Source organism: Cebidichthys violaceus, unplaced genomic scaffold (assembly GCF_023349555.1).
Source record: "Cebidichthys violaceus isolate CVI_PGR_0920_01 unplaced genomic scaffold, fCebVio1.0.p SCAF_5, whole genome shotgun sequence".
NCBI lineage: Eukaryota > Metazoa > Chordata > Actinopteri > Perciformes > Stichaeidae > Cebidichthys > Cebidichthys violaceus.
In genome coordinates, this window is record NW_027176705.1 from 2,798,542 (window position 1) to 2,901,821 (window position 103,280).

General features: G+C 39.9%; 3 protein-coding genes across 6 annotated transcripts; 1 reads left to right on the forward strand and 2 right to left on the reverse strand.

Moving 5' to 3' along the window:
- Window positions 1-2,270: 2,270 nt before the first annotated feature.
- Window positions 2,271-64,185, reverse strand: LOC137887546 (potassium/sodium hyperpolarization-activated cyclic nucleotide-gated channel 2-like). Its single transcript, XM_068730627.1, has 8 exons — window positions 63,506-64,185; window positions 44,154-44,577; window positions 30,336-30,497; window positions 27,086-27,304; window positions 16,393-16,539; window positions 15,861-16,101; window positions 6,613-6,777; window positions 2,271-4,726 (listed from the first exon to the last, which is right to left on the reverse strand). Exons 1-8 carry the CDS (start codon window positions 64,183-64,185, stop codon window positions 2,409-2,411), a joined length of 4,356 nt encoding a protein of 1,451 aa, XP_068586728.1. The 3' UTR covers window positions 2,271-2,408.
- A 3,158-nt stretch (window positions 64,186-67,343) lies between these two features.
- Window positions 67,344-76,019, forward strand: rec114 (REC114 meiotic recombination protein). Of its 2 annotated transcripts, none has more exons than XM_068730379.1 (6): window positions 67,344-67,505; window positions 69,738-69,827; window positions 73,812-73,895; window positions 74,175-74,348; window positions 75,346-75,420; window positions 75,612-76,019. In XM_068730379.1, exons 1-6 carry the CDS (start codon window positions 67,428-67,430, stop codon window positions 75,795-75,797), a joined length of 687 nt encoding a protein of 228 aa, XP_068586480.1. In that variant the 5' UTR covers window positions 67,344-67,427; the 3' UTR covers window positions 75,798-76,019. The 2 variants fall into 2 exon arrangements, with proteins under 2 accessions (XP_068586480.1, XP_068586482.1); XM_068730381.1 differs by having other exon boundaries at window positions 75,633-76,019.
- A 1,198-nt stretch (window positions 76,020-77,217) lies between these two features.
- On the reverse strand, window positions 77,218-103,032 carry nptnb (neuroplastin b). Of its 3 annotated transcripts, none has more exons than XM_068730377.1 (8): window positions 102,437-103,032; window positions 91,168-91,515; window positions 86,961-87,135; window positions 85,767-85,861; window positions 82,233-82,366; window positions 81,749-82,022; window positions 77,399-77,408; window positions 77,218-77,291 (listed from the first exon to the last, which is right to left on the reverse strand). In XM_068730377.1, exons 1-8 carry the CDS (start codon window positions 102,510-102,512, stop codon window positions 77,231-77,233), a joined length of 1,173 nt encoding a protein of 390 aa, XP_068586478.1. In that variant the 5' UTR covers window positions 102,513-103,032; the 3' UTR covers window positions 77,218-77,230. The 3 variants fall into 3 exon arrangements, with proteins under 3 accessions (XP_068586478.1, XP_068586477.1, XP_068586479.1); XM_068730376.1 differs by having other exon boundaries at window positions 77,399-77,420; XM_068730378.1 differs by lacking the exon at window positions 91,168-91,515 and having other exon boundaries at window positions 77,399-77,420; window positions 102,437-103,030.
- Window positions 103,033-103,280: the final 248 nt, after the last annotated feature.

A 103,280-nucleotide genomic window follows, 5' to 3' on the forward strand; every position in this document is an offset into this window, starting at 1 on the left:
TCTTGCAAGGCAAATGGTGAATATAGTGATGTATTAATAGATCAAGTCTACCAAGGGTTACAATGCATGTATTAATGTCTTCAACAAAAATCATACATTAAATCATTAATCATAAAAGTGCTGGCTACATAAACTGGCCTGGGTAATCTGACTGCAATAACAAAGTGGAAAATCAATTGGTCATAGATTAGCTTATTGCAAATTCAGTAATTTCACAAAATGCGGTGGAAAGAAAAAAGTATTGTTGAATATTTATTATTTTTGCCAGGAGAAGTAAATGTGTACTCTTGTTGTTGTGTGCATGTCAGTAAATGAGCATAACGTGCAGCTGTGTGTCATGTCATGTGTATCACTTTACCTTATTATAGGGACTTCTGGGAACTTTAATGAGGGAAGAGCGTGGTCACTGTGCACCTCTGTGTGTGAATCCGTGATAGCCTGCGAGGGTCAAGGGATTACAGATATGTCTTGTTAAATTAGACTGCTGTGGCTGAGTGCTGTGACTGAGTTAGGGACTCAGCTGTCGGATTGGAACCCGGGTCTGTCTTGGTGATGAGCTACAGACAAACATGTAGAAGCATATCACTGCTCCTCTCCTTTGGGAATTTAGTGATACCTTCCTCCACTGCGTATTCAGTTTTCTTGACCACTTTGAGGGTCTCTGACTGTTCCACCAGATTCTGAATGAATACACATATATGACGGAACTTTTCCGACTTCCAACTAGATATGCTCCATGTATGTATTGTATATTATTCAGACATGTCTACAGCAACGTAATCAAAACTAAAGTCAAAATCTTTCAACAGTGTTGACAAAACTCAAACCAATGGTTGTCAAGGTCTTTCCTGCACCTTCATTGAAGCAATTTCTCTCAGAGTTACAGAAGCAGCGCAGGAGTATGACAATACTTAAAGGAGAACATGCAGTAAAGAGTGGGCTGTTTTAGGCAACTTGCTGAGTTGTATATTCAGATTGCCTCACACCAATTGAGTCTACACTATTCGTGTCTTGCTAAAGGACACTTTGGCAGAAAAAATGGCTGCTGATGAAAAAGTCAAAGATATTTAACCAATGACCAATATAGTTACGGAACAGTCTCTTAAGCCTCGGGGCCACAGTGCATCCATAGCTACAGTACCTACTTTTAGCAACACCAAATGGACATACATTCAACATCTCAAACTCAGCACTGGCCCTCAATGAGGAAACATGTCTATATTGATCATATAGCAGCTTTAGTAGACGTAATGCAGATATCAAATATCAAGTGGCATATTTCAATTTTCGGATATTACAGCTTGTGTACTGTATGTACTGCATTTGCCCAACTTTTGGGGCCTATATATATTTGAATATTTTTGAACAAATGATTCACAATGCAACACACAAGCTGTGATTAATGGAAGTCCTAGGTTTTGATTGAAAAAGGCCAACATGCTTTTGATCAGTCCAGGGTAAAGTCTTTCCTTGCATCCGACTGTTCCACTGAATCACACACTTATCCGCACTTACTCACACATTAACAGTTGCACACAGTCAGGAAGAAAAACAACACATGCTTTCTACACACATTAGCGGCATGAGCTTGGAAGACAAAGTTAGCTTGTTAGAACATGGTTGAGGACTCTGCAGAAAGCCAGTCACTCACATACTGTTATGTCTCAATATTGAGATGGAGGGTTGCTCCTTGAACCCCTTGCCCCCTGCTTCAAAAAACATTATTATTACGATAAAGTGGTATAAAATAAGGATTGACGGGCCAAGAGGAGGTGAATGAACCCCAAAGGAAAAGTCTTTTTGGTTTCCTAAAATCTCTTCTCCATCTCTTATTAGGTTTTGAAAAGTTTATACAGAGGATAAATAAGTACAATCTAATAGATACATTTAAGGATCAACAATATGTGATCCTGTATGAGATAGTACAAGATTGAGGCCGTCTTGAAGCATTTTGTTTTCACAAAAAATTTAGATAATTTTTTGAAACACACAAAAAGCATTTATACATGCAGGTATTAGTGCATAGGTTCCTGCAGAAAAAGAGTATTATTGTGTAATCAAATTAATTGTCTTGATGATGAATTTGGCATAGTTATATAAATAAAGAAAATGACTGTCCTTTAGATTTCACACCCTCCTAGTCCATTGATTAACTTATCATTTAAATATATCTCTATCTATGTACAATATGTATGAATAAAAAAGGAAGTCAAAGCATAAAACAAATAGAGTATTCTAGAACTCCGAGTTACCCGGTAAAGTGTCATTTAAATCACAGTAATTTTTAAGATATTAGTAAAATGAGGTGGAACACAGTGAAGTCTGAAGACAGAAAAAAAACATCTCACACATGGAGACAGTTTGTGTATGTTTCAGTTTTGAGGAGCACAGGAGGGTGTGATCAATCCTCACAAATTTGAAGGGAGTTTAGAGCGGACAGTTTGAGGTTCTAGATCTGATGAGTAGGCAGCAGATGCCCTCCGTAGAGGCAAGGCCAAGGAGGCCCCAGGGGACTGAGTCTGGTGAGGGTGCCCCGGAGACATGTGGATTGGAGGAGTCATGTGCTCTGGCACTGAGCTGCAGGGTTTGGGCATAAGAGTGGGTGAGGAAAAAGGTGAGGGGTAATATCCAGTTTCCACAGAAGAACAAGCAGTATGGTGGCCTAAGCCCTGGGCCACCTCCTGGGGCAGAGATGGGTGCGAGCTGGATACAAGCTTAATGTTCTCAGAAAAGTGGCCTAGTGGAGAATCTCTCTCTGTTGTGTGTGGCTGGCTGGGAGGCTGTGAAGGGAGAGAAGACTGAGGCATGAGCGGAGAACTGTGGGATCCTGGGGCACTTGAGGGGTCGCTGTAGTGGAAAGTCCTGCCCGCCACTGGGCTTTGAATAGTAGGGCTGGGCGCCACTGGGGTAAGGCAGGGGGAGGCGTTTGCTGAACCATACTGAGCTAGGGAGGCCAGGGCAGACCTCTCCAGGGACATCTGGTGAGGCAGAAAGCCAGACTGGAGGCCTGCCAGGCTAAAATGGCTGAGGGAGGATGGGGAGCCCTCAGCAGGCTGCTGGCTGTGCTGTCCTCTGCTAGAGGATGGGGAGCCATGTGGAGGGGAATGGAAGAGGTTTAAGCCACTGGTAGTCCTGCCTCCCCCAGCAAACTGCTGCAAAGGAGCTACCTGAGGCGGCTTGGGAGACGGCTGGCTATGTAGAAGCAGACCAGGCAAAGGGCTTGATGAGCCGGTAGATATAGGACTCTGACAATAAGAGGAACCAAGAAGTCCAGCTGTAATTCCAGCAGAAGTCCCTCCTACAGGACAAGCTGTAGAACCCCCTATATGGCTCCCAACTGCTCCTCCTGATGCTCTGCCAATATGTCCTCCAGTCACTGCTCCCCCTGGCCCACTCACACCTCCTATACCTCCTATATGGCTGGTTGTGGATCCATCAGAAACCCTTCCCAACAATCCTCCAGGATTTCCAACCATAGAATCACCAGACACCACTCCAAGAGGTCCAGCAGAAGCCCCTCCTGTCAATCCTCCAGAAACCACTCCTATTGATCCACCAGAAGCCTTTCCCAATGATCCTCCAGTGGTCATCACCACCAGTGACTCTCCAGAAGCCCCTCCCACTGATCCCCCAGAAGCTCTTCCCATTGATCCCCTAGAAGTCCCTCCCATTGATCTCCTGGCTGCATCTCCTATTGACCCGCAGGTAATGCCCCCCACTGATCCCCCTGATGCCCCACCTGTTAACCTGCCACAAGCAGCACCCACTGATCCTTCAGATATCCCTCCCATTGAATCCCCTGAGATCTCGACTACTGATCCACCAGTAGTGCCTCCCAACCCAAAGTGCGCCCCAGGCAGTAACTCTGTCGTTCCAGTTGTAAAGTCCTCTCCAGCCCAAGCAGTGTCTCCTCCCATGGCTCCTTCCACAGACCCACCGACTGCTCCACCTGAAGACCACCCTGTAGCACCACCACAGGCTCCAACTGCCCCTCCACTTATTCCTGATCCTGTGCTTCCACCTGTAGATCCTTGGTTGAAGAGGTTTGAGAGAGGTGGGGTGCTGGAGCGAAACAGCTGTTGATGCTGTGGTTGTGGGTGTAGCTGGGCCATACTAGATGAGGGTGAACCAGATGAAGAGTATGGTCCAAAGGGGAAGGCAGAGGCCCCTCTTCCACTGGACCCAGAGCCAGTCCCACTAGGTCCACTCTGGCCTCCGCTACCTGAGGCCTGTTGGCTAGTGCCAGTTGGCCCTGTACCTGACGTCATGTGCAGGGCCCGAAAAGAAGCCAGCAATGGCATGTCCACCCCAGTGCACAGTTTAGAGGGTGTGCTAGAGGGGGAGTCCCCAGCAGAGTCAGGTGCTGTGGATGGAGAAACAAATGTATGAAACTTTTTGAGCCGGCTGGGAGGGTCCTTTAGGGACCCCAGAACAGAAACCGGAGGCCTGAAAAGATTTTGTGGAAGGTGGGGATGGTGTGTCAGGGCAATGGCTACTGAGGTGGTGGCAGCTGCTGCTTGGAGAGGGGCCTGGATGAGGGGGGCCCAGATGACAGGGGTAGGTGAAGGAGGCGTCTGGGGTGGGGCGTTCTGCAAGAGGTGGGCACAGTGGGCCATATCCCTGTCATGCTGCACAATCTGCTGAATGATCTCACTCTCGTGGTAGTTGAGTACACCAGAGCTGAGGTCGTGTTGTACCTTGTGCTGCAGGATGGAGTTTTTCTTGCCTGAAAAAGCACATGCAAACACAAAATCAGACACATAAAGATGGACAGCTGAGAGAAAAAAATAAATAAAAGGAGAATGTTAGAACCAGTTTGACATCTATTTTCTAACAACCCTTTCCAATAAAAGAAGCTGGCACAGGAGCAGCTATGAAAGGAGTAAATAAAGAAATAAATGTGCACCTGAAAATCACAAGTGGGATAAAAGAAGGAAAAGAGATTTAAGAAAAAGACGGGGGGGTGGAGCAGAATGGTAAAGACAAAGCATAAAAGAGCACAGAATAAGACAAACAACAAAAGATAGGTGGGAGATAACTACCCGGAGACAGAAGCTCAGGATGACAGCCTAGGGTGTAGGCGGTGTATGTTTGACTAGCTCTTACTGTGATTCCCTAGGTAACAGGGACAAAACATAAAGCAAACATTGCACCATAAGATGCCGGTTCAGCCTGTGTTAGAGTGTGAGCTACACTGAGATAATAGGTCAATAGTGTCATGTTTTGTTATGTGCTGTTAATATCAAAAATAAGTGTTTTAAAATCAAAGATAAACTTGAAATTGTATTTTTCTCAAATGCTATAACTTCTGTGGGATAAGCCACTTGATGACACAAAAAAGCATAATACCAAAATGTGAGATTCAATATAAGAATGGACTTATATATATATATATATATATATATATTTTTTTGCTCCTAGTTGCTTCCCTTCACTTTCCGCCTTACGACCAAAAGTACTCTGAAGTCCCTGTGAGCTGAGCACAAGGTCAAAGAGACAAGTTGAAGTTGCATCACTATAACAGGCATACTAACTGCTGACCCAACCTTACAGAGAAACGTGTGCAACTCTGACCGCAGAGTCCATTAGTCATTGTTGAATGGCCGCACTAGCGATGACAGGGTTAATTCATATGACTGCCATTTTCAATTTGGTGCGAACAAAAGGCTGTGAAATCCAAAGCTATTGTAAATGCAATTAAGCCCAGATCAATCTCTCCATTTTCTGGTACGGCTGGTCGCAGATTAGAAGAGATGCTGCATTGAGGTATTGTATCTACATCCAGCTCGACCCTGTCATCATCTGACCCTTTATCACCTGCAAACTTCCAATCAGATTGTGAGCCCATCAAGACAGTAATTAATTTGTGGATCATTGCTGTGTAAGTTACGTAATAACTGAAGAAGGGTGTACGTGAGCATCACGCCCAGGAGAAAGGACATACGTAGGAGACAGAAACATCACTATCAGCCCACCACATCTTTTCAAAGCTGCCATTTTCTACAAAGAGAACCCCTAAAGCAGTTCCTCTATCTTCCATTCTAAACATAGCTGAGGATAAAACAGAGCATGCTGCGATGGCTGAGTGATGATACAGGCGTGCCTTTCATTGTGAATTTTTCATCTACTCAGGCTGAGCCTGGGAACAGTGATGGATATGGAAAGAATACCAATTGTATGCGTAAGAGAAGTCACGCATTTCAATAACAGAGCTCTATCTGCATGTTTATATGCAGATGACTTTGAAAGTAATTTCTGTCATTGAGTATCAGTGTGGATTTTCTTTTTTTTACAGCACGTTGGGCCATGCTGGACACAAACACTCATGAGTAAATAAAAGGAAAAAGTGAACAGAGATGCATCCTCTCCTAACATAGTAATGATGTCTACTCATTGATACGCTTACTGGGTAAAACCAGATTAATCATAAGCTTTATTTGCAAATATCTAAAATGCAAATTAAGGGTTAGTAAGGTTTCCATTACAGCTAATGACTGACACCAACTGAGGCATTCATGTCTTGATGAAAGTTTGCAACATGCAGTTGATTGCATCTTGTTTACAGTAATACAAAATCTTCAAGATTTCCCTGTTTAAATTATATTTTCTTACCAATACGGTCCAGCCTGTCCAGGGCAACAGTCTCAAATGCCCTTCTCATCATAGGGTACTCCTCCAGCACCTCATTGAAGTTGTCCACAGACAGAGAGTACAGGCGACAGTATGTGTCCGCTCGGACACTGGCTGTCCTTCTGCCCCGCGTCAGCAAACAAATCTCTGCAACAGAACATAGCAGACAAGAGACGGTAATGTAGTGGAGTTAAACCCAGGGGCTCATATGTCTTTGACTTAATCTGAAACTTAAAACAGTCATACCAGTTATATTTTTTTAATTTTTTCCCAGCTGATACTGCATGCTAAGTGACATTATCTAAGCAAAACGTGAACCCAAGACTGGTTTTGTTTTATCTTTTAACATTAAAACCTACAACTGTTCTGTAATTGATCGGTCTAGAACTCACAATAATGCCATATTCAGAGCTCAGGGGTCTGCCAGCCCTCATCTGCCATGTCCAGGAAAATAATGCTCCATTAAACAAGCTGCACGGATGTAGAGCCCTGGCAAATACATGGTGTGTGTGGGTGCAAATGTGTCTGTACTGTATGCAGATGAAGCATGTTCATGCATGCACTACTCAAGTGGGATGTGTTTCTGTGAGAGTCAGTGTTTGCGCATACAGAAATGTATGTGAAAGTACTATATTTGTACGTAAACATGATGTCAGTGTTTTATTCATGAGAGCAAGGCAGTATGGGAGAGTAAGTCATGGTGAAAATACAGGTTAGATATATTATGTAAATACTTTACATACAACATGTCAATGGATATACTTTTATATATATATATATATATATATATATATATATATATATATATATATATAACTATATATATGTATGTATATATAACATTTTATATCATTTATGTATGTGTGTATTTATATTTATATTTGTAGGGGTTAGGTGACTTTTATGTATGTGTGCCATGTGTTTGTATACATTCCCTAATGTATTTTCTCTTTAGCTTTCATCTCATCTTCTGCCCTCCCTTCCTGTGTTTGCTATCACACTCCCTCTTTCTCAGAAACCCATTTCCAGCTCATCTTCACACAAAAGCTCTCAATTCTCACACAGAATGCACTTTCCCACCTTCCCCCCTGTAGCCTACATCAAATCCATTTTTTAAATAATTCTTCGTCCAAGTTATCTCCTGAAATGGCATGCATAGTTTGACTCTGCGCCATAACTGTATTTTTCTCCAGCGTTCCATTCCCTTTTTGGGTATTGCACATCTATAGATCGTTGATGTTTGTGGGTTTTGTATTAACATTTCCCTGACGTGCAGCCACACACACACACAAACACACACACACACACACACACACACACACACACACACACACACACACACACACAAACACACACACACACACACACATACACACATACACACACACACACACACACACACACACACACACACACACACAGTAAGAGCCTCCTCACACAGTCTTGGAAAGTGTCTGCTTTAATCAAAAACATGAGTAACCCTGTTTTTCTTTTCGTGCACGTTTCATATGTGGGTATGATGACATCGAGCTGTGTATGGGTGTGTGACAAAAAATGATGCCGTCAATGAGCCTGGGTGTGTTAGAGGATTGTAACAACCATGGCAAATCATGACAGCTCCTCTCTCATCTCCTTTAAAGCAGTTCTCATATCAACATATTAACTAAACCTGAATCTGGACAGTGTATGCATGCTGAAGGCAAATGTTATGGAAGCATCACAGTCTTGGTTAAATATTATTATTAACTTCACAACTTAAAAGATGAGATGGTAGATGAAACTTTTTTGTTCTACCACCTTTATGTTCCATGGGTTGACATCTATTGTTTCCTCAGGATGTCAGAGTTTAGCTGATTTTTACTGCTGTGTGAAACACCAGGATAGAACCACACTACACAGATATAACTAGTTTGGTGTCAACAAGAGAGTAGACATTTGTGTGGTTTGTTGTGGCCTTCTGCTGTTTATGCAATATTTGATCAAAGTAGCCAATTGCAATTTGACAATGCACACCACTCACATTAGGAACTGTAGGTGGAAAACTTTCTGTAAATGATAGCCGTATCAGGCAGCTGCATAAGGAGATAATTAACTGAGAGGAAAAGCCTTTCAGTTAATTAGCCACAGCATGCTAGCTGTTGTCGATGACAGATGCTGGTAAGCAACAGATATTTAATCCTCCCTCTGCCTTCCTGGCATTACTGAACAATCAGGTTTTTTTTTTTAAATCTGTGTAATTTGATGTGTACAGGTTGAAGAAAGTGAAAAGACAAGTAACATGAAATAAACAGAAAAGTTGGACCTCATGATACAGCTGAGTGAAATCTTAAAAAATATTCTCTATGGACAGAAAATAAAAACAACTATACCATAGAAAGCAATCTTAAACAACAGCCCTACAACACAAATATGCCCTTTGTGACACAGACTTGCACTTTGTGACTGCAAAAACACCTCTTAATATGATGAAAGTCAATAAACACACCACCAATAAACATGGTATCTAAAAGTGCCTTGGAGCTGAGTGACTACAAAATAATGTCAACACTATACAATTGACATTATGAAGCATTCACGACCCAGCGATTGTAATCGATTACATTAGATGTTACAGGACTCTGCATTTTTTCTGGTCACTGAGTGGTTATGACGATTTTTAATGATGCTTTTAAAAAAAACAAGATATGTGAGTGGATAAAGGGAGAATGCATGATTTGACGGGGCAGAGAATGAGGAATATGTACTGTGTAAGTGGCATAAAAACAACCTCATGTACAGTGCATTACTGTTTATGCATGTATGTGTGTGTGAGAGAGAAAGAGAGCGAGCGAGAGAGAGAGAAAGAGAGAGAGAGAGCATGAGTGAATGGACAATGGCCATGTTAGAAAGAGAGCTGTGTGAATGTGAGAGAGTAAAAATACCACGCTCTCCTGTTCGTGCGTGTGTGTATACACCATGTGTGTATGTGTGTGTATGTACTGCAAGTGTGTGTTAGCGGGACAGTCCTGGCTGTAGCTGTGGGGTTCCATTTCCCACAGCACTGCGCCAGTAATCCCCTCTGGAGAGGAGCATCGCAGCTCTGAATTAAATCCTCTTGTCCCGTGGCCTTCTGGATGAAGCCCACACAGAAATGATGAGGTAGTGAGCTGGAGTGGGCCCTCTGGCCTCATCTAACTGTCTTTGCAGAAAGAAAGTAAAGCCCAGACACTTAGTGATGCCATCTGAACTACAAGTGCAGGAAACAAATCTATGGCAGGGTCCGGGTCTGATGTAACCCGCTCCGAGCTAGACAATAAGTAATTAGTGAAAAATTTGAAGTCAAAATAAAGTGTATTGACTGTCAAAGTACACAATATATGGTTTCACACAAAATGCAATTTTTTTTAAAAAAGAATAGAAAAATTTAAAAAAACTAAAAATCCAACAGAGATTATTTTTAGTAATACATCATCTACTATTAATCTACCATTGAACAATTCATTTCTGGTTTGGAATTTAAGGAGTTATTAAAAACTAAGCTTGACATTATGAAATATATTTTTATTTAATTTAATAAAATAAATAAATCCCAATCACATTTTTATTTCATGTCATTTTTCACGACAGTGGTTTATCACCACCCCTCAATTCAGTCAATTGCACTTCACTGTCGAGCTCAAAACAGCTTTCGCTGATGGTTCGTATATATTTATGAATGCTCTACTCCCACTGCTTACTCACATTTCTTGTGACTCATCGCAATGCTCCCCAAATCCTGCATGAAATCATAGGACAGGTTTAGTTGATGTAGCTCTGCCTGTATTCTGTAAGGGGCGTATATTTTCTCCTCAGACTGACTGCCGCCTCTACAATTACCCATTTCTGTGTGGTCCTTAAAAACAATGAGATGATTCATAATCAGCCCAAAATTGTGGGGTTTATCAGCTCAAATTAGCAAAGCTATAATATCGTCATGACACAAGACAACTTATCGTCTCTGAATAAAATGTCATTGTACTCAATATTTAGTTCATTCTAAAAACAGCATTTTGAAAAAATAATGAGTAAAAGTAGTGAAAGCAAAGATGCAGCTCTGAGAATAATCTTAAAGGTCTAGTTGCTAAATCCACCTGTCTGTCCTGTCCCCTGCTGTCCTGTTCTGCTGTGAGTTTATCTGGCCCAGCTGTTATTGTTCCCAAAACTGTGTTTGGCAAGTTTGTGAGTTACAGACACAAAAATGCCTTAGTTTCCAGGAGAAAAAATGCATTTGTGCACTATGTTACTTTGCTATAACAATGATTTGTTTCATTTTCACACTTAAGCGACAATGCATTCATCAAAATTGAATGACACCAATTCAAATTGGATGCTGCTCAGGGAAAGGAGGACTACGACGTCATGTGCTGTGACCTTAGTGAGAACACATTTGACTCGTCCTTTGTGAGATGTTGCAGCCCACGTGTCCTAGGCTCTTACTGGAAAGATGCTTCCCCTGAGTCCCTGCACCAGCTCTCAAAGTGGAGAGCAGACTGCATGTGTGTGTGTGTGTGGGAGAGAACCCAAGAAAGGAAGAACAGGGCACACACTTGTCTGCTTTCTTTACCTTATGAGTACCGTATGCTCACAGTGTAAAGCATGTTGTATGCATGTTGTACAGATAACTAGAGGGGAAACAACTATGCTCTCTATGAGTTTTTATTGGCTTTCTCCTGGCTACAGCTGCACTGGGAGCAGAAAGCTGAGCAAAATACAGTCAATAAAAACAACTCTGTATGAGGTAAATCTGGTGAAGCACTGAGATACTAACATCTATGACATTTTAAGGTCTAAAAATGTAATTAAATAAAAAATCATGAATACCCAAGAGATAAGTCTTTAAAAAATACAAAGCATCAGTGAATAAAGGGTTGACCTTGTCAAACAGTTAATTTAGACAATGAACACACTGGTAAATGGAAGAAAATTGGCAAGGTAAAATGTAGGTATAAACTGTAAATTCTGATAAACGCAAATCCCACTCAAACCAAAATAAAAGAGATCTTTTAAGTAAAACTAATTTGCGAGTATGTTTGTCTCATAATGTATTTTGAATGTGTGTTTCTAGATCTACATTTAAATCTATGTGAGCTAAAGCAGATACAGACCACATGCAAACTAGTGTGCGCCAATCTGAGTGAATGTAAATTTTGGCCTTTGAATGCACTTTCAAATAGGTCTCAGTGTACATATATCTGCATGTGATTCTGTGTGCATGGGTGTACCTGCCTTCCTCTCTTCTTATAAGTGTACATGGCTGTATATTAACGAGTGTGAGCAGGACTGGTCTGTGATAAAGTATCTGTGTCCTGCAGCCTGGTCTGGCAAATCTCACCTGGACTCTTGAGTTCTACTGTCAGCTTCCATCTCCCTCCCCAACACTGCCCCTAACCCACAGAGCGGACACTCTCTAACCTTTGAAACATCCGCAGTGGGCAGCCTGATTCCCCATGACATGCCATGCTCACTCCCTCACAACATTAGCATAGCTGCGCAACACCTTAGGTTTGGCCAGCATGCAGACAGTTCGGATATTTCTGGTGTTTTTCTGCACTGTGGTTGATGCTGAAGTCCCGTCACATCTCATTGTCTCTTTTTCACCCCCTAACCTGAGGCTGGTTATGTTGGTAAGGGACAAAAGACCCAATTCTGAATAACAGAATTCAAAGACCAGAAGATGTTTGTGTATATGTATAGATGCAAATCCACCAATCAACACTTTTTTTGTTTAATAAGCCTAAAGTTACACAGGCTCGCTGTACTTTTAAACAGAAATACAGTAATTACTGACATTATCAGAGAACACAGCCGATGATAGCAACACATATCCACTGTGGAAGCTGGTAAAGTAATTGCAACTGTGAGTATTGCTTGACCAGTAAATAAGCAATTTTTAATAATACTGTTCTGCATTTCATTTTATTGTACCACACCTTTGTCTGTCCAATAATACCATGCATACTTGTCTGTATTTGTATAATGATATTGTGTAATATCATATTCCCTCTTTCGCATTAAGCCCTTAGTGTTTGGATGATGTAGCCAAATGATGTCTCACAACATATTATGTCGTATCACATCACACATTGTATCAAAGCACAGTATTGTATCATCTTATCCTATCCAACCTGTCATATCATATAAGCCTACACTATATATCATCATACCCCCCATTCTGTCACTCACTCAGCTGCTGCAGTGCCTCGATCTTCAACTGATGCTGCTCCAGAATAAGAGGTGAAGGAGTGTTAACTGGGTTAAGGACCGGGAGGATTACCTGGGCCTTTGCTGCTGCCAGGCCCTCTCACTGACTCACTCAGTCAGAGGGTCAATTTGGCAGTTCTATAGCACAGCCATGTCTAAGCTCTGACAGGGAAAAAAAGCGGAAAAAAAGGTAAAAGACAAGGGAGATGGGAGATGGGAGGAGTGTTAGTTCCCTGACCCAGGACTACAGATGAAGACAACCCTATTCACAGAAAACCGATCAGAGATCTAATAAAGCCAAAAAGATGAAACGGGAGATTGCAAACTGTGCAGTCAACGTACTTCCCTCCTTTCTCCTTACTCCCACTCTCCGACTCAGTTTCACTTTCCTCTATAACCCCCGCTCACATGTCTGCTACAAGCCACTCTCACAGAGGCAAAGTGAGCCATCTTAGAGGTGCAATCAAAGGCAGCTTTTGATAAGCACCTCTGACTGGCATGTAGGGCCACTGGGTCACTGAGCTCTGCTTCAACTAAGAGAGAGGCATAGTCTGCACTGTGCACTGGCAACACATCAATTTCTGCAGGCAACAAAAGATGAACTATAACAAAACAATAACCCGCTCAGTCTGGGCACTGAGCGGGCAGCGGAGATGCTGTTCAGATAAGTGTTCCAATACTGAACTATAAGGAGAGAAAGAGGGAAGTGGAGGCAAGGGTGGAGGGTGCATGTTTTCTTTCTGAGCCCAGAGCAGCGTCCAGAGAGCAGGCTTGGCAGCTATCCATGTGTCCCTTGGCGTTAGTACTGCAGTCACATTACATTTCCCCTCTCCATTGGATTGCTGTGTGCCCAGCCGACGCTCCCATCCAGTTCATGTCGTGTCAACTTCAGACTTTAGGCTCTCTGGCTCGAGCTAATCCAACAGCTAACAAACTGGAGCAGACTGCTGAGTATATAATTGTGTAAATAATTCAGGTCATTGGAATGAAAGAGTTACGGTACATGAGTTTGATGAGATGTTGATGAGCATATACGCATGCCATTTGCCGTACTGTAAACTGGAGCCTGCTGACGCGGAGTGTCTTTGACAAAAAAAGAAAAGCTCCTTGATGACTGATGTTGCTCCACATTCACATGCTCACTCATTCACATGCAGGATGGAGAGTCAAAGCCTATCAATCCATGTGAAGCAGGCCCCCGTGTTGTGCACACAATATGAAAAATACTTGCTTTTGATACTCCTGTACTGATCTTGCACCAATTAATTTTATGAATGACTAACTCATGTTTGTTAACAAACTCCCAGTGGCTCTAGGCTTACTTCACTAGCCCTCCCCCATTGTACGTCAGGGCCTTGAGCCTATAATGCGCAAGAGGGGGAAATAATTACTGATCCAAGTCTTAAGATTAAAGCGAGCAAACCAGTTTCTGTTCCAAAACCAGTGCAAGATGGCCATAATTCAAGATGGCGATGGCGAAAATCGCCGAACTCAAGGCTTCAAAACAGCAGTCCATAAACCAATGGGTGATGTCACAATGACTACGTCCACTTCTTATATACAATCTAGGGTTACATTACTTGTGTCTCATTGCCCTTTATGCCTCCTGGCCTGGGCGAGTCGCTTGATGGTGCCCCATGAGTGGTTTAGACTCTGCATCTCCTTCTCCACAGTTCTTCTCCATGTGTTTCTTGGTCGCCCTCTTTTTCTTTTCCCTTCTGGTGTCCAATGTAAGACCGTTCTTGTAAAATCAGCAGGGTCTTTTCTCAACGCATGTCTTATCCATCTCCATCTTCTTCTCATTAGGATGGACTCCATGCATTCTTGTCATATAGTTCTTCATTTGAAATGGTGTTTGGCCAGTAAATGTGCAGTATTCGTCTTAAACTCTTGGTGTGGAAGGTTGATAGTCTGTTGATGTCTTCTTGTGTCATTCTCCAGCATTCAGAACCATAAACATACACTACCCGTGTACTCAAGGGAAAAAAAAGTCAAATGTAGATGTATTCATTGTGATGCATTAGAGGTCTAGAGTACACTCAGTTCAGCTTCTTTGAGTGGCAAAATATCCAAGCTGTCACACAAACTGTGCCATTAGCACAAAGCTTGAGCTAGAAACAAGTATATGAGCTCTCTTTAAATCTGATTTCTGCCTTGCCGAGGAGGGACCGATGGAGGGAACATTTCGGACAACATTTTAGACAACATGGCCCCAGCTCGCTCAAGGTCCATGTTGTCTAAAATGTTGATTAGTTTTGGCATGTGTAAAGATAGATTGCCTGCCATCTTTTCATTATTTCTCTGGAAGCCCCCTGGAGAGAGGGCATGGAGATGGACTTGAGCAGGCAGGGCGTAATTAAACTTCCACAGGCAGGTCATGTGCTGTTAAACGCTTTGCCACCATTTCTCATTACTTAGCAGTGTAGACTAAATGATACGCTGTCACTGGGCAAATTAATTGGTATTTGGTGAGGGCAGTATGGCAGCATTGTCTCCTACATGTGTCATAGGCTCTGTGGGACCATGCGAGGGTGATACATTATCTGACCCTGATTAAGAGCATAACAAGAGTTAAGTACATAACAGCACTGGGTTATTGCACAAGTCGTAAGCATTCATACAGTATGTCATTTCACAGATTTCTGACCCCTTTGACCGTTGAATGCATATTTCCTATTTTGTAATCCAGTAAGTCCAGTTTTCTTAATTTGGGTTTGCCCTACATTAAAGAGACAGCTCATGATGTGAATTAAGGGAAACGTCCTGCATAAACCATGAAGCAGAATTTTAAGTGAGGTGACAAGCACTCCACAACATACCACTTCTTCCTCACGATGAGCTAATAACAGAGCCAGGACAGAATTTTCCAAATGCCTTACAAATACAAATTCAAACCCAAGCCAACCTCTCAAGGTACCAAAGGAGAGCATTATTAATATTAAAACCGAGAAAGATGTGTGTGTGTGTGACATTTGAGTTTGTGATTCTGGTGCAGCGCCAGGTCGTCTTACCTCCAAAGTAGCAGCCATCTGACAGCTTGGTCTCTTTATTGCCTTTGGTTAGTACGCCGACAACCCCGTGCTGTATGAAGTACATTTTTTTGCCGATAGTACCCTCCCTGATGATATAATCCCCAGGTTGGAACACCTCAAACCTCAGCTTGGTGAGCATGGAGGTGACAAAGTTGGGGTCTGCGTTGGCAAACAGAGGCATGGACGCCACCAGCTTCCGACAGTTAAAGTTGACGATTTCCTGTGTAGGCACAAAGAGAAAGCAGTTAGCAAGAACAGCAGAAAAGAGCTGGTGCTTTACAAAGGGCATTGGCCTGTCACAACAAGAGAGATATTAGGGTAACAACACAAAAATGTCAGCTGTGCCAACATTTTTTTTTCTTTTTCTGAGCTCCTCTCAGTCTTACTCTTGTTGGGATTTGGCCACAAGAAAAAAAAAGCTGAACTAAACGAAGGGGAATGTTAAGCAGTACACAAGCTTTTGAATGCAGCACATGTGTAGAAGATCCCCAGACAGGATCTCTCATCCCACCTCTCGCAGCGGCTCGTTCAGCTCTCCCAGGATGCTGTCCTCATCGAACATCTTGCCCTGGTAACGATGCTCGTAGTAGTCGTGGATTCTCTGCCTCATATCTGCTGGCAGCTTGTGGAAGGACATGTACTGCTCCACCTGTTTGTACTGCAGGGACACCAAGACACACAACAATTAGGTTACTCAAAAGGCCATAGTGCTGTAGCACAGATGCACAGCCACAGGGAACAGCTGGCACTGAGGTCCAACACACAAGGAAATGGAGACGGATACATACAGGCCATCGGGGCTCTTGCAAGTTGCGTTCAACAAGACAGTGACTTTCCAGTCTTTGATCATGCCTCTTACAGTCTCTCTCAAAAGACAGAAAGCAATACCTACATATTTGCTGTAAGCACATTGAATATCATTTTAACTATCGTACTGTTTCTCTTAAGATGTTGGAGAATTTGGAGAGGTGTGATCATTGTCGACTGTTAAGTCATGCTGGCAATTTACTGGAGCTAGTACAGCATTCACTATTGTGGCTAATCTGGGTCCGGATTGCCATCTCAAAGTTAGGTAAATGTGTCACTTCAATATTCAGTTGGAGTTGTCATTTCCAACATTATTTTAACATTCATTCACGGAACTCAAATAATTTGCATCCACATATAGTATCTAATAATAAATAAATTGTGTAAGTGGTTGAATTCCATAGTGTCTTGAATTTGGCATGTATTGGGAAATTAAAGTACAAAATAGAAAATGGGAGAAAAAATGAAAAGTATGAAGTGATTACATATCCATATAATGCATTTAAACTAGGGAAAGAAGAGGAAAACAGCAGAGAATACAAGGCACTGTAGATTAAAAAAAGGTACATTAGGACAACGCGCTAGAGACATTGATGGTGTTTGTCTGTGTGTGAATCCAGGTACTTATGTACGTGTGTGTGTGTGTAGTTAGATGTTTCTGTGTGTATATGCATGTGATATGTTTAAAATCACACATTGCAACTAAATAATACTAAGAAAAATAGAAATATGTTTATATTAATATTTATATTATGTTAAAAAGCATACAAATGTAGAAAATTACTATAGGTTCTGTAGGTGTTATACATGTGTTGCAATTAGTAACAAACAAAGCCCTAAGGCTCCTCAAAGACCACATATACCAAAACAATTAACAGTGTATTCACTGTATGACATACAGAGAAGAATGTATGTGTCTCCACCCTCCAGTCTTCATGTTCGTAGTTCAAAATGAAAGTATTAAAATGTGTTAGACAGCCTTTCATTATTTTACAGTATAGGAAGCAGCGATGCAGATCAAAGTAGACTGAGAGCACCTTAGGAATAATACCAGGTAGAACCCTTGACCCTCAGTGACAGAGAAGAGAGAGAAAAAGAACTTAACCATTCATAGGGCAATGCTGGAGGTGCTCTTTGATCACCATTTCCACAGTGCCAGTAGCCTTACCACTCAACGACATGGCTGATCTCAGATGTCTCCTTCTTTGTTATTCCACTCTACTACCCTAGTCACCACTTTTCTTGTAGGAGATCATCAAAAGGCCATTCTTTTGGAAATATAGCACAGTAAATGAGGGCAGCTGTCTCATGCAAGTCAGATTGTTTTTTGTGATAGCAGAAAAGCTGTCAGGGTTCCTGAAAATCAAGAGATGTGATTAGAGTTCGGAAAGAAACATATAAGAGGGTTAGATTCCACGCTTTGGAATGAGTCTGATCAGAGGCCAACAACCGACCGACACCCTGCTGTGTTTTTAACACAATTATTCTCTATTGTCACCCCTATTTTTGCCAAATTTTGATAGATTTCAATTGTGTTTGACCTGTGCCTTTTGAGCCCCTCACAGACAAAGAAAACAGTCTGGAGTTAGTCTGTGCGTATAGATGACACAGCTCCCTCATTGGTGACCAGTTTACTATAACGTGTTTTAATGCCCCAGCTTGTTATGATTTGTAATGCCTTATACAAAGATAATCATAAACACTAAGTTATACATATACCTGCAAGTGCAAGGGAATATTATGTGTATATGAAAACACATGCACACACAGCCTATAACAAGAAATGCTGCAGATAAAGCAGATTAGTTGAACCATCATATTATATGTCCAACATAAAAAAATTACTCATCTGATATTACTAAAATATCCATTCACCTCGTCAAGTGAAAGATTTGACAATTTGTATGTGCCGATGCCGTGTAAAGTCAAATACTTGCAGAGGCAATAATAAGATGTGGAAATGAACTTTTACATATCCTGTCTCATGTACGTATGTGGAGAGATGGATGGGGGTAAGGGTTTGAGGTTTTATCCACACAATCCCTTTGGCATAAAATTGAGCATTTACTGATCTGATGATGAAATAGAATCATCGCACAGAGAAGAACTTTCACTCCCTGACTCCAAGAGACAGACAGCTCTAGAAAACAATCACAGACTCCAGTCCTATTGGCTGCAGAGTAGTGCAGCGAAGATGGCTCGTCTGTGTGGGACGCCAGGGTGAAGATGACAGGTGTAACCCACATTCTGCATCTTGTCTAATGTCTTAATGTCTCTTGCATTAGACATGCCACAGCATGGCGCTCTGTTTCAAAGGCGTGGATTATCATCTCCTTCAGAACGTCTTTCCTTTTTTTACATTCATGAAAAAAACAAAAAAAACATTTATCCTCAGCTTTGCAGCATTTTACAATTTGATTCTCCCAGCATGAAAGGGCATTAGGCAAGTGAACAAATGCAAGATAATGTCTTTTTTTCTTTTATATTGCGATGAGTACAACTGCACTACATACAATGGCTCAGTCAAAGGTATTTTATATTTACTTATCACTGCTGAGTCTGAGAAGAGGAGCTGACAGGGATGTAAAGACACCGACCGTGGTGGGACGGCGCTCTCCTGATGCTGCTATGGGCTGATAACACCCCCTGTGATAGAAAAATATCTTATTTCTGCACAGCTGCCATCACACTGTCACCAGGAAGACCCCTGCTCCCCTGCTTGGCTAAATCAAATCATAGTCAGCATTATGGAGGTAACCATTCCAGCATCAGCCACCCTTCCTGCACTATGAAAAACAAGGGGTTCAGGCTGATTAATAGCTGATGAGATCCACAGGATTGATTCTCTCTTTCTTTCTGTCTTGCTTTAGTTTGACATTTGAGATTATACGCTAAATGGTTAGATTAAAAGATACATACCCCTTTCATATCTGTATAGTATCCACGAGCAGACCGTTAGATTACCAAAGGGGGAAACAGCTAGTCTGGCTTTGTCCAAACTAACTAAAATTTGCTTACAAGCAACTCCAAAACTCAGTCAACAGAGAATCCACTTGCCGGGCAATAAGGGCAACCTCACGTGATAACAAGACTGGAAGGCAGGAAAAAGTTACAATGGTGGGGGTTGAGCCTATTAGCTTCCAGTCTTGGCAATATTACGGAAGAAGCATACTCGGCCCACTGAGCTATACAGAATTGCATCTTCATGCTATTTCATTTCACAAATCCTTTCTCTCCCTTTCTTAGTTTTGATCTCTCTCCACTTGGCCATTCTTCGGTTTCCCATTCATTTTCTCTTTCTTTCTGTCCCTCAACTCCTATATCATGCTATTTATTTTTCCCCCTATTCCCTTTTCTCGCATGCAGCTCTCCAAACAGATGCAAATGTTTCCAAAATAAATATGAATAATTAATTTCCCAATAGAGATGTCAGCCACTTAATTATACTTTCTAAACATTTATTTTTCTCCACTGTTCTGTCTCCTACTCTATAACCTTGTGTTGCATGGTCAAAAAGGTATGGGTCATACAATAAGGCTAACTGAAGTCTTTGATATTTGAACCCACAAATGTATGCAGAAAAAAAGGGCAACAGAAAAAAAATACTAAACCACTTTATAGCGAATGCTCCACCTGCTTTGTATGTGTAGGACAGCTTAGTCGTGCGCATGGGAATGTGCATGAGAAGCCATTTATTGTAGTAAGGATCAAGCTAATAGGAGACAGGTGGTTTCATAAAATGACAGCCACCACCTGTACATATCACATCACTGACTGAAATGTCTAAACTATTGGGTGCATTGCCATTACATTTCATACAGAGATTCAAGGTGCCCAGAAGATGAAGCCTAATAACTCGGGTGATCGCCTGACTTTTCCTGTAAAATGAGGTTCACATTTACCGTTTTTGGTGTCAATGTCTTCCTAACTATTAGATTGATTGCAATGAAAAGGTTGGGACCAATCCTGATACTGAACCTAATTTTGTGTTCAGCGCTAAGTAGCAAATGTTAGCATGTAAATAAGAGAACTAAGAGAACATGATAAATACTATACCTGCTTAACATCAGCATGTTAGCACTGACATTGTGAACATAGCAATTAGATTAAATCACCTCTGTGCCTAAGTATAGCCTCACAGAGCTGCTACAGTAGTATGGCTGTCGACTCTTTATTTCATTGTATAAAGTCTGCAATAAAAGCTTCTTCATTATGGCAAAAATGCACTATATGCTCTTCTAGAGGCCTCAGAGCACATCTTGATTTTCACCTGAAGATCACTAGAAAAAGCACGCGTGGGAATGGCCAGCCACATACCCAACATCAGCAATCCATATGTAGGCTAACCAAGACTGCCAAGACATAGGCAAGGAAGTAAGTATGTACCATGTATTGATTATTTTGTGCTGTATTGTTTTGTGATGTAATTAGGCCAAAGTTAGTTAAGAGGGTGTTGCATCCTAGACTAGTTAAGCAAGGATATTCCCTTGCTCTTCACAAACACCATGTTGCTACTGCATATCTAATGAAATGCTTTACGTCTGTTGAAATGACAACCTTGACATGAATACTGCAGATGCTGCAGAAAGCAATCATTTACCATCATATTAAATATAGAGAATACTGACATTGGCTGCACTTTTGAATTGGTTTTGGTTATACAATATATATTACTTCTAGGGCATGTCAACAGTCCTGGACTCAGCAGTGAAAGTTGTGTGGCAGACAGGGAGGAAAAGGGAATGTAACAGGGTTTAGATTAATGTCATCAGTCAGGTCCAGACTAATGAGAACGTCTCTCACTGTAAGGCAGAATCAGACTTAAGCTCCTCAACATGTTGACAGCTGTATCCTTGGGCTGATTGTATGGGTAAAGTATGACTTAACCTCTACAAGGCCACAGAAAGTTATTGCTATTGTTGGATGAAATACATCCTCTTCTAAACTGGGGTTTTAAAGGCCTTTGAAAATAATCAACACAGACATGAGTGAGTAAATTAGCTTGAATAAGGAAACACTGGCATTGCATGTTTTACTAGTTCCCTGCCAGCATTAATACATTCCTACCACTCTTGGAAAGAAAGGTACAAATATATAAGTGCAAATATAGTCCCCCTCTGATGACTATTTACTGTATTTCCAAAGGTCTTGATTGGGGGATTGAAGTGGGGGAACAAAAGATCTCTAGAGCCTCTTCACCCACAAATAATCAGCTTTGGGCCTCTTATTAACTATTCCCCAAAGAGCTGTGTTTAATTGCCATGTGTTAATTAGAGACTTAAAGGGGAGGGGCTGCAGCACCCCATTGCCATTTCCTTTTAAAGCCATTTGGGACTGGCATGCCACAACATGCAGCTCATAGTCCCTCCTGGGCATCCCTGATTTCATCTCTAACTACCAACAACAAACAGAACATTACTCAGTTATCCCACGCTTAATATTATTAATAATATACTATTAAAAACATAAGAGGAGAAATGCTCAAAAGGATCAGAGGGTTTGTCAAAGTAAGACAAAATGAATCACAAGTCACCTACAAATGAATGAGATTATCTCTTTTGTTTGGTGTCTCTATCCCCATCTCTCTATGCATTTCCACTGTAGAGGGCCGTAGTGACAGATAAGCAGCGGCTTACAGAGAGCTGGAGTGGCAGGCATATCCTGTATGCACAGTCACATGCGCAGCCATCTTGTGCCCCCAATCTGGAGAGATGTAATTCTCTTTGTGTGATAATGGCTCTAAACATGTCTGAGACAAGAGGGAGGAATCCTTGGGGGAATTTGGCAGATGCTTCACCCATTCTAGCTCGCTATGTTTTAAACTAACTGCTTGCTGGTAGGGATGAGAGACCCTAATAGTTTATTGAATAATACTATTACTGGGGTATTATAATGCTACAGGAGTCTGAACTACTATAACATGCTAAAAACTAAAGTATTGTACTATTGTGTATTACAGTGTAATTCTAAAAAAAAAACTAAAATATATTAAATGCTTAAACAATTTGAAAAATAACCACTTAGTCAATTTTACATATTTATATAACAACACATGCTTATTTTTTGGATGACATATTTGCTGCTTTATTTGTTTATTGTCATTGAACTCAACGTAACTAGCAAAGAGTACAGACTTTAAAGAACAATACTACAGCGTGTACTTTAAAATGTAACTAAAATACTATGGCTAGAGCACTCAGCACCTCTAGCACATGGGAGTCACTGAGTAGAAAAAGGAGAGCTTCGGAAAATCTAATACCATGTCCAGCTTCAGTCTGTCTCTATTCCATTCACATCTGATATGGCCCCAACCTAACCCATGCAGTCAGATACATCTGCAACAAATTGAGTTGCAAACAGGTGGAAAATGCACCTACTTCAATATTCTGCACCAACAGTCCTGTGTTTATACACAGCAAAAGACGGGCATAGTGAAGATGAATCTAATAAAGCAATTTCTCATCTCAGTGTGAGCCACATTTCAAACCCTAGTATTTAGTGTGATTGTTGGAATCTCTACTTTGTGTAACAGTGAACAGGCTGCCTGATTCCTATTTAAGAGCTCATTTAAGTCTGCTTGCTAGCTTCTCACAGCCTGGGCATTTATCACATGGTGCCACATTGTAATATAATTCTATTCAGAAAAGATTATACCCAGGCTTTCTGATGATAATTTCCACCATCTTCGAGGGCAGAGCTTCTTTTTTTCTCCCTACTTCCCTATTTCCCATCTGTACTCTTCTGAGATTCCTTAATAGACTGATTTTCTTCATAAAATTCCCTTAGAAGGGGGGTTATATTTAAATGTAACCGTTACTTGGACATTACCTCTGCATGCCAACTTCACGGCTGACACACATCTGAGTGTGCGAGAGCTCCATATTCTACTTTTTGCAGCTCATTTACAGTGTATAAATACAGAGCCGGTGTGAAATCAAACCAGTGTGAGGCATTTTAATGTGACAATGGGTGGTGCTGCACGGCTCAACGTTGATCTGCTTTATGAGTTATTTTACTAACTAAACAGAAATCAGTATCTACCATACCACTGTGAAAGTAATTTGCACTGTTGCCCATGCAGGCTGTTAACTGTTTGCTGGCACAGGTCAAATGCCATTCATAAGGCAACTGTAATACAGCTCCATGGTAGCTAATGTTCATGTTTATCAATTGTGCCAACCACTTTTGAAGTTTGTAATTACTGTGTAATAAGCACAACTATCAAAACACATGCCAGTGATTTATGGGGCTGCATAGCGTCTACATTGCAGATAAGTCACAATTCATGCTACTTCACAAAGTGTATGCAAATTATGCAGTTTTGTAATGTTGCTGACAGCGCCTTTGGAATATCAACATGGGCATATTTGGCTTCCCAACACAAAAACTCCAAACTGCAAACTACAGAGATCCATCTCAGCTTGCCAATGGAAAAGAGACCAGCATTAACTAATGAGTCAAAGTGTCTAATTCCTCATATTTCACGGTCTGTAATCTGCCACATCAGCTATACATGTGTTGAGTCAGCAAGCCAAAAAAAGTACTGAAAATGTCTGAACACTACGATGTTGTTCAGAAACAATCAAAGGCAGTGGGACCAAGATGAAAAATAAATTTTATGGCAGAGCTTTAGTTTAACATGCTTTTGAGATTTGAAAGTTTTTTCCTCTTAATTTTCATGACAAACAAAAACAATCACTTTGTGCAAACCCGTTTCATATAATGTGTTGCAAATACATACTGCTTTTGATGAGAATTAAAGCCTCTCAGTGTCCTTGTACTGTACCCACTCTGAGACTGAGTTTGTGAGTTCGATAACAGTCATAATAATGCCCTGACAAGAGAACACAGATTAATATAAACATATATATATATATATATATATATATATATATATATATATATATATATATATATATATATATCATTATTTAAAGTATCCACCATACATTATGGAAATATCTAAAGATTTTTTTTCTTTGAAGAGTGTCTCTATTTGGTATTTCAAAGCAGATTCATGTTTTTTTGTTATGCAGAGTGCCTTGATACATCATTCATTTCACCCAATATGTGGCATTCTTTTTAAAGTTGTATACCTGGTATTTGCTGCTGTGGATTTGTATCACTGTTTGTTATCATCATGTGTCTTATTGTATTGTCATGGTAATCATACTACCATTCAGATATTGTGTATGGTTTTTGAATGGTCTAATAACAGTAGGCCAACCTGCAAAGTACAAATGCCATCACATCTTAGGCTGCTTTAAGAGATGACCATTTGCTTAAAGAGATGGCTATTTGAGATGTTACAAAGCGCCTCTGCATCTCAGTTTAACTAATGAGACAGCGTAAAATCACAGGTGTGTATAATAACTTTGTGCATGATGGCTGCTGTGTTGTTGGTGTCTGGCAGATTTATCTCCGAGTGAAGAGGAACAGCTGCTCCTGTCATGGCCGTCCAATGAAAATAGCCACCTGCCTTCTTAAAACGCCAGGGATTGACCAATGGATTGTCCACTTCTTGAGTGCACGGATTATGGTATTAGTCTGACACGAAAAGCAGAGTGAAATCTCCGAGAAGCAGATCCCATTGTCACACAACCGATGCAAGGGCCAACGACAAAAAGGTTTATGTCTTTGAAGGAACTAACCCTGATAAGCAGGGAGGAGGAGGGGCATTAGTACAGTATAGTAGAAAAGACTACTATCCGGGCTTCCACAGCCAGATGCTCACGTAGTGAGAGTGCACCCAGAGAGCGCCTTATCACTGAGGCATGTGGAAAGATAAAGGAGAGAATTTTCACTCTTAAAAATTAATTGCAGTCTGTAGTAATAACCTTTCTGCAGGCAGGCACCGTGGGAAGCTGTGCGAGCACAGTGGAGCCTTTTTAGCTCACTGGGGGATTCTTGAGGCGCCTTAGGGGGTGATCCCAGAAACGGCTGCAAATGGCTTTGGTACCACATGCTGACTAGTGCTGAGACAGGCCAGCTGTTCAGTCTACTTGGCAGCAAGGCATCTCTAAAGCAGAGCAGCAGACGCGTGGAGAGTGCTGAGCGGGGAGATGGTTTGCTCCCCTTTCATTAAACAGCTACTCAGATCAGCCGGATTAGTCATGTACCTAGTCACGTGTTTTACTTTTTGGATTTTTCACCTTTTTAGCTGGTTAGAATCTGGTTGAAAACTAATTTCTTTGTTACTCACCCCAAGATTAGTGAGGTGTTAATTTATCCTGTACCCTTTTTCTACTTTTGAAGATGTAGTAACACACAACTATCATGTCAGCTAATCTTTTTCTCTGCCCTCTTTCACTCACACTCTCCCTCTTTCATTTGGGTGGGGTCTCTGGAGCCTCTGCCTCCATTCCGTGGAAGTCGTCCTCTCTGGTCTTCTCATCGCCACAGACAGTATAGGCAGCTCAGCTCATTATCGCCCACGCTGCGCAAACAGAGGGCACGGCACTGTGGAACACGGCTTGGCCTTCACAGACAGGGGTTTTCCTTTCCCTGAACTGGGGAGGGTGGGGTTCTGGTCACTAAGAACCACTGCAAAAACCCGTCCAGCCGTAGATAAAAAGTTTGGTTGCAGGAGCAGAGGTGTGGACACCTTGCTCAGTATGCCCTAATATCTAGCATTAGTGCTTTCTGTGTTTGTTGCTGATCTAAGAAGTCCATGTATTTCGAAATTAAGTGTTCCTTCTGTGAAAGTGAGAGATGTCAACTGAGACAAAAACACTGTACTGCGTGAGGTGAAAGGCAATAAAGCTAAAATCCTTTACACCGTATTGCTGCAATTTGCTTCAAAACTAATTATCTTCCTCACAGTCAAAACTCAGTCAAATCTAAACATGATACACATATTTTTATATGAAGTGCACCTTCCCAGAACACACCATGGGAATCATCCCTATTTTTTATTGTAAATATAGGCTAAACAAATATAGGCTGGAAAAAGATTGGAGCTGTATAGCTCACAGCTAAATGACCTTCTATATGTCAACGTTATACTTCTTCTTTACTTCTCTAAAAGCATTATAGGATGTGTACATTTTTATGTTGTTTTTATCCAAAAAAATGTTGACCTAGGAGTAGACACGGTAGTTGTCTCATTTTGTCTATGAGGGGTCTCCACAATGTCCGACTCTGAAAACCCCTGCTTCAGCGGACTGATGATGTTTGTTTTTCCCATTTTGGAAAAGTGAGAATGGAACACCTAGATGTCTGTGTGGTTGCACAAACACCAAGGAAAATCAATATGGGGGTGAACTGCTGCATTGAAAGACAAAATGAAACAAAGCTTTAAGACATGTACGATCCAACATCCTGCCTTACCACCACTGTCCTCTCTTCAAAATAAATCAAGGCAACACAGCTGTAAGCAACACGTCATCTTGACTCACCTTCTCCTGGTACTGCCGTCGAGATGAGTCCAGGGATTGGATTAGCGCCGTGGCGTGGCCCACAAACATGGCGTAGCAGGTAGCACCCACAATCATGCTGAGGATGGTCAGCCACACGTCTGTCATGCCCACCGGGGGATACATGCCATACCCAATACACAGCATGTGGCTCATAGCTTTGAAAAGTGCGTAGGAGTACTGCTGTCCCCACGTGTCATTCTGGATGAAACAGAGGAGATGAGGTGAGATTAGGGTGAGAACACTTTATCTTTTCATCTTGCTCTCTCTCTCTCTCTCTCTCTCTCTCTCTCTCTCTCTCTCTCTCTCTCAATGGTGTTGATGGCACATTAAAGGTCAATGAGCACCCTGACAGCTCACACACATACACGCACACATTCAATTACTTAAGACAAAACTAATGGCAGACGTCCACTTCAGACTTCCTTGGTTCAATACAGAGCAGCTGGCAGGGTAAAACATATTTTTCAATCTGCAAACATTTAGAGCAAGCCACAGACATTTGGGCAAAAGCCTGAAACAGAGCCCCGAGAATGGAGGGATGAAGCGTGAGACACTAGAGGTTTGCATGACAGAAAGTAGGTCAGCTATTTAAAAAAAAATGTGATTTCTCTTTGAGTTTTTTCATTTGTAGATAAATTGCCCCTTTTCCTTTAGATCCCGGTAGTAGTTTATGGCAAATCAATATCAACTCTCTCCTGGGGGTGACATGTCCAAATTGCTTTCAAACTCATTTCCACAGCGGAAAAGCTGAGAGAGATAGCAATTGTATTCGTGCCCTACTGAAAAGGTAAGGAACGATGACCCAACAAGATAATGGGACAGCTACTGTAAAAGAAGACAAAAAATGTCTCCTAATGATTCTAATCAAAGCCAACCCAACCGTGACTGAATCAATACAAACTCTTTGTCTAGCAGGTAATGTGAGCCAAACATGAGGAGCTTTCCATCAGAGAGGTGCCTGCCCTCGAGGCTTGAATTAATTCAGAAAGATATATTTGTTATTCCGTCACATTGAGAGCTATTCTTCTGCGTAATACAAATAATTAGACAGTGTTTACTGTGGGAAACAAAACAATCTCCATTTTGATGTTAATGAGAGGCTACATCCCTCACATGGGATTTTAAACCGAGTACATTATGAGTGTCTCATATATCAGGGCCTCTGCACTCCTAGATGCAAAGGGTGGTTTGTGGCTGTAGAAATCGGAGGAGGCAGCCAGTGCAACCTCTTTGGAAGTTTTGGAAACATGTCTTTGAGCTGTAACAACATGAGGAGCAGAAAATGCCTTGATGTAATTTAGTCAGAACTGCATGAAATCACTTGAGTCCATATTCCAGAGTTGCTGAGATGAAGGTATAAACATTTAAGAAATGAAAGACTACATTATCACGTTTTAATGGGAGTAAGTAAAGTAAGTAAGAGTAAGAGTAATGGAAATATTTGTATGAAAATGTAAACATATAAAAGGAAAAACAGCAAATTATCATATTGCTTTGCAAGATTTCTTTGTTGTGGTTTTATTCATTTCTGCACCTGCAATGTGTTTACGGTTCAAATATGTTTTTGAGAGTTATACCAACAGATACAGCGATCATATCCAAGTTTTCACTGCTGCAGAAAAAGATTTAATGATGAACCATAGTTTACATTACGCTGCCTGACAGCTCAGCCTTATGCAATTTGATATAATCCTCTTGCAACTTGGCTTTATATTGAACTTGTATTAAAATGCATCTTATATTGTGATGAAGTGAATAGAAATAAAAAAAATGGATGTGGGATATAGTCACGATTTGGATTTCCCCACATGCAACATAGAACTCTGAATGCATTTCTTTTCTTTTAATCCACATTATTCCATACAATTGAAAAACAAGGAGGGTGGTCAAGGGTTGTTCAACCAGGCTGCTGGTTTGATCCCCAGTGCCAACGCTGTCCATGTACAGGACAACCTCACCTGAGTGTGTGTATCGGACAGGTATGGAAAACAAGCTAAAATGAGCTAATGTGTGTAACATCTCAAGGGACAGTGGTTTGCAACATCTGTCGTTTCTTATGATTAAATATAACAAGTGAGCATGTCAGGGAGGCAGTGAGGCATGATGAACCAAATGCATCATACCTTGAGCGATGCAACTACTCATGTGACATCTGTTCTGGCACGGAGAGCTGAACACACAGCTGACTAGTGCTGGTATGTGTGTACCTCAATGTTGGCCTCCTTGAATTTGTTGCCACAGTTTAATCTCTCATCTTTCCGGTAATAAATGAAGTGTTCCGTCTTTGACTTGAATTACTTAATTACTTGAAACAAGTAATTTCTGCCTGTATCATAAATATAAAATTCTAATAATGACGTTATAGCATACAAACATGGATACTAAGTGGCTAAATTTACTAAACTGACTGAGGCAAACCTGTTGGCTGAAACGTTGCCAATAAACCTATACAATCCAGGAAGCTTTTATTCCACCATGTGGACATCTATTTATTTTTCTCTGAAATTAGTTGCCAACTACACAAAAGCCCAAACATTGCCCTATTGGCACTTATATTGAATTGTGTATTGATAAGCCATCAGTTAGGGACCACTCTTGTCAGCTGCATTCCTTAAGGGTTAAATATATGTTGATTTATTAGTAGGTTGTACTGAAAAGAGAAGCATTCACTGATGTCAGATCGATCCCTATTGAGGTCCCCAACACAATACCTGACAATAACTCTGATACATCATGCTAACTTAGCATGAGAGCCATCAGCTGCGGGTGATTCAGAGTCACACATCAGGTGTGACACAGTCCGCTTCCATAAGCAAATAAAAGATACTCTATTATGAGTTGGCTTTAACAGAGGCTCTACTACAGCAGCTGTTTTAACAATACAGCAACATTAAAGCACAGCGTGAGAGCTCACTGGAAACTCTCAATATTCAACCAGTATTGTCCAATATCTGCCCTCCTCAGAAAATCAATGTTCCCTGCATAGCCTCAGTGTCTCTCTCCTTTCACAATGTGGACAGATGTTGGGAGCTCCAAATAAATACAAAATAATTAGCAAATTGAATAAATGTCTGCAAATGTAGCAGATAAATATATTTGATTTAGGGCTTAAAATTACAGGGCAATCTTAGTATTTAGTACAATAATTACTAAAGCTGACAGATGAGATAAGACAGGGCATAATCGTATTCCAGCAGGCATCGGGACTCGATGCAGGAGAAACACTCACCACCATCTTATTTTTGGACACCCAACAGTCGGCGGGGAAGTCTTGCAGCATGGGCACCAAGAACTGCAGGCAGCCGTCCCAGTGACACAGCAGCAGCATCATGCCGATCAGGTTGACTATCCTCACCATGGCGCTGGCTAGGTCATAGGTCATGTGGAAGATCTGAGGAGTGGGAGAGGAAGTAACCAGGAAACGGGTTAGGGTAGGACGATTTAACACACTGATGGTCAAATCTCTGATATTTCTCTAGATTACAATGCACACACACACACACACACACACACACACACACACACACACACACACACACACACACACACACACGTCCTCAACAGAGATTGTCTTTTTCCAAAATCAGTTTAATGACTTCTGGGTCTATTCTTTGATCACATCATGCTCAAGGTTTGTGGTTTAGGAATTAGACAACAATGTACTAGCCTGTATAAACCATAGTGTTTTTTATTGCACATAGATGAGCTGGTGGATGCAGATGTTGCTGTTCTGAGAGCAGTCCACTGGGGATGGTCAGCAGACTGGGACCAGAGCTTTATCTCCCCTGGTGCTGAAGCGCTCTTATCATCAGCCACTCAGCCAAACACAATAATGGTACAAGGGTAGAGGTGGCTGCGCTCCTGGGGTGGGAGCGTTCACAGGCTGCATTTGTTAATCCTAATGATAAATATACTCATAAGGCGCTCGAGGACTTCTGGGCTGGTGTAGACTTTAATGGCCTCAAACATTCAAGCCTCTTAATCCCATTGAAGACCACGGTGTGCACTGCTAACTGCTCCGCTCCTTATTAAAATCCACTCAGCGCCTTTTAAGAGCTTGTGACTGAGAGGGGATATTTCATCTGCACTTTGTTGTTCAGCAGTAGGTGAGGATGTAGAGGAAGATGAAGAGATCCACATATTTGTTGCCCAACATTCCATCTTAGTGCTTGTTCCTAAAGCACTGGGCTTGTTTATTTTTCTGTTTCCATCCGAACGCATACAAACAAATGTAAGTACGTATCTGTGTAGTTTTTCTGTGTGCGTGTTAAGAAGAAGGCTGGCAGGGATCAGTGTGGTGTTTGTCTGGGACAGTGTGGGTGCTGCTGCACCATCGAATCACATCAATTTAGCTCCGTCAACAGGCCAGCATGAAGCCAGAGGTATGCCCGGGAAAATGTGCTCAGGGTAGGAGGGGAGCCAGGCTCTCTCAGAGTGGATGGAGACATCCCCACTCACGCACTCTCTGTCTGTCCACACATACACACACACACACACACACACACACTGAAACTCAACATGTCTCTCTACCACTCTGTCCCTTCTCTTCTTTCTTTGGGCTCTTGTTCAAAATGTTTAGCCTTAAGCACTCTAACATCACCTAAGCTGAATCATTCGCTTAGCTGCATCTTTTCTTGCTCAACCCACCAAATCCCCCTAATTTTCTACACTTCTGTTCACAGCTGCACGACAAATGTGAGATATTGTTTTAAGAGCCTTTAAACACAGTGATAAATAAGGTTTGTTATCTATTGAGCAATGTTGTTTGATGTAAAATTTTCTGCTGGAGCCGTAATGGCAATCCATAACATTAAAGTGTTAAATTCACTCTGTGGCGAATGAATAAATCACGAGGTACCCATTTCCATTTCCCACATTTAGACGGATATATTTTTCATTTATGAAATCGTATTTTCAGACAGGAAAAGGAAGCTTTACAAAACACAGGCTGTTTTTAAATCTATAGGAGATTGCTATGGAAGATGTGTATGCCAAAACAGCAATTCCTGGGACATTAAGGATTGACAAAGATACAAAACATTCAAGCACACAGTGTTGTTTACATTTTAAATTATTATTTTTAAATTAGTCATTTGACATTTTACTATAACTACCATTGCAATATTATATTTACTCTCAGGCTCTCTGCAAGAGGAAGCTGGATATGTTGTCTCTGTATGCCTAATGCTACACAAGCAGGATATTTAGGTGTAAGGGGAGACATAAAATGTCAAATGACCTCATGGATTTGTTTTTTTCCAAATCTGTTTTGTATATAGGAAAGCCTCTCAAACAGTTTGACAACAGTTTAATTTCTTCTGTTTTAAAGTTGTGTCTGAAATCACTCGCTACTCACCAGTGGACTCAATAGTGAGTTTGCCATTTTAAGACAAATCCCAACACAATTGTCCACAAATTACTTTGTATTTATTTAGTTATTGCCCCCACATTGACAGCGACAGCTGATACCGCTTTACTTCTCTATTCTTACCGTTTACAATAAAAGCCACCTGGGGTTACTGTTGAATGTGACAATGATTAAAAAAAACAACATTGTATTATTTATTTATTATTACGGTCGTTTGTGCTCTACATCTCAAATGTTGATACAAGCTACTGACATTTGTCTTTATGTATTTTGGGACTTCCTCCAATAAGACACTAAGGTGTCTCTACGTCAAAGAGAATACGCATGGACATAAAATTCACGATACTTAGAAAGGTATAGAATAAGCAATGGGCATTTCATTTGATAACCGTGTATATTCAGCATAGACTTTATAGAAAGATGGACGACAAGACAGTTCCCCAAAAGTAAAGCCATAACATCTTGATCGCCCCCTGGTGGTTGGCTGCAGTACAGGTCATAAAGCTCACGGGCGAACTATTTCCAAAAATTATGCATAGCACTAGGGAATTTTGGGAAATGACTCTTTCTATGGAGCATTGAATGGTCTATTGTCTTTAATGTGTTATGCACTGTTCCATCCAATTGTGTAGGTTGTCCTTGAAACTGTCAATATACTGAATACTACTGTGTTCTCTACAGTGTCAGCATATTTCTGAGGCAGGATAAATTCCTTTCAATACCTTGAGGCGCAGCCTGAATGACTCATTACTGTTCAACAATAACTCCTGGTACATTCTTACTGTAGCTGTGCCCTAAAAAGACCTCTGGCACTTACCCACCGAGTGAAGAATAAAGCCTATGCGAACTGTCATGAGTAATACCATGCAAATCTCCAGTTTGTAACCCAAAGTGTACTTTCACTGGAGGAAGGTGATTCCCATATCTCTCTCCACCGCTGTAATCAATTCAAATACGCCCATGCCAAGCAGGAACAGACTTTCCAGTTCTAAAAAAATGTTCCCAAGATTGGTTCCGTTAGAAGGTTGTTAAAGGGTCATTCTGAGGCAAAAAATTAGATGTCTGTATCGCTTCTCCCTCTCGTTTTATTTCTGACACCTTTTGTGAATTAAGAAAAGGCCACAAACGGCAGGACGTCTGTGCTCTGCGTGATTTAACATGTACTATAAAAATGCAGATCTATATTTTTTAACATTACCACAAACGTGTGTCCACGCACTGTTTGCATACACACCATTTCACAACATGGCTCGTTACATGGAGGTTGATGGATTGCTGACCACTTTCTTTTAATTGATAGGGACACAGAGTGAGCCTGGCAGTATTAACATCAGCATAAACAAGAGTGCTTTGATTGATGAGGGCACGGAGATGCAACACAAAGGCTTGTTGTTACTCTCACAACCCTCATTAGGCCTCTCCATATGAGAAGCCATGCTGATATCTGCTTGCCTTTTTTTTAAATCAAAAACATGGGTCAAAAACATGGGTCAGATCACAGAACCTATAGTCAGTCAATGCTAATGTTTTCATAAATGCAACTAATGAAATAGCAGTTACAAGGTTGTAAGCACTTTGAGTTTAGGGGTGTATTTTATAAACAGTAATTGTGTGGGGGAAAAAGACTCAGTTACAAGGCAAAAAAATAAAATAAATGAAAATGAAACTGATTCTACTGCTGCTACTAGCACTACTGTTGCTACAAATACTGTATCTCCTAATGTACAGTTTTACACATAAATGCAGGTAAAATAAATGTTAACACAAATTGACTTTTGCTATACTGCGACTACCAATGGAAAAGATAAACCAAAAGGTATTCACAGACAAATAAAACCAGTAAATAACGACCAAAAATCAGAACAGGGGTAAAAACAGGGTTATGTGCTAAAGTCATAAAGTAATCTGTGTCCTTGTGGGCCAGCGATCAGGCCCACACAGGCACAGAGTGGATGAAGGCAGCTGCAGAATCATCTCAAACAGATGGAGTAAGAAGAGTGTGATCCAGGTGAGAGAATAGATGCATATGTCCCATGGTGCTGATGGTAGCTGCCCAAACACATTTGATGTAGCACTATACCGAGGCATCTGGTGTTTGCTGCTCGTGCTGCTAATGATGATGAATGTTTGGCATGATGGCGACCCGACACATAAGAGAAAGCTAAATTCTTCACTCATATTGTTATTTTATGATGCCATTTTGCTGACTGATCCTCAACACATGTACCTCAAAACCTTTTGGATTGGTTTCACATGGTTCAATGATTAAGATAAATTTTACTATTAAAATTTCTGAAGCAGTTGGATTGTTAATTTTTTACACAGTTTTATAATTAGTTTTTTATTAAATTCTGTAAACACGCCGTACATTACTCTGCACTACACTGCTTTTTGCATTTCTGGTTGGATGCTAAACTGTATTTTGTTGTCTCAGTACCTGTACAATGTCAATAAAGTTGAATCTATTAGTGCAATCCAAGCATCGTAAACAGAACAGCTCTCCTTTTAAATAATTTATTATTGTGTTCAATGCTCAAATAAAATCATGTAATTCCTGTGATTTACGAGTTTTGAAGATTCAGCACCCACAGCTCAATGTTTTGATGAATCATCTGCTTGTGCTACAAAGACATGGTTTAAAATATACATTGGAAAGAATGAGCTTTTATTAGCACAAGAGCATAATAATCGTATTAATCAGGTTGAAACATATATGCAACATACAAATATTTTTTAGTTTTAGCTTCATACTTCTAACTTTTTATAAATATACACATAAAACATTTTTGATGGATTTTCTGGTTATTTTAATGTAATCTGTCTTTTCTGTAGAAGTAGTACTAATTTCATTAATTTACATCACTGTATTACATATACTACATATAGTGTGTAAATAGCCACATGCTGCATCTTCCAGTTTTTGAGCGAGAATGATTTTCCTTTGCTGAGTAAAGCTCAATCAATCCAACATGTTATTTTGAATCATCCCACATGATGGCGGATTCTGGGAGCAGGCTGTGGGCAAGGGTTAGATTTCTCACTATAAACACCTTGACCAAAATGTCATGCTCATGCATGCTGTCACGGTGGATGAAGCACATGTGGAGAATGAGAAGTAGGCCTGGGAGTGTACCACTGGGAACACCCTTCCATCATCTGTCTAAACGGGCCTGGAGGGCTCGGATCACAAAAAACACTAACTCTGCTCCCAACCAAGACGCGCCATTGGGTTTCTGGAGGATTACACATATTTTGTGTAATAGTTTAAGCAAATCCACTGTGGGTATATATTGATATCACACAAGGCTCATTCAGAACACTGAGGACCTGTCACTATTGCTGGCAAGCCTCATTGTGCACTCAATAATAGCCCATCAAATATATTCTTCCTTCTTTTCTTATCTCTGAAAGACCAGTCTTTTTTGCTAAGGTAATGGTTCAGTGAGTGGGTGGCGGGTTAGTTGATTTACCTTATTTAAATATTTTTGTATAGATTTACTGACTGGAAATGAAAGGCATTGGAATTCTCTGGACCCACGGGGCAGCCACATGGCTGACTTCTATCAAAGCACCTGAGTATTTTACTGACGTATGCCTTTGTTTCTCCCTAACTGCAGCACACAGCAGGCAGAGTCATAGATCTTAACAATCCAAGATGCTAATATCAATAGAGATAAACGATCTGCCACCTTCAAATAAATAAACACAGGTGGTGTTGCATAGCTCCAAACACCTTAAGTCATTTGCTTCACACCTTACCATAAAATATCCTCTTCTTTGCCTTTTTATCTCATTCACGCTAAAAGCAATTTTTCCTGGGTCGGCCAGTCGAGACTGTTATGTTGTAGGCATCAGGCACGATAGGAGGAAGCCCTCAGAGCTTAGTCATTAGTGCACTGCCTTGAATCTGATTTAACAGGATGACTAATCTCATCCAAGTCACTGGTTCGTCAACAGGAGACAACTCCAATGAGGAGAATATCCGGTCACAGTCTTATTTTTATCCCGGTGACAAGAGGAAGCTGACAAGAGGGAGACAGGGGAGACGCCATAACGGCAGTCTGTTCTGTGCGTGTGTGATGGATATCTGCACACCATGTGGAATGCCATTATGCATGACAGTGTCATCACTGGCTTATAGCCACAACCACCAAAATCTCCTTGTTTGCAAACAGCATTCTGCCAACATGGCAAAAAAAATGGTGGAAATGGAAACAATCTGCTAATTTATAACAGCTGTGATAAAAAAAAAAGGAAATAAAAAAAGAACATTGATGGAGATTAATGAGCTGGTGGGGGATCCGGGTATTGCTTAAGTTCTGCAAAAAGATACTGATGGTGTTAGTGGTGTTTGGATTACAGTCTTTAAGGAGGTGAAGATGATATGGTTGTAGTTTCAGACGTCACTTTACGTGCTAGAATGTCCTGGGAGAATTTTGTGCTTTGTAAATAAATTAACAACAATAAAATATTGTGAAGACACATACTTACATTATTTAAGGAACAATCTTTTTACTGTCAGACAACGTAAATGTAACATCCCAAAATTCAGAGTCAGTCATGAAGAATTGCATAAAATACTTCTCTCCACATATTACTATACAAAGGGGATTAGTGGTACATCATTTCAAATCATCTTAAAACTGAATAGGAGATGCATCATAATCCTTGAGATAGTCAATATGTACAATATTTATATTATAAATATTATATATAAATATATATTTATTTATATTTAATATTTAAGTATCAATGTACTTAAATCCAATGGGGGAAGACGTACTCAGATCTTCTACTTTAGTATCAATACCACATTATAGAATTACAAGAAACAGTTCTACATTTATTTTATTCTATTTTTTAAGTATTAGCATTTAAATATTCTTAAACTAAAAGTACTTATTAAGAATGTCTCAATTAAAGATAGTTTATAATGTATTGTTGGATTATAATTATTGATGTGTTAATGTACAATTTTTAACGTCACAGCTGATGTAAAGGTATCTAATTGTAATGTACAAGTTTTTGCAAGCTGAATGTACAATAATAGATACAAAGTAACAGCTTATTCATATATTTGAAAAAATACTTAATTGAGCTGTAGTTTGTTTGATGACAATTTATAAAATAATGTAGTCCTGCTTTGATCCCAAATCCCCTCTGTTGTCTTCTGGGAAGTCCCACTGGAGCAGTTTAACGGTCAAGCATCACGCTCAAGGACACAACAATTTGTGGTTATGTGCCAAAATGTCTGAGCTTCAGGCCACTAGCACAGTATGCTCTCTTAAGGACATGCATTTATAGTCCATGTCAACAAAGCCAACAAAAGCATGCACACACTCATGCGCAGAAAAAAAACACTCGACACACATACAGTATATCAATGGATGGATAAATTGATTGCAATGCCAAACATGTGTGTATGTCAGATTATGATCTACTCCCTTGACATTTCAAGTAGTTTCATAAAAGAAAAGCAACTCTAAAGATAAGATTGTTTGGCTCTAGGGAGGCATCAGTGGATTTTTTAAAATGTATTTTATACACAATTTTGTGTAATGCAGAGAAAAATGTCCCCTTCCGGGATGAATATTTATTCAAGGGGACATTCAAGGGGACATTTTTCTCTGCATTTGACCCATCCCTGTATATATATATGGAGCAGTGGGCTGCCCATGACAGGTGCCCGGGGAGCAGATAGGGGTTCAGTGTCTTGCTCAGGGACACTTCGACACAGGACACGTACCAGCCAAGGATCGAACCGCGGTTACCAGACGACCCTCTTAACCCAGTGAGCCACGGTCGCCCCTATTTAGCACCTTTATATCCCTCAGACATGTTATTTCACTTATAGAGCACTGATGTTGTGACCAAGAACTATACTACGTGTGGGAGTTAGTTATTGTATGTCCCCATACAATTATGAAACAGATTTATGACGTGTTGCTCCGGGCTATTGCTGTGAAGGTCCAAGTCACACTGCAATTTGTTTAGTGAGGATTAGTGAGGATGTGAAGCTAATGATCAGCTTAGTTGCCCTTTGACAAATGTTCCTATTTGATCTCTATAGTCAGTTTGCTACTTTGATTTTGTGAATCTATTTTTGTTGTGTGCCCATCCCTGAAATTGTTGACGACCCCCTTCAGGCACTTCGGGTTTAATGCTTTTGAGCTCTCTTTTTCGGTATGAATTGCTTCTCCATCACTTCAGTACATTTGCCATTGTTTTATTCCTTTGTCTTGTTCTGAATTCCTAAAAATCTTTATTCACCGCAGAGAGTACATGAGAAAAGATTCTAATTTTAAATTTGTTCCCCACAGTATCACTCTACGAGGCATTAAACCATGCAGTACAGTTCACTGAGCTGTATTCAACACTTCCCGGAAGAAGTGTCCTCTGTGTGACTTCTTGAGGAGGAAACAAAACTCAAACAATAACACTCCAAATGAATTTGTGTCGGACTATTTATAGCTTGCAGATACTTGTGAAATAAGAGTAAAAAAATAAATCAGCTTTTCTTTTTGGAGGACATCACGACATCAAAGGTCTGCAGCTTCTGCAATGTGATGTCAGAGAAGTGCACCTTATCGCAGCGCCATATTTAGAATGGCAGACTGAATGGCATTAAATGGGACAAAAAATTGCACAGTTGTCACGGATGACGAGGATCCTGCCTCAAGTCTGTGAAAACTAGGTATAGTATATGTTAGTATATATAGTATAAAAGCAAGACATTTCCCTCTCAAAGCCAACACATCCCAACTTGTCAAATACAGCAGCTTGGTCAGTGGCCAATGTATGCTCTTCAAACCCCTACAGCGTCAGTTTTGCACATGTCAGTTTCTGCTCGTTACATGCATACACTGTCTTCTCAAAATGAACTATCGTGTTCACTGGTAACATCTTGGTTAGGTTTGTGGTGTAGGTTACAGTCACAACGTTACTTCAAGTATGTCAAGATTGACTTTTGGTTTCACATGACACGAACACCTGTCTCTTGGGTGAATGTCCTGTCTTCTTTGAACAGTCTGTCTACCCCGTCCTCCTCCCTACGAGGACGTTTTTGCTCTTTATGCTATGCCATCGGATTTCCTCATAGTTTGAAGCTTAGAGCTACTGACCAAGCTGCCGTATTTGACGATTTACAAATGAGAATGTGCTGCCCAAGCTCGATATGCCGATGAATAGACCAATGATGGGCAAGTGTGAAGTGTTCCCAAAATATTCAAATGGCGATGAGATACATGCACGCTGCCTGAAGTGTAGCTGTCAATAGGAAAAGTCAAAAAGTCAGTCAGGTGGTGAGATCTTGGCGACAAGTTATTCTGCACTGACAGATGACATTTCTGTGAGGTTTCATCTGGAGTACTCTTGCGCTGAGGCAAAGCTGGCCTTTCACTCTGTCTGCCAAACTAGCATTCATCAGCAAACCTCATACACACACACACACACACACACACACACGCATAAAAAATGTAAATGGCAGCTGGCTCTGTGCGTGTGATGTCCCCTCTCTTCGTCGTATTGTATCAGTGGTTTGTAGATGCTGCAGTCATCACTGCCCTGCAAAGTCCTTGCAGGGAAAAGGATAAAATATGATTTATTGCTTTGTTTTCTTCTCACCTTACTGTCTTCCTTTCTTTCTAACACAAAGGACTAGTCTGGGGTGGTGGTCGATTACAACCAAACAACAGCATCTATAAACTAATCCAATGGGCTATACTGATTTTTAATCTCTTTTTTCCTTCCTTTTATTTCCCTCTGCCATTTCTTCCTCTCTCCTCTCCTTCCTTTGTTGCCTCATTGCACAGACTGAACACGTGACAGCTCACTGTCAGTGTGTCCACCCTATTCAAATGAGGGCTGGCCTCAACTGCGTGTATCTCTGCCTTCATTTTGGGCTCAGAAGTACAGCAGCAGGCATGCATGGAGGCACAAGGTGGCAAAGGGATTCTCCCCCAGTGAATCATTTGAACTTTTCCTCTCTTTGAAATGGCATCACAGAGGCCTTGCATGATTAATGTCGCCACACTTACACTGTTCTACACAGAGTGCCGGCTGAATATTTGAAAACCAGGAGCTTTTAAGAATGCCCGAAGGCAAGTCTGGGAATATTGTAGTTTCATTGCCAATCAGCTTGCTAATCAACCTTTTCAATTGTCCATGTAATGTCATAAATTTAGGTGAACAGACCCACTGACTAGACTAACTGAGTGGCACTGCATTTTGACAACAGTGTGCAACAAGCTTCTTGAAGGGTATCAATATTGTATTGTGTGTGTATGCAAAATTAAAGCAATAGTAGTTCACACAGCCGAGCCACAGATCTCATTTCTGAAAATGTTCTTGATTTAATTAATTATTATTATTATTATTACTTCAAAGTTTGCTGGCATTTGTCCATACGAACCAAAATGATGAGTACTTATCTTATTATCATTAATAAAATCTAAGGGCTCCAATCAGTGATGGCACAAAGAGAGACATAACTGTTTGGTCTCCAAACTACATCAAAACACAATTGAGAAGTGATACCGGGAAAGGCGCATGACAGAAGTTCTTTCCTCCATTCCACGCCCATCCATTCAAAAAATGGCTAGCAATCCAAGTCGTTTGTGTGCTGATTTGCAGTGGAAAAAACAAGGAAGATAGAGAAAAGAATATGGAGGAGGGAATTGTTAGGGAGACACGGGTAGCATGATTGTCTGTTCTGTAAAGAGAGTTAGAGGGAAATATATAAATAAATAACAACAACCCTAACCCTAAATAACAACCCAACTTTCCCTGGTATTTTCCTTGTCCCGTGTCTTGCATCCTCATTGGCTTTGGGTCATTGCTGCTGTCATTGCCTGTCAAAACAAATTTTTATACTGCAGGATTTGGACTCCAGATATTTAACCTGCTATATATCTCACCGGCATCTGCAACGCATTGGCACATCTCTTAGAGTGCGTCTTTGAAAATTCACACAGAGCAATCGTCGCTGATGGCAAGTGCCCTTTTGCTTCTGATTTTGGGCTTTTGTATGCGATCTCCAACAACTCACAAAAATGTAATTCGCAATAACATTTTATTTATTTCCTTGATGCAAAATGAAAAAAGTAATTCAGTGATCAGGTGAACTGTATCTGGGCACAAAAGTCTACACTGAGCAATAAATAAGATGTATGGATTCCTTACATTAGGTGCAAAACCCATCTGTTAAATGGCCTCTTGGCCTCGAGGTCAACAACCTGACAAATAACTGAAAATGTTGCTTTGATCTCTGACATCAGTATAAATTGTAGAAAAGCAATATAACATCTGTTGTCCATGCACGCATCTTGTGTCAAAGTACTCTTTATCAACACTAACCCTGAACTAAAGCCTCCACCCTGCACCGCTCATCGCCTCAATGAAATACAAGTTTGTCTGGAGCTTTGATTATTTTTAGAGAGGATATGTGGAATGACAAACAGCAGTTCATTATAAAGCACTAAGCCTCTAAGAAGTAGTCTGACTCGTGAGTAGCATTTATTAAATGATCACGTATTTTCACTTATATTGTGACTGACCAACAAATCAGCCCTAACTGTCACATACTATTATCCTCTAGTACAGTGGTTCTCAAATGGGGGTATGTGAAGGCACTCCAGGGGGTACGTAAGATTTAAAAAAATATATTTAAAATTATAAATAAATATAAAATATAAGTTTATAAACTGAATTTTATATTCAGTAGGCTATTCAATTTCACTATCCTAAAAACCCTGAGTCATCAGCTGTCAATCACTGCGGCCTTGAAAACTCAAACAATGGAGTCGTGGTTGAAGTGTAGCAGCTGCTGAAAACACAGAGGGACAAGTGCCAAAGAAGGCGAAACCAGAGCCGGCAAAATTCCGTCAGTTCCGTCATGTTTTAATGGGATTTACATCTACGAGTTGCAACCCACCCAACGCTTTGTGTGTTTTCTGTGGGGAGAGATTAGCCAACAGCGGCATCTCAAGACAAAACATGCAAGTCATGTTGGTAAGTCACCTGAGTTTTTTAAGAGGAAACTTTCTGAATTCAGGTCATCTCAAGACACGATGCGGAAAGCCTCCACGACATCAGCCAAAGCCCTGGAGGCCTCTTATGCAGTGTCTTTGCTCATAGCTAAAGCCAAGAAACCATTCACTATAGCTGAAGACCTGCTCCTTCCCGCTGTTGTGCTGGCTGAGACCATGCTGGACACAAACGCAGCAGAGAAATTAAAGACTGTGCCTTTATCAAATGACTCTGTGTGCCGCAGAGTAGATACAATGGGAACAGACATTGTCGAGCAAGTTGTGTGAAAACTTAGTGACTCTTTTTCACTCCAGCTGGATGAATCCACAGATGTCAGTGGAAATGCACAACTTGTTGCTTTTGTGAGATACATCGATACTGACGACATTTATGAGCACATACTATTCTGCAAAACTTTGGAGTGGAAAACAACAGGAGTGGACATTTTTGATGATGTCAACACCTTCTGTGAAAACGGCATGAGCTCGAAATCCTGCAGCAGCATCTGCACGGACACAGCAGCATCAATGATGGGCAGCGCAAGATTTTCATTCCTACTTTCCTGACATGGAGGATAAATCTGCACAGCTGGAATGGGTGAGAAACCCATTTCTCTTGTCCGAAGCAAACGGAAGCAAGCTACCTGTCACTTATCAGGAAAAACTCCTGAAAGTGTCATCTGACCGTGGGCTCCAGATGAAGTTTGCCACATCCAAACTCACACAGTTTTGGGTGTGTGTGAAGCAGGAGCACCCTGACCTGGGACAGAAAGCTTTGGAGTGAAGCACAAGCACAAATTTCTCACTAAAATGTAAACGCAAAAGCACTCAGTTCAATGCAACAATGCAATCTTCTGTGTTGACAGTTTAATAGATCAGACACTGATGGCACAGCGCTGTGTATTACATCTTTTTTTCAACCAAAAATGCTTTGCGCTGGTTAGGGGGTACTTGGCTGAAAAAATAATTCACAGGGGGTACATCACTAAAAAAAGGTTGAGAACCACTGCTCTAGTGGAGTGTCTTCTTGTTGACGCCACGCTGAGACTCTGATGCTTCACTTTGCACCTTTTACCTCTGAGACAAAACAACAAGATCCATCCAGTGAGTGCAATGGGAACTTTTCTAATTATTGCCACAATCATAATCATACTTGTATCACAGCAATGCCTCTCTGGGCTCTGTGGTCCTGTTGCTAGCTGGATGGGCTCACACAGGGAAAATGCTAATCAACATCCGGCCTCATTAACTTATCGGTGACTGGGGTACAGCAAAAGAGCCTCTTCACTCCTTTCAAGGGTGGATGTAATCAGAAGCAGCATCTATCCATATTTTCTTCTCAAGGGAAAGGGAAAGGTGTACATATCCGCAAACAGACTCACAGTAACTCCTCAGCATGGGAAAATCATTTGTATTATAATCATATTCAAAAAGTGAAGCCCAATGTGGTTGACAAGCTTCATCAAATAGTATGATTGTATGAGATTACCATGGTATTTTCTCTGAATTTGTCTTTTTTGTTCTCTGTGTGAATCCCCTTAGATATCAAGGGAATCCAGTTTGCCAAGGCCAAATTAAAAAGCAGGCATCACATACATGATACAGGAAAGTGGCACAACTATACAATAAAACAAATTATGGTGCAATTTCCTACCTCTTCCCACTGGTGGATGTAGCGAATGAGTCTTGAGAGACGCAGGAGCCGCAGCAAGCTGAGAATCTTTGTGAAGCGGACAATCCGCAAGGCGCGTGCTGTCTTGTAGAAATCCGAATCGATGCGCGTCTCCACGATGAGGAAGATGTAGTCCACGGGGATGGAGGAGATGAAGTCCACCACAAACCAACTCCGCAAGTACTTGATCTTGATCTGTTGCGGATCCAGGATGATTTCCGTGTTGTCCTCCTTGACGATGCCAGTCCTGAAATTGAGGACCAGATCCATGAGGAAGAAGGTATCGGAGACCACGTTGAACACAATCCAGGGGGGCGTGTGCTCATCCTTGAAGAATGTGATGCCCACGGGGATGATGATGAGGTTGCCCACCATCAGCAACAGCATGGTCAAGTCCCAGTAAAACCTTATTGCAAATAGAAATGTAGAAAGACAGAGATGGAATGGTAAAAGAGAGTCAGAACATAGCAAAATGATCTAGCTAACTCTTAGCAACATCCTGCCCAGTTAGAGGGTAACAATAATCTTGTTACCCTCTGTGTGCTTTAAAAACTAATTCTATATGGACTGTATGATGTATGATATACAAACTGTATGTATATCTCTTTGCATCATGAAGTATATACACTACCGCTCAATGTTTGGGGTCGTCTGCCACAAAAGCTTGATTCGTTACAGTGAGATAGCTGAGAGGACTACTACTCATACTTTGAGGTTGTAGAAAGACGTATTTTCAAATAGATGTTATTTTGTATCAACTACTTGCAAAAAAAAGTCATGCTTTGTAAATGGAGAATAAAATGCTGTACATTGGTTCAACCAGACTGACAATTGAAAGGGTTGAAAGAAACAAAGATCCCTCTGAGAAGCAGTTGAATAAGAATAGCAGAAATTGCCTGTCATTGCTAAAAGAAACAAGAAGCTAAGTATCACAATGTGTGCAGATTTAAAAAGGAACAAGGTCCTATCAAGTGCACAAACAAATCTTGGGGTATTTGGAGGAAACATGGTAACAACTGTATTCTCCCCTGGCATGTAACACTTCTTTTGGGGCCAAAACTATTTCAAATATAATTATATAAATATAAATACATTTATTGTCTGATTTATAGTGTTTTTGTCTCTATTGAAATGGTCATTGTTGAAGGAAAGAAGAAAAACATCAATATAACAGCTGACCCGAAACTTTTGAGCGGCAGTGTATTATAGTAAAACACAGCTTGTGGCAAAACACATTCCAAAGGAGAGTTGCCATTTTTTCATGGCTTTAAAAATACGATGTGACACGGACTATTCTTAGACTCATCGTACAAAACAGTTAGAAATCCATAAAAAGAAAGAATTCATTTGTGAATGTTAACCATGTCTTATTATTGTTACATTTATGTGTAACCTCTATAGTATAGTTTTTTTTCCACAAAGGATATTGACATTTCACAGTGGGAAAATTGTTAATAATAAACTAATGATGGCTGAATTCCATTTAGCTGGTTCAGCATCAGTGTATTGTTCATCATGGTTCAACTGTTTTTTGTTTTTTTTCACTGTAGCGAGATAGGTCACTCCTAAGCTACTTCCATTTTCAGCTCCGGAAAAAAACAAAGGTTAATTGCTTTTTTTAAATTATTTTTTACCATTTGCCCAAGTTGCTAGATTCACTAGCCCGACGTGACATTTTACTGGGCAATCAGGCACTGCTTATTGTTGAGCCCTGGTATGCTGGCTCACTGACATGGCTTACTGAGTCACCTGAATAGAACAGAGTCATTAATGTTATTAATAACACATGTGCTTTTCCTCTTAAGAAAAATGAAATGTCTGCTTTAAAAAAGGTCTATCACAAGTAAGTTATAGTTACAGTATAGAGTTCACTTGTCTAGTTAAGTTAAATGCTCACTTGCGATGCTTATTTCTGACAATCATAGACTTACTTTTTTGCTATGACAACGCACAAATAATTTATACTGTTAAATATGGCATACTGAGATCACATGTTTAATGATGTATTTTGGCTCTCAAGTACACCAGCGCATGAATCAAAATTAAATTCTCTGTGTTTACATTTAAATTGTTTGTTTGACTGTTCAAGTCTTTATATTACTATATACTAGTAGATATACCTTGAAGAGGATATGAATATGAATCTTTTCTCATCTTTTAAGAGTCACTTTTTAGAAAATGGCCTAACCACAATACATCAACCCACATACTCACTGCAACTGCTTGGCAAACATTGCAGAAGTATAGAGATTGTTTCTATCTAACCACAGATTCGCTGTACAAGCAACCAATGATGGGACCCACTCTGAGACTCACCACCTATTCATTTTTAATTTATTTATCTTTGGGTGTGCATGAGTGGTGGAAGCAAGCATATCCACACAAGGTGTAATGATAACCTATACATATGTAACTTCCCCACTATGCCATACAGCAGCTTGATGTGAAAGCTATTTGTGTTTGTACTGTAAATTACAACTCAAAAGGTCAATGAGGGTTAAATGTTAATTGCATACTGTGCTGCCACCTCGTCCGTCTTCCAGGCCCGAGAGTTTGGATATAAATTGCACTTTCTGCTGGCTTGGTAATTGAATCTAGATTGGCTCTTTTGTGTTAAGGGTGATATATCCTGGATATTCGCACCGTGAGGGGGTCCTGCATGGTAGACCAGCCCAGTGAGCTTTGATGATTTACCCACCTCATCATTAACTGGGCCACAAAGATCTGTTTCTATGCAAAGCCAATTTCAAGAGCAGGGCCAGGAAACAAGGAAGAAAGGATACGACATAACCTGGCACCCTGTTTCCTTCCTCATGATATTCCTTTTGTTTGTTTTTTTCTTTTCTTTGCATGCGTGTGTTTGCTTTAATGTTTTTAATGAGTTTTACAGTTCATCATTTTATTTAGGATTAGTTAGATCTAAAATTGCCTTTTCTCTTCAAAGTCCTTTGAGATATGCTTGAGATAAAGCACAACAACTCCAGGTAGTTTTACCCTTATGATGTACCTTGATATTACCATTGATGCAACTACAATCAATGTCCTTCGTTGCTATAAAAGAAACTTGACCATTTAAATGGTGCAGACTTGGTCACTGCTAATAATTTGAGATTTTGTTCTATTTTCTTTTCTGTAAGCATGACTAAACATCATTGCTGATTCATTACGGAGGTAAAACAAAAGAAATCTGTGATGTCATGAGTCATGACATGGTTGTATTTGGACACAAGAGGTCTCTTCGACTCTTAACACATAAATCTGTAGAAAAACGTAACATTACTTGTTATGACTGTAAAATACAGAAAAACTACTATGCTATGTAACAGACGTTTAAGTTGTAACGCGCTAAGGTTACAGTTTATAAGAGCATTTCACACATGCACACATAAATTTACAGCATACACAGACACATCTCAGTTTCATATCTATTGCACACACAGAAACATATACACATACGCTGAGGAAACATGGGCAATAATTGGAATACTTCAAAGTTAGCTTTAAACAACAAAAAAACAACCACCATTAGCAGACTTTCTTACACAGCGTTACATAACAAGCGTACCAATGATACATAAAGCATAAAGTCAACATTTAGTTTTGGTTTCACACAGGACAAGAACAACGGCCTTCTGGGTTAAAATCCTGTGTTTGTTTGACCCATCCACCTTGGTCCCACCCACCCTTAGTGGACTTTCTCGCTTTTTATACTTGTAATTACACCACGTAACTTTCATACCATGTAACTTTTAGTACAGTGATGGTACTACATCACTTGCTGTGCACGTTGCTGACTGTACTAAGTCGCTTGCTCTGACCGAGTGAAAAAGTGTTCACATTTAACATTTCCATGGTTTGCAGAAACTTACAATGCCAACATATTTTCCTGGTGAATGGACTGCAGCAGCACTGATTCTGAGCTTACCATGGGCCAGATAGGGTGCCGGATGGCCTTCTAATTCACAATGAAAGTGAATTGATTCAAAGCTTTTTCATGTAAATAAGGTGCCAGGGTATTGCTAATAAACAAAATAGCACAAAGTACAGTTGAAGCTGATGGCGATGTCATTCATTTTGAAAGTATTTGATGATAAACCAAAGCATGGAAGAAATGGACTTTAAACGGATGATGCAGGCAATCTGAGTTCAACAACTGGATATTGTTCAGAGCCACAAAAGAACAAGACAAGCCATAGAGGTGAAGTCTGTAAAATATATCTGGCTTCAGTTAGATGATGCTGTATGAATGAAGAAATAGAAAAATAAGTGCTGGAGGAGAGCTTCTCAACATCTTTGCAGAAAGCACAAGACAGCATTCTGACCTCTGGACGGCTCCCTGGCAGAACACTGCTACTGCTGCCACCTGTTTGAGTAAGCCTCACTTTTTATAGGATGGTGGGGATAGGAGAGATTGATAGCAGCTCTTGTATGCTCATTGTGAAAATGCATCTTTCTAAATATGAAGGGAAATGCACCACACAAAAAACAACAACAAAAAGAAAATCATGGTACCTTTTTGTATTACCATTGGATTTTAAAATAAATCAATCTACTAGTGGAAGACGTCCTATGACCATTAGGGACTTTGAGGTCACCCCTTAAACAAAATTGTAATTGATCCACAACAATGTTTTGGGATAAGGACATCGCTCAGTATGCAGAATTTCAAAGAGATGTGTTGGAATCCTTGTGGATTTGAAGTGTTTGTACATGTAGACTGTGGTTTTACATGCACTTGTGTGTGTGTGTGTGTGTGTGTGTGTGTGTGTGTGTGTGTGTGTGTGTGTGTGTGTGTGTGTGTGTGTGTGTGTGTGTGCATGCATAGAGTAAATCCTCATGATTTCTCCTTTGCACTCTTGTGGTTGCCTCCTGATGGAGGTCAGGCCTAACCCTAAACATAGAAGGGATCCATTTACTGTGTTTTATTATTCACTGGGACCCTGACATAGAAGAACATTGTTCTATAAATACAGTTGGGCGAATGCGGGATGTTAGGCGGACATTTCAAAGGCATTAAACAATCCCATATCTCTGTATGCATCCCAAATCACTGACTCACGCTGTGTGCTGGCATACCACCTGTCTTGAAATAAAATGAAAGCAAAATGCAGCGATCTAGCACTGGTGCTGTGAAGGTGATATTACGTGTTAAGAGTGAAGAAAACATCTCATTTGAACTGTTCTTATTTTATCTTATTTTATTAAAAGTCCAGTTTATGCGTATTAAAGCAGTTTCAGCAATTCAATACTTCTTTTATGTATAACAAATAATGACGAATAATAATGATAGTGAAACTGCTGATGACTTGACTTTTTCGTTTGGTTGTAAACAAGGCTTTGAAAATAAAAAAACAGATCAGATAAAAACGTGATAATAACAAGATATAATCACATTCTATTGAAAAACGCAGCCAGAGCTTGTGTGTGTTTGTATGATTATGTGACCACTGGGGAACATCAGAGCTGTCCGCAACAACAAGGAAGTAGACTAAAAATATGTTTAAACTGAAGACCAGCAAAGCAGAGAACCACTAGACACATTGGGAATAACAAGCAGAATAGCTCACATCTAACTTGTTGTGGGGCTGAGTGTTCAATGTACTGATGAACGGAGCCCTGACATTTTGCTGTCTGTGGGGATAGAGCCACAGCCCACTCTGCTCTCCGGTGGGGTGACCAGGAACATGTTGTCACCCTCAGAGTGCATCTGACTACACGATAAGCCTCTCTCAGTCTCCTCACCCTGCCAGCCAGGCTACCTGAAAGGGACTGTGAGCCACCAAAAGCACCCTGAAATGGACATACACTTACCTTTCAGGAGTAGCCTATATTTAAATTGAGGGGGCACAAGGGATACAGCAATGGGGTGTATATAGTCCTGCACATATAGGGCATATAAAGGGGGTATATGTTTGTGTTTGCGCATGCATGGGTGTGTGAACTTATATTTCCTTTGTAGAGATGTCTATCTGTTGGCTGTCATGCTGGGAGAATGATGGCAAAGCTTGCAAGCAGATCATCTGTCATGTCAGGTACAAGTGGCAGACAGCATTTAACAGTGCCTCCCTTTATTCTGCACCACACTGACTGAATGGGAACAGCAGAAGAACAGTGAGTGCTCCCAGACTGCACTTCCACAGGGGCACTAGCCAACATTGTGTGCACTGTAAATGTGATTTGGGCTGATTAAATGATATGAATGTATCTGTTTTTAAATGAGAAAGCTGTTTCCCTTTTGAATAATTAATTTGTGTGTGTGTGTCAAGTGGAAACCTCCAGCGCTGAGAAATGAAGCCAACACGAAAGTGCCAAAAACTGCAATTGTTAAAATGGCAATTTGAGGCTATAGCTCTAAAAGCAAATCAATCTCCATAGACCCCCAAAATGCCAAACTTTACAGCTGAGATAAGCATTTTTACAGCCTGGTACAAAAGAGAAAGGCATAATTGAGGGGTTGGCTGCTTTGAGTGACAGATGAGGGCCATACCAGGTCGCTAGCTGCTAGCTGTCTGCTCTGCTGAATCACCCAGAACCCCCTCAGCTCCAGCAACTCTTTGCACATTTTTGGATTAGATTAAAAATGGTCAGACATCCTGTGATTTGGTATCGAAAACTTTTGACTTTTGGAGATCTCTGCTAAAATTGCATTTTTCGGCGTTTGGATGGTGAGCAGTCTTGTTCTGGAAATTGCTCAGTAACCCCCTTATTGTTATTATACATAGGGAAATTAATCCAATATGCAGAAACTATTTTTAGAAAACAATACATTATACTACATGCAAAAAACTGCACGTTTTAAAATTGTATGGGATTGAAATATATGGGATTAAATATAAAGTGTGTATATCTGTAAAAGGGAGACTCATTCAGGCATCTTCAGGTGAGAAGTCATGGGACACTGATGAAAACGGCCATACCTGTTTTTCAAAATAAAAACTCCAAAATGTAGCCAAACTTTGGAGCTTTATTTAACCTCCTTCCCCTACAAGGTAGCATAACATTTGTACCAATGGATGATTTAGGTTGTTTAGCGTTAAAACTGAGTCTACAACCTCTTAAAGAGAGTAATGTCAGCTGGGATCTCAGGCGATCCCACGAGTCTGTGGTTTAAGGACACAGAATCTGAATCCAAATTCAACTTAAAAGATAACTGACATTTACATCATTTACCCCACTGCCATCTTTGAAGGAATAAATGAGGAGCATTGAATACAAATTAAGCATAAAAGGCTCCAGTGAGATAGAAAAAAAACCTTAATTTTACAAATAATAAAGCCTATCACAATTAACAGGAGAACAACATCTGTAACAGCAAAAAAGTGCCTGTTTATTCCCCACAAAAGAACAGCTTATTAGTTTACACAAGCCAGTTGGCACTCACATCAAGATTTAAGTGTCTAAGGAGAAACAAATTGGTTATAAAGGGTTAATCCTATTTTTGTTGTCACCTGCTCCAATGAACTGTCATAACGGTGCTGTCTTTGCCAAGCACAGCCAGCAGGCACACTGCACATTACACTGGGGCTGTGCAGTTGCAGGTGGCTATATTTAGGTGAGGCATGATGTTTTATCAAACTATGGCAGATTTCATCAGAGGAAGAGGCAAATCTCCCCAACCTCAGGCTACAAGAAAACAGACGGCTTTACTAAATACCCACAGAGGAGAGAGGTAACATCAACTGAAAGGAGTCCACCTTACCTAACACTTATAAAAGAGATTCAGAAACAAGATTACAAGTAGTTCTATTGTAGGACATGAAGGTAAAGGCACAGTGTACAGTTTTTCATTCACCTCTAAAGCTCTGTATAGGACTGTTATTCAACACAGCCAGGAGAAAGACAATGCTAAAGGCAATGTCACATCTGCTGCAGAAGAACATTTTCTAATAGATAGATGTCTGCCCCCTTAAAGATTTGACACTGACAAATGTGAAAGAAGGAGGCGCACAACCACCGAAACTTAAAACACAAGAGTGGAGAATGCGATCACTCTGAAATTTAACAGATCTTTTGAATCACAGAGTAACATTTGACAACAACTCAATCTAAGTTTTGAACTTTTACATCAGTACTTATTATAAACACAGCAGCGAAATCAGCCTGTATTGAATATGATTCTCATTTATGATCAACTGACAAACAGAATACAGGTTCTTTTGTCTTGAGGTAAAACTCTTGTTATGTTTGAAAAGCATTTTGCATGGATTTGGTCGTACTTTTTCATTTCAAACAAAACTCACCTCCCTCTATCTGTTTGTGGGTCATTTAGTGTTTGGTGCATTATATTGCTCCTACTATGATGCCACTGGATTTGGATATAAAATTATCTTAAACATAGAAAGATGTTCTTGCTGCAACTCTTCATATTTACTCACAGGGTGTATTGCATCAATGTTCTGTATTGTATCACAGCACATTGCTTTAATGACGATTCTTTGTTACTGCTTTGAAAGGAATTTGAATCATTCAGTAGCGTAATCATCACTGAATTATTTGTTTCTTTCCAGTTTTCCTTCATTCAAAATTGGAGTTGTGGGCAGCGATTCAGAGGTCTGGAACCAGGCTAACCATCTTAGGGACACCCTCTAAATGCTACAGCGTCGGTCCCAGACCCTCAAGAATATGCCCCAGATCCACTTATTGAAATAAGTCCAGCCTAAATTTGCACTGATGTTTGAATAGCTCACAAGTGTGCACTTAAGAGCTCTGACTAAATCATGAAATCACCAAAGCCACTTCACAAACTCACCAGATGTAATCAGAAAGCCAACACAGCTTCCCAGAGTGCAACCTGCTACCTATCTACTCGGAGGAAAGAATAGTGTACACAGGTAGTTAGCTGTCAGCAAACAAATATGCCCCCTGTGTGGAAAATAATAGTAGAGAGACAGTGAGTGGCAGAGCTGTATTGGAGAAGACACCGAGAGGACACAAAGCTCTCCAGCCGATTCCGTGAGCATGCACTTATCCTACTAGCATGTGCCAGTATCTGTGCTCCAGCTTTGTTGACTGTCATCCCGCCACTAATTGCATCTGTTTTATCATGATGCCTTGTTATCTCCCACAAGGTCCTTAGGGTCATGTTAAAGGGGTCCCCTGTCAGCCAACCTCAGAGTGTGGCAGAGGAAAGACTGGCCAGTGCCTCCCAACTGAACACAAAGACCCCTCCCCCACCAGTCCGCTGCTCTGCTGGACAGGAGAGAGCCGGAGAGAGATGCAGCAACGGGATTTCTCATAAGATAGATGAAGTGCTAAGATAATGTAATGTCTAAAATAACAGGCGCTGGTCACACTGTACACCATCACCTTATGCCCTTGCTCTGGGCTGCACCAGTACTGGGCCATTATCTTCACCACTTCAGGTGCTGCAATCAGCAAATGTAGCAGCCACAATGAAAGCCTTTTCTATCCATCTCCAAAACGGTGATCTGAGGTCAAAGGGTGACAAGGAGAGAAGAGATACGAAAAGAAGGAAAAAAGGGAAGGAAAATCTGACTCTGTAGAACATATTAGGACAAAAGGACAGGGACAGCCAAGTGAGGAAGAGTATGAGACAGATCCATATCAGTCCGATCTTCTGGAAATAGGAGTCGTGACTTTTCTTTCCACACTGTTGTTTTGAGCAACATTACACAAAGGTAGAGGTGAATAAAACCAAAATTAATAGAGCTTAAAAGCTGATGGAAAAGCCTCACTAAGAAGACACTCGGAGCATGAAATCAAATCAAATCGGAGAGGAGATGCTGTTTAGCTGATTTCTGCTGGTCTGCGTGAGTAAGCAAAAGCGAAGGCTTATCTGACTGTTAAACCAAACAGGGCAGGATTTATCATGTTTATTTGTTAGCTCTATAATTTCTCGATTGTACATGCTAAACAGGGTCAGGGTTGGATTTACACACACCAGCTTTGCTGCTGCCCCCTATTCAATCAAACACTGGGGAACTGGGTAAAACCTTGGAGTTTAAAAAAAAACTCAACCCTCCCAGTGTAGCCCATCTGAGGCAGACATCCCATCCAAGAAAAGGACAACCTCACAAGACAGAATGCCATTGCAAACTGGGAAAGGGAAGCTGGGGCTAGATGACCAAGGACATATGTCTCCTAATCTAGACTGTCCTTCAGACGAGGGCTTGCACAACCTGAAGAAAGATGGGCCCGTGGATCAGTTCCTCTCAGTGCTCTCTCACTTCTCATGGAATAAATCCAAACCTGGTCATACATCTATATTCAGGTAACTTTGCTGATAATAAGCAGAACACAGTGGAAGATTTCACTAATAATCAACTTTTCTAGATCCAGCTTCATCTTACAGATTCAGTCACCTAATCTAGTTGAAACAAAATATTCATGCAGATGTAGAGGACTCAATGGAGAGGAAGTGACTGGAAAACTGAAAAGTTTTTATCCGTTCAAATGTCAGCAAGGACTTTCTCAACTGGTTGAAATAACTTTCTCTTGCAATTCTTTTCTTTTTTCTGTTTGTATCTGAGAAAGACTTGGCGGCAGTAGTGACAGCAGTAGTAGTGTGGAATAGATTCTTGATGGATTTCATCCTTAACTTGAAAGCATTTTTAACTTATAGTCAAAAACAGAAGGTGGTGTGGCGATAACTGCCTCTGTATCTGTATTTTTGTGAAATATTAATGCAAGCACTACTTGGCAAGACATCAGTTGTCATCTATCTTAAAAGCAATTACTAATGCAAGGCTAAACAATAGACCTTAGTGGCAAATGTTTTTATAGAGTGTTGTGAGGTGTCATAAAGATTGGAAACCCTTTTTGATGTGGGAGAGAAGTGAAAACATTGCAGGGCAGTAAAGGAGTATCAAATAGCACAAAATATTAATAAAAGGCCTGCTGATATAGAACGCTACTGTAGGCAAACTTTAAATCTAGCAGTATAAATCTAATTTAGTAACATTGTCGAGTAATACAAGTTTATTAGTGTTTGGAGGGGAACACAGGCACAATCTCCACATTAAAGAGTTATGGATGCTATCAGAAACTCATATTGGAGTTTTTTAGGAGAGCAGTCTGCTGCCCGTTCTCCAATGTTTGCACCGGGAACTGGTCTGGGAAAAAAAAGAGGACATGCTATCGACTATGAACATAGCAGCCCACCCCCACCCCGTCCCTATAGCAGAGGAGAGGGAACAATCTGTCTTTCACCACTGCATGTCCCATAATCCAGCCATTTGTCGGAGTCTTCTAGACACCCAGCATGTGGCAGGGCCAGGCCAAACACATTGATCCAGGGAAGCATTTCTTGTGAATCACGCCAGCCACATGCAGAGTTCTTTATTCAGCGCACTGGACTCTGGTCCTGTCTGAGTGGAAACCCCACTGTTTCCAAAGTGCTTTAGCCTTCTATACATTCTTACAGAGTACACCTGGAGAGGTCATCTAAGGAAATGCTCGTCCTCCTGCCATGTCTGTTCTGCACAGATGGCTGGAGAGTTTTATCTTATCAATGGAATGACTAACGGTAAGCTAAGCAAAAAACAGAGGGATAATTGAGACGTAGAAGAATGAAACGTCATGACACAGTCTTGTCACAATGATATCTCTGGTGGTATCTCATGTTCGCCCACCTGAGTCACCTGCACATGGAACTGATTATTGTTTCTGGCACATTCTGCTAATTGGCTCTGAAATGACTAGAACTTGTCTGTGAAGCTGGCTTGGTAATGGGGAATGTCTTACATGAAAATTAAAGTGACTTTTAATAGGATATTTCTCATATTGTGTCCACCCCCTGGAGCAGCATATCTGGGCCAGTTTGACATCTTGGCCATTTCCTATCTAGGCTGATAGGGGGGAAAAGCAATCCAATTTCAGAGAGACAGAGGGTGTGAGAATCCACCTGGGACACAAGCAGGGCTGAAAAGGTCAACCTGTACTAGATCAGAATCTGTGTGAGGGGGAATGAACAGGCTGGGGCTGCAGAGGTCAACGCAAGGAAAGTTGAGATTTGGTAACTGTATGCATAAAAACATAGGGTATCATTTTTGAAAAATAAACACCGAGCAGCCTCTCAGCATACCATTTTTCACTAGCTGATGGGTGAATCTAGGTCAAAATATAGTTGGCAATTAACACTTGAGTTAATTCTAACCTGCATGTGGTGCAAAAAGATGGGCTCAGGTCAAAAACAGTGGGGTACTGAGATCCCTTATAATATAAGTGTATTTGGACCGTTGTTGCATTGTAAAAATTAGCAAACCTCAACCATCTGGCTCCTAAATAGGCATGAAGATAAACCTAGAAAAGTTGTTGTAAAAAGGATTCCACCCATGATTGTGTGTGAACGGCCTGCCTAGACGTAAATGTAAGACCTCAGAGAAAATCAATCGCATACAGGAGGTATTTTAACCCAAGCTATCTTAATTATTCATTCCAACCATGGTGACAATTCCCATAAAATACAGCGTGCTGTGCTTTCTTAATTGCTGGAAACCAAGTGATTTTTTTCTTCTCAAAGTTATATATTATAATTATAATATTATATGTGTAGTGAATTCTTCAGTCATTACCAGAGATAATACTATTTATTCTGGTTATCAATTAGATAATGATGCAGAGGTCTGAATCACTGCAGCACACGTAATCAAAGAATGCCCTCTTGGGTATCATTGGAAGATTACACCTATATGTAATCTGTGTTGATGTGTATTGCTTTTAGAGCAGAGCAGATTACATGTCATACTGGAATTAAAAATAAAGATGTATAATGACATTTATAACTAGACCCACGATTTGGATGGAAAATAATTGTTACTGTGCCACAGGCCAAACAAAGAAGCATAAGGTAAAGCATCACTGGCAAATTCAATGTTTATCTCCACAGAGTAAAAATCAGTTGCAGCCCCTTTTGCACAATGAATGTGTTCAGTGTCAGAATGCTCACAAATTCTGCTGTAACCACATGGACAGGGAAGGTCAATAAGGATCAAGTGTCAGTCCATTGCATGGAGAAAGTGGGCACTCTTAGTATAGATATTGTAACTTGTCTCTTTTCCAAACCAGGAAGTGGTGCTAAAATGACGCCATAGCACCAGAAGCAGAATGTATGAACAGAAATACAGAAATGTCAACATTAGTTAACACACAAGGCACTTCAAATTTGACTATATGGTGACAATTTGTTACAAAATAAATAAATACACATTTTCACCACTAACCACCCTGAAATGTTGAGATGAGTGACACTGACATATTTACCTCTGGTCAGTGGGAAAATAATCACATCTCTCCAGTGGAAAGAGAAATAAATTTGACACTGAAATGTGTGAAGAGGTAAAACTCTGGGCTGACTAGTGTTGTGTATCCACCTAGAGAGATTATAAATTGATGTTGCAGTGCAGAGGATGGTGGTGCAGGAAGGACACACCACATTACATTTGTCAGGTGACCAAAATACATCAAGCATACCAGCTGGGTGACGGCACTTAACAGAAAAGGCTTCCAGCAGGCTTTCCCATTTTCAAAATGTATATGATGTCCAATCAATCAATATAATCTCACCTCGAGATTACCATCACTTTGCCAAGGTTAAACTCAGCTCTCTGCCTAATACCTAAAGCTGAATTTAATGACAGGAGGGGGGGGGGGGGGGGGTAACACTGACATGCGAAAAAAAAACAGTGGGAAAGAAAGGCCTTTCTCTTAAAGTTGTGATCTTGTGTCCTGATTTCACACTCCCACACAAGTGTGCCTGGTGAGGTCACGCGGTACCGTTCAATCATTCTGCCACTATGACAGGCGACATTCCACCCACCGGCCACGCACATCATCCCTGGGCTCCCTCCATTAAATAAATTGTGCTGTAATAATCTCTTGGCTCCTAATATTCGTGGATGAGCACTGCAGCCTATTTTGATTACCCCACTTTCAGGCCCAGCCAGAACCATCTGTAATCCCCATGTTTTACCCTCACTAAATTAAAGAAGGAATTATTTAATGGAGACTGAAAGGAATAGAGTGTCATTCATCCTATGTACTGTCAAAATGTTTTTTTTTTTCTCTTCCCATGCATAGTAGCACTACAGTAGCCGTGGTCCGTGAGGGCACACGCTATGATTCTACAGTCTGGACTCAATTCATACATCTTTACAAAACGTTTTCATCCGATATTGCTTTTCCAATCATCATCATTAAAAGTTGCAGCATTAAAAAAAACCTGTCAAAAACTATTTAAATGGGGCTCTGAATGTCCAGGCTTCACGTTCCTCTACTGCATCCCTAGCACCTTACCTGGACCTTTGTGTAACTCTCACCCAGCCTATGACTCCTGCCACCGCCACATGAAGGGGAATCACCCGTGCTGCAGCCGTGTATGTTTCTCCATCTCATTTTTCAATAAATCCACTGGCGGCAAGCTAGAGGCCCCACGAGACCCAAACAAATCAATAGCAAAACATACTCTCAAATGAACCGTATTCGACTTGACTGAAATTGAGAATGATGTTATTAAATCTGATCCCATATGCTCACAAACGTAATACACACAGACACACGGATGCACATGCGCACACTCCAGTACAGCCTGTAGCTGTTGGTAGCTGCTAATGCTTGATAAGGACTACAAAGCTAAGGTGCACAATTTGTGCAGTATCTCAAATTTATCAAGGAAATAATAACCATGGGATTTATATCCCACCCCCCCTACCCCGATTCATCACAAAATGAAAAGTCTGTCGCAAAAGTCAACACCACTATGCTATTGTGTGAAGCTGTCCGAAAAATATTTTTTCGATCTGGGCTAATGGTGGACACAAAAACAGCTATGACTCATTGTAGCAAGAGAATGAAACATTAACTCAGAAACTGGTTAAATTATTTGGCAACATAAATGCTTTCAGGAACACAGTGCACATTTTCATTTGTCAACACTTTGACTAAATGTTACTTTCCTTTAACTATATCACAGCCTTAATGTGCACATCGGTGACTACATCTGCTCTACTTTTCTTTAATGTATTCTCTGCAACAAAAAAAATAACAGAAGTTGTAAGATGTCTTTTCAGAGGATTTATTTTTGCAACTGTCTAGGTAAGTGTCTTCTGGGAAACAGAACTGGATGTGTGGGAGGAATAAAATGCTGTTGAAAAAGTGGACTTTACAGAGGGGATGGAAGGATTCGCCTGACTGTTGCAAAGGGATTTAACTGATTGACAGAAACTGCAGGACAGCCGACCCCGCTCTCTGATAGGGTTGGCAACGCGGTTCTAAAGGAAAAATAGGGGATTAATAGAGCCTTCAGTGCAAAAAAAAAGTTATAATGTGCGACACCTTCTTTTCTATCTCCCCAGGGAAATGTGAAAGACTTTCCAACAGATGTGTCCTCCGGGTTCTGAATCACAAGATAATTAAAAGGCACTTGATGATCAGAGGGATGCATTCTAATATTGCGCCGCATCACTCGTCTAGAACTCTGCACAATGCTGCTGCATTGATAGAATCCACTCAAAGGGCTCTATACAACAGGTAGGAAAAAATCCCCTGGTTTTCATCATGCAGATAGAGGATCCATTGTGTGAGAAGAGTATCAATTTGTCAATCAAGCACTGAAATATTCTTCAAAAGGGACAATAAACGCTGTATGACTTTTATCAATCTCTATTTACGACCACGGACATGCAGCTTCGATATAGGTCTCAACACAGTTTATGGTACAGCAGCTTTTAAAGTCACATTTTTATGACAGTGACAAGAAAGCATCCAGTGAGGAGCAAGGCAGAGGCGGCAGTAATCCCAACACCAATCAATCATATGTATTGTTCAAGTCCTTTCAAACCCCCACAGATATGTCATGGTCAGCATGTGCTTAAGGACAGTAATAATCGTCCTTATTTAAAAGACTCCAACTGAATCAGTCATTTTAAAGGAAGGCTTGTGTCCTTTTTTTCCCAGTTGAAGTTGTCACTGTGGTTAACTGACCACATCTGCTTACTGGATGCTTGTTCATAATCGAACAAGGCTGTTCAGCTTTGGATCTGGAAATGAGGCTGTAGATTGGATTATGATGCCATTTTTAATCCGTCTTTTTCCCTTGCAAGATATTGCTCCTCCCTTGCTTCTTAGCGTTATACAATACTTGACAAGAGCAGATTTTGCTGAATTTCGGAGAGCAGTGATGACTAGTGATTCCTTGTGACACTCTAATTTGAGTTTATAGTGCCAAAGCTTTGATGCAGACATGGGAATAAAACTTTTCGTCTCAGAGACCCTTCTCTTCTCTGGGCCCATTAAAAGGTCCCTCTCATCTCCTTGTGCACTTTAATTACAGCCATCTTGTCCTGTCTCTGATCCTGATTTTGGAGAAAGTAGGCGTCCAAATAGCACGTTTCTCCTTCAGTTCATTAAAAATAAAATACTAGCTGTAACTCATCTCACCACGCCGTGTTAACTTGACATGATGCACTATTTTTCCCCTATCTCTCATGGAGATTGGTTTTAAATATTATTTGACACATTTTCATGCTGATAAAAAGGTATCATGCTGACTTATTTTGGTAATTAACCATTATACTTGAATATTTGACAATTAAGGAGTTTATTTATGTTTTATCTTTTTCATGTTGGTCACACACACAAAAAATGTACAAGAATCCTTTCCCATAGTTAGCCTAAGCCCAGCCTCAATACTTTTACTCTCCTGATTGAGTGCCACGTCTGTGGTTGTAATTGTAGAGCTGGGTGATTATGATAGAGTTGAGTGACTAAACCACAAGCAAACTGCTCTCAAATCGGCAAAATGTTTAATTATGGTAATATACAGTATCTGCCCTCAGACCCCGAACAAGTGGTTGGCTAACCTAATGTTTTAGAGCATTCCCCTCTCAGTGCATTTTCATTATTTTGATAGATCTCAATGAGAGTCACATATCCATCTAGTCCACTAAGTGCAGCATGGAGCCCCGTTCCAGCATCTTGCTCAAAGACACTTCAAAACTGATGACTGGTGCCAAATATCTGACCTTTCAGTATCAGGACAGTCTCCCCAAGCCCCAAATCACCCTTCCTCGTGACATTTAACACAGTGAGTAAGAGAGCAGAGGGGGTCAGACGAAACACAACCAGCTGGAAGGAGCATAACAAAAATGGCAAACTGTCTAATACATGTCTCACTTCCTGATGATGACCTGTCTAAACTGTGGGTTTGGAAAAAGGAAACGCTAATCAGTGTAGTGTTTTAGTATACATATATCTACAAATAGTTCCCAGACAATATTATGCCCTTGTTTACAGATTTTGCCTGAGTAGAAATTGGACAAATATTATTTGGAGAGGGACAGATTTCTTAATAAAAAATAAAGCAATCACAGACTGGAACCACTAAACAACACAGTTGATCACATGGGTCGGGTTATACCTGAATCAGGGATACGATTTTTCCGAAATCTGGTGTTACAAAAAAGGAACAAAAAAAGAATGCACAAAAAAAACCATCTATATTTGGTGTTTGTATATATATACATATATATATATACATATATATATATATATATATATATGTATATATATATATATATATATATATATATGTATATATATATATATATATATATATATATATGTATATATATATATATATATATATATATATATATATATATATATATATATCTACACCACAGTGTATTTGATTTGTTCCTTAAATAGAAAACAGGCACACTTGCCTGTTGCAAGTGTGCCTGTTTTCTATTTTAGGAAGAGTCCAAGCCTTTTCCACTGACACCTCAGGCCTATAAGCAACTCGCACTTCAACTCACATGTCTCTCAAAGTAGACATCTTGTTCTTGAGGTAGAAAAACACACTTTTGTGGTAAGTGATTTTCTATATCACATGCCATTAAACCATCATAGCCAATCAAACACCAGACAGGCTGGACAACATTCAATGACACAGCCAAGGAAAAATACAGTACGTGTAACAGTGACAATCTTGCTCCATACAATTGTACAACAACACAGAAGTCTCTACATGATTTAAATGATTGGTGCATATGTGAACTACATGTAAATGCCAAGGCGGACAAAGCTTGTAATGAAACCATTTACCTGAATTATTAAATCAGAGTAAAATGCGTTCAATTAAAAAAAAGTTAAGCTTCATTACCTACTTACAATACAGGCTATAAGGTAGTCAAAATAGATGTATTTTCCCCGAATAATTATATTCAATTAGATAGGTTGAAGGAAGCAAATTATATGAGCACTCTCCAATCAAAACCATATTATATAAGGCATCTAATAATATCAATATCATAACACACAATGTATGTGTATAGTGTGTACAGTACGTAGTCCAAGCCACAGCACTGTTCTGGCAATAAGTAAGTTTGTACAAACAGCACAGCTGGGACTTCATTGTCATCAGAGATGCAAAAAAAAGTCCATATGCACATGCACTTGAATGAAAAGCATTGTATGACAACCATTCTAAATTCCTAAAAGCAAGGATGAAGGACCTTAAATCTATCTTCCAGCTAAGAGCCTCCATGTGGCTGTGAATCAGATGTATATGGCCAATAACAAACTCAAGGGCACTGACAAAAGAGCAAATCTGTAGGCCAACAAAAGAGTGCATGGACTCTCTCTCTCTATTCAGTTTTGCACCTGCAGTTTGTCACTTTATTAAATGCGGACATAAAATGCATCGATCATTTCAAAATTGCTCTAGAACTTTAACTATTAATCCAAATACAATTACTTAACCCTGGTATTTTTTGAAAGACCATTTATATAAAAGAAGAAAAAGAAAATCAATAAGTAAGCCTGTAAAGACCATGTGAAGTGAAGGCCTCATTACTAACCCTAATCAAACTCCCCTTAGCACAAGTTTTCTCAAATAAAGAAGAAACCAGTAAAAGGCTTCATTTACGCATCCATTTGGATAATATTTGACCAAGATAGAATTGTTCTAATTAGCAACGGTTGTGTTATCTGTGTGTTGTTCCATAGCACAACACAGTACAGGCCTCTAGAGTAATATGTCCGTATCTTGAAACAAAATTTTTTAATTAATATACTGTGTTATGGCAATTTAAAAAATGTATCATTTGACTAATTAGTAACCCGTGAGTGTTTTCATAAAGCAGTAAAGTCAATTGATTACTTTGTCATCTTTTAAAGTGAATGAGTAGAATGAAGGTACCATGAAGCTGAATAAAACAAGGAATGGGCTGCTCTTAAGCTGATGAATATCATTATAAAATGCTAACACACTGAGTAAAACATCTGTACCTGTGAAAGGCAGCGACGTTCACGTGATGCTTAATTCTAAAACCTTTTGTTGTTCGGAGAGCATGAGCCATAAGGTGTTCATTTACCTGAAATCACTGTACGGGTGAATTATCCAAAATCCGGCGGATTTAACCCGCTCTTGTTCCCGTTCAACCGCCTTCTCACTTCCAAACATCCTCAGGGAGAACTTGTTGACCCCTGGTTGAAGCATTGCTCCAAGCTGTCTGTGTATGAACCCAGCTTGATATAATCTCTCGTCGTCCGGCAGAATTTGATCGATGCCATCCAACTTTATAAACCCTGGCTGCTGGTCTGTGGAGTCTTTTAGGGTACCCCCGCCACCGCTGGCCCCTTGCGCGCCTTGATCCGGCGGCCCATCACCGATGGCTCCGGGGGGGCTCTCTTCGCTCGGGGTGACATCCCCCTCGGTGATGAGGCGCCTCTCCTCCGCCGAGTCAGAGTCGTGCACATGGCGACTTGTGATGGACGAGAGGCTGCCTCGAAATCTCCGACAATCTCCGTTTGAGCTGGTCTTCATCGGTCTCCCTATGTCCGTCTCCATGATCACAGACTCCCCACTTTTGGTCTCCCCGATGCCTTTGCAGCTTCCCCCAGAGGTCGGCGACGGTAGAGGCTTCATCCTAAGACTCTTCCTCCGGGTGTCCTTGTCTGCGTCTTCTCCTTCGCCCATTATAGATGCTTTCTGTCCAATGTGCTGTGGCAAACTGTAGAGCCTTTTACGCATGGAGGAGTGTAACCTGTCCATTATGACATTGAGACTTAGTGGGGAAATTAAATAAATCCAGATTGTTAGGCTGTATAGTAACGATTATTGCCACCAGCTCCGCGCTCCCTATCTGTTTGTGAGAGCGATCAGTCTGGAGCTAATCTGAATCCCTGAAAGCCTGCTACACATGACATGGACCGCCGTAGCTCTACTGAAACAGATGAAAGATACTCTTTCACATAGTTAGACTACCTGACAGTTTGCATATGTCCTCACGCACAGCCTGGGCGGTCCGCTTGACCACTGCGTCCCCGATGTACATCTTTGTGCCGTTCCGACATTGTGCGCAAAAGTGGAAAAAACTGCTTGAAAGTCACCTTAGCGTGACATGTGAGGGACGTGCCGACGGACGGTGATACGGAGACGAGGGAAAGGTCATGCACGACGAAGGATGCTCTTTTCACCAGATGTCTTGCCAGCTGCCATCAAAACAACGCGACACAATCACGCAAAATACAGTAGAGCATTCCAGGGACCGCTGACATCACTGATCCATAGTCATGGTGCGTTTTGGCGAATTGTGAATATTCATGATGCTGATCTATTGGGTTGCCATAGGAGCGCGTACTGCAAATAAGCTCAGCCCACCTTGTTTAAAGGGGAATGCTCTTCCCATTCTTAAAACGCTGTCCTGTTCTCTTAAGTTATGTCTACAGGTATAGGCAATGCAAACCGATTGTTCAGCCCTGCTGTGGGCTTCACAAAAAAAACAAATCGCCATATTATCAGTCTGATCTGCTGCATAATTTGCGCACACAAATATAGTGGAAGCTGGAAAAGACTTGGCAAAAGGTGATTTATCAAATAGACCTGTGACTGACCTCTCAAATGTCAATACATGTAAATAAGTGGGCTACTGAATACAAAATATGTATACATAATTTGATTTTATGTGTCCAATTAGTATTTATAATTCACAACATATCGATCTTGCATATCTTGCCACAACACGGTTAAAAAGAAAGAAATAATTCATAATTTTGTAATAAATACATTTAAAATATTTCCTTCCCATCTAGGCTTATTACAAACAAAAATCAATAAATAGCATTTTAAATAGAATAATGCAATTTCACATATAACCTATGAGTTAGTTATGATTTGTAATGGCCATTAACATCCCCAATATTTCCCCCCAAATAATTAAACATTTAGCACATGTATATGAAAAAGGAGACACCTTCATTGTCAGTGACAGATAGCATGGGTTTATGTCATTCATTCACAATACCCTCAGTAGCCCCCCCCCCCAATTCCAAAAAGTTAATGAATTGCATCATAGTCACAACTACATTGCTCCCAGTGAGAGTCCTCAGGTGTTTGATTTCAGTTAATACACTCTAAGCAGCCCCTTTCCAGAGTTATATTAATGAAACCACTTCTTGGCTATAGGTGCAATTTCAAGGAAATAGAGTAGTAAACAAATAACTACAGTAGAGTAGAAAAACAAAACAAAAGTTAGCACATTTCATTTATTCAGTTTGTTGTGAACTTCTTTCAGCGCCATCATTCCTTTTCTTACATTCTTCAGTCTAATGTCTTACCTGTGCTGTGCCTCTCTCGTTAGTCAAGTTAGCATCCCGACCTCGAAGAATAAAAGAGGGAGGGGAGATCAAAATGGATGTTGGCTGGTAAATTGCCATGTCTAGCTCAATGCAAACTGCATAGAGCTAGACATGGCAGACGAATAGAGCTTGACCAACAAATCAGTCAGGCCAATACATCTGCTGATTATAGCGTATCGCAGGTGCAGTATATAACAAAGCAATAATATTAAAAAGATAAGAAATAGATATACAGTATGTTGGATGGTAAGTAACAAGATAATGCAAGACTGAAATGCAAACTATAGCTTGCATTTCAGTCTTGCATTATCTCAAGATAAATTACCTCAGACCTATAGGTCTGAGGTAATTTTGGAAACAGTGTCACCTTAGTTTGTCCACCAGAGAGCACAGACAAGTCAAATTCTTTTAACTGTAAAATGTCCCACTCAGTATCTTGGTCACAATAAAAATACAAATCTAAGGGATCTATATCTAGATTGTTTGTTCATGTTATGTTTACAATTGTATGCTTCTTATATCTTTTTGATTGATGACTACAGAGTCACAAAGAAACACGTCTGTGGTTCTAAATTCAAACGGAACTTTGAAAGACACTTTGAAGACACTCAAAACTATCTGGAAACAAAACATTCCAATTGCTTCCAGGCTATTGAAAAGCAAACAAAGGTGACAGCTGAGTGCTTATTTTGTACAAAGCATGGAAAATATAAACTTTTACTATGAAAAATATAAAATTAACAAGAAACTAAAAGTGGCACAAACTGGGGCTATACCAACACAGTATGACCATGTCACAGCAGGCATATTTATTAATAGCAGAAAAAGAACACAACCCTCCAGGGGTTACCATTTCTCCTTAATACACAACCACCTGTTATCATGTGTTCCAAACCTATTAGGTCCCACAGGACTGGGACATGAGCCAGCTGTATTTACCCAAGAGGGAAGGGTGATGCTGTCAAAAGCTCAAAAAGCAAGTGGTCCTTTACACAGCTAGTGACGTTTCAAAACTCTTCCTTCAATACCAAATTTCCTTACCACTATTAGATATTATACTGTACAATATATAATATAGGTAGTGTAGTACAATAAGCTTGCACAGTGACATTTTCAAGAGGCTGGATATGCTTTCTATTGCACATAAAACTAGCCTTCTGTAAAACGTCACTGGGCAACAAACTGTATTATCCCTACATGTATTCCAGCATTTCTTTTTTTGTATAGCACAATACCAACCGGGCCCCAACTTCAAATAAATATATTGTCAACAGTATTTTTTGAGATACTCTGTAAATAACTATAGATTTGCTTATCAAATTAAAATGGGTCGTTGTAGCCTAATGTTGCCAAAGCATCACATTTTACTTTGTCCACATATTTGGACAGGAACTATACACAATAACAATAATATCAACTTTAACATAACATTAAGTTATCTTTGTTTACCAAAGAAATATCAGCCATGTTGCCAACTAAAACAGGGAGCACAGACATGCAGTCTGCCTATTCATCTATCCATACAGACGCTTTTTTTTAACGTATTTTGAGTAAAACAGGCGTGTGGTCGCGCGACCAGGCACTTACACTATTTGTAGCAGGTGTTGGTTAGCTAGAAAACATATCGACCAAAAAACTTCTCCAACGTCACTGGAAATGGCCACCAGTCCGTCATGGAGGTTAAAACGTTATGCGCGTTTCCTTCGAGGCGCTGCAGGGGGAAAGCCCTGGAAGGTAAATTGCATTTAACGTTACTGGACCCCCTCATACTAGCTAGCTAAGATGAGCTAAAGCCAGTTTTGCTACTGAGCTAACGTTAGCGTCTCGTTGCATAGTCTTTAAACCTCCCCAGTTGAAGGGCTATATTAAGGCTATTATTCTTGTGTGTTACAAGTTTTATCAAAAGAAGTATGTTTCAATATAAAAATAAGAGCCTTTGAATTTGTTGACATGAGTCAAAGTTTTTCGCAGAGGGATCTTTGGATCTCTTTTTATCTAAAGATAAAAAAAAACATGGCGATTATGTCTGACAGTATATTTTCTGATTCATGGAGTGAATAAAATATTGCAGAAATCAGGCTATGAATATATCATTCATGTTTACGTTGGTTAAGCATTACTTAAGTGGAGAATGCAAAAAAATCATTTAGAGTCTTTAAAGATATATATGGTAAAATTCCAAATATTTAGCAAAACATTATTGTTTTATACATAACCATGAAACTTCCCAAATTGACTACTTACGTCACAGCTTTTTTTGTATTGAAAGTTTTCTTAAATTTTATGTTTTAATAACGCAAATGAGGCATTATCTAATGCTCACTTTTGGTGAATTTAGGATAAATCTACAGATGCAAATACACAAAGTGTAGTAAGATGAACACCTGAATGTGTATTTTGGATGTTTTCTTTCCACTAGTCTGAGAGAAGACAAACATAGCCCATCCCCACCATGTTTTTTGAGTTCAAATCATTTCACCGAAAATGCTTATTTTGCCAAATTAACAGTCAGAAAATTCAAGTAATTCAGTTAGATGTATTAAAATGAGAAAAGCAGCCAAAAAAATATAATGTAGAACCGTTTCACTTTATGTTGGAGAGACATCATGTTAACTGATAAGACCTTTGTTTGAAGCAGTTCTGCAGTAATTCCCAGCCCTGGTTTAAATTCAGTTTTGGTATTCACATGGTGGTTGATACAAAAACAAAAAACTCACACACACTTCAAGACACAAAAACAGAACTCCAGAAATAGATTGAAAATACAACAGTAATTTAATCAAAACAATGTGAAAGGGACAGCATCTGTGGCAGCATTGGCCTTTTTTTTTTTTACACCAGATATTTTGACTTGTCAAAGTAGAAATAGCACAGGTGTTACAAACATGTATAATGGATCCGTTTTTATTATTTACACCTGGGATTGTTCCTGCTGAGACATGTCAAATGAAAATGCCTGTTGTAACACTAAGTGAGATACCTTGTGTCAGGCAAAGTGAGCTGTTGTAAGACCATCCTCTGGTCATTAATTCTTGTATTTTGTAGACTAGACTTAGAATAGACTAGTCGACAATTTTTTTATACTACTTAACACCTTTTTGTAGTTGCATTCCTTATTGAAGTGCTGCATGTCCCCTTAGTCAAAGCACATGGAGAGTTTCACATGCTTCAAGTAAAACATACACTGTAAAACTCCCTTATTGTAGCTTTGGATAAATGCATTAGCTAAATAAATGTAATGTAAAACAATTTTGAAATGACGGAATAAACAAATACATTATAGATCTATGACCACTGCCTTAGAGACTTTTTCACAGTTTCAAAGTTACAACAATTTGCTGAATATTGTGTACTTCTGGAAGTTTGTGTTTTCTGCTAATGTCAAACACAATCAGGTAACCTCATTTTTACAATTGTCAATTTTTTTCCCCTCACCTGTTATTCATCTTTTACTTGTCATTTATCCGAGTAGTGTTTTCAGCTGCGAGTTGGGAATGCAGAGATTTAGTGACGCTGTAACACATTATGAAGATCTAGCTTTAAAGATTGTGGTTTCGTCTTAAATTAACAATGTCTAACTCTAGATGTACCTGTATGTTTAGTGTGAAGACAGTAACTGTGTGACAACTGAGAATAGAACCAAAACTACAGTTCAAAATGAGTTTAGGTGCATTCACACTCCACCCACATGCACATTGCAGGGTGTAATATACAGTTCAAGGCAATTTATGAGGGTGGAATTGCAAAATTGTATCAACTTATTTATAATAAAAAGTCATCTAGATACTCATGATCTTATAAAACACCAGATCAGATAGAACTTTGTGGTCTTATTTAGGCTACCTTAACTTGAAAAAAAGCACACATTTGTTTTAACATGAATAGATAGACGTATCATGAGTTGATCAGGAAAAGTAATTACTTTAACTTTGCACCAGCTAATAATCTCTTTTTTCTTTTCACCAGATATTTGAGGCAAATGGCAATAAACCAGAAATATTCCTCACAATTGTGGAATCTGGATACTTGCTGGTATTGCAAGGACAGGACAGCTTGGTAAGAAGACTGTGTGGCTAGATTTACCGTTTTACTTTACGATATGCATACTTGTGCTGGGTGGTATGACCAACGATTTGTATCACGGTATTTTTTAAGATTCTAGCGGTATTTTTTTAAGATTCACGGTATTTTTTTTCTTCCCTTTACTGTGTTTTTATATAGGTTTATAGTAGCTTACTCTACTGTCAGGAGTACATAGAATATAAAAACATTTTAATGTCGTCATGTATAAAGGCTTTGATTACTAGAGGGTTTGCTTTGCCCCACAAAATGTTACAATATATGAAGGAATCAGAATGCATGAAACAGTTGTAGAATGTAAAAAAAAAATTACAGTGCAAACTGCAACGTAGTAAAAACAGAACTTGAATTTTTACAATTTGAAGACAGTTGTATAAACACTGTAAACTGACCTACAGTGTTGTAGAAAAGTGGGCGACTGTACGTAGCGCCGTTTCCAGCTTGCTTCGGTGTTGTTCGTATAATGTTGGGAAACGCAGTTTGACTGAAGTATTTTCTCCCCGGTAAGACATACCTTGAATCCAGTGTTTTAATCATTGCTCTGAACCCGTCTTTCTCCATGTCCTTGCAGAGGTGGATTGTTATTGCGTTCGTAATACCGCTTGCTTTTCTTGTCATATGCAGTGCCTCGAGCACATACCTCTTCAAGCAATGTCTGACCCTTTGGCTTCACTGTTTCACTAGCGTGAACGTTACTGGTTGACGGCATCTCCGGTCTCTCTTTGTTCATCCTGCATCGCTCTTTTCTGTTCATAATATCTTTCAAATGGATGTTATGCATTAATTGTGATTCCATCAGGATAAAAGGGAAACATACGAAAAGACCTCCATTTTGGGTTTCAATATAACATATTCTGAATGATTAATAATAGATACAATTATTTAGATCAACATGATTGTGGTTTACAATATCATGAGCATAGGTTATTCGAATGTTGACAAAATTAAAGCAGACTTCAGTCTTGTGCATATAGAGAAATCATACTTTTTAAATTGGTGTAGTGTCACAATTCGAAAATAGCAGGTTTGGACCCAAATACTGATCATGCAGCAGCAGGTGGTGTGCAATGATTTAATGACACATAATAAACTTACTGATGCAGTCCAAAAACAGGCAGGCAACAGAGGCAAATCCAAAACACAAACCGGGAACACTAAAACATCTGAAAGCTGACATTAGTAACTTCTCACCAGGAGAGACGACAAACTGGCACACAGACTAAATCCACAAGAAGAGCAGAGTGATTAGACACAGGTGGAGCCAATCAGGGCGGGGCAGACAATCACAAAGGCGGGAAAACGCACAAGGAAAGACGTAAAACAGAACATGAGGAGTGAACATACAAAATATAACAGGAAACTGTTGTTTCGTCTGTTTCCTGTTATATTTTGTTATATTTTGTACAGATGAATAAAAAACCTCTAGATAACTGATCACATAAAATCAAAAGCAGATAATCTAATTTAGGCCACAAAAAGGTTATAATGCCAGAAAGTATGTTCAAGAAGTCCGAGGGCTGCGGACACAGACAGCTCTGTGGTGTACATCGATTCATTTTGGATGTTCACTTACAGAGTTCTAGCTCATAAGACCATAACATTTCCACTCTGGACTGCAGCAGGTGTCATTGAACGGAACACTGCGTTGCGTAGGTGTTGCGCTCACCTTTACTTGAAGCTCTGCAATTCAAAAAAATAAATTGTTGCTATAGGGAAAGTGCTTGAAATCCTTTAAGGCTGCAAGCTGTGATTGTCATGCTCTGACACTAGCAACCTGAAGTATGTCACAGTTGTACTACTGGTAGCCCTCCCCCATATGGAGGTAACATTGAATATGGATTATATTAAATATTAGCAATGCTGCTCCAAATTTGACAGTCCTGGATGGAACGTGACTGCTCTGCCACTCTCTTCAAAGAGTGCACATGAGTCATGGACCTCTACATTTTAGCTTCTGTGTTCCTTTGTATGCTGTGTTTTCACTACAGCTTCTCTGTGAATATAAAGAAATGAAAAATCTGTATGTTAATGTAAAGACAGTAAAAGTTGCTTTTTTTCAATTACAAAGAAAAAGTACACAATTCTCTCAGCAGATTTTCTGGGATGTAAATCTGTAACAGAAATCTGCTTTCCAGATAAAAGGCTTCAATTGAAGGCCTTATGAAATATTCTGCTGAAGAGCATGACATTTCTGCTGAAATCTGATGGCATTTGATCACATTGCTTTGGTTGGGTCACGCCAAATGTCCCTCAGAACTTTTTGGGTTACAGGTTCAAAATCAGTAATACTATTTGGAAAATGTTCATGTTCAGGCTCACATAAAGCTAAAACGCACTTCAGGTTTTTGTTCAGATTTTAAAATATTATATGTGGTAGACAGAGTTTACCTGCCTCGATTCAATTTCTATTTTAAATTACATTTGTTGCCCTTTTCGAACATTGGTTTGTTGCCAACCTGGGCACAGCAGAGTGACATGTACATCTTAATTCCACAAATAGGTCAATACCAGTTGTGGACAGTCAGGTGAAGAAATAAATGACCAAAGTCACAACCACAAATAATGGGCTTAAGCAGGTGAACCTTATCTATAGGTGTGCTGCACTGCAGAAGTAAGCAGGTAACATTGTAAAAGTAGAACATGATAACTCATTATTGTGGCCGTTAAACATAAAATAGTGAACTTCCTGCCCTACAGACGACATAAATGTGACGGACTACTGTCTCATTAATGGACTTCTGGCAGGTGACACAACTATCTTGCTGCGCCAGGGTGTCGAGCCAGACGGATATTCAGGTCAGACTGCAGAGAGCTTTCACCGAGGATGATAGACTGGTCTGTCAGATTGGTGCAGTGAATGCTCAGGAACGTCCAACACAGAGAGCTTCGGCCTCTAGGCTTCACGATGAAGTCTGAAGGAGACGTTTGGAATAGTTTTTGGAACACTACTGGAAGTATGAAACACCATTCCTCCAATAGATATTTCCTCATTTGGTGTTTCGATGATGATGGTCGAGAGCACTGGTCCCAAATACCCAAATGTTTCCAACTGGGTTGGGAGCTGAATGACTTTAAATATGATTCACATAATTTTCATATTCCTCATAACCATTTAGTGACCCCTCCTGCCTTGTCTGGAAACATCTACATTTGATAGATATCTGCACACATTTATTCAGATTATTCCTTTACTTAATTGCAAACTGTACAGTTGGTCACCTACATTTGCATTTGAATGAAAATTCAAATCCAATAACGTGTTTTCCTAATTGGTATGTAATAAAGCATTTGAATATCCCACAGAAAACAAGCTTATCCCAAAAAAAATCACGAGTCTGTCTTAATTATATACTTGTTTATTTCCATAATTCAATTTCCAGAAATATATCTGTTTTTGCATTGAAACCAGATTCACTAGGGTGAGCTTACTATTACTTAATTATTAAGCATGATAATGTTATCAGTTTAAAAAATGTGTATTATTAACACTGGATGTGGAATGACTGTGTTATATACTACAATAGCACACCTACTTCCTGCATGGTGCAGTGCCATTGTTCAAAGGAAACCCCTGTTGGTATACCTACATTGTTATGCCTACATTGTTATTTTCAAAGTCTTTAAAAAAAGCACATTTAGCAAAATATGCCGATCACACTATTAGGCTATTGTTGTTTACATGTGCTTGTTTGATTCCCTGTGTGAAAAAGCTTTCTGTAAGCCTCAAAGCTGAGGCTCGCAGGTTATTAAGCAAATAGAGACCCCTGCAGACAGTTTTAGGTAACCATTTTAGAATGAGTGGAAATGAAGTTGCTCTTACATGGAGCAGTACAAAAGAAGACAATTATACATTCCTAAAAATATCCCCAAAAATATTGTTTTATATATATTATCCATGAGTTAATGTAACTGCTTCCTGTCCTGGCTGCTGAAACCGTTTGTTCTCTTCTCTTTCCTCAGGATACAATCCCTTTGCTCTGTGGATCGGATTGTCTCAAAGTACACCAGAACTCTGATAACCTGATGTTTCGATATACTGTGATGGTGAGTCTTGAGATGCATTTCAATCCCACATTTGGTAGTATTTTCTCCAGTTATGTCCTCGTACCTTAATTCCCGCTCACGATCATTACATTTATTACACTATAACTAAATAAAAACAATGACTAGTAGTCTAGGTCTGGATTTTATGTTTGTTTTTTTAATACTGTTTATTCAGGTACTGTGGTGAACGGCATTGCATTTGGATGTCTCCTTGTGTAGAAAATGGTGTTTTCATTGGCACATCTCAGATTGACAAACACAGATTGTGGAATTTTGCAGGGAGAGAGCCGCATGATGAGGATGCAGTTTGATGGAAGTAGCAGGGCAGAGGCAATTAAGGAGTGTTCAAGTGCTGTGGAAAAACTGACAGAGTACACGTCTGCCACCACTCTGGATGACACCCCATTGCCCCCGAATCAGTCCCCCGCTGAGGCCTCTGCACCAGTGATACAGGTCTCCCACTTAACAATTTAGTAAATAAAATGTCTATCTCGTAACCAGCACTGACACCCAGATAACATGTTTGTATGTTTAAAATGAAAACTTGAGTCTGGTTCATGGCTCTACATTATCAAAGAGCACTGATCTCGTATGTCACCATTTATCGTACAGTATTTTGTGAATTTAAAAAGTATGTCAGCATCATTTTAAGTGCTATAATTAAAGTTTTATAGTCCATACTGATTGCTTAATCAACAGTATCGTGCTTCAGTGCTGTGGTCAGCTTCAACAGCAGTGGAGAAGTTATTCTCACTAGATGGCGCTGTTTACAACACTGTCTTATCCTTAGAGGTGACATTACAGCTACAGTAGGTCGACTGAGATGGAGCATACATGAATCATTAGCCAATCACAATACAATATATGGTGTAGAATAGAGCGTGTCCCACCCCACACCTCACCACACGCACAGACAGGAATGTAGAATAATAATATCATGAATTAACCTCTTTTCCCAAGAAATTGGTTCTTATTGCCTTATTGCCAGTCAAATTATTGAATATTAAGACAAACACTTTGGTCTCAAAGCTAATAACTAACAACAATGTAACATGCCAGCTTTTAGCCAGTTGAAGTTTACACTATAGGGATGAGATTGTTGGTGCTGTATCATACAAGTCTCCTTCATTTCAGTAGCAGTCTTTTATTTACTTCTTAAACTTGAAAACACTCAAAGCATACGTTTGATGAGTGTGTGGATACTGAGTAGAACTTAGACTCAGCCATCTGGTTTACAGCGTCTAACATGAAGGACAGAGGACGGACTCGGCCGTGGGTTTGAATGTGACCTTTAGTGAACAGACCCACTGAAGGAGTTCACAGAGCACATGAAAGGATTTTTAGGGGTGGATGTGTTTCAATTAGTAATGAAGCCATTGATTGGTCTCTTAACCCTGTGGAGTCATGCTGGGTTGGTCAAATATTGTTTCTTCTTTTTGTGTGTCAGCAGACTTGTCAGGGAAAGGCTGTGGGAGTTGATCCTGAGGTTGTCCGAGGATCATTGTCCATCAAGCGTCTTACCCAGGTAGTGACTGGAACAACATTGAACATCCTCTGTGCAACATATTATTTGCAATTTTGTGTAACTTTAACTAATGTGCACTATATGTGTTTTTTTACTTCATGAGCTGCAGGGTGTTCAGTTAATTGACTTTCTAAATTATGAACATTAACGCAGGTTTCTCAATTATTGTTCTCTTTTTGATTTCACTGAAGTATTTGTTGGACCCTCCACAGCACATGTTGGGAGAGACTGCTGTGACTCTACCTCAAGTATATCGCCACGGCTCTTTGGCACAAGGTGACCTGGGGCCCGTCCTGCGTGTTTGTCTGCTGGATCCCAGCTTTCCTGCACTCGTGGAGAAAGTGGAAGGGGAGCTGAGGAAACTGCTTCAAGACTGAAGAATCTCAACAAACGCTGAAGGCAGAAAGGTCAACACGGTGTGATTCTGGTATAGCTTGTGTAGGCAGTGCCTCTTGGTGTTGGAATGTTTCTAGCTTGTTTAAAATGTTACACATTGGTTGTTATTGTGTATATGTGTTCTGCAGATGATGCTTTGATGGTTTGTAATGTAGGTGGTTAAGAAGAACTTGCAAAGCAAATAAAATCTGGATTCAATTTTACATTTTTTATTCAGAAAAAAAAATATTGGTCTCACTCATATGTCTGATCGTGGCTATATACTCTGGTCCCTCTTTTCCCACCTTAATGCAGGTCCATTTCCACCGCAACACACATGGATACATCGTACTGAAAGAGGAGTCATGCAGCTACAGCAGTGAATTTTGCTATGCCAGCTTCCAAGTGATCCCACAATATTAAAGCTTCACTGAGTAAAACAAACTGCCCTCCATATATCTATTTAAGAATACATATTGCATAGGATTATAGCCATGCTATACAGTTAGAGAGGAAAATAAATAAAAAAACAATTAATGAAATTGGGAAATATAAAAAAAATATTTTTTAAAGATTTCCTATCATTTGAACACTCATACTTCAACATATACAAGACACCTAAGTTACTCTGGAAAGAAAAAAATAATAATACACTTATCATTTTTGTTTAGATAGTTAAACACACATAAGTCATTTTCTGTAATCACTCTCAATTAAATTGAAATACTGCCATTGAAGCCCTTGCTTCACAATAAAGTGGACTCATTGTCACAAAATCAAACATAGTTAACTGACCATGATATGCTGTACAAATTCTCAAGAATAAAACTAATATATATATATATATATATATATATATATATATATATATATATATATATATATATATATATATATTATAAGGATGACTCCATAAAAAAAACATAGGTCATTTCAGATGCAAAAAAAGCCACACGAGGGATAACAACAGAAAATGTCTATTCTGAGTATCCTATTGCGTAATTATCTTGCATGCATTGTACATGATATGTAATACAAAAGGGATCACCTCATTTGAGGATATGATAAAATGAATAAAGGAGACATCAACAGCACATTAAAAATGTGTACACCTTTGCGGTGGTTTTAGTCATTATTCGTCATCCTTAACTCTCCACGCAAGACTGAATAAGGCATGCTTAAGACAGCCATTATGTTCTTTTTGTTGCCAGTGTTATGCTGATATTGTTTCTCATAAAATGAGACAAGATATGCTTTTTTCGAAACTGCCCGGAGCTCTATCCACCTCTGATACCTTCATGTTGTCAAAAATGCAGTTTAGCCATTTTGTCTGTGAAGAGAAAATCAAGAGAAGGCGTGACCATGGATAATCCTCACAGTGAGTTCTATATTTAGCCCACATCCCCTACAACAGTGTCTTACTTGAGTAAATTGCTTATTTTGTATTCCTCTGGCGAGTGTTTTTGTCCTTGTGGTTGTTTGTTGAATTTGTTTTCCTAGAAAAAAAAGGAGTTATGATTTAGTGACCTACGGGTAATTCAGCACTTCAAATCCCAGTATTTCTGTATGAATTATACGTGTAGAAATAGGAATATATACTTACGTTGGTGCAACTGGTTCATCATCTTTGACATGAGAAGAGAGCAGGACAAAAAGCAGAACACAGAAGTAAAATATGAGAAAAGCAAAATATCCGTGTTGCATGTTTCAGCACATTTACTGCAAAATATATGTACTGTAGTTTCACAATTTTCCTTCATTTGGTGTAAAAATCCACTTTCAGAAACCTGAAATTTACTAGAGATTACCAAATCTTTAAAGGAAAGAAATACTGTGCGAGCTGTGCAGCTGAAAGCACAGATTGCTTTGAATACTTGAATACTAGTGTGGCAGAGTCGTGCACTGGTGGGAAGCTCTGACATCATAGACATGGGAGTCAGCTGCTGAACAAGCCTTGTGTCTGGTGAACAGGCTCAGAAGGAAAGCACTAAGCAGCATACACAGAGGTTTCAGCATTTAAAAAAAAGGTTTTCGGACACTAGAAGCTGCTAATGGCTGTGACATATTTGTAGTAGAAGGGCTGAAATGTGAAAAAGAAAACATTCTGGTATGGTCTCTTAAATAACATCATCTTCAACGCCAAGCATCAAAACATAACCTCTCATGCTATCTGAATCCATGGGGTTCCTGTTCATTTCAGAGTAAGCATATGTGTAGGAGGGTTACAGATGGCTCACTTAAAGCCATCTTTTAATTACACTCAGCATTTTCAGAGTGATTTTGAAAGAGCCTAGTACATGGGTGTGACATTGTGACTGACTTGGCATAAAAACATGAATCCCTTCAAAGCTGTCTCTCAGCATCAATTCTCTGCAGTGCACAGTGGTTAATATCACTTTATGCAGTGCTAATTCCATTCAGCTTATCAACATACAATTTCTAAAAATACACATTTTTAGTAAAAATGTTCTCAGCTGGACCACACAGAAACACTGCAGGAAGAAGAACTTATATTTGTACTTGTATATTGTTGCATTGAGTGACAAGTTAGTTCAAAAACCCACAGACTTGGGGTCAACAAGGTGGTTGGTGTATGACATACAGATGAAAATGTAACCAGTTACAGTGAGATATTTTCCATGCAGTTAAAAGTCGGAGAGATAAGCAGCATTAGCAGCATTCCATGGCAGTAATATGGAGCAGATAATGGCAGTTATAATGTTAGACAAAAAACATGGTTCTGTGAACACTTGGAGGAAGAACATCTGTCGGCATATCTCACCGTTTTCACACCTCACACCACGAAAGCTATGTTTACTATAATGCCTTCGCAAGCACACAACAAACAACGGATTTTTACTGTGTGAGATTGATGGTTGAACACTGCTAATCGTTGTAGCGCATGAAGTCTGATTGCATTAACCATAATTAGCTTTTTGTGTAGCTTTTTCAAGCTTAAAATTTGATTCATTACGTAAAGTGATGTGTTTGTTTTTAGCAAATCCTCACACAGCAAAATTTGTAATTTTAGCAACTGGTTTTGAAACACAGAGTAGAAATGTCAGCCTCTGCCTCACAGCCCTTGGCTCTAGAGTATAAAAGTGTTCAAACACAGCAAAGCCATCAAGAGACCAGAATTCATAATGCACACAGACAGGGGCCAAAACCTCTGGGAATCCGGGATGCTAAAAGGAGATTTTAGAGAGGCCGTGCATGGTGAGCTTGGGGGTCCTCAGTCCTGATTTGAATGACATAAACATGGCAAATATAATCCACCTTAATCGCTTCATTTTTTTCTGGTAGATGAAACCAAACTAGAGGCCATGCACAGAGCTTACTTGAGCTATGTTGTTCGTGTTTGTGCATGTACTCATCAGTTTTGTAGCAATGATTTGTTTCTTCTAATGTTCTAGTATATAACTATATTAACAGGTCACAAACAAATAATTTTAGATGATAAACTAATGTAATTGATTGGAGATGAGAAATTATTATGGATGCAGTTAACCGTCGTATCGGTTCGCTAAAGAAATACATTCTACATTAAATAATGGTTAGTGATTAATAACATATTTTCAACATTATAAATGTGTTCCAGTAGCTATTATAAACTATCTATAGCACTTAGTCAAAAAGAAACAATTTGTTAATAATATTATAGTATATAATAATAATGTGTTGATATTATGTAATTACAAATGATATTTATACTCATTAATGATTATTTTTAACCCCATTAAATGATACATTGTAAGTCTGTCACCCTACGCCATGCTGTGTGATTGCCTTAAGTGTGGGTAAAGTGTATAATGTGGAGTTAAGAGGAAGAAAATGGAGCATCACATCACATCACATCACATCTGATGAACACTTCAAGACATTGACGTCTAAAAGAAGTATATCTATTTAATATTGCTCACACATTTGATTAAGTAAATCTTGTTTTGTTTGGACTACAATTGCAATTTTATACAGCTCCCACAGTAGTTACATAAAAATCAGGATGTACCCTGAAGCTCTATTTGTTTAGTCTGCAGTAGAGTTTGGAGTACAACTGTTGGAGTGATTCATATTAGTGGTTGCGGTTTTGTATTTTGCTCGTGTTCATGATTTATTCCAAAATGAAAAGACGACAAAGCCACATGAGTAGAGGTCAAACAGAACCTGTGGTGACTGGAAACGCCCCTTGGCTTTCCAGACATTTTCATCTTGTCACGTTCTTATCGTGCGGTTTTGTCTGCTTCCTGAAGCACGGGCCATTGCTTTTGTAAAATGGAAAAGCTGATCTTACGCAGGGAAAACTAGACAAAAAAAAGGTAAGTGGAAATATATGCACAAATTGGTTATGTATGTTGACAAAATCAACTAAATAGATTCAGAATTAATTTATTTCTGTGTTTTTTTCATTCCTGTGTTAACGTTTTCATTCTTAGGCCATTAGTGTTTTTGATATTTTGTCATAAGGTGCCTGTGAGGTTTATTTTGTTCTCCAACAGTCAAGTAGCTCTGTAATGCTAAAACTCCTATGGCCCTAATACAGTATTTACAGTGTTTTCTTTTATTCTATAGATTACATTGCATCCTGTTTAAGAGGACTAAACATTTACGTGTTAATAACAGTATATGTTCTTATTGAATTAATGCTTTATAGCCTTATTATTTCTAGGCTAGATGGGTCTACCTGTCCATCTACAGTGTGTCTACTTGATTGACTCAGCCCAAAAAGAGCAAGCAGTGGCCACAGCTACCCTAAATATTTGTGAAACTGAAATAAGGCATGCAGGCAGTTTGGATTTGAATATGTAAAAGTATAATTAATATTGAGGAATGTAACATTAGGACTGCTAACATACTAGTACAGGTGAGCATTTTGAATCACTTGATTGGGCTTTTAATATAAAGATTATGTCTTTTTGGAGATTTAATCCATGTAAAACATTTGACTATCTCCTGTGGAAACATGTCGGACCTTATGGGTTCAACCTAATGAAAAAGGGAATGAAGACACATGTTCATTACACAATAACTGATATAAAAATAAACTTAATACTGTGTTTATATCTCAGCAAAGATCATAATGTTTTGGATGGACTGTAGGCTCGTAAGAACATACACATTGACAGAAATAAATAAAATCTCCAAAACCATGCAGGATCTGTCACTTACCACCCATATAGATTATGTTGCCATTTGGAAAGAAGGTGAAGGGGAAAAGAATAGTAACCAATTAAGTTATATAGGCGGACTGATAACTGTTATAGCTACATGCTGATCACCTCACGTTTATGAACACTGTTATTCTGCTATCAACATGGAAACAAATGGACACTTACCATTACCATTTAGCACTGCACACAGATAGCCAAACTCTTGGAAAGGTGTGCTTTGGACCCTCTGTTGTATACCTAATTTAGATTTATAAAGGGTCCTACTCGTATGCATCCAATATGTGGCTTATATGTGACAATGTTCTCCTTTTCTCCTTTTGCCACATCGGCCGAGAAGCAAGGAAGCAAGCCGTTTGATAGACAGTTGGCCACTACAGATCTCCTCTGAGAGCTGATGCAACCTTGTCGTTCTTGCATCTTTTAACATCTCAGTATCTTAAAATCTAATGGACTCCTCTTTTGATGACATTAAACCTTACAGCCATTGTCCTTTTGGAAAAGGGAGTTAATGGGTGATTCCCTGTACAAATTTCAAGACAAACCTTTAATGATCTACTTAGTTTTTCTCTGAGTTTCAGGGCTGCATGTATAGTAATGTACTTCTAAAATATTGCATTACCCTAAAAGTAAAGACCAGACACCAGACAAATATAAACTTGAATCTCTCAAAGGATTCAAATTGGAATGCTGTAACTTGACCACAAATAATGTCATATCTACTTTCATAATTTCATAGTTTACTTATTAGTGCCTACTGCTTGTAACGGAGAAAAAGTTTTACTTACCCTCAATGATGTCGTCCGGCCTCTTGCGTTTCTCGTACACAACGATGATGACTACTAGGATGATAATTTCTGCGAGCACACCCAGGAAAGGCCAAAGCGGTGCAAGGTGGCTGCGCACCCGAAGGATAGTGGTCTCAGCAGTGTTTCCAATCACATTAGTAGCATTGCATTGGTATATTCCAGGATCGCCGTTTATATCCAGGTTGAGTATGTTGAGCTCCGTGTAGTTGTCTCTGATAGTGATGAAGAAGCGTCCAGTGGAGTTGTCAATGTCCTGGAACACAATGACCATTTCTCAAAGTTGATTACATTGAAAATGTAAAAAAAAGCAGAATTTGGTGAAGATATATAGCATGCTCTCTATTGTGTCTATATATATATATATATATATATATATATATATATATATATATATATATATATATATATATATATATATATATACATACAGTAGGCCTATATGTATATATAACTGTACATATACCGTGTAGGATGTTCCGTCCATTTTACGCCATGTCCAGGTGGGATGTGGGTAACCAACAGACTTGCAGTAAAGCATTGCATTTTCCCCCTCGTTCTTATTTTCACTTCGCTTGTGGCCAGTGACATCAGGTTTTGCTGGAAAGGTAAAATAAATAAATAAAAAGGATCATTAGCTGAGTTGGCAGAAGCAAGACATTCAAAGGCATGTTTTAACTCCTACCAGATGGCATGAATAAGGAAAGCATGATTGGCTGTTCTGACTAGGGTAATAATTTGTGTTATTCAGATGTCTATTTAAGAAAGAGAAGTGTAATTAAGAGTCTCTATTACAATATAAGCGGCTCATTTTATAGCTTCAAGCTATTGAAATCAAGAAGAAGCATAGTCTTTCCAGTTATGTTCAAACATCATGTGCATCACATTGCTTTATTTAGTTATAATCATGGCATTACTTCACAGTATCTCACGCAGAGGTTACTGAATTTGTGTACCATGTTTTCTTTGTTTCAAGGCTTTCCTCTTCTCCACTTGATTCAACAATTTGTATTATTATTATTCTTTCCCTAAAATGTAAAGCTAAAACATGATACAGGGGTATTAATCATGTATTTTAAGGTAAATGGGTATCTACTACTGTACTTGCTAATATAGTTTTAACACCAAATAATTTTAGCACACACTGTAGCACTAATTATATTCTAATTACTAGTGTATACAGCTCCCATGAGTCTTTGACACAGATGTGCAGTCCAAACCTCATGGGGGCTGGAATTGATTAATGCTTACAAAATAACATTACTTTTGCTAAAATAAAGTTTTTCTTTAGTAGTAGAAACTAGTAGGTTTTTTCAGTAGTTCATACCTGATAAGTTTAGGAGGAGAAACCCCAGACAAAAACATTGTTTTTCATGCAGAACTTTTTTTCAGCCGAGTGGAAATAAATCTTCTGTAGATTTATCCTAAATTCACCAGTTGTTAGCATTAGATAATGCCTCATTGCACTATACAATTACAGAAAACTTGTAATACAAAAATGAATTGTCTAAATGTAAGTAATCAACTGGGGAAGCTTCATGATGACATTTATTTGCATTTTTGCCCCCTACTCAACTGGGGTGTCTCTCCTTAAAATATAAAAATAAATATCCATAATGACTTTTAATTAGAAATATAGATGGAAGAAGCCATATTTGTAAAACTACATTGAGTCCAGTAGAACAGAGGCTTGCACAGGAGTAGAGGTGGACTACAATTATTAATAAAAAAAAGGATAATCTTGAGGGTGCAGTTATTGGATGAGCATGTACACCCCAACCACAAAACCCCAGCAAGAGAGAATATCACTCTGGTTGAGATAAAAAACATTTCAATACAATTCATAATGAGGTCAGGGAAGAGGGGGATCAATATGATATGAGCGTTTCCAGATGTTCCCTTTCAGAATAATTCCACTATGAATTCCACAAAAGAGATTTTGAGCCAAAGAAAAATGGTGTAAACTGTCTCTGATTAATGAATTCACTGATAATAAAAATGCAACACAAAGGTTATAAATTCAATAAATGCTGGCATATGTCATAAAGCACTGCAACAGATGCCAAGTCAAAGGGATCCATCAATAGAACACAGTATTTCCCAAAGGTGAGACACAGACTCTCCCTGTAACTCTGCAGAGCATCAGGAAGATAACTGTTCCTGCTTTTCCACTAATCCTCAAAATTACAATAATTCTTTCCATGCAATTAAGCGGGATAAGAGAGAGGCCTGGGGTGAGCATTTTTCAGCTGCGCACAGATAATGGAGCAGGAGGGGTCTGAGCTCTTTGGTGACATCACCCCACTCTAATTATGGTGCACACGTGCCCCCTGAGCAGGGGAGTGGCCAAGCTCATTTGTGCCTTATCCTGACTGTATTATCTCAGTGACAGACAGCACAGAGACAGCCCTCAGAGTGACGCTAAAACAAGCAGAAACCTCCATTTCACACTGCTGACTACAATTACAGTGATTATTAATCTGTGTGTGCTAGACAGAGGTAAAGTGACGTATGAATGTGAGGAGGAGCAAGGTCAAAGCTGTCAGAAAGAATAGAGAAAAGAATGGATTAAGATGACATCAGATGTTAATAAGACATCCAATCAAATCCTTTTTATGTTTAAGTGTTGACATGTTTTGATTTTGATGATTTAAGTGAAATTGTATAAACTTGGACAGTCAATATTCCTTATCTTGAGGAAAAAGTGAATTTGTCAGCACCACGTGCTTAACATTGAACAAACTTTAAGAACTATGAGGTACCAAATATGTATCTGTGGTAAGCTTAGTATCACAGACAATAAACTCCACTGCTGCCACAGAGATGGCTGGGACCGGATTCAGAGCCTTAATCCTACAACATCACAGAACCCTCCATCTGTTGCCTCTGAGCTGAGTCCTGCAAGGATGATCGTGCCAAGGACACTGTAGGCGAGGGATCTCAGTGAACTGCTGCCAGAAGCGCAGTGCAAAGCTGGCTAGCATAACAGTGGGCTTGCTACCTTGGGTCTTGGGTCACAAAAGATCTCAAACACCTCTAGAAAATCACAAGAGTATTTAAGAACTGAAGAAAATGCTTTGTTTAGGTCCAGCAGCGGCACCGGCTCTAAACTCTTACATTATTTTAATGTGTTTTAAGACATCCATGGCCTATTTAAAAGGGCATGCATCATCAGTTTAGCTAAGGAACTGACTTTTTCTCCAGGGGACAGACATCAAGTCAGAGGCCTGCAGCTTAGTGATGGCTAGGACACTTCAGTTTGAATGCCGATGAGTCCCATCATCTCACAATCCAGTGAGAGCAGAACACACATGGTCATCACCCATGTTATGCAATCAGGCAGCGCTTGAAGACCGCCGCGGAATAAGAGGCAGGGCATGTTCAGTATGCACCATAGCCATGCCACGGCAAATTGGCTTAAGCAATACACACGGGCAAGCTTCTGTTGAACCGAGTTTCACTTGCCCTTTCTCAGAAAAGATTCCTTATTCAAGTTGACGGCTTTGCTGTCAGCTTGAATGAAACCAACACAGTAATTCCTCGGTTCAGGTTTTTTTTATTTTTTTATTACATAGACTGTCCTAGTTAACTTTCTCTACTTTTACTCCCATTATTAGTTCTATAAAATATAAAAGTAATTAGCAAACCTTGAACCGTCAGTTTAATTCAGTGTTCATAAGTGTATAACTGCCTTCATGGACATGTCCATTTTGCTATACTGTCTTCTCAGTGAAAGCCAAGAGTGACAACCGCCCCAGGATTGCAACCTGTCATCACCACTGCCGGCTTCACGCGGCTTCGGATGGTTAACGTTTGTAGGACACTGTTATCGCTCCATCTCTCAGTAGAAAACCACAGATGATCAGGTAAAAGCCAAATCTAAAGCCTGGGCTTTTTATGGAATTTTAATACATCGTGAAGCGACAGTGGCATTTTCTGTGATATTTGTGTTACGCACGTGTTAAAGGTTGTGTGTTAATATGTCACAGAGAAATCTTACCTTTTACTTCGATTGTAGCATTTGCATTCGGTGCCATGGCAAATGTGTAAACGCACATGTACTCCCCAGAATCATCTGCCCGCGCTTTAAGGATTCTACAACAAAATACAAAACACAAAACACCAACTGATTCCATACCTTCAATTTACCAGTCCCTTACACTGTACGTAGCCAAGTAAATAAAGTAAACTAATTTCAGTTTAACTAGACTGATTAGTTTGGACTACAGTAGTGAACGCTTGAAAACTTGAAAGCTATGGGAAACAAAATGTTGGCATATGAAACAGCAGCTCTGGATTTTACAGGGAAGGAGGGCACCACAGGCAATTTAGCTGTAATCCTCAGAGAATCACTGATGTAATGTGACAGGAAAGTGACCAATTGGTCTCATCTTGTGGCTAGGGAAAGTCTGGTATGTCTACGGGGCGGCAGTAGCTCTGTGCTCCAGTGATTATAGTGTGTGACAGGAGGAACTAACAACTAGTTGCTAGTTAAGGGTATGGTAGTTTCTATGTAATCAGATGCATAGGTACAGATCAATACTTGACTTTTTTTTTTTTTTTTTTACTCAAGCAGGTGACAAAGTCAGGAGTTACTTAAACATTGATATCATACAATAGTGGCCTGGAGATATCTAAAACTTTCATGATAAAGAACACAACCCTTTTTTTTTCATCAAACATTAGAAAAATGTGTTCATTAATTGCCTCAGTAACGGCTTGAAGATGACGTGTATATTATAAATTTGACGAGTTGTTGTCTCTCCCATGTTAATGGAAAAAAACGTGCCTGCCATGCACAGTGGCTACTTATTGTATGTATTCTGACCCATTTACAAGCAAATACTGACAGTTATCCAAGGAGAACAACAAAAATGTGAGCCACACTCCTACTTTGAACTTAGATCCAATCAGTGTGCTGCCTCTTTCTCAGCAAGGTCCTGCTTTCCAACATTTCCAAGACTTTCTCCAGACCCCCACTGTTTGAGATCGAGATGCGACGATGCAAGATTACCTCAGCATTGTTGTTGGTTTTATTTTTTGCTTGCATAGCCAATTCCATTTTACATAAAACATTTAGATACAGTGTAGGTACATTCTCATTCCATTGCTGGGAGCGCTTACTGTCCGCAATTTCCTATGTCCCAAAATATGTCCTACCTACTTACTACATAGAGGCGAAGCTGTTTGTCACCTGTATGCTGTGTTCCTCAGCTCTGTCCGTGTGTTTTTGATTTCCTGTCCATTCTTCACCCAGAAGCTTTCCTTGTGGGGCGTGTGGGCAGTAGTGAGGTCACAATGCAGGTTGATTTCTTTGCTAGGTGTGTCCGCTGACAGGATGGTCTGATCAGAGGCGTTGATCTTTGGTTCTGGAAGACAGAGACAGTCAAACCTTATCACAGAAGTGGGGCTCAACACAGTTTCAATGCTTCCTGATGATGTAGTAGCTGTAGGCTGTATGCTGTTTTTATACGATCTGTGTAGGAGGGTGTCTATGTAGTGAAGACAAAAGTGCACACAACAAATAAACAAAAGACATAATGTGAACATGAAAAAGCCTTGTATCAAACATTTATCTTTAGAGTAAAAAGGAAGTGATTAAGCAGTATTTCTGGATGGATCAACATTATGAGTATAAGAGAAACTGCTTACAAAACGTCTCTGATATTAAGAAAAACAAAAAAATATCAATTTAGGGCTATTTTCTGAATCCTCTTAATGTACAATCACAAAGCCAGATAGCAGATATACCGTAGCTGATAACTGCAGTCATTTTAGAGTTTCATTTTAACGGAGGAATCTGGATGGGCTGTCCAAGATGGCCGACAGTAAGATTGCATGTTTTTGTCATCAGAATATAGAGGTATTCAAAAAAAGCCATGTTCTTGGAGATCTGAGCTGCAGATTTATAAACTGAACAGTCCTTTGACATTTTACATCACGGCTGAATGACTACCTATATAACTTAATATAACTATATAACTCTAAATTGCTCAGCACACTGGTTACTAAACAATACCAGGGTCCATTTCTCAAGGACGTTCAGGGAAGCAGGAGGTGTCATCTGAGAGCGAGGCGCCTTTTGCTCTGCCTTGAGTAGTGAGCAGGAAGCCTCCTCCACTCTGCCCCTCCTCCTCCTCCTCCTCCTCCTCCTCCTCCTCCTCCTCCAGGGCGGGCCAACCATGGCAACGATGGAGCCCCCGAGGGGAGGAGCAGAGAGGAGAGGCATCATAATCCTACTACTGGCTGCTGCTGCAAGGCCACACTAGCAAGGCAAAAGGGGGAGGAGAAGGGGAAAGACGGGCTACTGAGACCTGCAAGTGTCTTCTATTAGCATTCATGGCACCTTCTTTTTGCAATGCTGTATAGTCAATAGCTATGGGGATATCTCTCTCTCCCCCTTACATCTCTCTCTCCCCCCTCCAAGCAGAACCACATGTACTATTAATAGTATCTTTGAGACATGCATACACACACAACATGAGGTACATAAATTAACATTTAGCAAACACGGCGCAGTGATCCATGGGCAATTTCACCAGAAGGTTGTTTGTAGGACACCTTGTCAGAACTTAAAAAGTGGTAACTGTTGGATAATGTATCGCCATCTCAGAATGTAACGAAACATAATATGTTGCTCCAAGTAAGTCAAGATATAGTGAAATCTGATCACCTTTCCTCTTGCTGCGACTATAATACAGTGCTGCATTTAGATCAATATTGTATCCAATTAACTGCCAGATTGATAAATAGATTTGATTGAATATCAAGTAGAGCTTCATTCTGTTACATTTTGCCATGATATATTAAATCCATTACACTGAATAGCAGAGCCATAGAAACCAACTTGGCGAGGTCTATATTTAGGGGAGCATTACATCATTGTAAAAGGCAAATCCAGGCCCAAATCATGATACTGTAGCACATTACAATGCCAAAGGTGCACCGCCAGAGAGATGTCCCAGTAACTGTGCTGGCACAGAGAGAAAAGTGGGCCTCCTGAGCACATGGTTGAGCTAAATGGTTTGAACCACTCATTCTTCATAAGGATATGCAGTTTTCAAAACATTATTGTGTCTAATTTACAACACACATTTGTGTTACTTTGCAATACAATCAGTAGAACTTCACATATCATTATAGCTGTTTCAAAAAGCAAAGTCTCACAAACATGCACTGTTGAATAGCTAGTTATTAGTTAAGGTGATGAAACATCTGTGTGTATGTATTTGAGTATGAAACACTCACCCTTTGAAGGCTTGAAATGTGTTTTGAGTTTGAGATTTACAGAGGAACCAGCTGAGTTCAGCCTGAATTCATGTGGGCCTCAGTGAATTCCAAATGCCAAATTTCACGCTGGAAACAAAAAAGTGAAAACTCCTGCACCATAATGTACTCCTCGGACGTCAATTCGTATGATCAGTTACATTCCTAACTGAAATTTCACCAAAATACAGCTAAATGAACTGCTTTAATCGGAACTTCAGTTTTAAGAAGGGTGATGAAAAGGCAGTGCGACACTGAAACACTGTATTTAGCCATATTTTGGTGTCATGTTACCAACAATGATGCAAGAGTGGTTAGAGAAGTTTCCACAGATGTTTTGAAAACTGGATACCATTGGAATCAGTTGTATTTGACATGAATTAAAGCTGACAACAGCTGATGTTCTTTGGGGGGGATATGCTTATTTGCTTTCTTGCTAGGAGTTAGATGAGAAGAACAATCCACTCGCATGACTTTAAAGTGGTATCACGGTTCTCATAATAAAAACATTAAAATTGCATTTGCCTAAAAATCCAAATGCCAAAAAAAAGTGATTAACAAACTTTGTAATGGGAATGAATTCCTACGTAAATATACTGATTCTGGGTGTGTTGATTAAGAGTGATTCCATTCACAAACAAAAGGCAAAAGCAAGACAATCAGACTTTGGCATGTTTCCCCAGCTACAAACTATACATTCATATCAATGATCTATTGTGTATAGCCTGTTATATACATGTAACAACTTTGATATTACATGCATATGTGACGGCAACCCGATTTACTCCTCAGTAATGACAGAATATATTTGGTGAGGACTTGAATTGCAGGTTTGATAAGTTATATTGTGGCAGGAAAGTAGTAAACAAGTAAATGTGAGAGGTTAACAGCTGGTGTCCTTTGCACGTCTTCTAATAGTTTAAATTGCATCAGCCCGACACCTTATCAAATAGTGCTCACACAGAAATAAAAATTTGTCAGTCCAATCAGAAGAGCCAGCAAGGATCAAACACCTCTAAGCTTCTCAGAGAGCTTCACTATGACTAACAGCATTCCACATATCCCTGTGCTCCACTGAGCAGAGTACTGAAGCATGTACAGATTAGAAAGATCCAGTAGAAATTCAGTTTGTTTGAATGTTTGTGTGCATAGAGCAGAGGGTTAAAGGATATAATGTCATTACTGATTCACAGTCACACACTTAATGGCTGAGAAGGCACAAGGTTACACAGCGCTCGGATTCTGTTTTGTAAAAGTGAAATTTCTGCCTCATCTGAACGAGAAATGAGACACTCAAGATCCCTCACGTGGTCCGATCCTTTATTGGATTACCACACAAATTATTTGAAAGCAGAAAATGTTTGCTTTTATCAGGAAAGAGTTGACAGCAGGAATCACTCTTTTACACCTTAACGGATCCCTCCTTGTGTCTTCTTACAGTCCCATTTGCACTGTGCCCAGAGTAAGAAAGCCAAATCAAAAGCACCATTACTTCAAAGCACCACTAGATTTCCGCTGCATTTAGCAGGCAGGGCTTTGGAGTAAAGAAAACAATCCACGTAACGCAAGAGACACAACATAACGTTAAGGGAATAAGTATCACAAATAAATCCAGGAACAGGAAATGGGTGAAATTAGGCTACAGAGAAAAAGATAATGATCAGACTATTGTAAAAGAACACACGAGACAGTAAGAACAAAGGTTTGGAGTGGGAGGAAAGAAGAAGAAATGTAGATAGAGACTGGGTAACGTTCCTGGGTTTGTGGTCATTTACAACAAGATGCTCAAGAGATTTTGGGGAAGACAGGGAGTTTACTGAGTTCAGTAGAGAACATAAATATTTACCAAAACAAATAAAGAAACAAAATGTAATGAAAACAGAACATAAAAGGCAACCACTCGCATAAGGGATTTAGACTATTTGATTTTTTTCTTTCTACCAACACTTGTAAAAAGCAACCTAAAAAAATGAAAATGAATAAATAACATTAGAGGTGTTTGTTTTATCTGTGTCTAGCCAGTGACCGCTGTGTTGAGGGTGGGCTCTTGAGAGGTTTTTATGGCCTGGAGTGGTTGGGACAGGGAATTAGAAGTTTGTTCATCATCTAGGTACTACAGGACATAGACCACTCACTCTGTAGCACCAAAATGGTGGCCTGGGCGCGGATCCAGGTGATGGCAGGGTTTTGTCGGAGGTCATTGCGCTTGGGGTCGTTGCTGGCCCGGCACTCATAGGTCCCAGAGTCCTCCAGTGTGAGACGCGTGATGCCGAGCACGCTGACCCCATTGGCGCCGTAGGCCGTGTTGATGGATACCCGGCGCTTACGGGCTCCGTCCCACAGCTGCTTGAAGGAGTCAGCTCTGTTGATCTCAGCATACCACCACTGGATCTCCGGAGTGGGGTTGCCGACCACGTCGCAGTACAGCTCAAAGGTGTCCCCCGTAAGCTTAGTCTCAGACATTGGCGACTTCACAAACCCAGCTGGAGAGGAAAAGTGTATCGGGATGGCAGGGAAGGAAAGGGTAGAAGAAGTAGGAAGGTGCGAAAAGGCCAAGGGATGGAGAAGGAAATCAAATTTAGAGTACATACAAACAAAAGAGTCGATGATTAAAGGCAAACAAAAAAGAAGCAAGCATCAAATCATCGATAGAAGGAGGGAAAAAAAGGTTAATGATTAGCAATCCGGTCAGCGTCAGGGTTCCTGGGCCCCCTAAGGCCATACAACTGTCAGACCAAGTCATAGCCACCCAGCCAAAAGTCCATGCCAACAAGTAGTGCTGGTTTCTTTTCCTTTTCTCTTTTCTTCCTTCTCCCCCACATTTAACCTTACACGGATGAGCGCAACAGGATTTTTGAATCGTACCTTTCATGTGCTTGTGCTCGAGCAAACAGTGTAAACATGGGAAATAGTACATGGAATGCAGTACATTGTAAAGAACACATGTAAAGAACACCTTACCGTAACATTTTATAAAGAACTCTATTTGCACATTCTCACTGAGTTTAATCGGTCACCTTAAAGGTTGGTTTATCAGACGGCCTTGTCAAGTAGGTGACCAATCACTCGAGCCCTTTCTGCACTCCCTGTGTGGCAACAATCAGTGGCACCACTCCTACTCCACCACATTGAGGGTGCCACACACTAAATAAAAACACTGCATAAATAAATCACAGGATTTGTCAAAATCAATGGCTTGGAAAATGTTCCCCTAGAGCTTCAGTCTCACTGACACCACTCAGTCACAGGACCAAATGTCACTTATGAGTTATTAGACCTGCTGAAATTAAAACATATACAATTATGTGTATTCCTGTGTATAGTGAGCATTGTCAGTCGTAAAACTATCAGGTACCCGATCGATAAAATCTTGAAAGTTTGGCCACAGGCAATGGGACGAGTTATTAATTTTTGGTTGGGAAAATACCATAACACAGCCATTAACAAAGCAATTTCCTTTTGTTGCAGAAATTATATTTCACCAGTCCTGCAAATGTGTCTCATTCTTCATTTGGTATATACGCTTGTATGAGTTTGTTTGAATTTGTCATTAATCTTTTAATATGCCACAACAGTGTCCCATAATCCATCAATCCATTTTCTACACCCGCTTGTCCTGTTCAGGGTCACTGGAGTGCTGGAGTCTATCCCGGCAGCACACATGGGTAGGTAGGGTACACCCTGGACATGTCCCCAGTCTGTCACAGGGCTAATGCATTCAGACGGACAAACACATTCACACTCATATTCACACCCACAGGCAATTTAGAGTCATTGGTTCACATAACATGCATGTCATTGGAGGAAGATCCTAAAGGAAACCCATGCAATTCTTGTCTATGATATTCTAGCATGTTAAATGACCCTGTTTTTTTTATTTTAAAGCATACTGATGGAAAATGCTCACATCAGTTTTGAAGGTCTGCATTCTGTGTTGTCATGCAGATATTGTACTTGCTCACATATACTGATGCCAATTTTCATGGTTTATATTTGTTTCTCAGAGCTTGAAATGCCTATTAAAAGCAATTGACAGAAATTGTCACAAATAGATGTAACTGTATGTATGTATAAACTTAATCTCTTCATCCATATCAGCTTTTGCTGGTAACGCCAGAAATTAGGTCAGCCAGCTCTCATTTTGAATAAGCTGGACTTTGAGAGCAGGTTTTCAAAATGCACATGTGGTCACAGTGGAATAGGAGTTAGGATAGAATCACACACAGCTGACTTGTGCTCTTACAGCAACATTTACTTCATATAAGGTGGAACCTGAACACGCGTTCATATCCCCAATACATCATGCCACTGGCATCTGATCTTATAGGGTGTTGTAAAAACAGACCTCATTTTTTCCTAACAACCTTGCTGCCTTGTGGAACAGGAAACACATTTCAAATAAGAAATGCAGTGGAATTAAAAAGAAAATAGGATCCATAAGCATTATTACCACAACTGTGAGTGTACTATGCTGTGCCTGATTCATGACCCTGTTTCACATCAGTAGTTAGCCCAACAATACACTGTCAGCCTTAATGAACCTCATCTAATGACAAATCACCTGGACCAGAGATACTGTTCTCTGCCGCCCCTGCAGCCTGTCAGCTGTAAACCACACGTGCTTGAACAAAATAAAAAAAAGACATTGCCTTAACTCTGCCCTGAATTGTTGTAGAGGAAATGGGAACAAAGAGCCTGTGGTCTCTCGAGTGTTAGACTGTGTGTTGCGTCTAAATACAACAGCTTACAGGCCCTCCCAGATCTGTCTGCCCTGCTCAAAGTAATGTATCATAAGCACATAAACAGATAAGCCTGTGGAAGCCTGACGAAGGAGTGTAAACAACTACATCCAGCTCTCCCCCACAATGAAGCCAGTTACATTTCATTAAGAGAAAAGAAGATAAATACCCATTAAAGGGTTTACAGTACATCGTTCTCTGTGCACTGGACTCAACAAATTATTTCACATACTTAACAATACAAGGATTTTAGTTAGTGCCATGGTGACAAGTCTGTTGCTTTACACCAGTTTGTGACTCACATGAAAATGAATTAGATGATCAGAAAGAAAGAGAGGATACTTTAGCAAATAAATCTAATAATGAATGCAGTATTCCTGCAAGAGATGTGTCTGAGGATATTTGGTGCTTATAACTAGTGTTTCTGTGTGCGATGCCTAGAGATATGCAGAGTAATTAGCATTTGTTTCTTTTCTCTGGAAACATCTGGGCCCATCACGCTCACCCCATAATCCCAGAGGGTGAATCCAAGCCTATCCGCCTACACTGTTAAAGCAATATTTCAGTTTGACAGAACATTTACTATGGCATTCTTTACTATGATTATGGGTATGACAGTAAATAGGCTCAGCACATGGCACAGATAACTAATGGCTGCCATGCATAAGTGCTCATAATCACAGGATAGTATCTGCTTTAAAAAAAAAAGTAATGAATGTCCTCCAAGGTGATGGCAAATTAAATCAGAAAAAGGAACAGATGACTTCATTTAAATTCAGGCTGAGGGAGGCTGTGTGGAGAAATACCCACAGAACAAACTACAGACAACACTCGGCCAATGAGCAGACCAATTTTGGTGTTGTTTAAACAAGGAGCTTATACTGGCAGTGAAAACAAAACACTAAGCAGCCAGCCGGTACTCATAAATTTCAAAGGCGTGCTAGAAGACAAGAAGTGGCAAAGACAGGAGCAATGGATGGTGGTCAGAGCTCAGCAACTTGAAAGAAAGACAAGCAGAGCTACGTATCGCATCATCGTATGTTACGATGAGAACACTTTCACTGTTGTATGGTGTATTTATGTGTATAGTAGGCACATCTTTCTGTTTATTTACTGAAAATCTTGTTAGGGCTGCAACAGACAGCAAGTCTTAATTATCAATTAATCTGTTGATTCCGTTTTCAATTAATTAAAATATTGTTTCGTTCAAAGTGTCAGTAAACTGTAAAAAATGGATTTCACAGAGCTGAAGATAATGTCTTCAAATTGATATTTCTGTCGACCGACAGCCTAAACTCAAAGATATTCAACCAAAAACAATATAAAACTGAGATGCAGTAATTTACCAACTGTAAATTATTGGTAAATTGGTAAATTACTTTAACAATTAAGCTCTAATCAAAATGGTTTCATGAACTAATGAACTAATTCATGAATTGACTTATTGCATGGCAATAACTTTTGTAAAATTATGTATATACAGTATAGAAGTTCCACAACATGACAAAGCCACTGCACAGTTAATGTATATTTGTATGTGCAAATGAAAACAGCAGACAACAAGCTCTCTAACACATAGATTGACAAAGGAAATAATAAAACAAAGTAAGTGAATGCCGGTAGTATTAGTTCCCATGAACTACTAAAGGCCTATCGACTAAAAGCTTATTGCCCTTTCCTCAGTTGCTAAAGGTGGCTAATTGCTATTTCTTGCGGAGCTAACATGTGGATGTTCTGTTTCAACGGATCCTTCCCAGTGGCTGTTCGAGTTGGTGTGTATTGTAATGTTACATGTTAAACTATTACATTTGCAAGACCAACACAAATGAATACATACCAACATATTAGCCAAACAGACCTATAGCTGTGGTGGAGGTTTCTCTCTGGTCAGTGTCACGGAGTACATTAAGAGGTGTTACATCAATAAATGTAGCATTCTCAAAAGAATATTTTAGGTAAGTTTAAACAAATGGGAGCGCAAGAAGAGACATTATGTTTTTCTCTATTTGAATTCACAATAAGGCTAACATCTACAATTGAATGTGTGCAGAGGTGTGGTTGCTATGGTGGCTGGTATGCAATCAGACCAAGGAGGTCAAACATGTACATGATGCTGCAGATGATTTAACAGAAAATGATTCAACACAAAATAATGAAATCCCTCACAGTGCCATGTCTAACTATACTCCCTCATGACATGTGCATGATAGAATCCCAAAATAACCTGTAAGGGTTTTTTTGTGACAAGCTCTGTCTTAGCCTGTGTGGAAGTCACAGTCATTACAGCCTACCTACTCCACTGATGTAGGTAGAGATGAGAGCTCCCCTGAGGACTGACAGCAAGCCACACACCACCACCACCATGCAGCCTGAGAGTGAGTCAGCTTCCAGAGAAAGCAGCAAGTAGGAAACCACCCTAGGGCCACTGAACTGGTTATGTGCTAGTAGGCAGTTGGTGTGTGTTTGGGTATGAGTGTATCTTTGTTGTACCTGCATGGTACTGTGACAGATATGTGCATGACACACGAGATCATGTAGTTCTGACGATCGTTTATACGTCAATATCTTTCACTCACTGTTGTTAGATGAAGGAATTGGTAGCAGTTGTATTATGTGACAATATTACATACAGTATTACAAGTCGCACAAACTCATGTTTGTCCCTCCTAGTCAAGTTTTTTTGTTTTGTTTTACTTTTGCTTTGTTACTTACAAGTGACAGATTTTGGGGAAATGTAAAGGCCACCCATATCCACACAGGTGTTTCAGTTGTTCTTGACGATTTTTGGCCATAGCTATCCTGGGAATGTGTCAAGATCACCAGTTACCAAATACCTAAAAGAATCAGAAAGGTACAACTTACCCTGCCCTAAAAAGGCCACAAAACAAATGAGGAGAGTCAGGGAGTTGTCATTCAAGGACGGTTTGCACACACCCTCACACTTCTGAGAAAATGTCAGATTAGGCATAAATTAGAATACCGGTGTGAGTTTACTATGGGTGTCTATAGATCAGCCACAATATTTTGATATTTTGTCATGATCCGTTCATATGGAGTCAGCCTTATTATGTTTTCGTTTGTTTTCCTTTACATTTTTTACTGAGGGTGATTAACACTCTTTGACACTTGATGACAACACAAGTACTGCTAAAATGTTCCCGCTGTTAGAATTGCATCTTTATCTTGTACACAGGGAAGGTTAGCCTTCGAGTTTTAAAGCACCTCTATTACGCACAGTAGTTGGAAAAAAAGCCTTGCAATATGGCAACCAATCTAATGGCTCAAAATGAATAGTGCGAACAGACTGCATTCTCTATGGGGGTTAATTCCAACCATTGGCCCTAATAGGGTGCTATATAACACAACTTTAGGAAAAGTCACAGACTGGGGGACTTGAATATTGTATTGAAACAAAGTTATATGCAATCGGAGTCGTCGGAGTCGTTGTTAAGTTTAACCCATGTTCTGATTGTAGTTGAACAATGTTATCCTCCTTTATGAGTCAAAAAGTTAAAAAAAATATTAAGCTTAATGGGCCATATTGGTGGTTTTGCATGTTATTCCCAATTAACTACGAGTCACAAGTACTGCATATTACTGCCAGCCATTTATGTAAATTCTACAATATTTCCCACTTAAGCTAAATTACACTACTGTACATTGAGACTGGTGCATACCTATATTAAATGGTTGCTGTTTGTCAGCTGAAACATAAACTGTGTTCCAAATGGCATACTTCTTTCTTTTTACCTTTAGTACATACTGCAGCTGTCCTTACAAAGTACATACCATCGCATGTAGTATGCATTCAATTGGGACAAACTACTTCATCATAACACCTTGAACTTTAATGCTCTTGCTCATATATCTACTGAGCAGAAGACTGTGGGTCAGAAGAGCCATAAAAGCATGCTGGCTTGCATGCTGCAAAATGCAAACGGATGCAGGAGGACATCCTGGTATTTTTGGCATACTGTATTTGATATACTATGTATTGGGACGTACTAAATCTTTATTGTCATACTAAATAGTACACTAGTATGGGTATTGGAATGCACATATACACTGCTCGCAACTGATGTACCAAAATCACTTTATCAATAAATGAATAAATTGTTCTAATGTTTACTATGATGAAGCACATGCGTCTGTATTCGCTAAAATGGATGTAAATTAATAATGTATGCATGGACAGTAGGTAATTGCTAAATAGTAGCAGCAGTTGCAGTAATGTCCAGTACATGTCATAGTTTTTGTTTATGAAACCGATACATGCAAAACACCTAGTGTTAGTCCGAAAAGGCCATTTTCAGTCCCAAAATTCAAATGTAGTAATATCAACATTGGCATGTTATACAGGAAAAATGCTATTGAATGTCATGTAATAGAAAGTTTACTTCAAAATTGACCAATTCATCAAGTATTCATATAAGAACTTCAGATAGTTTGGAATATACACATTGAAGGTGTGATATGGGGTGTGCAGCTAAATTTGTGTCAGAGAGGCTGTGATGATGTAAAGCCTTGAACACACTGATGACGGGAGTGGTTATAGCTTTCCTCGCTGACTTTACCACACCACTGAAATACAGCATATGCCTCGTTTGATGTCACTGCATTGGAGCAACGTGACAAAATATTGCCATTACTTGCAAAGCTGAATTTCCAGAAAAAAGAAGGCGTTGGGCCGACCGTCTCCATTTTGCTGGTAATACTTCAGTCTGTCATTCAGATCACAGAAGAGAGGCAACAGTTTAATGAGATTTAAATCCCTATAACCCCTGTGCTGGGTAGAAATGCTCTAATCCCATCCTCTAATCACAACCAGCGAGCACTTCCTATTTCTCTTTCAGAGGTCAAAACAAGGGAATTCAAATTATTTGATGTTAAATCCAAGAAGCGCTGAGACAGGTGCATCATGGGACACTGAATCTCATCATCGAAATAAGAAAGAAAATTCTAAAATTAGAAGAACCACCCCTTCAGGAGAGTCTCTCCCACTACTAATTGTTCAGTTCCAGGGTGATGAATGCTGTTCCTAAATACTTCCAAGTATTATTAATTGTCATCTTAAATGAGCCTGGTATTCTGAACGTCAGTTGACATGAGCCTGTCAAAAACAAAAAGCAACCTTGTGTCTGCTGGGTCACTAGTTCAAATACTCAGGTGGATGGGAAAAATCAGGCCTGGTATGAATGAAAGTAACCTCTTTGTTATTCTGTCTCTGAGCTGCCCTTGTGCAGCAGACTTAACTACTGGCTGTTCCGGCAGAACGGGGCTGTGGCTAAATTGGTGAACTTCCAGCTGTGAATGTGTGTAACTGTATGACTGAATGAAGCAAGGTGGTGCTGAAAGAAACAGCACGCATGATGAGCAAAAACCTTCCCTTGACAAATCACTATTGAGATAAAAAGAAACTTTGCTCACCTTACAGTTGCGCATCTAAATACCTGCAGTGTGTTTTATACTGCTTGATGCTGCTCCTAATCAGTGCGGTCCATATCAGATTTCACAGTGGGCAGGCGTGACTCAGTATAAGAGCTGGCTTGAGTCCCACAGCATATTTTCCAGACTTACAAATGTGCCTTTGTCCAGAGCTTAGACAGAAACATGATAATGGACAAGCTGCTGCATCATATAGGTCTATTGATTGAATGGTATGTAGCTGTAAAATGCCACTTATTGACATGAATAACAGTCATTGCAGTGCATATTGCAATACATGTGGGCATATAGCTTTCTCTACATCGTGTCTTTATACTTTGATTGTGTAACCTTAACAAGAGCCAGTCTTTGCTGTTGCGTGTGCTCAATCTTAAGCAACTGCTTTCAGTTAAATGACAGAAAACAAATATAAATAGTTCATTTTTTTAATATGGAAGTAATAATATCAGCTTGTAATGCTTATGGTTGTCTTTGATGTGTTTTGATTCACACAGGCAGCGATAATAAACAACAAAGTTGGCAGCAGGAGCAGGCTACATGCTTCGTGGGGGGAACTTACATAAGACTTCCTCAGGTCAGCCCCAGCCACCTTCTCAACAGCCTTTATTTTCTTTGCATAAAGATCACATCATCTCTCAGCTTAAGTCGTTCACAGCCACCTAGCGAGCCTTTAGAAGGCTGTGCAGCTGTGCACAAGGCGGCCGTCCATTAAGAGTTAATGAATTCACTTTCACAAAAGGACCTTAAAGCCACAGTTCTCCGTGCTGTGTCTCGGTGGTAAAAATAGAAACGAGGCAGAATGGACGGATGCTATTTACAGTCCTCCAAATAACTGTCGCAGGAACTGGCCACCTATAGTAGGCCTACTTCTCCCTGAACATGAGGCAATAGTGACATGAATTCCCCCAGCTTCCCAGACACAGTGATTACATCTCATGGACTTATAATTATTATTATCCCCCACGCCACTGCCTGAACTCTGTAAAATCACAGGAAAACCTGGGATTGCATAAGAAGCCATGCACCTATTAACTTTAATCTGAACTGTGAGAGAGAAATGAAAAGGCTTTTGGATGCATGCAATGTGAGCAAATATTAAAATATTACCAACAGTGTTAAAACACCAACTGCAGCCTGTTACTGTGATCAAACCTGGGATGAATGATGGGTCTATTTAATGAAAATGAAATGCCTGTAGATTAGCGATGACTTCAGGATTTCTACGTTAAACAGCACCCATGCATTTAGTGGCAGGGTGGCACCAGTCTGTCTCCCACTGACCCCATTGTTGTATGTGTGTTTCTGTGGTGTGACCTGGGCCTCAGTGAGTGGGCACTCACACTGGGCAAAGACCACATGAAGTGTTTGGAATGCCTTTGCTTCAGCTTTATCAAACAATGGAGGGCTTATTGGGTATTTGATTTTCCAGATAGCAAGATCAGAGAACACCTCACTGAGCATGCACACACTTCAAGCACCTCAGAGAAATTAACAAAGAAGAAATAAATTCAGGGGGATAATATTTTGTTATATAAGTGCTGTGGTATTTTAGTTTCTTTGTGTCCTCACAAGACGAAGACGTAGGTTGTTTCTGTGCTTTCTTGTTAAATGGTCTAGATTTTACTTATTGTGCTTCTTTTCATTTCTGCATATTGTGTTTTACTACAAAATCTGCACAAACGGTTTCAATGTTTTACAGTTTAATTGTTGAGACATAAATATTCTGGAATAATTCCCATTTCAAATATTGGAGAAATAAATCCATAAAAGGTAGGACAGCGCTGGAGTGAGGTTTTACACAACCCTCTCATCACAATGCACGTCTTAATAATTCTTGCATAGTGGGTTTCCAATTATCCCACAGAAAAGACGAGGTGGACATTAAGCATTAAAATTTAAATGCACTGCCTTATTTTTCTGTGAAAAGAGATTATATCATCTCAGTGATACGGATTTGTCAACACAAGTGTCTTGACACGTGGGTATAGAAGCGTCTTAAATGATATTAACACAGGAAGTGATTGTTCCATTTGTATATCAAAGCGCCAACATCTTCACAATCATGTCAGGGTTGCTCGAGGGACCCATTGAGGTTCTTTTAAAAATGGAAGAAAAAATTAAAAATAAAGATTCCACTTTCATCTCATGAGTGGCTGCTGATTTGTGGGCCCCTCTGGGTGATATGATTCAACAGAATCTGAAGTCAGGACATGCTGTGTCAGAGGAGGGCAGCCTGGAACACCCCAACAGCATGCTACTGACATTTACCTCCACCAAATCAGTCTTATTATGATCAATGCGCAGTGAACTTATAAAATTAAAGACACGAATGAACATCCTCTTTTAACTAACTTTTGTTTGTGCCCCGTCTTTGAATATTTGAAAAGGACAAACAACTGGTGCTCAAACATGATAATCTTTTAACTAAATAAGGCTGTTATTTGTGTACGCGTTTAGTTTTGCAATAAGCACAGACGGAATCAGTTGGGCTTGAGAGAAAGATCAAATTAAACCAGCATGACAGGAAATGTGGTGTAACATGGGCAGTAGTTTTGTCAATCAAAAAGATGTGTAGGCCCAATAACTGTGCTCAAGAAGGGCCTGGTATTTACAGTTGGCCTACACATAAGGTGCAAGTCTTAAGCCCATGTTGGGCGTTGATAGTATGTTACTAGATCAGCAGCCTTAGCAGTTTAGTCTTGCTTGACACACTCTGCTACCCAACCTTCCTTTGACTATACAAACTGCACACTGGCAGCCTAAGGCTACCCAGAGGCTACTAATAGCATGTAAATATCCACAACTTATTCCAAGATGGTACATACCTCAGTTTTGTTCCCAGCAACAGTACTTATTGTCTGTTTTAAAACACATTTGAAAACATATTCAATTCGTTTTTCCTCTCACAGACACACCTACAGCACATCCTACTCAGTCTGTTGACAGTAAATAACCTTGCCAAAAAAAAAACAGAAATGTCACAACAACGTCAGTTTTCTTTCTGGTTCATTAGTTAAGAGTGTCAGTGACTGAATCCCATTTGTTGGTGTCTAACTCTGGCCTTGTCGAGACGCGCGTGACACTATAGTAGGAGCGTTAACGCAGTCATTCTCCAAATCCTCTTTAGGAACATTTCGCTCGGGCGCCCTCGCGCAAGTCAAGTCACTTTCCCTTCAACGCGTTGTTTACAATGATGCCACGGTCACAGCTGCTTTCTTACCGTTTTGAGCCGAGATGAAAGGCAGCATCAAGTTCCCCAGAAGGACCACCGCCAGCATCACTGCGTTAGGATGCATTGCTGGGGCTCGATGAGAGTATCAGGGTCTCCGTCGGACGAATGTGGGAGGAGAGATCGTGTATTAATCACAAGATCTAGAGAGATGGGCCCAGCATAGCACCGGGTTCTTTCAAAATAGTCTGCCGAGGATGATTTAAAAAAAAAAATGTTTGAAGAAATGTGTCCCTGATTCAAAGACCTTTTGAGGACAGCTTGTGGGTAAAAGGTCCGGGACGAGGCCAGCGGCTCAGGGATGCCGATGTGCGGCCATAAGGCGGTGAAGAAGCCCCGTCGGATTGCAGAGGAGAGGTCTTTGGATGTCAGGGAGATTGTCCACAGCGTACTTCTGAAGATTCAAAGATGCGCAAAGCTATGCGCAGAGAGATGCGCATTTGCGCGCTCGCGGTCACGGTTTGGTGATTAAAATGAAAGTACCGCAGAAATTATTCGCGACGTGATGGGGATGTATCCGAAACATAAGTCTGTTCCAAAAAGAGGGAACAGATGCTGGTAGGACACCAACGGCAGCAACGACAAGCTGCGCGTGCCCTATGCGCTCACGACCGTGGATAAATACACACACACCTACACACACCTACACACACACACACACACACACACACACACACACACACACACACACACACACACACACACATCTATAACACGTATGTGTACGTATCGATGTTGTTTGTGAAGTCAGGCAGACATATATGTGCCTCCTCAGCCTTCATTCCCTTGTCCGCGGACATACTTCAATTTCTATTTTTTTTTCTCGAGATTGCAC

Coding starts and splice junctions, on each gene's coding strand:
- LOC137887546 (XM_068730627.1), bottom strand. CDS start 64,185: ATGGACAGGTTACACTCCTCCATGCGTAAAAGGCTCTACAGTTTGCCA. Junction 27,305..30,335: donor TGTCCAAAAATAAGATGGTG/GTGAGTGTTTCT, acceptor TGTTTCATCCAG/AATGACACGTGGGGACAGCA. Junction 4,727..6,612: donor GGACAGGCTGGACCGTATTG/GTAAGAAAATAT, acceptor GTGCTTTTTCAG/GCAAGAAAAACTCCATCCTG.
- rec114 (XM_068730379.1), top strand. CDS start 67,428: ATGGCCACCAGTCCGTCATGGAGGTTAAAACGTTATGCGCGTTTCCTT. Junction 67,506..69,737: donor CAGGGGGAAAGCCCTGGAAG/GTAAATTGCATT, acceptor TCTTTTCACCAG/ATATTTGAGGCAAATGGCAA. Junction 73,896..74,174: donor TGTTTCGATATACTGTGATG/GTGAGTCTTGAG, acceptor GGAATTTTGCAG/GGAGAGAGCCGCATGATGAG.
- nptnb (XM_068730376.1), bottom strand. CDS start 102,512: ATGCATCCTAACGCAGTGATGCTGGCGGTGGTCCTTCTGGGGAACTTG. Junction 87,136..91,167: donor CACCATTTTGGTGCTACAGA/GTGAGTGGTCTA, acceptor TCTGTCTTCCAG/AACCAAAGATCAACGCCTCT. Junction 77,292..77,398: donor GATGAACCAGTTGCACCAAC/GTAAGTATATAT, acceptor TTTTTTTTCTAG/GAAAACAAATTCAACAAACA.